The 114,228-nt window shown below is 40.8% G+C and overlaps 3 protein-coding genes across 4 annotated transcripts; 1 reads left to right on the top strand and 2 right to left on the bottom strand.

Annotated features, from left to right (window-relative positions):
- Window positions 1-10,153: 10,153 nt before the first annotated feature.
- Window positions 10,154-17,261, bottom strand: acyp1 (acylphosphatase 1, erythrocyte (common) type). 2 transcript variants are annotated; one of them, XM_059520920.1, is made up of 3 exons: window positions 16,943-17,261; window positions 11,577-11,663; window positions 10,154-10,574 (listed from the first exon to the last, which is right to left on the bottom strand). In XM_059520920.1, the coding sequence occupies exons 2-3, from the start codon at window positions 11,655-11,657 to the stop codon at window positions 10,359-10,361; spliced, it is 297 nt and encodes a 98-aa protein (XP_059376903.1). In that variant the 5' UTR covers window positions 11,658-11,663; window positions 16,943-17,261; the 3' UTR covers window positions 10,154-10,358. The 2 variants fall into 2 exon arrangements, with proteins under 2 accessions (XP_059376903.1, XP_059376901.1); XM_059520918.1 differs by lacking the exon at window positions 16,943-17,261 and adding an exon at window positions 11,895-12,060 and having other exon boundaries at window positions 10,158-10,574.
- On the top strand, window positions 16,783-32,215 carry LOC132113094 (heterogeneous nuclear ribonucleoprotein Q-like). Its single transcript, XM_059520916.1, has 12 exons — window positions 16,783-16,949; window positions 18,876-19,031; window positions 22,575-22,693; window positions 23,704-23,811; window positions 23,974-24,087; window positions 25,112-25,288; window positions 25,358-25,493; window positions 26,569-26,774; window positions 27,320-27,469; window positions 27,549-27,670; window positions 28,370-28,733; window positions 30,883-32,215. Exons 2-12 carry the CDS (start codon window positions 18,887-18,889, stop codon window positions 30,919-30,921), a joined length of 1,680 nt encoding a protein of 559 aa, XP_059376899.1. The 5' UTR covers window positions 16,783-16,949; window positions 18,876-18,886; the 3' UTR covers window positions 30,922-32,215.
- Window positions 32,216-33,943: 1,728 nt separating this feature from the next.
- Window positions 33,944-85,778, bottom strand: LOC132113337 (otoferlin-like). The gene is made up of 41 exons (XM_059521134.1): window positions 85,379-85,778; window positions 74,109-74,211; window positions 73,840-73,894; window positions 72,125-72,256; window positions 70,676-70,738; window positions 70,494-70,578; window positions 69,931-70,090; window positions 69,420-69,606; window positions 68,878-69,064; window positions 66,199-66,422; window positions 65,600-65,708; window positions 64,537-64,717; window positions 64,316-64,436; window positions 63,907-64,007; window positions 63,516-63,606; window positions 63,288-63,404; window positions 63,025-63,177; window positions 54,279-54,468; window positions 54,065-54,189; window positions 51,912-52,046; window positions 51,651-51,812; window positions 51,448-51,567; window positions 50,580-50,741; window positions 50,317-50,479; window positions 48,411-48,481; window positions 48,287-48,316; window positions 48,030-48,161; window positions 47,871-47,928; window positions 46,009-46,100; window positions 44,643-44,786; window positions 41,998-42,135; window positions 41,790-41,917; window positions 41,541-41,711; window positions 40,512-40,672; window positions 40,237-40,379; window positions 40,071-40,159; window positions 39,893-39,991; window positions 39,188-39,429; window positions 38,918-39,096; window positions 35,211-35,311; window positions 33,944-34,266 (listed from the first exon to the last, which is right to left on the bottom strand). The coding sequence occupies exons 1-41, from the start codon at window positions 85,776-85,778 to the stop codon at window positions 34,086-34,088; spliced, it is 5,685 nt and encodes a 1,894-aa protein (XP_059377117.1). The 3' UTR covers window positions 33,944-34,085.
- Between the last annotated feature and the right edge of the window lie 28,450 nt (window positions 85,779-114,228).

Raw genomic sequence — 114,228 nt, 5'->3', positions numbered from 1 at the left:
GGAGGTGAAGAACCCACAGTGATTACAGGAGTGAAGCGATCCGTCTTGAGCGAAAAAAGAAACAATCATGGATGAAAAGACCAGGCACGAACACATGAGACTGCAAACAACGATCTGACAAACACAAGACGAAAGACAGGTCAATAAACAGAGTGCTGGAAATGCATCGCAGCTGCCACTGATGGAACAATTAGCGGCCACGCCCACATAAAACAATCAGTGATAATGAGACACATAACCCCACCCACACAAGATCAAAATGAGACAATGGTTCTACCAACCGTGACAGGGGTCAGCGGATTAATACAGGAGTAAAACACGGGTTTGATTTTTGATACATGAAAGGCGGGATGAATTATCCTGTATGCCGGAGGAAGTTTGAGTCGGACTGTAACCATACTAATAATCTTGGTGACAGGGAACGGGCCAATACATTTGGGAGCTAACTTGTTGGAGATGGAAGGGAGCAGAATGTTGTTGGTAGAAAGCCACATTTTTTGACCCATGATGTATATGGGAGGCCTTGACCGGTGGTGATCGGCCTTAGCCTTAGTGCGCACCCTCACCTGGAGCAGAGTCTCACAGGCTCTGGTCCATGTGCGGTGGCACCTCTGAACGAAGGCGTGAGCAGAGGGGGCAGCGACTTCAGATTCCAGACTAGGAAAAACTGGTGGCTGGTAACCTATACTACACTCAAACGGAGAGAGGCCCGTGGATAACACTGGTAACGACTTATGCGCGTACTCAACCATAGAGAGTTGTTTGCTCCAGGATGAAGGATTCTTGGATACCAAACATCGCAACATTCTCTCCAAATCTTGGTTGGCTCGCTCGGACTGACCATTGCTTTGGTATCATCCCCAAAGCATCACCCGAAGTCAAGCTAACCGTAGCTCCCAATAATTTACAAAACTCTTGCCAGAATTTAGACACAAATTGGGAACCCCTGTCAGAGACCACGTCCATCGGGAGGCCATGTAACCGAAAGACATGATCAATTACAGTAACTGCTGTCTCCTTAATTTGGGCAAGGGAATGAAATGTGCCGCCTTCGAGAACCGGTCCACTACGTTCAATACAACCGTCATGCCATTAGAGGGCGGTAACAAATCTAGTGTGATGTGGGACCAGGGTCTCGACGGGACAGACAGTGGTTGGAGTAACCCACCTGGACCGACCATGTTCTCCATACTGCTGCCTTGAACTCCAGTGCTTCCGGGAGTGCATGTGAATCGAACGTGTTGCTCCAGCCAATCAATGCGGGCATCAACCTGTAGAGCCAAGTCAATTAATCTGTTGAGTCTAGGAGGTAAAGCCAGCATATAAATCTCTCTCTGAACACGGTCGGCCAGCCCATGCAGGAACATATCCCACTGCGCCTCCTCATTCCACTTGCAATCTGCTGCCAGCGTGCTGAATTCAATCGAGTAGTCCGCAACAGAACATTCACCCTGCCTAAGATCCGTGAGTCTTCTGGTAGCCTCCTTGCTGGCTACAGCTTGGTCAAAGACCCTGTTCATCTCTGTGGCGAGTGCGTGGAACGAGGCGCAGTATCATCTGAGGAGATGAGTGAGGAGGTGAAGGACCCACGATGATTACAGGAGTGAAGCAATCCGTCTTGAGCAAAACAGGACAAAAGGACAAAAAGACCAGGCACGAACATGGGAGACTGCAAACAATGATCTGACAAACACAAGAAAAAAGACAGGGCAATAAATAGAGAGCTGGAAATGCATTGCTGCTGCTGCTGATGGAACAATTAGAGGTCACAACCCACATAAAACAATCAGTGATAATGAGACACACATAACCTTCACCTTCAATGGCAGGCTTGTTACGTGCTGAGGTGGGAGCTGAGACACACGCTGCTGGCCACATCATCCCCTGTTATTTATAAAACAGTCTGCAAACGTCTGTGGACTGAGGAGACAAGTTGCTCAAGTTAAGGAATAGGAATGTTGTCCCATTCTTGTCTAATACAGACTTCTAGTTGCTAAACTCTCTTAGGTCTTTGTCGCATCTTCCTCTTTATGATGCGACAAATGTTTTCTATGGGTGAAAGATCTGGACTGCAGGCTGGCCATTTCAGTACCCGGATCCTCCTTCTACGCAGCCATGATGTTGTTATTGATGCAGTATGTGGTCTGGGATTGTTATGTTGGAAAATGCAAGGTCTTCCCTGAAAGAGACGATGTCTTGGGAGCATATGTTGTTCTAGAACTTGGATATACCTTTCAGCATTGATGGTGCCTTTCCAGATGTGTAAGCTGCCCATGCCACAGGCACTCATGCAACCCCATACCAGTCCATGTTAAATGACCCTTGGCCCAGAGAAAACGCCTGCGCTTCTGGATCATGTTTAGATATGGCTTCTTTTTTGACCTATAGAGTTTTAGGTGGCAATGGCGAATGCCATGGTGGATTGTGTTCACCGACAATGTTTTCTGGAAGTATTCCCAAACCCATGTTGTGATTTCCATTACAGTTGCATTCCTGTATGTTATGCAGTGCCGTCTAAGGGCCTGAAGATCACGGGCATCCAGTATTGTTTTCCGGTCTTGACCCTTACGCACAGAGATTGTTCCAGATTCTCTGAACCTTTTGATGATATTATGCACTGTAGATGATGATAACTTCAAACTCTTTGCAATTTTTCTCTGAGAAACTCCTTTCTGATATTGCTCCACTATTTTCTGCTGCAGCATTGGGGGAATTGGTGATCCTCTGCCCATCTTGACTTCTGAGAGACACTGCCACTCTGAGAGGCTCGTTTTATACCCAATCATGTTGCCAATTGACCTAATAAGTTGCAAATTGGTCCTCCAGCTGTTTAACTTTTCCTGCCTCTTATTGCTACCTGTTCCAACTTTTTTGGAATGTGTAGCTCTCATTAAATTATTTTTTATTTGTTAGTAGTTTTTAATTGTTTGTTTGTTTTGGCTTTTACTGTAGGTCATCTCAATTAACATATACATTTTAGCATGGCTTTTTGTCTGATTAAAAATTATACTGTTGAGTGTCTCAATTAAAAGTAAATGCACTATATCTCAAACTGTGTACAACCTCCTTTATTTTCCACACTTACATCTCACTTCTTTTCTTACCGCTCTCTCCTCCTTCACTCAAACCAAGAGCTCCCTCTAGAGGCTAATACCACATATCCCTCTCTCTTAAGAAAAGATGTACTATTGAGACAAAGTCACAGAGACAAAGTCACAGTGCAATTAGTTAACAATTAATGTACAAGTTACTATTGATTTTTTCTTTGCAACCTTTCAATCCCAACATTATGATTTGCAAACAACCCTTACTGAACGAATATTGGTACAATAATGCAATTTCCAAACACTTGGTATAAGCATTACATTACCTTTTGTGTACTTGTAATGAATAAGCACATTTCACATCAAACAATGGCAGTTCACTGGACTCGTCTACTCTGCATTGAGCAAGTGCAGGTGCCAGGTGGGATGCATTCCAGCATCGTCCATCTGATAACTTGTATGTGTACAACCCTTTCTTACCCACAACCTTTAGGGGCTTTCCAAATTTAGACTGGGTCTTTGGCACAATTCTGGGTTTCTTTACATGGACATTTGATCCATACTGAAATTAAACATGCTTTGCGCTGCTCCGTTTATCTCTCATGTGAGAGCCAAGCTGGTGAGGTGTGGACCTTTTGCCTGCAGGTGGCAAGCAAAGAACTGAGACGTTAAGTTTGGTTAACATGGCTCTCCCATGCAAAAGTTCACTTGGTTTGCACTGTGTTGTAGAATGTGGCGTTGAATGGTACGTCTGCAGAAAGTCTTTGGTGAACTCTTTCCACCCTCTTCCTTCCAGCGAAGCAGTTTTTAAACTATCCTTTAAGCTGCGATTAAAATGTTCAACTTCCCCGTTTGCTCTAGGGTAATACACAGATGATGTCCTGTGTAAGATTCCTCTGCAAGAACAGCCTGAAGTCGTGCAAAGTGAACTGTTCTCCGTTATCAGAAATCAGCTCTTTCGGATTCCTTTCCCTGCTAAACACTGTAGACAAGAACTGTATCATGACCTGGGTGGTAGGATGTGAGACAAATGCTATCTCAGGCCACTTACTGTAATAGTCCACCAAAGTGACCTGAAAATGACAGTCAGCAGGTGCTGCATCAAAAGGACCAATGATGTCTATGGCCACTTTCTCCCAGGCGTCAGTAGGATATGGATTCTTCTTTGGCTCTCAACGGAGGCGGACTCTTTTCTCTCCCTCCCCTCCCCTTGTCTTCCCTGCTTGCTCTCTAGTCTAGTCTATTCTGAGAGAGTCTCTCTGCACTGCTCTCCAAAACTGGAAAACATGGATTTGATTTGATTTGAGCGACTGGTCTCTCAACGCAATTGACACCACCTTCTCGATGAGAAGCTTGGGTTTGGGGGGAACCTGACTGCCCTGCCGGAATGTCCGCAGCTGGCTACGCGATGGATGTGTGGGAGAGGAGGCGGGTCGTGTGTCTGGCGGCTCTTTCCGTGGAGGACATTGAAGACATCTACCTATTCGGAACCATGATAACAGGTCTTCTGCTGATTGGACTAGGCTTTGTCCTGGGTTATCAAAGAATTCAGAAAACGGGAACAGCTGTCCAAAGCTCGCCTTCGCCGATTTGTACCGCCATTCTGTCAAGCCTGTCTGTGACCAGAGCCGTAGGGCTGATGGACCGGACGGCTGCTTGCCTGCGCTGGATTACCTCAACCCCCCCAATATCCGTCCCCAGTTGCAAAGTCGTGTGTTTGTACTGATTATGTGCTTTGTTGCTGAGGAGTTTTTCCTGTTCTCACACTGTACTTCCAATAGGAGCATTGTCTGGGTGTTGTTGTTTTTTCTCCCTACTTTCCTAATGTTATGCTGTATTTCTTCCTCAATTCTCTGTCTTCCTGTCCTGTCTACCCCGTTGTCATATTGTATGTATGTATATACAGGTTGATGGCTAATTTTGCTGGAACTTGTGACTAGTGACAATAAAGGGCTACTACTACTACTACTAAGGTACAGGTTGGAGTGGAGTGGAATGTATAACAGCTGATGTGTCATGTAACTGACAAGTGACACAAGCTTTGACAGCTATTTCTACTTGTTTGTCCATGCCAGGCCACCAGTAGAGCTCTCTCAGCATCCTTTTTGTCTTCACAATGCCCTGATGTGTATCATGTGCAAGTGTGATGAACTTGGGCTGGAGACCTTCTGGAACCAGAAGGCGTGTGTTTCCCCGCACCACACAATGTGTGAAGTGTCGTCCCCACAAGTAGGTCCTCCATCGCTCTGTGGCCCAAAAACAAGCTAGTGCCTCCTTTTCTACCGTGGAGTACTTCCGTTCTGCTATGGTAAGGGTGCGTGAAGCAAAAGCCACTGTTCTCTCAGTGTTGTCTGAATGTATCTGGGTAAGAACACCTCCTATCCCTTAGTCTGAGGCATCTGTGGTGACTATAGTAGGTAGTTCTGGATTGAGAAGCATAAGGGCAGCACTATGCACAATCAGTCTCTTAGCGGTCTCAAAGCTCTGCTGAGCCTCAGGTGACCAAATGAATGGAGTAGAGCCTCGTAAAAGCACACACAATGGTTCCACTACTATAGCATAATTTGGTATGAATTTAGAATACCATGACGTGAGACCCAGAAATGAACGAAGGCTAACCCCATCAGCAGGAGATGGTGCATCGGACATGCAATGATCAATTTGGGGCCTGCTTTATCAATTCGTTGCAGCACAGCTTGTAGATTTTCATCATGTTCCTTGAACGTTGCTCCTGCAACCAGGGGCGCTGCACAAGATCCCAGGCCCTATGCATAGGCAGTCCTAATGACCCCCGAAGCACCCCCCCCCCCCCCCCCCCCCGAAAATATATATTCCAGACTTTTCAAGGGCCCTCCCTTCCTTTGGGGCCCTGGTAATCAGTACTGGTTTTACCCCCAGTCCGACGCCCCTGCCTGCGACCATGATGTCAAGGATTTCAGACATCATCCTCTGGAAACAACTTGGAGCTAGAGCCAGTCTATATGGAACCCTTTTGAAACGAAATAGCCCCTCATGCGTGATAAACACAGTAAGGTTTTGACTGTCCTCATGCAACAATACCTGGTGATATGCACTTGGAAAGTGAAGGTCTAATGTGGAAAACACTGTTGCTCCACATAGGTTCGCAAACATCTCCTCCATATCTGGAAGAGGAAAGCTGTCTACTACCACTGCCTTGTTAGGGTCACGTAAGTCGACGCAGAGCTGAATCCCCCCATCTTTTTTTCTAGTGAAAACTATTGGGGAGACCCACTTGAGAAAGGTAACCACCTCAGTTTCTGCTGCATAGGCTGAACACCAGGCCGAACATGAACACAGTGCACAAATCCTCTTGCACATCCCAGCCTGTTTTCCGACTTTGCATCTACAGTCGTGGCCAAAAGTTTTGAGAATAACATAAATATTGGAAATTTTAAAAGTTGCTGCTTAAGTTTTTATAATAGCAATTTGCATATACTCCAGAATGTTATGAAGAGTGATCAGATGAATTGCATAGTCCTTCTTTGCCATGAAAATTAACTTAATCCCAAAAAAACCTTTCCACTGCATTTCATTGCTGTCATTAAAGGACCTGCTGAGATCATTTTAGTAATCGTCTTGTTAACTCAGGTGAGAATGTTGAAGAGCACAAGGCTGGAGATCATTATGTCAGGCTGATTGGGTTAGAATGGCAGACTTGACATGTTAAAAGGAGGGTGATGCTTGAAATCATTGTTCTTCCATTGTTAACCATGGTGACCTGCAAAGAAACACGTGCAGCCATCATTGCGTTGCATAAAAATGGCTTCAGAGGCAAGGATATTGTGGCTAGTAAGATTGCACCTAAATCAACAATTTATAGGATCATCAAGAACTTCAAGGAAAGAGGTTCAATTCTTGTAAAGAAGGCTTCAGGACATCCAAGAAAATCCAGCAAGCGCCAGGATCGTCTCCTAAAGAGGATTCAGCTGCGGGATCGGAGTGCCACCAGTGCAGAGCTTGCTCAGGAATGGCAGCAGGCAGGTGTGAGCGCATCTGCACGCACAGTGAGGTGAAGACTTTTGGAAGATGGCCTGGTGTCAAGAAGGGCACCAAAGAAGCCACTTCTCTCCAAAAAAAACATCAGGGACAGATTGATCTTCTGCAGAAAGCATAGTGAATGGACTGCTGAGGACTGGGGCAAAGTCATATTCTCCGATGAAGCCCCTTTCCGATTGTTTGGGGCATCTGGAAAAAGGGTTGTGAAGAAAAGTTGAGCGCTACCATCAGTCCTCTGTCATGCCAACAGTAAAGCATCCTGACACCATTCATGTGTGGGGTTGCTTCTCATCCAAGGGAGTGGGCTCACTCACAATTCTGCCCAAAAACACAGCCATGAATAAAGAATGGTACCAAAACACCCTCCAACAGCAACTTCTCCCAACAATCCAACAATAGTTTGGTGAAGAACAATGCATTTTCCAGCACGATGGAGCACCGTGCCATAAGGCAAAAGTGATAACTAAGTGGCTCGGGGACCAGAATGTTGAAATTTTGAAAAAACTTTTGGCCATGACTGTATAGCTAAGGCAGTATGTGTGCACTGGTCTGTACTGACCTGACCGTCACAGAGTTGTAAGAACAGTACAGTAAAGAGGTCTCTGCCTAGCACAGCTGATCACTTTTGAACAATCTAAAAGTCTGTGGTAGTGCAATGGCCTCCATACGAGATGCTGGCTGACAGGCATCTTTTCACTTTAATTGCATCGCCCCCAAAACTAACTAGACTGAGTTTTGGTGGTGAAAGGAGTGCTTGACTGAAAGATCCAGCGTAAATGGGCAACGTTCATATGGACACTGCTGATCCCGTGTACACCCTTAACTGAATGTTCCGTGTTTGTCCTGTGCTTGCACATATCTGTACTGTGCACATTATTTTGCCACAGTCACGGGCAGAATGTTCAATATTTAACACAGTCACTTCAGATACTATAATTTCACTCACCCGTTTGTTTCCGTGAAATATTTTTGCTAAATGCCCTGTTTTGTTACAGTTACTCCCTGATCACTCACGTTCAGGGTGTAGAACATTTACTCATTGCGCGGCTCGCAAGCTGCATGCGGCTCAGCAAGCTATAACTGGTGGCTTGCATAGTAGCTTACAGTATCACACTGCCACTTGCCTTCCGAGCATGTGAGGCGGGAGCGAGCGGGGAGCGCGAGCGGGCGGATCTTGGACAGAGCACAGAGTGGCAATTTCAAAAGGACGGTGGACAGAGCGTCGCATTTCCCGCTGCAATTTCGCTCTGCTCACACCACGGGTCTGAAGCATGCTCATTCAAGCCTGACCCTGAATCCATTAGTCTTGCACAGTCATCAACAGTAGACTATTTTCAAGCAAAACTCGGCTCAATAATGGAGTTCAAAAAGTAAAATGGGAATTCATACAGGTGTAGCCTATCAATATAAGTCGCTCAGGAGTAGCCTATAAGGCGCATCAGTCAAAAAATGCGCCATGAAGAAGAAAAAACATATAGGCCTAGCCTCGCACTGGACTATAAGTCGCATTTATTTAGAAATGTATAAAAAAAAAAAAATCTTATGGACGGGACAGTTCTCCGTTATGGACGTGAGCGCTCTGACAGCGGCACTAAGACTGCTTTTAAACTTTCACTGAAACCTCAAACAGAAAGCACAAAGCCTGTATTTAAATTTGATTTCGTTTTGTATTAATTGTATCTTAATTTTAATCAAGGTTTCATCAACCAATTGTCTGGATTTAATAAGTAAATAGAAAATAGATAACCACGATACGAAGGAGCCGGTGTGAACCTGGAGTTTGTCTCATGAATGAACTGAAACTCAGCGTATAGCCTACTTGCCTCACAGACCCGACAAATAGGCTATATATAAAGCTTGAAATGTCTACTTTTAAACAAAACAATTCAAAACGAAAGAAAACAGACTGCTCTCCCTCCCGTATGAAATGTGCATTTCTCTCAGGCGCGTTCACTACTGCGAAGATCACGAGTCAGCATCTTTCTAGCCGACAGACATATAAAAACAATTAAATGTCTTCTGCTATATTTTACATATTCATAATCATTAATTTTGCCGGTTCGTTGTGACAGCTTTTAGGTGCCCTTAAATGTTACATGAATGCATCAGCACTGAAAACATAGAGATTTTTTTTTCTTTTGGGGGCATTTTGTTTGACATGCATGCCAGCTTTCGCTCATCCCACTATTAAAGTAAATCTGTTCTTAAACGAAAATGTATTGGCCGTGTTATTTCTTTTTTGTGGGATGTCCAATTTATATGTAGAAATGCACATTTGCAAAGGTGACTTAGTATGTTGTCGTAAAAGTGGCTCGCCTTTTGATTTTGCTCTGCTAATGTGGCTCTTGTGAAAAAAATAGTGAGGATCACTGGTGTAGAACAACCTTTGACGCTCGGCTCCGAGGCAGTGTATCAGAAGAGCACGCTTCCTACTTCCTAGCATTAGGCAGCTCCTCGTCCAGGACCAGCAAAAAATTGTCAAATGATTTGATCCACGCTTTGAACGGAATGGGTGGTTCACCCGGTGTTTGCAGGAACGGGGCAGGTTGGCTCAGACTCAAAGCCATCCTCGTCGCCAATATGTTGAGTGTCTCAATTAAAAGCAAATGCACTCCGTCTCAAACGGTGTATAACCTCCTTTATTTTCCACACTTACATCTCAATTCTTTTTTATCGCTCTCTCCACCTTCATTCAAACCGTGAGCTCCCTCTAGTGGCTCAGAACACCACATATACTTAAATTGATTAAGCTTTCCTGACCACAACCCTCAAACATTATAGAACTTTAATAGAAATAATGTAAAAATACCATTATTACTGTGCAGAAAACACTAGTTTAAAACATAAAACATTTTTACTTATACAAGTTTTTTTTAAAGAATCACTTAAACCCTCCTCTGCTATTTATACATTTATATTTTACTGATGATAAACTACTACTAATATATATATATATATATATATATATATATATATATAAACAAACACCACCATTGATATACTGCATTCTGAAATAAAGAAACACAATAATGTATGAATGAAAGCTATAAGCCATGATAAAACAGAACTACATTAAAGAAACAGGAGTGAGCACAGACACTGAGTTTATATTGTATATTATTTGTTACATCAGAAAGATGTTTTCATGTATAGAACAGATGTTATATAACGTCAATAAAGAGGCATTTTGAAAAAAGAGAGATGTACTGCAGTACATGCGTTTTCCTCATCTGTATCAGTAACAGAAGGAAAATAAATTAGTATAAGTTAATAAATACTAACTGAGTTGTTCTGTCATTAACGAGCAACTCTGAAATCCTTAAAGTCTAGTTTGTGGATGAGCCGCTCGTTGGTGAACTCTGCTTTAGCGATTCGTGACTGAGGACTGCCACTGGTCTGCAGCCACTGCTGCATCTGCTGGACTTTAGAGACCGGACCCTGCAGCTGACCTCGAACCGTCCCAACATCAGTGTTCTGCACCCAGCCGACCAGACCCAGCCGCTTGCCCTCTGACTGAAACACACACACACACACACACACCAGATGGACTCATCAACACAGCACTGCAAACTCTAGAAGGCACCGATTTACATCATGTAAAAAAACAATAAACAAAAAGTCAGACCTTATCATTAACTCCGATTAAAAAAGAAACAGTATCAATAAAAGGACAGAACAAAATCCAGATTTTGACAAACACATGAACAGAATACAATCAGGTGAAGTCAAGATGAGTATATCTTTAGTTAGACGTTCATGTCCATAATATGATTTTGAGTATAACAGCAATACACTAAAACCAATAAAAAACATGCCTTGATTAAAATAACAAAAAATTGAATAAAAACAGACATTAAAAAAATATTAAAAAATGACAAAAACTAAAAAGTTATAATGGAAACTATAATGTTATCTCAAAGACAGTAAAGTGACACTGGAAAAGAAACACTTGGAAAGTCTATTAAAGTATGATTTCATGATGATTTATAATGTGAATTATGCTGTGAAGGAATATTGATCTGTATTCACAGGAAAAGATTATTTTAAAGAAATATCTGCTTAGGACAGGTTGTGGGTTTTTGTTTTGTAATTCTACATAATTCATTAATCACAATAATTGTTGGCCACAACTACAGTTTAATATGTTTGTGTTTCTTTTTATTTCTTTTTGCTATATTAATTTTTTTTACTGTTTAATCTTTGCTTAAAAGCCATTAAACTGAATAAACAACAGCAGTCAACATTTGAAGTGGATAAAAAACTTTCTACTGCATTTGGTAGAGACTTTCATCCATTCAGGCATTGTCCTGACAGCGATGTGTGTGTGTGTGTGTGTGTGTGTGTTTGTGTGTGTGTGAGAGAGAGAGTGAGTGTGTGTGTGTGTGTGTGTGAGTGAGTGAGAGAGGGAGAGTGTGTGTGTGTGTGTGTGTGTAATCATGTTTAAGAGACAGAATCACATGAAATGTAGAAATCGTGTGACAACTAGCCCCTACACACACGACACGAGTTCATTACCTGTGTGTATTTCCGGAAGAACACACCCTGCACCCTCCCAAACACCTCGTAATCTACAGACAGCAGCTCTTCAGAAGACATGACCACCTGAAACAGGGAGGACCTTCATCATCACCATCATCTCACCCGTCTCATTCACTACTGCTTTGCGATCACTGGATACTAGCTGCTAGAAACTACAACCACTTTTATTCCCTACAGCATTTGACATGACTTTTAAATATGTTATTTCCATGGAAATGCACTGGATCTCACTGGAAACGGTGAACATGTTTGACACACATGTCCATGTTTACTAATGCACACTGTGTGACGTACCGGTGGATGGACGATAATAAAAGGCTCTCTGGTTTCGGAAATCCGCGTCAAACCGACTTTATTGGCGTTGGAAATGCAGTTTGTTTCACATGTGAAGTAGCGACTGTTTCGTTTGTGCAGCGGAACATGCGCAGCAGCGTCATCGTCTCTCCGTGCGTCAGGCTTCCGGGTAACGGCGTGACGTCTGACGCAACTGGCCGGGAAGTTTGAGTTGTCTTGTTTCTAAGCAACGAGTGTAAACACAACTCTTCCGCGCTACTGGACACACAATACGTCATCGAGTTCATAAAACCAGAGACGATTCATCTGATAACATTCACAAAAACCAAAAGAAGGGTGAGTATGAAGATAAATAGATATTAAACCATCTATAGTCTCATGTCCAGGTGCTTATGAAAATGTGCCAAGACGGTTAATAGGGCTTACCCTAGTCAAGGTAAAACGTTCAACAAAAAGATGTCAACCTTCTTTAAGTTAACCCTTTGATGAATGACAATACATTACGATAGTTGTTTTTAGCTTACAATTTATGTAAAATGTTTCATGTGTCTTTATTTAATTAACTATGTTCTAATTTGCATATTTTAACAGAACAGGAATCTGAACACTACGTTAGATAAATCCAGTTTCAAACATTCTTGTTTGCTTCTGTTTACATATTAGTATGAAAGGATTTCTGCTGTTATCGCTCCATAAGTCAGAAAGTATTGTCAACAGACAAGGGAATAAAAATGCACATAAAAATGCAATAAACAAACAACCACAACAAAACACCGAAATATTTATTTTGCATGTTTTCTTTCCTCTAGTCCAAAAGAAGACATGTTATGGAAGAAAAATAGACCAAAACAGACCAGTATGAAAAAATAAATAAATAAAGATTTTGCCTGTAGTGTCTTACTTTTAAAGCACAAGAACAGCTTTTCCAAAACCAATGACTGTGATGTAAAGACATGCTAAATAGAAGAAACAAGAGAAAGACACCATTACAGTTGTGCTATTTTTAAACAAATGTCGCTGTTATATCAGTCCACAGGTTGACAACATTGTTATTATACAATCAACTCCTGCTGAAGCAGTATACGTGATGATTACTGACATTTACTCACTGCATTAACATGCAAACGATGCCACACCATCGATTCATACAGCATTCCTGGGAAAAAGAGACCATATCAAACTAAACTTCCTTCCCTGCACAGACAGCGCAGTCCCACAGGAACTCATCACATCTCCAGACCGCATGCGCTAGAAGACCAGGAGCAAACGATCAGCTCCACGAGAGACAGACAACATCCACAGGAAGAAACACACACATCCACAGGAGCAGAGTGAATACTTTCCTTCAAGGAGAGCATCGGACAATATATTCCCTCTAAAACCAGTCCTTCACAAGAGAGCGTACAGCCTGAGTAACGTCACGAAGCCAGAACATCAGAAGAGACTTTCGTCGGGTTTAACTCACAGACACCAGACGAAGGGTGTGAGAAACTTAATTCAGACTATAAATCAGACAAAGAGTGACATGGATCGTGAACAGAGGCTTGAGAAACAAACATGGCTGTCAGAGGACATCCACTCGGAGGAGCTGATGCTCCAGGAGAAGATTTTCAGAGCAGAGGAGACGCTGAGAAGAGTCCAGAATGAGAGGAAGGACCGTGCAAAGAGAGATGAGAGACATAAAGGGCGTTCGGAGGAGCTAAAGGAGCACAGCCAGTTCTGTAGTAATGCATACAGAGACTGGGAAGAGGAAAGAGACCGGGAATTCAGAGATGAGATGGAGAGATGGGAGGAATGGGAGCGAGGGATAAATGGTGAAGAGGGGGAGAGGAGCAAAGACAAATGGAGAAGACCTTTGACCTTAGAGATGACAAAGGGTCACAAGCTGGAGGAAACAAGAGAGTGGGATGAGTACGAACAGACCTCTGTTCGCGAAACACAACCTCTATCTGCACAATGAAGATGACGTGAGGAAACCCAATCTATCTGACTCTGTGAGAAGGGACAGATCTGACCTGCAGCATGAGAGGAGAGCAGGTGGAGCTCAGTCTGGAGGAGGATCTGGACGCTGATCCCGTGTGACGTGTGCCACCAATGCTTCGCTCGAGACCGTCTGGAGACACACACGAGGGTGTGTGAGAAACAGCGGCCTCAGCTTCAACATGTCACAGTACAGAGCCAAAGGAACATACCTCGAGGAGTTCATGAAAACCAACAGCAGGAGCAGAACACCAGTAAGAGTTTAACTTTCAATTTAAATCCTTCTGTAACATATTTGAGACACACACACAGAGTCAAAGCTCTTCTAGTGTAACTGTAGAAGCGTCCAGCTTCAGCTCGACTCAGATCTTGTCTGATTGTGATCCAGTAAAGGTCAGAATAAGGTCAGTAATATCTCCAGATGAACTCTTCCTGGACTGAAGCAGCTCAGCTTTACTTGATTCTCCATCAATCATGTTTTAGAGTCTCAAATCTGATCCTCAGGATCTTTTGAGGAGCGTTTGTTTCCAGAAGCTTTACTTTCACTGTTCCTCAGCGGAGGAATGATCTTCACAAGCCTCCAGAACATCTCACATCTTCTGAGGAGCCTTGATTTCTTCAGCTCTCCATCACTGTGTTATATGTGCGGATCATTTACATCTCATCTCACTGACACACATTACTGGAGATATAGAGAGATACTGGTATATAGAGTACTTTATGTCAGTATCTGCTGCACTGTTAGAAAGATCTCATTGATTTACAGGACAAGCAGCAGCATTTCATCACATAAATATCAGCATCTGCACTAAATTGTATATTATTTCTCATTTTGAGTCTCTAAATAAAACTGAGCTGTTTTTGCTTCATATTCTCACATAAAAGCCTGATGGATCAAATATGATAGGTATGCTCAACATAAAAAAAAAAATATATATGTATATATATATAGGAGGAGGAGGAGGATGAGGAAGAGGAGGAGGAGGAGGAGGGGGGAGGAGAGGGAAGAGAAGGTAGAGGAGGAAGAGGATAGGGTGGAGGAAGAGGAGGAGGAGGAAGAGGAGGTGGAGGAAGAGGAGGAGGAGGAAGAGGAGGTGGAGGAAGAGGAGGAGAAGGAGGAAGAGGAGAAGGAGGAGGAAGAGTATAATTTTAAATACATGTGTATTTAAATACATGTAATACATTTAATACATGTGTGTTCATAATACATTGTTGTGATGTTTGTTAATTACTATTTTGTTAATGTATTTATCATCCAAGGTTTTATAACTCACTGGTCGCCATCGATACGTGTAATGATGTAACGGAAGACATCAGTAAAGACATGTTTCTGGTAAACAGACACTGAAGTGTTGCTTGCTTGACAAAGTTAATGAATCACATAATTACCGGTATGTATTCTCTTTTAAATCATTAGTCAAGTTATTCAGCCATGATACTACTAAATATGATGCAGGTTACACAACAGACTATGATTATTGTGAATAATAGCACTCTGTGCTTTGACATCAGAGCAGTTACTTCACATGATGAAACCTCGCAGTGAAATAGTGCTGTTATGATATTTCAAACAAGAAATATTCATTGTGTAAGTGAGTTAATATTCACATTGCACTAAAATTAATATAAATTAGCTGATTTTCTTTGTTCTCACAGTGAAATAGATACAAGCAAGCTTACAACAGATAATTCAAAACAAATATGTTTAAGTATGACACTGCTTGTTCTGGGACTTTAATGAGCGCTCATAGCCTATTTCCTATTTCAGTGACTGTAAATATGTGTAGGGTTTATGGGTTTAATGGTTTTGTTATGCAGACCTTGCAACCCTGGGTAGAACTCGGATTAGGGTTTAGCCGGAAGTACACTAAGGTTTAAAACGGAAGCTATTCGAGGCTCTGAATCAGTTTAACCAGTTGTTTCGTTTAATCTTCCTCATCTGGCGGCATCTGCTGGACAACACGTGCAAGCTTACATGCAAAAACATTGAACCTTTATATAAACCGATTGCAAATGTTTTTAAGAAAATGTAATCTATTAAAGGAAACCTACAACTAATTGAGTATCTTTAAAAATGAAGTGTCTGTAATATTTGTGTGTTCTTTTATTGATGTATATAGTGCTCGTTTTGTATGTTAGCCTATTGGGCTGTATATCGCTGTATAATACAAATAGCGTTATATAAATAAAATGACTCATTCAGTTAATTAAAAATAAGCTCAATATATTGCATGAAGATGACGCAGGAGAAGAAAGTTGAGCAATATTCAGAAATAATCATGATCATTTTTCTTATCAGTACGGTTGTAGTGTATCATCGAAGGTCAGAAGCAAAGACACTGGTTAATAAAATGGGATTAAATACATAAATTATATTTGTCTTATTGACCATATTTAATTATTGCAGGTTTGTATAGTATTCTGAGATCGCATTTGACTATTTTTATTCATTGAGGAAATTCACTCCCGATTTCTCTCAACATGGCAACACGAGAGCTGTCAGTCAAGACGTGAAAACAAAGTAAATAGTTTTTAAAAAAAGTAACTCGGATATTTCCTTCTAAATTAAAAAGTAATGTATTACTTTTTACAGAATACTTTGAAATGCTACGCGTTTTCGTTTTTTCTTTTGGGAATTTTCAGCGTGAACACTACTTGTACTATTTATGCTACAAACCTTCCTAATAGTGCATTAATACGCAATTTGGGACGCATCTTATTTTTTAAACCTTATTTTTTAAAAGTACTAGGTTGTATACAACACAGTCACAAACAACACAAACAGCTAGAAACCAACTGTTTGTAAAATAGTAAGCAGCACACTGCGCAGTATTCAGTACACATTCTGCACGCGCTCGGTGTGACGTGTGTCCTCCTCTAATGGCTGCGCGAGAAACCCCGTGCAACCGGAAGCGGGCAAAAAGATCTCCCGCGGCATGAGTTTGTCCGCCATTTTGCACCAGACCTATTGAAAAGAGTGAGAGAGCAGACACGGCGGGATCTGGCCACTTTATTCTCTTTCAGTACATTTCCCTCTGGATTTATCCCAACATAATCCAAGATATTACCTGACAGGTATGAGCACATTCTCTTGAGATTTCCGGCGCGCGGAGTCGGTTGTGTTCGCGGTGAAGTGACGCTTCTTTGGCGGTCGTTCGAGAGACCGGCTTCAGTGGCGGCGCGCGCGCGCGGCTCACATCACCTCAAACCACACACTCTCACACATTTAGGCGTGATTCTCGGACTTTTGTTATCTCTCCGTGCTCGTATACTGCTGGAGTAACGTTAGTGTGGTGAAGTCATGATGTGTGTGTGTGTGTGTGCTGGCGGATCAGACACGAGCTCGCCCTCCTCCCCAACACACACACACACACACACACACACACACACTGTCAGACAAACACACTTAACACGGCCAACCATGACTGAATTGTTTGTGTGTTGTTTGTCAAGCAGATGTCCGGTTGTAGTGTAAGTCTTCTCTGAGGCGGAGTGTCCAGTAGCTCGTGTGTTGTGGCCTAGTGAGTGAGCCCTAGTCATCAGCATCTGACACAACAAAGAGACACCGCCTGAGAGAACAAGTCCTTTAATACACACTGGCTGCTGTTGGAAGCGGAGTGAAAACATTTGTCGAGGAATAACATAGTTAAATCTGTCACACGTTGTGGAAATAAACTGCTACGATCACGTTATTTAATGAAGTTATTGATCGCAAACGCGTCTGGGGTTTGTAAATCACAGGTTCTCGGACAGAAATGGCCGTTTTGTCTGTTGACAGGCAGGCTCTGCTCGTGCGCGTGCTCGTGACGCGGGAACTATCCGGTGGAACACGTGGAGGTTTGAATGATGAAATGCGCTAACATGTAGCACGATGCTAGTGTCTTTATACAGTCACGATTGTACAAATACTCTATAGATAATATTATTCTGATAGTATAAATATGGCGTAAAGGCCATCATTATTAATATAATTCATTTCGATCAGACGTGAGTGCTGAGCAAGAAAATGAATCTATATATGGTTTCTGTACGATTGAGTTACATCAAATCAGGGTATATTGTTGATGTGAATAAATGCTGCACCACTTTTGCCCTATTAATAAGTACTTTCTAATTTTCTTATTTCCTTTTTTGATTAGTTTTATATTTAAAAGCTCCAGCACTAGCTTTCTCTATTCTTTTTCTATTTTATCTACTTGCTTTCTTTGTATGTATTTGAATATATATATAAGAGCAAACCAAAAAGTATTCAGACAGAAGATATACATTTTGATTGGTTTTCTAGTGGGTTCAGGACACTGAAGTTCATTTATGAAAGTCACTTGTAGCTTAATAAAGTTAACTGACACATTATACCCAAAGATTCATCATACAGTGGACCGTCTTACAGTAAAATTGATCATTTGGGACCAAAAACTATTCAGACACTTTGTCCCGAGCATGTTTTTAAGTGTTTTTGTTTAATTGCTAAATTGCTATTATCTAATTTATTACATGCCTTTCTATCAAAGTTATCTGACATTTTAAAGATTAATTTGTTCTGACGCTTTTCACAACAAAACCTGCCCAATGGGTTCCTCAGTAAAAATCATGTTAGTGTTCTTTAATAAACAAAATATGTCATGTTTCTGTAATGTTTGATCATGCACTGTTGTTTTGAAGTCCTGATGGTTGCAAATTGTTTTGTTTCAGGATATTTACTTCAATCTTTCTCATCTGATTCTTAAGAATGGCTGTAATGTAAAAATCCAAGCTGTATAATAAATTACTATTCCTGTGAATGTTGTTCCTTGGGGATCCTTATCTGTATTCTAATGAAAACTGCATGCATATTGCATTATAATAATAGAGTAGACAAATACTGTTTATAATCATTAAATGCCGCTTACAGCGAGTAATATCTGTTTCTGGATCACTTCTGTTGTGAAGACAGCCAGCAGGCTCCAGATCGCTCCACTTTGACCCAGTTTTGGATTAATTTGGCCCCTTACATCTGCACAGGTCCCGGAGACATGGCCACGGAGCATATCAATGGCAATGGTACAGATGAACCAGTGGAGTCTCCAGCAGTTTCTCATTCAGAGCACTTCCAGACGCTTCTAGACGCCGGCTTACCTAGAAAAGTGGCAGTCAAGCTAGATGAGATTTACATAGCAGGTGAGACTTCTTTGAACACTTCTTTGAATGATTGCATGTTGCAGTAAAGCTTCCAGAATGAGATTTACAGTGATGCTTGAAACGGAGAGGGAAGAGTCATTTTTGGTTCCCCAAAGGATCTTTTGTATAGTGGAATGTTTTTCCACCATAAGAACCTTTTATGGAATTGGAAGGTTCTATGGATGTTGAATGTGCTCTAGAACCATCAATGCCAATAAAGATCCTTGGGTTTTGTATCGAGCAGTTAGTTTTTGGCACGTGAATATTTCACATGTACACATTTGCATATACAGGGCTTAAAGTATTCCGGCACCATGCCGGATCTCCGGTGTGTGGCCATGAGGAAAAAAAAATAATAATATTTGAGAGCCTGCGCATGCAGTTTAATATTTTCGAGCCAATTTATTTCACCTACCAATCATATGAGAGGAATGCAGCTTTAACTAACGTTACAAGCCTATCAGAAGCAGAGAAGGGCGTGTCCTTGCAACACAGTATGATTGACGCCCATACGTCAATGTCACGTTAGCGTTGTCGGAGAAAAAAAAATGGACCGCAGATTTATGCAGCCTGGGGATAATGTCCTAGACTCCTAGCAGTAGATAAAGGACTCAAAAATAAATGGCGCTTTTTGGCAGTTGGTGCAAGAAACAGACAGCACTGGGCTTGTTTCTGCATGATTTGCTCGAGGAAGCTTCTGTTTGCCAGCAGAGGTAAAAAAGTGCTTGCTCGTTATGATTTACGTCGCGTTCCAGGCAACCCGTAACCCGTGTTTTTCCAACCTTAAACCCGTGAAAGTGCACTGGAACGGTAGTCAAACCCGTGACTTCCCACCCGTGAACTCGTACTAGATCGATGTACTCCGAGTTCTGACGTCACACAGCACGCGAAACAACAGCCCCTACGGATAATACTGCCTACGGATGCAGTGTTTATGCAAGTGGTACACGTTGAAAAATAGATTTTAGGACAATATAACATTGCAATAAAATTAATAATCTACCTAAATTTCCTTGCGCTCAAAGTTTGGCGTGACTTGCCTGGAACGGTACAAAGTCGTTAGTCGTGGTTTGAAATAGTGACTTACGAGCTCAAAAACCTGCCTGGAACGCAGCACCAGATTTTTCCGTCCCGCTCCCACAAAAATATGTTATTTTCTCCCGCTCCCGCCTGCAAAATCCTGCGGGTAAACGTATATTAGTTTTTCTTTTTTTTAATACATTGCATATTCTGCCTTTATTTTTTCACTTGCTCCCCTGTTGAATATAAATAAATAAAAAGAAACGGAAAATAAACAAATGTTTCGTTTTATTTGCGTTTAATTAAAAGAACAAGGAACTTAGAACATAGAAATACAGTAAAAAAGTAAGAATTGTAAATTAAAAATATATACCTATAATAATTAGGCTATATAGCCTAATAAATTATATAATAATAATAATAAACCTGGATTTATTTCAGTTTCAAAGGAAAAGTAGCTTATGGGGCCTGAGCAATTCCTTCAAACATTTAAAAAAAATATATCCTAATTCCTCAACAACAAAATAGACCAATTTTAAATATTTAGCTAAATAAAAAAAATAAATAAACTGAATTGACAAAAAAAAAAAACTGTACGTCTACTTAATGTGCCCATGCAGGAATATCAGTGTCGTTCACTGTTGAGAGCTTCAATTTAATCCGTCTCTGCTCCGACCGCAAATACTGAAAGCCCTCTCCGATGGTGCGCTAGCTGGAATGCAAAGTACATGGCGTGTTTGATTAATCTTGGAAATTCGTCTTTTCCACCACTGGAGGACATCATCCGGTCTGTGTGCTTCTAATCCATCCAACTTGCCATTTAAATATATCGCTATTTGGGAATCGAATTACACGTCGCTGTCTATGGTATCATCCGCATCCTCCCATTCCGCAAAGTCTATTTTATTTTATCGTAAATAAAGGTCTATTTGTTTCTAGTTCTTTGATTTTGTCAGATATTTCCACTTTGCGGGAGTCCCGCAAATAATTTTATTTTCCCGCAACCCGCACACAATAATATCTTGCCGCCCGTGTCCGCATTCAGCCATCAAATATTGTCCCGCGCCGCACTCGATGGCAGGTCTCTAGCCGGGAGCAAGTATTAGCTGACACACCGTTGTCTATAACTGACCATGTCTGCGATTTTAAAAAAAAAATATGTGTGTGCACATTTATAGCAGAACATGATTTGTCATTCAGAATTTCGCAGCCACTGGTCACCCTGTGTAGAAAACTGGCAGAAGACAAAACAAGCGTTCACTAGCCTGTTGGTTTCAAATCAACATGCGAGTTACATCCCAGAAAAAAAGTGATAATAGCCTTGATTTCACTTCTAATCTTCAGTTTAGCAGTTCAGTTCTTTAGCACTTAGAGCACTTAATTATTTAAGCACTTTAAGCACTTGTTATTGTTTAGAAGAAAACACTTTATTTGACATAGTACTTTTAAATAAATGGTGCCAAACATAATCATTGAAGAGATTCATGTCTATCTCAGTCTTTTTATCATTTTTTAAGCACTTTAAGCTCTTGTTACTGTATTATTGTCAATATTTGAATTAAGTCTGTCTGTGGAGTTTCTCTCCAAACCCCCCCCCCCCTCCCCCCCAAAAAAGTTCAGGCTCAGGATTTTTTTCCCCTTTAACCCCTGCATATATTTTCTCCTCAGAATCGAACCCATGAGCTTGGCATTGCTAGCACCATATTCAGTTTGAGCGTCAGCAGACCTTTTTTTGTTCAATTGTTTATTTTATTTAACATATTAAGTTGGGCACTAATTCTGTGCCCAATAACAATACAGATGTATACAGTATAGTTTATGATTTTTTTGAGGTCTGAATGGTTGAAATGGATGAAAACACATCTGTATTTTGGGCTGTCTTACTGTTAAAGAGAGAGCTCACCCAAAAATGTAAATTCTGTCAGTTACTCAGCCACAGTTATTTCCAAACCTGTATAGATGTATTTAGTTTGCTGAACACGAAAGATGATGTTTTGGAGAATGTGGGTGACCGAACAGTTTCGGGTCTTTATTGACTTCCATAGTATTTATTTCTTGAGTACTGTGGAAGTGTGGACCAACAATCAGTCATTGCCCTCATTATTCGGGATTGTCTTATGTTCAACAGAAGAAAGAAACTCATGCAGGTTTAGAACAACTTGAGGGTGAGTAAAAGACAGGATTTTGGGTGAACTTGCCCTTAATGAAATTGTTACACTTTTTTTATTGCTAGTAATTCATGCAAACAGAACATTAAAGCAGTGTTTAGTCCTGATGAATGCATGTGGAATCAGCCTAACTGATTACTTATTTAGGACGAACAGTGATCTGAAACCTAGGATCAAATCAAACGTCCATCACGAGTTCTCCTTGCCAGGCGTCAGAGGAAGCACATGCAGGAACGATGATAAACGCCGCAGTCAGTGGCTCTGCCCTACTGGGAGTTTAAAGTCGTGTCTGATCATCCAGTGAAGGTGGATGTATTAACAGTTTGAAGTGTGTAAAGGATGTGTTTTTGTGCAGGACTCGTGTCTCACAGCGATCTCGATGATCGAGCGATTGAGGCTCTGAAGGAGTTCAATGAAGAGGGCGCTCTGCAAGTTCTCCTGCAGTTCAAAGACAGCGACCTGTCGCACGTTCAGGTATGTTTGAGGAGACCCAACTAATGCACTCCTGCACCCAATCTGCTGAGCGTGCTTGCATTTACCATCTATCATTGAGAATGCCACACTTTCTTTTTTAAAACTTGTTTACTTCTCTTTAGTACCCATTATGGTTTATTTTATGTTATGATGTCTCTTTAATTGAGATCTGTCACAAAGTTGAAAAAATCTTGGAGCATGGATTAAAATTAGAGATGCACCGATTGCAACTTTCTTGGCCGATTCAATTTATTTTTTATAAGTGTGACTTGCCGATTCTGATTTTCTTTCTTCAATCTATAATTGGCCGTATGTACAAATAAAAATCTTTACTTTTTTAATGCACACTTTTTTTTTTTTTTACATAAAAACTCCCCCAGTAATTACAGTTCCCCCAATCTAGACAAAATTACAGATGTTCTCTTACTTAATCAACTTTCAAAATAAAGTGCGACTAGAAAAGAGATAAATAACTGACAAGGAGTTGCTGTCTTTAACAAAACAGATAACATTTGCCACTTTGTTTCTTCAATTGTAATGTTTTTCTCTAACCTTATTAAATGTCATCTTTCACATCAAATTCTTACATTGTTTCAGTGAATTCAGTTTGAAGAATAAGAAACTGTAGAGCTGTTCCCGTTCAGATGAAAGCAGCACCAACAAACTCCACAGAAGCTGCATCTTTTAGTAACATTTAAAAGTTCTCAAAAAAAACAACAACAACAATGATTTAAGTGTTTCCATTAATACTCAGGCAAAGAAATGTAATAGACGTATGTAAAAGAACTATCTTCAATGCATAAATGAATTTGTATTATAAGGCAGTGAGTGGTTTCTGTGTGATTTGCCTAATGTACAGACACACATCTGGTTTTCCGGCTGTTAACGTTCACCATATACGATGCAGTAGTCATCAGTCCCGGGCCATTGATCAGTCCTTATCTTCGAGTCCTGGAGTTTATTTTAGCTGCTGAACACAGCTGCTCACCCATGGCTCATGTTTTGAACAGAATAAAAGTGCCTTCCTCTGTGGGGTGATGAAGACGTACAGGCAGAGGGAGAAACAGGGGACCAAAGTCTCAGACTCCACTAAAGGACCAGACGAGGCCAAAATCATAGTAAGTCTGTGCAGCCAGTAAGTCTTTCAGTTCCTGAAGTTGAATGATATATCCTCCTGTCTATCTATTGTTTGTTCTATATAGCTGTTTGTGTTGCTGCTTTCTTTTCTATTGACCCAGGACCTGTCTGACGGTCGAGTGTTTTTATTTTCTACTTCACAGGCTTTGCTGGAGAGAACCGGCTACACACTGGATGTGACGACGGGCCAGCGCAAGTACGGCGGTCCTCCTCCAGGGTCGAGCCATGCTGGGGTACAGCCCACCGTGGGCACAGAGGTCGGTCGTGTGTGTGTGTGTGTGAGTGTGATGGCTGTTTTATTCTGTCTAAGTGCATTGTTTCTCTCTGACACAGTAATCAGTTCATGAAAACACTCTGAATTAGACTGCTGAGTGATGAAAGTGCTGCTCTTGGCTTCATCTTAAAGCATACAGCATCATATCAGTGTCATGTTAGCACTCATCACTTGCATAGTGAGTTTTAGGTGATTGACAATGCATTTCATTATTGACTACTGCAGGAAAGGGCAATTAATTTGCATAGTGTTTTAACTAGTCAGTTCTGTGCTGCTTGTGCAGTGCAAAAAATGTATTTTATTGATTCTGATTTAATTTGGTTGTAACCACTTATAATGTCTTATTAATGTAATCGATTGATTGAACTTAAGAATTTCACACAAAAGATGATGCACACATTTAAATAAGGTTAAAAAATGCCATTCAAAAGGAAAAAAACGCCACAGGAAATCAATACAAGGTGACAGATTTTGCCCTTAAACACTTTACACTTCAGACATTACACTAACTACAAGTAACTTTGCTACTGTAACTCTGAGAGTAGACCGTTAGGTTCAGGGCTAGTCGAATATCTGGCATATACATACGTTTCTCATAGTCGGTATGTTGTAGACCCGTCATAAAGTGTGAGCAGATATTAAACGGACAGTGTTATACTCTAATGACTGCTAGCTGACACGTAGTAGCACAGTTACTTACTGTTATGATTGTCTTAAAGTAGACTATCAAATAAAGTGTTATCAACAACTAAAACAAAAAAAGGAAACACTTACAGTGTCCTTAATGCATGTTACATGTACTTAGGCATAATTACTACTCCTTACAAATGAGGACAACTTCTAATATAGTGAAACCAAAAACACAACAGTCCCAGAAAGTGGTGAGCTGTATTTTGTTGGTAATGTCACAGACCCTTGATTGCTAGGAACGAGTCGCTGACAGTTTAAGGTTTATTTTGGACCTCGCTCTGTATGTTGTGGCTGATCTTGTTTCCTCAAACGCTCAGATTTTTGTGGGGAAGATCCCGAGAGATCTGTTTGAAGATGAGCTGGTGCCTCTGTTTGAGAAAGCTGGCCCCATCTGGGATCTGCGTCTGATGATGGATCCGCTCAGCGGACTCAACCGAGGATACGCCTTCATCACCTTCTGCACTAAAGAGGCTGCGCAGCAAGCCGTCAAACTCGTGAGTGATCGTCTGCTTGCTTCTCTCCACCTGTGGCCTTTTGGATTCTGATCGTAATCTTTGCTGCAGTGTAACAACAATGAAATACGACCCGGGAAACACATCGGTGTGTGCATCTCTGTTGCCAACAATCGTCTGTTTGTGGGGTCCATCCCCAAGAGCAAGACTAAGGAGCAGATCGTGGAGGAGTTTGCCAAAGTTACCGGTTAGTGTTGGTGTTATTAACGGTGGAGATGCTCGTATATATGTGTGCATTAGAGATGCACTGATGCATTGATTTTACAGATTAACAGGAAAATCAACACCAGGGGTTTACAACTGGTTTTTATGCACACTATTAGTGCTGGAAGGTTCTAGCAACTATGTCACGCAAGAGAAGTCAGAAGGGGTCTGTTATTTTCTAATATAGAGGATATCATTTGATACAGTAATGATAAAAACATGAGCTCTCTGATGAGGGTTTGTTTAGATCGTAAGTTCTTCATAATGTGTTGTGTTAATATTAATGTTAACGTGGAAAAATTGAGTTTTTGTTTGCGCAAAGACAAAGCACACTATATTGTGCACAGGACCAACTTGTCTCTGTTTTAGTTTTCTGCTTTAGTTTTCTCTATTTTTAACAAAATATATAAAAATAAAAATGTTGTCAAGCGATTAATCGCATTCAAAATAAGTTTTTGTGTACATAATGTGTGTACTCTGTATATGTATTGTGTAAATATTAAGTACAAACACAATACAGTAAATATTTACATGCATATACTCTTATAGATTTATATTCTTTTATTTTATATTATTTATAAATATATACGTAATATACACAGCACACACATATATTATGTAAACAAACTTATTTTAGATGTGATTAATTGTTTGATAGCACTAATAAAAATGCACAATGCTTTAAAATCGCCACATAAAAATACCAGATTTTATTGGGGTTTTTTTCTTTGTACATTATTTGTATTTAGTTCATTTGACAACAAAGTAAAAATAAAATTGTCAATAGTGTTTAATCTTTACACTTGTCATACAGTAATTACAAGGCATTAGATGAATACTGTTTTTTTTTCCTGAGAAGCCGCACCATTGGTCTGTCTAACACTGAATTTTGTTACTGAAACTATATTCCAAAGAACTGCATGTCTGCAATGACTTTGACTGACTTTTCTGTCAGTTTTTTTAGTATTTGATGAACTGAAGCGTCAAGTGTTTGATGTATTTGTGTCAAAACAAACGTGAGTCTTCCTGAAATGATTTTCTGTCCTCAATCTCAACAGAGGGCTTGAACGACGTCATCTTATACCACCAGCCTGACGACAAGAAGAAGAACCGCGGCTTCTGCTTCCTGGAGTATGAGGATCATAAAACAGCAGCCCAGGCGCGGCGCAGGTTAATGAGCGGCAAAGTCAAGGTGTGGGGCAATGTGGTGACGGTCGAATGGGCTGATCCCATAGAAGACCCCGACCCTGAAGTCATGGCTAAGGTGTGTGTGCAACACTAGATGAGCTCTGGGTGCACATAGGCCCAAAGCTTCATATAACCAGGAGTAATTTACTTCCATGATAACATGCATCTCAGTATACATGTTTTTTTTTTTTTTGGGAAATATGGTTATGATACAAAAAAAAATATGATTCTGAACTTAGCACGTCAGTTTTCACTGAAGTCCTCTCTATCTGTGGGTTTGTTCACTTGCATGGTTGCATAATGTAACATACGGTACATTCCTTAATTATGAAAAAAAAAAAAAAGCTAATATATACAATATGACACCGTTTTAGTCAAGCAACTTATGGTTGATTATGTGTTCGAATGAGAATAACTGAGAATGAGAATAACTAAATCTTACACATTACGGCAATGGGAGAGAGTTTAAATTAGAAGCTAGTTTGTTATGCAAATGTTAAATATAGAAACATTTAAAATGCAAAATCGTTTCCTGTGTGTTGAATGAGATTTGATGCCAGAGCCTTGAATTATACATGGTCAAGGTTACACTGATATGATTAATTTGCATGTATTGTTCAGGTCAAAGTCCTCTTTGTGAGAAACCTGGCCAGCACCGTAACAGAAGAGCTTCTGGAGAAGACGTTCTGTCAGTTTGGCACACTGGAAAGAGTTAAAAAGCTTAAAGACTACGCCTTCATCCACTTTGAAGAGAGAGATAGTGCTGTTAAGGTAGTTATCTCTTCCTCTGCATCTTTTGAGAGGTTGCTGGTGATTTATGCACAGATTTTAAACCAGTGTTTTTCCGCAGGCTCTTGCTGAAATGCATGGGAAGGATTTGGAAGGGGAACAAATTGAAATTGTCTTTGCAAAGCCGCCTGATCAGAAAAGGAAAGAGCGAAAGGCCCAGAGACAAGCTGCTAAAACTCAAATGTAAGGCGATTTATGATCTTTGTCATGTAACCAACTCCCTATGATCACACAAGGACAAAATATAGCACAACGATGCTCTCAAGGTCTAAAAATGACTTTAAAAGACAGAGCAAAAGTCCATCATAACGAATGCAGTTACTTATATTTTCATTTTTTGTCAGTATCTGCTGATTACCAGGGGTCGGCACCCTGTGGCATAACTTATGAGGGATAATCACTGGCACACGAGCAATAGGGAAAACTGCAGACCGACGTAGATTTTGAAGGGTATATTTGAAGCAATAACCAACAATTCATTGTATGAGCCAAAAATAGATTGCAAAATTTTCTTTTATGACAAAAAACATTAGGATATTAAATAAAGATCATGTTCCATGAAGATATTAAGTAAATTTCCTACCGTAAATATATCAAAACTTAATTTTTTAAATTAGTAATATGCATTGCTAAAGACGATTCAAAGGCGATTTTCTCAATATTTAGATTTTTTCAGATTCCAGATTTTCAAATAGTTATATCTCAACCAAATATTGTCCAATGGAGAGATGATTTATTCATCTTCCAGATGATGTAGAAATCCCTTATGACTGGTTTTGTGGTCCAGGGTCAGATATAGTGTTTAAATGTTGTATGTCTCTCAGATGCACTCCGACTCCTGACTGGTTGTATGTGGATTGTAAACCTGTGCATGTGTTTCAGGTATGATGAGTATTATTACTACGGGCCGCCGCATATGCATCCCCCGACGAGAGCAAGAGGACGAGGCGCTCGAGGAGGTTATTCGTATCCACACGACTATTACAGCTATGAAGATTATTACGATTACTACGGCTATGATTATCACAACTACAGAGGAGGTTACGACGACCCCTACTACGGCTACGATGACTTCCAAGCTCACATCAGAGGAAGAGGAAACAGAGGAGTCCGGGGCCCCACGCTGTCCAGGGGCCGCAGCTCCAGCGCTCCCAGAGGACGGGCCGGTTTCTCTCAGCGCGGGGGTCTGGGGTCCAGCCGAGGCGGCCGGGGGTCCAGAGGAGGCCTCCAGCAGAGATGTCGAGTGGTACGTGATGTGTGGGTGGAGCACTCCTGGAGTGCTGGCAGGAGGTTTTGAAGCGCTCTAGAATAGATCTGCACTCATTTTACGTCAAATTTGACAACGGACGTAGTGATCAAAATACATGTTTTGGCGTTTGTGTTTTCCTTCCCCTCCTTTTCATATCGCTTACATATGCAAGGCACCTTGTGGACGAAATGGACCAAAGGTTTGCACTTTCTGCTCTTTCATTCCTGGAAATTCATGGCACTTATGTACACTTGATTTATTTTCGACTTCTGCATATGCAAAGTGTGTTCATGAAGTACTCAACTGTAGCACCAGCTGTGCGTGGGTCTGAGCGATATATAGCTTAAACATCTGTTTTTCAGGTTTTATATTGGAGTATTTGCTGGTGATGCACCCAAATAAATTTTCATTATTGGCTAAAACCACTCTAGAGAACAGAAATAATCAAATGAAATGACGTTTAATAAGCACTTCTCCGTTTTGACTGTATCAGTGTGTATTTCATGCTCAGAACATGGATAGACTACAAAAGGTAAACATGACTGTTTTTACATACTGTAGTGTTAAAAATAAAGATTTTTAATTGATCAACCTTCATTTTGATGAACCGACATCTTTTAGCCCAGTTAAATGTTTCAACAACAGAATGGAGTAAAAACTATTATAATGTTAAAAAGACTTAAGTACAATAGAAATGTTTATATACAAGTCAGTTTTTGAGTGTTGGTGGTTAAATGATTAGTGCTTGATTTATTTAACTTAGTTTTAGTTTTCAGATTTTCTAAATGAGAAGTTTAATTTCAAACAAACAAACAAAAAACATTTGCTGCAGGTCTAGAATTGGCTCTGAAATGGCTTCGATGTCCCTGTCCCTAAATAAAACAACCATTTTAGCAGATTAGAATCTCCAAATGCAAAACTGAGTAAAAACAGTGAAAATCTAGTCTAAAGAAACCTAGCATGTATTTACTACATAACCTCGGACACAAGGATGAATATCAAATCATTTAGTAAACTTGCCAGTAAAATAATTAATGGGAAAAACATATATTGGGAAGGATTTATACATTGAATTAAATGTCAATTAAGTAGAAAGACTAAAATAGTATTTTCTTGTAAAACATACTCCAATTATCAGTAAACATTAAAGCGTTAGTTCACCCAAAAATGAAAATTATGTCATTACTAACTCACCCTCATGTTGTTCCAAACCCGTGAGACCTCCGTTCATCTTCTGAACACGGTTTAAGATATTTTATATTTAGTCCGAGAGCTCTCAGTCCCTCCATTGAAGCTGTGTGTACGGTCTACTGTCCATGTCCAAAAACTGCTTTGTTTTGAACTCTCTCACAACAGACACGGAAGAGAAGACAATGCTGAATAAAGTCGTAGTTTTTGCTATTTTTGGACCAAAATATATTTTCCTCTGATGTCACATGGACTACTTTGATGTTTTTCTCACCTTTCTGGACATGGACAGTAGACCGTACACACAGCTTCAATGGAGGGACTAAGAGCTCTCGGACTAAATCTAAAATATCTTAAACCGTGTTCAGAAGATAAACGGAGGTCTCACGGGTTTGGAACAACATGAGGGTGAGTTAGTAATGACATAATTTTCATTTTTGGGTGAACCAACCCTTTTAAGTGTCCAAATATTTTATTGTATGAAAAATGTCACTTTTGAGGTTTTATGCATTTAAATCTACTGATTTAAAGTAGTTCAAATGAATCACAGAAATAAATTTGTGAACTTTAATGCTTTTTTTGCTAGTAAACTTCAAAATAGAGGATTTTAAAACCCCTGTATTAACGCATCCTTATCATAACACTAGTCTAAAGATGGACTTTCATGGCCAAATCATTGTCACTTTTGTAAATATTCTGTCTCACAGCCTTCGCCGTAATGCATCTCAAACCTGTCTGTTTCACACATAATGATTTAAAGGTGAAAGTAACCGCTAAATCAGTCCTGTGACTTCAGCACACGCAGTAATGTCAGCGACGTCTCCGTGTTTCTTTGAAAACGTTCTCAGGATTTTCACCTTCATCTCTTGTGCTTTTGTTGTGAAGGTCTTGCATGAACCTGATTCTTCTCCACCGCTTGTTCGTGTGAATAAAGCATGCGTGTTTTTTGTTTTGCCAGGGAAAGGGGGTCGAGGCTGGTCCTGACCAGGTAGTATGAAGACTGACTTGTTGTATGGGGTTACACCGGATGCTACCAGTGTTCACAAGGTTAAAGCAAACTCAAAGATCCAATGATATTCCAGCCTGTATTGAAGCATATCTCCTATACTGCCATCCCCTGACAAACCGTTAAAGCTCTCGAGTCGAGACCCCATTCGGAGCCCATCTAAATAAACCAGCTCACTACTTCCCCTGGTTATAAAGTCTCCACTCGCCCCGCTCTGGAACTGAAGTTCAGACTCTCAAGGATCCCCACACATCAGATGTGTTTTGCACTTTTGTTCTTTTTCTTTTTTCCTCCTGCGTTTGAAGTGGCTCAGAGGAGCTTGACGCTGATGTATATTTTTGTGCTAACTACAATGTTGTCGGGAATGTCCGTGTTAACCTAAAGCGCTTGGATTCGGCTGGAGAACATCTGTGGGTTTTTGGTGTAACCGCCTCACATGGACAAGTCAGGCATTCCAGGAACGTGGTTCTTTTCAGAACTTGTCTTTTTAAGGGTCGGTTAACTACCTCAGTAGAGAGGATTCAACTACCCTGCCTGTACTGTAAATAGGGACGCGTCGAAGCATAGGAGCAGGGCTTGTTTCTTATCAAATATGCACAAGGGCAGCAGTGATTCTTAATGTAATATAGTCAATCGGCTGCTGCTCTGACACTGCAAACAGTAAAACTGGGCATGTAAATCAATCTCATAAGATGAGCTGGAACAAGCCCTGCTTTTATCCTCCTTTCAACTGAATTAGCTGCCTTGCTTCTTCAGATTATGTAGTCACTGGGTGTATGATAGTTTGGAATAAAATGTTACTTTTCTATTGGCTTGAACATCACAAATGCATCCGCTGCATTTGCTAAGCCCTGCAAGTGTCCTTTTTTCTGCCAACGCCGGGCAGTTCTCGTGAACACCAGTCGAAGAGCAATGAATTATGTAGGTTTATAATCAATCATGACTTTAGGTGAGCGAGGGATCGATATGAACTCTTGCTGAGCTTGTGTTTGTTCACAGGTGAGAGATGAACTGGTTTTTGTAGAAAAAAGGATACTGCAGCTTCAGTTTATATTCCGTATATAGCAAGCAGGTGACCGAACCATTCAACCGGTTTTGTACACAGTTAACTCCCTCTCGATAAAGCTGTAACATTGCAACCTTTTGAACAGATGTGTGAGCAGTTTTAAACTATTGTTGGTGGCCAACAACGTTTTTGCATTCCAGCAAATAAATTGTTTTATACTGTAAAATGAGGTGAGTGTAACTTATTTTTGTAATAAAGGTTTTGAATTCTATCTTAAAACCTGTTCTCTGTCGTAATCTTGTCTGGAAATGCGTTTCATGTGCTTTATGTATGTGTAAGTGGTGTGGGATTTTGTGTTGAGTGAAACTTGTCCACAAGCCCGTGTGAAACAAGGCTGATTAAAAAATAAAAATATACTGGTGAAAGTTTACTTTGAAACATCTGCCACTCATAAATTACTAGTAAATGTTTAATGTCTGTGAAATAATTAGCTATTTGTACTGTTTTCATTATTCTTTATCTCTGTTCGCAAAGGTATTTTTACAGATTTCACTCACAGATCCATTGGACGCTTGTTGACTGTAATAAGTGCATTTGCTTTTTAGTTCATAAGGGTTATCAGAAAGAGTACAACTCCAAACCTTCATGCATGTCTTGAGGGCAAGTGCAAGCCAAGGCATGAAAAATAAATTTAGGAAATCGACAAATCAAATTTCAGCAAATAACAAATTTTTTAAATGATGAAGCACCTACACGAGACTCTAAAAAATGAGTGAGAACTGGCCACAATGTAGCTGCAACCAACAATTATTTTGATAAATCAATTAATTGGCAATTATTTCACAGATCCGTAGTTTTTGTTCTGTTATTCCGCTGTTACAATTAGTTAAAATATTAAGAAATAAAACAAGGTTATCACTTCAGCTTTTGAAGATGTCAATGATATTACTTTTGCACAATACAAAATGAAATGACAAAGACCTTCTCATTCACCATTGACCTCATTTCCTGTTATTAGCCATATGGATATGGAACAAAATGATTTTTGGATAAATTATTTTATTCACAACATTTACTCTTTTAAAACATCTTGTAGCATTATAATATTCAAAATAGTCCTGAGCTAGCTTTAATCTGCGCAAACCAAACGATCACTTGAATGTAATATAACTTCTGTACATTTAAGAAAAAAAGAAAACTTTTACCCTGTTGTTTGTGGCAAAATTCTCCTTGTGGCGTTGGTTGAGTTAACAGTATCGAAGGACTTTGCAGACAGGAAAACACTACAGGAATTTGCCATCTTACTTGTTTTTTTATTTGTCATCTCAAACTGGTTTGCTTTGTTACAAAACCTTACGATGTAAACAGTTTTGAAAAACCGTGCTCCAACTTAAGAGCCCTTGCTGTGAAAGAAGGCTAAAGTGAGTAATGGTTCAAATTAAATCAAAAATCAACTTAAAACAATGAACACAAATGCATTTCAAACTTATTTCAGAAGAGATTGAGCTCTGATTGAATCTAGTGTTTAATGCTCTCAGACCCCCTGGAGTTTCTTGGCCATAGAGCCAGGCGTACTGTATAGGAACAGAGCCAAAGAGGGGAAAATGGGGCTGTTCATTGTGAAGTATTGAAGGACAATTATCCACGACTGGGCTGGTTTTTAGAGTATAGGTGCAGGAAATGTACCATTTTCATGAACTGTTAATAAATAAAATGAATGCAGTTTTCTTTATTGATTTATTAGTAGCATCCAAAGCACACATTAACACATCTTTCAGTGAAGAAAAACTTAACTTCCACCAATCTGAAAATCCCTGAAGCGTATGAATTGATATTAAAAAACAAAAAACATTTCCCATCAGCACTGGATGTGCAGACGAATGAGACCACTACGTTTTGAGATTTTGTATGCTATCCGAAAACACAAAGAACTAACGACTACAATTAAATGAAAGGTTTTCAATGCTTAAAATGTGAAAAGCTGAAACACAATCTCCTGTCATGTTTATGATCATTCAGTTAAAGCAATGATTTATGAATTTAACACGGATGAAAAACAATAAGTATGCATATGACTTCTCCAACAAACAAATGGATAATTTAAAAAAACAACCGCTTCAGTCAAGTGAAATAATGTTGAGAAAGCTTTTCAAGCTCCTAGAAGCTTTTTCACCATGTAACCTGGCATACTGTACAGAAACAAGCCCAGCATCGCTAATAACAGCAGAACCAACACAATTTTGATGACCAGCCACTTGTACTGGTTGCAGACGAGATGACGGACTGCCTTTAGCGGGATAAGGAACCACAGGAATGTGGTGTCGGGGCGGCTGGTGGGACAAAGAAAAACCTGTGGTAAAATCTCAAAATCATTACGAATTGGGGAAATTATTTTCAATGTATTCAGATGTGTGTTCCAGGAGACATACTAGTTCTACTGTCAAAATGTGTTTGTGAATAGCATAACCAAATGGAATGGTTTACGTCAGCACAAAAAGCTCTCCCTGAAACCACTAAATGCTCAACTCGATTTAATTCTTTGAATAATACTCGTTTAGTCTTTTGATATCAGGTGTTGCCCAAAATTCATTGACCTTGTCAGTAGATATATAAATTAAAGCAATAGGAAAACACTGATCTACTTTACACCCAGGTCTCTTCACCAGTTACTAATGATCATCTTTAAATTATATTGCCAACTACTTCTCAAGGTTTCTATATAGTGGATAAGGAAAAAGTGGAATTATAATTAAGCAGCAGGCTGATATTTGGGGTGAAACTATTTTCCTTAATACAGCATGTTTCAGAGATTTTATGCTAAACAATGGAATATGGGATCTGGAAATTTTAAATGGATATTTAAAGTTCATCTGCAAAAACAGATACCTTGTTTTCATTTAGAAAAAAAAATTGTTTTTATTGTGATTCTTTTTTGTTATTTATACTTTAAAAAAAAACATGATTTTTGAAAATTAAAAAAATGGAGTTATATGTTTTTGCAAATTAGCTCTTCATTTTTAGTCTTCAATCAAATCTGGAAGCAGGAAATCAAAAAGCTTTCATTTATTTGATATGAAGCACTCTTTTAAAGTATTTATTAAATAATTGGGTGATAAAATTTCTTCAGTATTCTAAATAAATGTTCATTCGATTTTTTTAAAAAGTGATTTAAAATATTTAGTTCAATAAATAAATACTTAAATATGTATACTTTAGTGAACGTGAAAATGATTGAAGCACTGAAGGTAGATGTAAAGACAAATGTTGCTCTTACTTTGGTTTCTCCAGAGGCTCTGGTTCATTGCGTCCTTCACCAACAGGACTCTTCTCGGCCTCCTCACCTGTCAGCAGGTGAAGCTCTGCTTCTACCTTTCCCTTAAGGGATAACAGACATGGTTCAAATTATAAAAGCTGAACAGAAAATGCTACAAGTGCACACTGATCAATTAGGATGAGCATTTTACTGTTTAAAGAGTCGGATCATGCAAAAATGTAAATTCTGTATGATTTTCTTTCACTCAACATAAAGGAAGATATATTCTGATGAATCTTTAAAGCACTGCTGAAAGCAAAAGGTACTTTTTACTACCAATCCCCTAAAAAAGCACCATAAAAGTATGATTACGGTATCATATGACATGCAGGAGGTTCCAGGATCATCATGTTTTAGCAGCTGTTTAGCACGTTGTGTATCATGTGACAAGTTTGGAAATTCAGATTTTGTAAGATTTTAAATTTGAATTCTTAGTGGGGAGAATTTTCAGTGAATCATTTCATTTTGGTTTGAAGAATAAGAAATATTGGTAACACTTCAGTTAACATTGATGTAGTTACACGTTAAACATATTTGACTATATTAATCATGAGTAAATTATGCATATTTACAGATAATTAACTCTAAGCCAATCCTTAAACTAATTCTAGTTTCATGTAGTTAAATAATACAGGTGCTGGTCATATAATTAGAAGATCTTCAAAAAGTTGATTTATTTCACTAATTCCATTCAAAAAGTGAAACTTGTATATTATATTAATTTATTACACACAGACTGATATATTTCAAATGTTTATTTATTTTTTGATGATTATAACTGACAACCAAGGAAAATCCCAAATTCAGTCTCTCAGAAAATTTGAATATTACTTAAGACCAATACAAAGAAAGGATTTCTAGAAATCTTTGCCAACTGAAAAGTATAAAAATGAAAAGTATGAGCATGTACAGCACTCAATACTTAGTTGGGGCTCCTTTTGCCTGAATTACTGCAGCAATGCACCGTGGTATGGAGTCGATCAGTCTGTTGCACTGCTCAGGTGTTATGAGAGCCCAGGTTGCTCTGATAGTGGCCTTCAGCTCTTCTGCATTCTTGGGTCTGGCATATCACATCTTCCTCTTCACAATACCCCATAGATTTTCTATGGGGTTAAGGTCAGGCGAGTTTGCTGGCCAATTAAGAACAGGGATACCATGGTCCCTAAACCAGGTCCTGGTAGCTTTGGCACTGTGTGCAGGTGCCAAGTCCTGTTGGAGAATGAAATCTGCATCTCCATAAAGTTGGTCAGCAGCAGGAAGCAGGAAGTGCTCTAAAACTTCCTGGTATACGGCTGTGTTGACCTTGGACCTCAGAAAACACAGTGGACCAACACCAGCAGATGACATGGCACCGCAAACCATCACTGACTGTGGAAACTTTACACTGGACCTCAAGTAACATGGATTGTGTGCCTCTCCTCTCTTCCTCCAGACTCTGGGACCCTGATTTCCAAAGGAAATGCTAAATTTACTTTCATCAGAGAACATAACTTTGGACCACTCAGCAGCAGTCCAGTCTTTTTTGTCTTGAGATGCTTCTTGATGCTGTCTGTTGTTCAAGAGTGTCTTGACACAAGGAATGCGACAGCTGAAACCCACGTCTTGCATACGTCTGTGCGTAGTGGTTCTTGAAGCACTGACTCCAGCTGCAGTCCATTCTTTGTGAATCTTCCCCCCATTTTTGAATGGGTTTTGTTTCACAATCCTCTCCAGGGTGCGGTTATCCCTATTGTACACTTTGTTCTACCACATATTTTCCTTCCCTCCGCCTCTCTATTAATGTGCTTGGACACAGAGCTCTGTGAACAGCCAGCCTCTTCTGCAATGACCTTTTGTGTCTTGCCCTCCTTGTGCAAGGTGTCAATGGTCATCTTTTGAATAACGGTCAAGTCAGCAGTCTTCCCCATGATTGTGTAGCCTACAGAACTAGACTGAGAGACCATTTAAAGGCCTTTGCAGGTGTTTTGAGTTAATTAGCTGATTAGAGTGTGGCACCAGGTGTCTACAATATTGAACCTTTTCACAATATCCTAATTTTTTCTGAGATACTGAATTTGGGATTTTCCTTAGTTATCAGTTATAATCATCAAAATTAAAAGAAATAAACATTTGAAAAATATCGGTCTGTGTGTAATGAATTAATATACAATTTTCACTTTTTGAATGGAATTAATGAAATAAATCAACTTTTTGATGATATTCTAATTATATGACCAGCACCTGTATAGCCCTGTACTTTAGCTGTAACACAAAAATTATGTAGCCTGAATATTGAACATATTGTACCAGTAGTCATATTTTTATGTCAGCTATTGAAATTGCATTTAAATAGTCTTTGCACTAGTGTTGCTGTAAGTGTGTTCACATCACTTTTTGTCGAACTCCCTCCTACCCAGCTCCACCTGTCTAGATCCGCTTATGGATGGTTTAGTTTAGATACTCACGGCATGTTTGTCTATATCTTATTCTGGTTTCCTTTCACATAACAAGACTCTTTAAACGCCTCCTTGTGATCAAAATGTATAAGAAAATTAAAAAGAAATGCTAATAGCTTTTGATTAAAGGGATACTCTACCCCAAAATAAAAATTTCGTCATTAATCACTTTACCTCCATGTCATTCCAAACCCGTATTCTGACCATTTCTTTCATACTTTTCTGGACCTTGACAGTGTAAGTTATTTGGCAGTCTATGGGACATTCTCAAGCCTCCTGGTTTTCATCCAAATTATCTTAAACTGTGTTCTGAAGACAATCAAAGCTTTTATGGGTTTGAAACGACATGGGGGTAAGTGATTAATGTCATTTTTTTTATTTTGGGGTGGATTATCCCTTTAACTTTGCCTATTGTCCTAAAATAGATCTTGATAGAATTGGTAAGGTTTTCGACATTATCCAAGGTATCTATTATATATATCATATCATAATAGGCCAAACTTCCTGTCTGCTAATTTGAATTTCTTTGAAACCAAACAATTTCCATGGCGATACACAAAAAGTTTTTGTTTTGGTTTTGTTTGGTTTACCACCAAAATTATTTTACTATTGATTGTATTTATGATTTTTCAGCCGTTTTGAGTAAAATCATCTTAAAATATCATTAATGACAAATTTTAATACTTTTTATTTTGCCTCTGTTGTGCGTGGCCCCTTTTCTGCTTGCAGCCAGATTATTTGTTAAGATTTTATTTGAATAACTTCTCTTTTAATTTTCACTTTAGTTAAAAGTTTTGGTCTTTTTTGTTTGTTTGTTTGTTTTGTTTTTATTAATTTTATTTAAAAAAAAATATGTGTATATATATTTTACATTTTTATTTATGCATTATTATTTTTTACATTTATTTTAGTACGTCAAGTCAAACTGAATAAAATATAGTAAGTTTAGGGCTTATTTTCATATCTTTATGGTTTTAAGTTTTAGCTTACTATAAAAACCTGTACTTACTCTTAACTGCCACACTTGCCAAACTTTGTGTGGTGCTTTATTACATTTTTGGAGGTTGACAAAAAAAAAAAAGGTTACCTTTCTTTAAAAGAATGTCTTAGCAGTTTGGACATTCTGAAAGATATCAACTTTCGTATTTTAACAAAAGAAAAATCATGCAAATTTGTACCAACAAACGGTTCTTATCTTTACATTATTAGTATATTGATGTGTAGTTCACTTACTGTAATTTCCAGCTCATCGTTTTCATCCCGGGCCACAAATGGCCACCAGCCTTTAATTCTCTTCTGTTTGAAGATGTTGACCATGGGCATGTCTTGCTCATTAATCACCATGTCAATGGAGCACTGCTTGGCTGTCTTCGCACCACGAGGAAATCGGTTCAGGTCTAGTTCAATTGCACCTGAAACACACATGTGCCAGCATGAATGAAGGTCTTTAAGATTGAGCCTGGATGTAAAATGACTTTACATCGTATAAATACAACAGCACACCCAAGAAGTCGTCTGCAGAGAAGTGATCCGCATCCCACACTTGCAAATTCAGTCGGGCAGGAATTTTATACTCAGTCTCGTCCCAAGAAAACATGGACTCTTTCTTTGAGATGACGATTTTTTCTTCGGCTTGTAGGTAGTCAAAGGGGTAAATGAAGCGCCAATTGAAATTGCCCTCTCCGGTCAAAGAGTGATAGTGGACGTCTGTGTCCTGCTTGTCTTCTTGTTGGCCTTTCAGCCATCTGTTGGTCACAAGTTACGTAAAAAGATATGTCATGAAAGATATGTATTTGAGTCTCTTCTGTTCACCAATGCTCCATCTATTTGATAAAAAATACAGTAATACTGTTATTTTAAAATGTAATAATATTTCACAATATGTATAATGTAAATGTTCTTTGCTAATTTTCTGTAGCTGGTTTTTGAATAACTGAGGAAATGTAAGACTTATGTATTCATTAAATTATTATCATGTTAAAAACAGCTTCAGTCATATTAAAAACATTAGGCTTCTTTTAGCCTTCTGCTGGAGTTTAACTTTACTATGTAAATAAATAATGAAATAATATACCGATAATATACTGATAATATAGTGTATCAGTGATCTGACGATAAGACAATTGAGTGTATCACCCAACACTAACTTGTACGTCATTTTTGAAATCTGATTATGTGATCCAGATTTGACTGTAAAAGATCCCATACCCTCTAACAAATATGTCACTGGATTTTTCCCCTGTGAAAATGTCATCGTCCTCCAGAACGACTTCGTCTGTGTTCCACACGATCACCCTGAGCTCAAACCTGTCAATGACCAAAATATAGTTAGAATATAAAATATTCATCTGTATGTTGCTGAAGAATTTCACTAAATGCTTCCTACTTCTTTGGCTTCCTTGGTGAAATATCGACAGCGGGTCCAGGCGCAGGCATATCCTTTGGGAACATGTCCACCCACAACTCAATCCTCCCCTACATCAGACGCCCTCACATTCATTAGTACCATTTCATTAGCAGACAGCAGTACCGTTTAGGACATTATCCCTGACCTGCTCCATCCCAGGTTTATCCGGATTCAGGAGACGTCTCGTCTCCACGTGCTCTGGGACGAGTTTGCAGCCGATCCGTGGCATATCTTCCCAACGGTTTAGAACAGCAAGAGCCAGGTGTTCATCTGTCTGTTTCTTCAGTCCTGTCAGGAAAAAAGCATGCACATTTGTTTTTATGTGCTGCTTTCATATGGGAAATGAATTAATGTATAATGCATATTTAATGCAATGAATGCAGTAATGCCTTTCAAAACGGTTTTTGAAAACGTGCATACCATTTTCATCTTCAATTTCAGTCGGTCCCGTGTAAACTCTGTTCGCCACTTTGACTTTTCCGCCTGGGCCGTACTGGGGCGGATCCATTTTTCCATCTTTGCAGAGTTTGGCAAGGATTTGCGTTGGCTTCATTGGGTCCCTCCACACATTATAGCCATGACTAAAGAAAACAGTAAGAAATGTTATCCCGAAAGCCCTTGTAAAGCATGTAACAGCAATATTGCTAATTCTAGTTACCTCAGATCATGTCAGTATTTTTCAGTTTATAAAATACTTACAAAAATAGTTTCATTTTAGTCACATGATCTTTCTAATATGCTGATTCGCAGTTTAAGAAACATTCTGTTACATATTATCAATGTGATAAAGAACTGTGCTGCTTCAAACTTTTAAATGGTAGTTTATGACAGTTTATGCAACAATATCGAGAAAAAAAATAGTACTTTTATTTAGCAAGGACATACTAAATTGATTAAATGTGACAGTAAGTAGATTTATAATGTTACAAAATACTTATTTGAAAGATGCTTTTTGAAATTGCAAAATAGTTACTTCTAGTTGCCCCAGATCATGGCATTTTTCCATTTGTGAAAATTCTTACATTTATAAGATTTATTACAGTGTTATTTAAAATACGATTTTAGTTTTTATTAGTTTTAGATTTTTTGTTTTCATTTTCATCTTAGTTTTAGTCATTTGTTGTGTGCTTTGCCATTTTATTAGTTTTTTACTTTTAGATATTTTAGGGTGTTTTAGGACTAAATTAAATGAGAAATGTTGTTGAATTCAATTAAATTCATTTTTTAAGATTTTGATATTTTATAACTTAAACTAAAACCATAAAAATGTTAATTTCTTACATAAACATTTACCTGAGAAAAAGAGAAAATAAAATAAATAAGCTAGTTCAAAGCATTAACTTGAAATATTAAACTATATCTGAGAAAAAAAGAAGTTACAAAACATAGGTAACCTAAAAAAAATGACTAATGCGAGAGATTTTGTAACGTGTTTGAAAGAATGCACACATTGCGTAGCTGGCGCTGAGACCACATGTTGCCCTGTGCTTGCTGTAGAAACGGTTCTCCAAGTCAATCTTTGTCTCCCCAATCAGGTCGTCAGTTCCCACCAAATCCCAGTCATAGATGGACACGGTGAGGGTGGAATCCATCGGGAGTGTCGCTTCAATATCAAAAGACCTGGGAGTTTGAAGTTTCAAGTTAATATTAATCAAGTGATAAAACAGAACAACAAAATCTCTGTGTTAATGTACTCACTTTCCAAACACAGGGTTGAGTTGTTTAGAGATGTAGTTCTCTTTGTCCTTGATCTCTGTCTTCCCGAGCTTGATGGCGATATATGGGTCGGCCTTCCCATTGATGTCTGCAGGATGCAGTTCTGTTGCCTGGGACAAAGCCGCGCATTTGTTCAAATGGCCAAACGGGGAAAAAACCTCAACGTACTTCTGTGTTTAGTACTACATACCCGGATCACATAGACTCGGACGAGGACATTAATGGGGTCGTTGTGTGGGATGTTCTGGAACATGCCCATGTTAGCATCAAAGCTCATTTCTCTGGACACATCTTCCAATGCTTGGACTTTGTAGATGCACATGGATCCCTACAGGACACACAAACTAAAAGATCAGGGGTCTCATTTATAAAGCTATCCGTTGAACATGTACGTATGCACAAAAGTTTTCAGATTTATGAAACCATGCCAGAACCTGCACAAAAATCCTTTTATAAATCCCAGACAGGGGAAGATTGTGTATGTCCTTCTCCACACCGACTCCTCCTCGAAATCACCATATATGGAGCGTACAACGCCTACTTTACTATGCATAACCTCATCTGCATATCATTTCCATGCATGTTCATCCACGTGACACCATATTTAACACGGTTAAAGGTACAAGACATTAAGGAAATATAAATGCCATTTGTGTCATACACAATTTTTATTGCTAAAATCATCCAGTTTCCTTGTTGTGTTTTAGCATAAATATCCATAAAAACAATGCTGTTGGACCCACTTTATATTAAGTGGCCTTAACTACTATGTACTTACATTTTAATTAATAATTTAGTACAATGTACTTATTGTGTACATACATGTTTTTACATTGTACTTATATTTAAAAAAAAAACTACATGTAATTACATCTGTATTTACTTTCTGTAATTACATTTATAATTACACTGTTGACCCATACTTTACACCTTAACCCACCCTTAAACTTACCCATACCTCCAACCCTCTCCCTAACCTTACCCCTATCCCACCTCAATAGCAGCAAAAGTGTTTTACAATACAATATGAACACAATAAGTACATTGTACTTATTTTTTTATGTAAGTACATATTAGTTAAGGCCACTTAATATAAAGTGGGACCAAGCGGTTTAAAATAGTTCTCAGATAAATATTTTAGAACAGATTTGATCTCATTCTTTTCCACTGGCCAAAAAGTATTTCAGTTGTTTTAAACAATTCAAATCAAATTTAATTTATGCAGTTTTGCTGATAAGGTGAACATCTTTTAGCCTATATTTATTGCAGTGTAAATAGAATTGTCTGGACTCCACGCATCAATGACAAAGTAGCCTGAAGAGAAAAAAAGCTAATTACCATTTTCTACCATTTATCCTTCAGATACAGTGGTATTTTTCCTAATGTTGTGGAGATGCCTTCAGACGGCTGCGGTCGAACAGTAAACTATTATCATTGGATCTATTCAAACTGAGTGTACTAAGTGTGCATCATTGATCATTGTTCTCACTGAAATATTTTCGTATAGCATGAGATCTGCAATTTAGTTTCAAGATGAATTATTGTGCATCTATAGCACTCCTTGCTGTCTCTAAAATGCTAGAGGAAAAGTGATCAAGTGCATCCACTAAATGTGTTTAAATTCATATAATTTTTGTTAAACGTTTGCGTAATGACTTTATGTATTTTCAGTGATTATCTCCATTAATGAGAGTGGAATATTTAATGTAAATGTGTATATCGAAATACTGCTGTTATCTTCATTACTTTTCTCAAGCCAGTAAAAAGAGAATTTGGTGTAAATATGTACGCATCTTACAGACCATGCATACTTATTTACACCAAGTTTATTTTTTAGAAATCCTGATATGTGCGTGGAAAATTGTGTAAGCAATTTCTATGCCTATTTTATGTGTAAACATTTATAAATGAAACCCCAGACCTACACTGTTGAATGTGCTTAGTGGGCTGTTCTTATCAAAAACTGAAAATGACACATTTCATAGAATGATGTTTATAATGATATAAACTTTGACGAAATGGAATCATTTTTTTCACACGGATTCTTTTTTTTTTTTTTTTTTACCCAATTTCAATATAATTTGTTATTTTAACTTAAACAGGTTACTTACAATGATCTTTCCAAGAACTTTAATTCTCTTTAAGTTTTATTCTCACTAGATAAAAAAAAAACTGACAGTTTTTCTTGCAGTTTCTTGCAGTTCAGTTAGTTTTATCCATTTCAGAATTGAGATATAAACTCGCAGTTCAGAATTCTGAAATAAATGTTACCGTTACCTATTTAATGGTTTATTTTAAAGTGAAAAAAAAAACCTGAAATGCAACGTAAACTCAAAATTACAAGAAATAAACTGTGAATACATTTTTAGAAAAGTCTGAATTTTGAGTTTATATATCACTTTTTATCCCACAATTCTTTATGTTTCTCAAATTGCTTGCAAGTGTGACTTATTAACTCAGTTAACATCTCCCAATTCAGACTTTTCTTTTTTCTTCTTCTCAGAATTACAAGAAAACATTTGCAGATAACATTTTATTTAATTTTTTATCCCATGGGCTTTTTTTCTTAAGAAAAGAAACATTCAAAAGGAGTATTGCAGGAACACATAGTCTGAGCTCAAATAAAACATTAGTTCTGATTAGACTTGGTCTCTACACAATTCCCATATTTCAGTGTGTGTTATTTTATACTTTCAGTGACATTACTATTAATCTAAAATGTATAAAAAAACAGTTATTATAAAGCAAGAGTAGATTTGTCCAAATGAATATATGGAGAAACAGCAAGTCAAAAGCGAGAGAGAAGATGACGGTAAGCAATGAGTGACAACAAACCTTGAATTTGCCAATAAGTCTGTCTTCATCAGCTGCATTCTGCTCAACGTCAGCATCATCTGAACACTTGCCTCGATAAAGGTTAAAAGTGTGAAGCCAGTCTTCAAAGGTGTCAAACTCATATTCAAGCTCTCTGTTGTACATCTGTGGAAGAAACATGATTTCCCACATTCTTTTACCTCCACAAGGCATCCCATACTCTCTCCAAACAGACAGATTACTTAAAGGTTTAGGCATTTCCTTCTGAAATGGACTTTTGCTCTTAAATGAATCTTTACCCCAACAATGAAAATGTCTTTATCCTCAAGTCATCAAAGATGTAGATGAGTTTTGTAAAGGTGGTAGCCAACCTAACACAACTTCGGACAACTAATATTTGAAATCCATGCTAATTCAAGCAGGTTTCGAACAGGAAGGAAGCTGAAGAGAGGATAAGTGATTTGTCTACAGAACAGCTTACTACAATCAGTCGATCTTGAAGTCCAGCGCTTAAAAAGTCAAGTCAAACTCGGTGATGCACCAGACATCCCTCACAGGAAGCAACAGTTCCACAAGCGGCCATCTTTCCAGTTCACACAGTAATCCATTTACTCTCACTACTGCAAACCTTACTGATGAAGCAATCTCTTGAGCACGACACAATTCCTGATATCCTGCTTCCTTACACCATAAATTGAAAACTCCACCCCAGTCACGTAACGTGAAATTAAACAGAAAATATTTTTGGCCCAAATTTTCTGCACTGCCACAGTTTGTGTCCTAATCAGATTTGTAGTAATGTAGCATTGCATCAATGTCTCATCAATGGATGCTCTGCAGTGAATGGGTGCCGTCAGAATGAGAGTCCAAACAATAATCCACAGCACTCCTGTCCATCAACTTAACATCTTGATAAGACAAAATCAGCGTATTTGTAATAAATACATCATTAAGATATTTTTAACTTCTAACCATGGTTTCAGGCTAAAATATGAGTCCATAATCCTTAACGCTTCCTACAGTGGAAAGGTTGTCAGATAGAAATCACAGATCTCTGAAGGAAGCATTATTATGCATTATAGACTTGTATATTAGTTACATCAAACATCTTGATGTATTTGTTTTTCACTTCGCAGGACGTTAACTGATGGACTGGAGTGCTGTGGATTATTGTGATGTTTTTATCAGCTGTTTGGACTCTCATTCTGACGGCACCCATTCACTGCAGAGCATCCATTGATGAAACACTGATGCAGTGATACATTTCTACAAACCTGATGAAGAAACAAACTCATCCTGATCTTGGATGATCTGAGGGTGAAGACAGTTTCAGATAATGTTTTGGGTCAACTATTCCTTTAAATTCTTAACTAAACTACAAGTGTACCTTCAGCTCTTCAATTTTGTGCTTCTTCTCTGGTACTCCTTGTCCAGGCATGGCTTTGTTCTTGTTTCCTTTTCCTCTCTTTTTCTTGGTCCCTTTCATATCAGAGGCATATGGAACATATTTGGTAATCAGGGCAAACAATCAAGGGTATACAAATTTCTGAACAGGATTTTTAATGTACTTTTAATTATTTTGGACTTTGAGGATTATATGTAAAATTATATGTATATCTATCAAATAGATTTGTTTGGGCAGTAAAAATAAAAAACGTTTTAATAGAATTCATGTAGATGCTTTACATAATGCATTTAATTATATATCATATGCAAATATCAAAGTATAAGCTTATACAAAGTCCCTTAAAGGTGCCATGTGTAAAAATTGAAGTAAAAATATCCAAAAAATGACCTACGTGCTTCAAAAGAATGAGAAGAAATAAGGGCGATGATGTCATTAAAAAAATGTCAAGTTATAGTGCTGCAGAGATATCAACCTTAATTAGCATTACTAGCCCCGGCCCGACAGGTGTCGTAATACCAGTTTCGGCCATGGGAGGCGGTATGCGGGCAACATAACCACCAGCCAACCTGCAATACATGAATAACTCGCACGGCTTATGGGCGTAATTGAACCTGATGTCAATCGTGTGGAAAGTACAACCCACTACTTCATTTCAGTTCAGGGAAGAGAGCGGAAGGATGACAAAAGCCCTTGGCAAGAGACCACCACCCGCTACAGGGAAACAACCGCGCTCGGAATCACAAATCAAATCCGATAAGAAAAGGAGCCGAACCAGAGTAAACATCGGCACTGCTTTCAATCGCTGGAGACAACTGATGGACCTGAAAGAAATGAGGTTCGACACCGAACTTGCAACATTTCTTTTGGATTGGTAAGTTAGATGCTGTTAGTATTTCGCTAGAAGTTTGTTTTATATGTTTGTGTATTTTTTTTCGGGAAGTTATAACATAGAAATGTATCGAAGGCTGTTCTATAAACGTGCTAATGTTAGCGATGGCTAACCGTAGCTGCGTTTGTTACTATAGTAGAGATGATCGGTTCACGTGTGCTAGGGATCTGCCGTGTAACATTTACAAGTGCCAAAACGGTATTGTTTGAATTGCGTAATAAAATGGACAGAATCTGATATTTTTTTATATCTTAACTAACCTGCTCTGTCTAGTCTGGTCTCTGTGTCCTTTTTGCTTCATGGTTTTTCTGTACGTGAGAAAATTGATGTGTGGCGTGAAAGCGTGTGAAAAGAGTCAATTGCGTGTCTCACGGTGAATGCTTGAGAGTTGGCAGCTCTGGTTACGTTGGTTGGTGCTAGCTTGGTCAACATCAGCTGTCTGATGTTGACAGAATGCTGTCTGTCAAATTAATTTAATTCAAATAATGTGTATATACAACTCAATATGTAATATGAACAAAACGAATATGAACATATCCACTGGTAAAGGTGAAGGGGAGTAGCTTGAAGATGTCATGTTTCAAAATCACTTGACATCACCCAACGTTCCTCTGGAGGCAAAACGTCCTCTTAGGCTTCGGCTATGGCTGTAGGGTTGTTGTGAAGGTAGGGGCGGAGCATAGAGACTATGCCATTTCTCGTTTGTTACTCTAGAGTAGACCAATTCACTTTATTGAGGCATACTGCCCCCATCTGGTATGGAATGTGGAGTATGACTTGATTTTTTTTGCCAGACAAGACAGATGGCACCTTTAAAGTCTTTTCACATTACAAAGGCACCTGGGCATTTATTTTTAGTTGTGCATGCATAGCTCCTATCTGATTAAGCATTTGCATATTTTAAGTAAGTTAAAAGTTACACAAAATTTTGTCAAACATATTGTTGACTTACCTTCTCCAGAGTCAAAATCTTCCTTTTCTTCAGCTTCTGCCTCTTGTGCTTTAATGATCTAAATCATTGATAAATTGTATAATAAAGTCTTCTCGTTTCAAAAAACCAAATCATGCATTTTCAAGGCATCTTCTGGTACATGTAGAATACAGCTCTTACCTCTGTCAGAGTTTCAATCGAGGCAAAGTATTTGGACCACCAGTCCAGCATGCTTTCATCCAGCTCCTCCTCTTCCGCCTCTTCACCCTTCTTTCGCTTCTTTTTCCCTTTCCCACCTTTCTCATCATCTGGCTGTCTCAATGTTAAGGACACAGAATTCATTTTCAAACATAAAAATAATGAATTTTAATGCCACAGTTATGTTATAGGCATCGAACGTAATAAGAGACAAACTGATCTGACATCTTTCTACATACCATATCGATCTTAACCACAGCATCAGATGCCTGAAACAGATTCAGTTAAATGAGTAAGTTATGTCTGAATGTTTGACTGCTATAGTTAATAGACATATTTCAAGTATTTTGTAGCGTTTCTTACAGAGTCGAGTTTGACCACTGTCTCAGTCTTCTTCACAACTGGTTCTGGCTCTGTGTGGATCACAACCTCCTCTGTAGAGAAGAAAAACTATGTTAGTCGTGCTTAGTATAGATGAGAATAAAGAAATATATACATTATTTCCAGCTTTTGTTGAAAACAGTTGTGCTGATTCATATTTTTGTGGAAAACGTAAACATACATTAAATTTTTTTTTGAGGATTAAATAATTTATACTTCATGAATAAAAGTATTAACTAAAAAAAAATTCCACAAAAATATTGTGCAGCACAACTATTTTCAACTGATAATAATCAGAAATGTTTTTTGAGCATCAAATCATTATATCAGAATGATTTCTGAAGATGATGTGACACTGAAGACTGGAGGAATGATGCTGAAAATACACAGAATATCACAGAAATACATTACACTTTAACAGAGATTCACATAGAAAACAGCTATTTTAAATGTTAAAACGGTAGAACTTTATTTTACAGTCCTGTTCCTCATGTACATACTATGTAGTTATTATAGTAATTACAATAACTATGTAATAACTAGGTACTAACCCTGAACCTACCCCTAAACCTAACCTTACCCCATGTAGTTACCTTGTATTACCAGAACTTTCTTAGATAAGTACACTATAAGTACATGTAAGTACACATACTGCAAAATAAAGTGCAACCGTTAAAACTATATCACAGTTTTGGTCAAATAAATGCAGCCTTGGTGAGAGACTTCTTTCAGACACATTACAAAAACTTCTGCAGTCCAAATTATGGGTTGTTGTGGATTGCACAAGTTATGAACTAAGTTCAAATACAGAGTTCTGACATGAAACTCTAGATGGCGCAAGCTGATAGGTCTAACTCAGTCTGACCTGATGACATCATTATCACATGGAACAGCCGATTGGTCCTCTCCTGTATGGTAGCCTCGCTTCAGAAATGGGAATTTGATGTCTAAGATAAGTGAATGCTGTTCTAATCCATGTCACTGTATATTGCGTGGTCTGCCTAATAGACCTCAAATGCGAGCAACCACAATCAAGTTAAACTAAGTGTCATGTTAACAGTTTGCATTGTATGCAGGAGCAAAATATTAAGCATATTAGTTGCAGCACTAAGCATCTGTGTTTATACTTTGTCTCGTCATTGCACGAACTTGAATTAATGAGCTGTTACTCTGCCTCTGGGACAGATAAAGTGGAGAAAAGAACAGCAGTTATCAAATGACTCAATTATGATATTTGCTCAGGTGGGTGCTGGGGTCTTATCTATCCAATTGCAATGTATATCCATTTTATTAATTAACATTACACGTAGTGCACGTCTAATTAGAGTTAAGGCAGTCTGCATGGTAGTCCAGGCTCACATAGTCATAGCCCACTATGGCGTGGTAGCCCAGGCACACATAGATAGTAATATACGTTGCTCACATAGCTCTTCGGAGCAGCAGCAGTACATACTGTATGTCTAAGCAATAGATCTGCTTGTTGTCCCTTCTGTTTGGGGGGGGGGGGGGGGTCCTTGTATGTTATATGTGCAGCAGCTGTATTTCTTACATGCTCACAGCAGCATGTTGTGTATGTATTGGCAGTAGCAATTCTCTGTACTTACTTACAGCAGCAGAATAATGGGTCTATTCCGCCAAGACCAAATACATTAACTTTGTCATGTACATTACCACACCAATCCCTACGAGAGTTGTCATGACAGACCCCCCCCCTCCCCATTTCCAGAATTTATTTATATATATATATATATATATATATATTGTTGTTGTTTTTATTTAAATGATCTCAGATGATAGCTACATCTATGCTATGGATTTTACAAGACAATCATTTAAAGTTCATAAACTAAATTTACATATTGACCAGCTTTTATCTCTGCATACACACCCATGGCAGACCAGCTATTGACACTCTTGTCCGATGGCCTGTAAATGAACTTGCGTAGAGATGTGACGGCATTAGAGCCAACTAGTGTGTAACGACCAAATGCCCGGCAGTCCACCACACGGATGTTCAGAGGAGGGTGGAGGAGCTCATTTTCTGGCAGGTCCTGGTCAAAAATCATGAACATTGTCAAATATTTGTAGTGCAATCAGCATCATTTTGAAAATATCTCATACTTTCTGAGTTCTGAACGTGTAAAAACTCACCACTTCAAACCACTTCACCAGAGTGCTGAAGTTGGGGTTTTTCTTGTAGTTCTGAATCAGCGCTGATTGAACACCTTTCCCTGCACACTCGATGTCCACACGGGGACGGTCAACTTGAGCCAGATTCACTCGCTTCAGGTCCCTCAGGCCCCAGAAAAGAACCTGCATGAGTGTTTCATTAATTTAATGAGATTCAAACTTTTTTTTTTTTTTTTTGGCTGTACAGAGGCATACAGAGGCTAAAACTCTTTGGTTCTGCACAAATCACATAGGATAAATTACATATGTTGGATTAAAAACAGCTAAATTCACCAAATGGTGACAACTTTGTAATGCTGTTAATTTTGTACGTACAATAATCGTGGAACTTGCTTATCAAATATAAAAATGTATTATTTTTGTTTTAGGAAGTTTCATTTAACATCCATTTGATGCAAATTATGATCACCCAGGCCTCAATATGGACTATGTATGTGTGTGTGTGTGTGTGTGTGTGTGTGTGTGTGTGTGTGTGTGTGTGTGTGTGTGTGTGTGTGTGCGTGCTCTCTTATGATGTCTGCGTACCTCAATACCATTTTAAAATGTATAAGAAATTATAAAATATTAATTAAAAGCATTGGGTGAGGGGATTGGAAAATAATGATAATTTTGGTTCCCCCCAAAAAACCTTTCAGTCAACATCTCTTATAACAACATTTTATTTTCTTAGTGTAAAGAAAATTTTAATAATCCTTTTTCCACTATAAGAACATTTTGTTCCATGGATATTCCATGGCTTTCTTCCTGAAACCATTGCTGCCAACAAAGAACCATGATATTTAAGTCTGTAGGTCACCAACAGATAACTGTTCTACTAAGAGCAATTCACCTCGATTCGGTATTTACTCAAGACAGGTCTTATGCCAATAGGAACAGGCAGGATTGGACCACGATCGAAATCTGAAGGTCCATCTATTGGGGGCAGGTCGGCCTTTCCAGCTGGTCCAATCTGAAAGATTTCCACAAAACATAAGTATCCATGAACACAGACAGACTAAGACTGGAACAGTTTCTTATTCCTGTCAGATGCACCTGCAGCAGTTCAAAGGCTGCCAGCATTTCTCCTGCAGTGCAGTTTCCCCGGTAGATCTGGTAATACTCTAGTTGAGGAGGAAAGCGTGGTGGCCCATAATGCTCGTCTGACATCTTGGTTATAGGTTTTGCAAATGTCCTACCCATGAAATCAGCTTTTCCCTTGAGAAGTAGAATGGGATTGGAGATTAACCGCATTTAAGGAGGTGAAAGCATTAAAAGCTGAAGGAAATCAATAATTTGAAAGATATCAGCACTCACGACAGTGTCCTGATCATAGATCTCGATGACAATTATAGGAGGATCATCTCTCAGTTCACCAGCCTCACCATAGAGCTCCACATTATCAAACACCAGCAGCTGATCCCATGTAGGACACAACGTCTCATTCAGGACCTGAGAAGAAATCATCAGGTGTTAAGCCTTCCTTTTCACTTCTTTATGCAGCAGATATTATGTGGCGTTGTACTACATCACATCTCAACAGTTCAATGATCCACCGCTCAATAAGTAAAGCAGCACCAAACTGTTCAAGCCTATCAAGTGTTACTGTATGACCAAAACGAGACTTGGGTGTAAAATTAGAGTGTGTAAAATTAAATTAATATGCTCAAATTCAAGTGAATTTTTTAATCATATAAATTTTATCAAATGAAATTTAATTATTTTTTTGTAGCAAACAGTATGAGGAATTGTAAATTAAAGAAATGACTGAAAATGTTATTAATTAATATGCACATAAATTAATATCGTTCAAGTTGAACTTTTTAACTGTATTTTTTGATCATCGTAATTGTATCATATAATATTAAAACATTAAAATAAAAAATATAACTAATGAAATAATTTTATTTTCAGATTGAATTATCTTAGATATAATTAATATCTTAAATAGAACTATATTAATAATCATCATATTTAAAATTTCAGTAAATGAACTTACACTGGTTGAAGAAGACTTGATTTCACAGAATGCTCTGATTTATTCAGTGAATTATAAGAATAATGTAATCATATGTCATATAACATCAGGCCCGGTTCTACGAGGGTGCTAAATAAAAGTGAAAGCACCCTCAGATGAAAAATTATTAATAGCACACATGAACGAGATTTTGCCGAAAATAAAACACAGACGGATTTCACACTTTTGCCTATAATAGGATAGCCTACACAAAATAAATAAATTAATAAAATTAAACAAATATATATATATTAAATAAATTATTTTGTTTAGCCCGAACCTCGCGTCATTTTAATGACGTTTCTCTGACATAATGTTCTCCAACATAAATGCTTTCAAGTCTGGATTCGCAAGCCGTTTGAAGGAAGGTTACAGTACTGAATATATTTGGATTAGCTTCTTCCTCCTCCTCAGAATCACAACCTGTAAGTATTATTATTAATAATTGTAGCATGCTCAATAAGTATTTTGTGTAATGTTATGTGTGTTCTGTAACGTTAAGCTAGCGCAGCTTCTTGGTCTTTTGCTGTCAATTGTTTTGAACTGCTTGTCGTTGTTATTGGAGTTGTCATAAAGAATATAGCAGCAATACCTTGGTGTAATAACGTTACTGCAGCAGTGCTTTATCAATATGTTTATGCATAACGCTAACAATGAATGACTGATTGGGTGTTGATGTGTTGTCATGGTTGTCATATTGTACAGACCCGGCAGTCAGCGCTAGTGCATTATTGGTAATTGTTTGTTGGGAGTTGATTTATGCGTTATTACAGCAATATGGTTGGGGTTTGTGTTAGTAAAGTTACGTGTGTTTATGTTCAAGTTAGGTTGGATGTTCTTGGTACATTTTCTGCCTTGTTATGTAAAAATGTGTCTCTCACCGTCATGGAGAGAGACGTGTGTAAGGCAGTGACTTTTGGCCATTCTAGGAGTGTTCAATTGAAGTTGAAACCGGTTACAACAAGGGTATCACCACAGTGTAGGTAGGCTATGTGTGGCATGTTTTAATGTTTTGCAAAGTGAAGATTGCTGCTTGTTTACATGCTATTCTATAATTTACTGCCAGGTCGTATATTGTTTAACATAACAGCAATTACAGTAGTATTGTTGTATACAACATCCCCAATTTTGAGATACTATGTTTCAGACTGATGACTGAGCTATTTCCTAAGATTATGTAAGCAGCACCCTCACTATATTCAGAAGCACCCTCAGTGATTTGGATCAAGAACCGGGCCTGTATAACATGAATACATTCATATTTCATCTTTAACATTTATTTTGATAAAGTTTAATGATACATTTTATATAAATATGAAGAAACATGCGCAGAGAAATATGCACAATAAGTATGACAAGCCTTTCAAAATTGGGTTCTGATTTGTTCATATGCATAAATGTGCTTATAACATTCAAATGTCAGTAGTTAGTTGCCATGAAGGTTTTATCTCACCTCTGTGACCTGGCTGTGGGTGGAAAAAAAGACCCTGGCAAAAGGGTCTGACAGGCCTGTGCTGTCGGCCGCAAACAGACTGCGAGCCTGATACAAGTGAACCCTCAGCTGGAAGATCTGCTTCACTGTTAGCATACAATAAAAGAAAAGATTCTTATCATGATTATTACACAGACAATCTGGGGCCACTCATATAAGTTCTTTGGAATCTTACTTGTGTAAATAAGGCTCATAGGGGGCGAAGAATGTATGCCAGGCCCTTTTACTGCCTTGTTCTCCTCAAAACCATTTGGTAGGCCGTTCAAGTAGTCCTTACGCTGCTTGTTCAAGCCAAGCCACAGATACAGCTCAGTTTTAGCCTGAACGGTCCAGCCTGCAGGTCCAAAGCTTTTCTTACCAGGGAGCTAAAAAGAGAAGAAAAGTAGTAAAAGAAAGTGAATTAGTGCTTGTTTCAGTTTGGGAAGTGCTCTTTTTCTGGAAGATCCTTCTACAGAAGAAGAAGAATCAGAAAGAGCTTTATTGCCAAGTATGCTTGCGCATACAAGGAATTTGTTTTAGTGACATAAGCTTCCAGTAAACAGAGACAACAACACACAGACAAAAAAAAAAAAAAAAAAATTTACAGAAGATTTACAAATTGGCAAATAAATAAGTGTATAAACAATTGTGCTATAAATGATAATGGAATAGGATTGAGTGAGATGCAGGAATGTTCTAGGATGGAGGGTTAACAAATAAATATAAGGATATTGCACATTTTTGCATAAGCATAAGTTTAAGTGGGAAACATTTAACTGTTCATGAGGTAGATTGCCTGGGGGAAGAAACTATTCTTGTGCCTTGCTGTTCTTGTATTTGCGGCTCTGAGGCGCCGGCCAGATGGCAAAAGTTCAAAGATGGGGTGACTTGGATGTGAGGGATCCAGAGTGATTTTCTGAGTCCTTTTCCTCACTCTGGATGTGTACAGTTCTTGGAGGGTGGGCAGGGGAGCACCAATAATCCTTTCAGCAGTCCGAACAGTTCTCTGTAGTCTTCTGATATCTGATTTTGTAGCTGAACCAAACCAGACAGTAATTGAAGTACACAGGACTGACTCAATGACGGCTGAGTAGAACTGTTTCAGCAGCTCCTGTGGCAGGTTAAACTTCCTCAGCTGGCGAAGGAAGTACAACCTTTGTTGGGCTTTTTTCACAATGGAGCCAATGTGATTGTCCCACTTCAGGTCCTGAGAGATGGTGGTTCCCAGGAATCTGAATGACTCCACTGCAGCCACAGTGCTGTTCATGATGGTGAGTGGGGAAAGTGCAGGGGGGTTTCTCCTAAAGTCCACAGTCATCTCCACTGTTTTGAGCGTGTTCAGCTCCAGGTTGTTAAGACTGCACCAGACAGCCAGCTGCTCAACCTCCTGTCTGTAAGCAGACTCGTCACCGTCCTGGATGAGGCCGATGACTGTAGTGTCGTCTGCAAACTTCAGGAGCTTGACAGAGGGGTCTTTAGAGGTGCAGTCGTTGGTGTACAGGGAGAAGAGCAGAGGGGAGAGAACACATCCCTGAGGGGCACCAGTGTTGGTGGAGCAGCTGTTTGACATGAATTTCCCCAGTCTCACTAACTGTTGCCTATCTGTCAGAAAGCTGGTGATCCACTGACAGATAGAGCTAGGAACAGAGAGCTGGGTCAGTTTGGTCTGGAGGGTTGTTGGGATGATGGTGTTGAAAGCCGAACTAAAGTCGACAAACAGGATCCTCACATAAGTCCCTGTTTTGTCCAGATGTTGCAGGATGAAGTGCAATGCCATGTTGATTGCATCATCCACGGACCTGTTTGCTCGGTACGCAAACTGCAGGGGGTCCAGTAAGGGTCCAGTGATGTCCTTCAGATAAGCCAGAACCAGTTTTTCAAACGACTTCATGACGACAGACGTTAGAGCCACAGGTCTGTAGTCGTTAAGTCCTGTTATCTTGGGTTTCTTTGGAATGGGGATTATGGTGGAGCGTTTGAAGCAGGAAGGCAGTTCACACAACTCCAGAGATCTGTTGAAGATCTGTAAAAAGATGGGGGCCAGCTGGTCAGCACAGATTTTCAGACAGGCTGGTGTAACGCCATCTGGGCCTGGTGCTTTTCTTCTTTTGTTTTTCTTGAAGACCTGGCGCACATCATCTTCACAGATTTGAAGAGCAGGAGGTATGGAGAGGGGGATTGCAGGAGGTGTTAATGGTTGTGTAGGGAGATGGTCAGAGTGGGTGTTGGGGGTTTCAAATCTACAATAAAACTCATTCAGGTCGTTAGTAAGTCGTTGATTAGCCTTAGTGCAAGGGGATGGTGTCTTGTAGTTTGTGATGGCTCTCAGTCCTCTCCAAACTGAAGTAGAGTCGTTGGAAGTAAACTGGTCTTCCAACTTTTTAGCGTAGGTCTTTTTAGCCACTCTAATCTCTTTGTTCAGTGTGTTCCTGGCCTGATTGTACAAGACCCTGTCCCCATTTCTGTAGGCATCCTCTTTGGCCTGACGAAGGTGTCTGAGTTTTACTGTAAACCATGGCTTTAATCATTGTTGAATGTTAAATAAGTCCTGGTAGGAATGCATATATCCTCACAGAAACTAATATAGGATGTTACAGTCTCTGTGAGTTCGTCCAGATCGGTGGTAGCAGCTTCAAAAACGCTCCAGTCTGTGATGTCAAAACAAGATTGTAAATCCTGCTCTGTTTCGCTGGTCCATTTCTTCACAGTCTTTACTACAGGTTTAGCAGATTTAAGTTTCTGCTTGTAGGTCGGTATAAGATGAACCAGACAGTGATCAGAACGTCCCAAAGCTGCTCGTGGAACAGAGTGATATGCATCCTTTATTGTGGTGTAACAGTGATCCAGTATATTACTGTCTCTGGTGGGACAGGTAACATGCTGTCTGTATTTTGGCAGTTCACGGGAGAGATTGGCTTTATTAAAGTCCCCAAGAATGATTAAAACAGAGTCCGGGTGTTGTTGTTCTGTGTCTGTGATCTGATCAGCGAGTTTCTGTAAAGCTGAGCTCACATGCGCTTGAGGTGGAATGTAAACACTAACCAGAATGAACGAGTGAAACTCCCGCGGTGAATAGAACGGCTCGCAGTTGATAAACTGCGTTTCTAGATCAGGACAGCACATCTTCTTTAACACAGTTACATCACAGGGACAGGGGACTTCAGAAGCCTAATCAAGATGGTGCACAGCAAAACGCCTGTGGCGATTATCATTGTGTCAGGACCACTGCCCACGTATGGACAAGGACACGAAAGGTACAGCAGACTTTTTGCTTTAAATTAATGGTTATTGTCATGGTGTAAAGAACAGAAGCTGGTCTTTGTTAATAATTAGAATCTTTTCTTGTAGTGTCCTAGACTTTTTCGCGCTGATGGCCTGCAACCCAGCAGAGTCAGAGCAGAACTCCTGTCGAACAACATCTCCAGGACGCAACGCTCCATATGACTGGTAAGCCAATTTTTTTAATTACTGCTATGATGGCTTTTGTTCTACCCGCTTAAATGATAGAAGTACTTGCTGTCAGGGATCTAGGACCCAATTGCAGTGCACTATAAGGGTTTATTGACAAGAGACTGACACAAGAGGGTGGTGAAGTGCACAAAAGATACCACAACAGGAACACAATAAACAGGAACAGCTAGGAAAGGCCACTGGGAAGGCTTCAGGAAACAGCTGGCAGAATACTTTGGCAACAGAGCGGGCAGCAAGACTAGGCTGATAGAGAAGACCACACAAGGCACCATAGAGCAGAGCTCAGACACTTGTTGACCACCGACTCGGAGACAGACCAAGTGCCAGGCAGGTAGAACCAGGGCAGGACACACAGGGACAGGTCAGGAACTCAAACACAAGACTAGACAGGACAAAGCTCCACAAAAACCAAGTTAAATCCAAGACAAAGAATATAAACCAATGAACTAATAAAATTAACAAAATAAGAAATTACCCATTTAACCAACTTAAGAGAATGATCAAACAAAACCATGAATCATGACTAGAAGAACTAAATTAATATTACAAATAAAAGCAAAAAACAAACAAATTACTAGAACAAAGAGCAAGACAAGAACATGTAATTACAAGGGCACAAGACCAACCAGACAAAGAGACATTAACATATATTCAGACAGAGGGTGTGAGAATGACCACAGACCAGCAAACACAAAAGGGTAAGATGCACTATAAATAGGGAGGAAATACATGAGGGACAGGTGAGAACAATTAGACCAACTACGCTAACAAAAGAGGGTGTGGTAAAGAGGAAACAAGGAGGAGGGGCTAAGGAAGCACATGGACAAGGAAAACAAGTCCATGTGCTGAAACAAGACATAGGCCTAGTCCACACGGACACAGGTATTTTTATAACCGGAGTTTTTCCTCCTGCGTTTAAAAAAAAAAATCCCGTACACATGAAAATGCAAAAACATGCTATAAAGCGCTGTCAAGAGCATGCCACACCAGCAGGCGGCGATATAACCCAAATCGTAAAGTCACCTTGGCCAATCAGAAGCAGTCAGCAGCACACAATCTGACGTCAAACACAACGGATAACGGCGCACACTCTGACGTCACAAGGCAAAAACCCCGGTTATACTGTCCACACGACAACACTGCAACCGGCGTTTCTGAAAATGCTCACCCTGGCCGTAGTTTTCAAAAATGTTCGGTTTCGGTGCCCTGAAACTGCGTTTTCATGTGGACGAAAGGCCGAACCGCGTAAAAAAAAGTCACGGTTATAAAAATACCCGTGTCCGTGTGGACAGGGCCATAGACACAAGAAAGAAAAACACAAGACAAACAGTGTCAGTGCAAAACCCTGACACTTGCGCTGTCCAATCTATTAAGACTGTGTCTGTTAGTGAGGCTAAAATATAAATATAATGTAGGATCTGGAAAAAAATCTGATTGTGACTAAACCAGAAAAATGTAAAATAAATAAACAAAAACAATTTTTAAAGTTTGTGCTCATAAGCATTAGATCACTCACACACAAAGCAGTTATTGTAAATGAAATGATCACAGATAATAGTTTTAGTGTACTCTGCTTGACAGAACTTTGGCTAAAACCAAATGATTATTATTGGTCTAAATGAGTCTACTCCACCAAACTACTGTTATAATCATGAGCCCCATCAGACTGGTCATGGCGGAGGTGTTGCAACAATATATAGCGATATTCTTTGTGTTTAAATGGGGAGTCATCTCATTTATGAACAGTAAAATATGGAGTGCCACAAGGATCGGATAAGACAGAGATATTTCTTATTGGACCAAAAAACAGTACACAGAATCTTGTAAATTACAATCTGCAACTAGATGGATGTACTGTTACTTCCTCTACAGTCAAAAATCAGTCTGTCCTCCGGATACCATCCCCAGTAGAACGGGCAGACGGAGAGGAAGGTTCAGGAGATTGGATGCTTCCTCCGTACCTTCTGTCACGGCCACCAGAACTCCTGGAACCAGTTCCTAGGGTGGGCCGAGTACGCACAGAACCTACGACAACCTACCACCGGACTCACTCCATTCCAGTGCGTACTCGGCTACCAACCTCCACTCTTCACCTGGACAGACGAACCCTCGGATGTCCCTGCCATCGACTGCTGGTTTCAGGAGACTGAGAGGGTCTGGGACGCGGCCCACCACCAACTCCAGCGGGCCCTACGCAGGCGCAGAATGACAGCCGACCTTCGCCGATCCGAGGCCCCTACTTACCAACCTGGTCAGAAGGTCTGGCTGTCCACCCGTGACATCCACCTGCGCCTGCCCTGCCGCAAGCTAAGTCCCAGATTCATTGGCCCATTCATCATCCTTCAGCAGATCAATCCGGTCACTTACAAACTGCAATTACCTCCTGAGTACCGGATTCACCCCACTTTCCATGTGTCCCTCCTGAAACCTCACCATCCCTCTGTCTCTCCCTCCACAGAACCTGGCGAAGCTGAAGCCCCCCCTCCACTCATCCTAGAAGACGGTGCTGCCTAAGAAAGTAAGAGACATCCTGGACTCCTGGCGGCGTGGTGGACAACTTGAATACCTAGTGGACTGGGAAGGATATGGTCCAGAGGAACGTTCATGGGTCCCACGCAACGACGTCGTCGGGGTCCTCGGCCCTCAGGGGCGGGCCGTGGGGAGGGGGGTACTGTTACAATCATGCCAGGTTCCACCTCCACTCATTTACAACGCACGCCCTCACCTGAATACTGAGCACTTCCACCTGACCCTCATCATCATCCAATCACCTCTGCACTACAAATACCACACACACGCACTTAGTCAGCGTCCGGTCTTGTTCACGACAAGGTCTTACCTGTATGCTAACTCTAAGGACTAACTCTATCTCTACTTACCTCTCTCCAATGATCCCCCGAAGCTCCTAGCCATCTCCGTGCGTGTGTGTGGTACACCTCCCTCCTTTGACGTCTCTACCCTGCTACTCTGGATCCCTTCATCACTGCCATACTCCACATCACTCTACCCAGCACTACTCGCTCCTCTGCTTGTGCCTTAATAAACTGTCTTTCTGTTATTCCTCAGCCTCCTGTGGTATTCTGTAACACAAACATATCATGCCTCAACCTGCTACACTGGCAGTATACCTCCACTGCCCTTTAAGAATATTTTATATTATAAAAATATATTTGCCATGGTGTCTTCACCATGCAATTGAATCCCATTATTGGTGTCGAACACTAATTTCTGTTATAGGATGACCTACTCGATAAAAGCACATCACACAAAACATCTCAACAGCTACTATGGCAGCCAAAAAATAGAAAGAGATCTGAAAAAAGATATAGATATGAGAGCATGTGTGGATACCACTCCACTCCTTGATTCCTTGCACTCCCATGGCCTCCTGCCATGCCAGCAGTGAATGGGCTTCTCCAGCACCAGCATCACCAAACTTGTCTGCACCTTCTTTGGCCTCCCTCCATTCAGGTTGCCCAGCACCAGGAATCCAGGAGAGGCTCTAGAAGGCGTCCTTCCACTTCCACTGCAGTGAAAAACTGGTGGAGCTTGGTAAGGAGAAGTGGGACATGCTGCAGAGGACAGAGTAGGGATTACAAGAGGCCAACAACCTTGCCTGGCCCATGCTGGAGGTAAAGAAGGTGAAGCTCCAGATTCTGGAAAAGCAGTATGTTTTGTCTGGAGCTAAATTTCAAATGCCAACCATTTCAGTTACAATCATAATGCCAGGTCAAGGTAAGTTTGATTATGATGCTCAGTCTAGTCCAATGTTGTATGTTATCTTTTTATTCAAATACTTTGATTACATTGCAGATGAGCTCTCAACAACCGTGTCTGTGGGTTCCAGGAAAACAGACCTTTCATGTTCATTTTCAATTATGTGGAGTGTTTTTGTTTAAATAAGCACCAATTTGATTAAACACCAACAATATTGTCAACTGTTATAGGCTATAGCTAAGAGTGGTCCAGACCAACCTTACAAAAGTATGACTTACAGAAGGTACACTTAACTAAGAATGTTTCAGGAAACACTTATTAACGATAAGGTACAGAGGGTTTGTCCATGTCTCCCATCCAATGCTTGTGAGTTGATGACAGGCCTGGCTGCTAAGGCTTACAGCAATACTTGACAGGCAGGCTCCACCCTTCATGTGATAGCCATCCTGCACATGATGGCTTAAAGAACTTAATGAAACTGCACAAGAGTAGCACTGAGCCTTGGTTGATTCAGGAATAGTGGATGGTGACCAGCTTCACTCTACAAGCAACTAAGGTCACAGCCCAGGCCCTCCGCCTGATAATGGCCACCTTGATGTCCAGGATTGACATCTTGTCCAGGGAAGTCGTGGCCTAATGGTTAGAGAGTCGGACTCCCAATCGAAAGGTTGTGAGTTCGAGTCCCGGGCCGGCAGGAATTGTGGGTGGGGGGAGTGCATGTACAGTTCTCTCTCCACCCTCAATACCAAGAGCAAGGCATCGAACCCCCAACTGCTCCCCGGGCGCCGCAGCATAAATGGTTGCCCACTGCTCCGGGTGTGTGCTCACAGTGTGTGTGTGTGTGTTCACTGCTCTGTGTGTGTGCATTTCGGATGGGTTAAATGCAGAGCACAAATTCTGAGTATGGGTCACCATACTTGGCTGAATGTCACTTCACTTTTCACTTCACTTTAAATCTTTGGTTCAACCTTGCTAATAATTGGGACAACTTGGTAAGAAGTATTGCTCCCATGTTACTAGTTGGCCTTATCAGTGGCATTGTTCAGGACCTTGCCCAGCATTTCTTGGCAGTCCAGAAGCAAACAGAGTCCATCAAGCACATCTTGCCCCACATTGCAACCACCACAGTTTCCCTGTTGGTAAACCCGTGTCTTTCCCTTGACATAATTACTTCTTTCCAGTCTCTGCATTGGTAATAGCAGGACCTACCACAGTGACTCTTCCAAAATGTTGTGTAAAAGTCACAAGCTCAGACCATGGTACAGCAGCTGTGACCCTCCTCATACTTTTCTTTTGATTCCCATTCCTTGTAAGAAATACTATGGCACAACAAGGCACTGTGTATGTTATAACATGAGATGGCAGTTGTTACTTCAGTTCAATGGTTGTGACTATTTCCATAGGGACCCCGTCAGCTGATGTAACATCTCCATTCTCTTCTTCTGTGAATGAAAGGTTACGTGCGTAACCAAGACATTCATTTACATCCTTTAATAACAGCTTCTTTCATCACAATGTGACAGCTTCATAAAGCAATTTGTGCCAAAACGTACTGCAAAAATGGTTCAGAACAGACTGAAATGATCAGGCATCCTTTTGCAGATAAACTTGATTCACCCACACTGATACATTCATCAGCATGGATAAAAGTTTTGAGTTTTTATAATACAATACATTTGGCCCCTTTCAAGATAAGCATTCTGACATAAAATGTTTTGAAGATGTTTTAAGAATTTGAGTGCATTCATCCTAACCTTGAAAAAGATGGTCTGGACTTTTCCACAGTCCTTTCCGGTTTCTTCATCCACAGAAGAGAAGAGGATGTCTTTGGAGGGAACGCGGGCATATGCAATGCGTTTGTTGTTGCTTATCATCCATATGTAAATATCCGGAACACTATGCTGAGGCTATGATGAAAAACAAAAGGATTTACATTAATATTTTTACAGTGATATTAACTAATCTATACAGCCTCATAACCTAGCATATTTTTATTTTATCAGCTTTTGTGCACTACCTCATCAGACAAGAATCTCAGCTTGTGGAGGAAGTTTTGTGCCAGTTTTATTTTGTCTTTAACATTACTTTTCTTTACTTGTGATCGCATATTCTTTGCTTGCTGGCCCATGTTTTCCTGAAAGAAATTAGAACAAGCCTTAGTAACAGATATAAAAATAGGCCACCAGAATCAGATTTTAACATAAGTTAATATGTATTAATATGTATTAGTAACAGCTGCTTTTACCAATTCCTGCATGCACAATTTCAGTCTCTCCCGGTCCAGTTTAGTCTTCCCAGCCTGATTCTGATCATTGTTTGCCAAAGTTACAAAGGTACTGAAAGAGATTCACTGTTATTTTATCTTTCCTCTGTCATAGATGGTTGAATGAAGAATTGTGAAAATATAAAAGTGGTTCTCAGGAAACAAATTTATTTTCTTTTTTTTTCATTTTAATCAACAATGTTAGTTCTGAATGATCAAAAAATCATGCTTTACTAACTACGACATACACTACCAGTCAAGTGGTTATTTGAAAAATGCTTACTGAATCTCCAAATGGAGCACAAAGAGCACTGTTTCCAGAGAACCACTCATAACTGTCTCAAGATTTGCAGAAATATACATGTATACAAACCTGCAGCCATTGCTGAGTTCCTCCAGGACTCCTCTGAGTCTGCGCTCAGGATAGGCTTTCTCTGTTTTAATGATCTCCTGCACATCATTCAACCCATCTTCCTATAAGATGATAGAGAACACAGGTTTCAATCTCAATTAATAGATGTATTTTCACAGATTAACTGTAACCAGGTTTGTTATCGATACTAAATGAAACTATAATGAAAAATGGTATTTAAGGTGAGACACTACTGGCAAACATCTTATTTTTTCATGCACTAGTCAATTTTGTGGTTATGGGCTAATTTCCTTCTGTAATTTGACTTCTTTCTGACTAGTGAAAAGAAAGCATCCAAAATAGATACTTAAGTTTTTGTTTTAGTATTTCAGAAACTAACTAAAATAATCTATATTCACTGATTTATTACCAATTTATCTGCAATTCTGTCAATGATGTTAGCATTATAAAGTCGTCTTCTTTGGTCCTGCCACCAGCTCTTGATATAGATGCAGGGCTTCCTCTCAAAGTACGGGAGGTGGAAATAGTTTCTGCAGAAAATGAAAACCAGACATTTCACAAGATTTTGCACCTAAATGCAAAATAAAATTAATAAATAAATGGGTTTTGGGTCATGTTGAGTAACCAAACCTGTCAGTGATGACTGGTTTCATTGGAGGAGTGGTGGAAACTGATGTCATATCTCCACTATCATCCACCTCCTCATCACTGGACCCGTGAATGAGCTCAGACTCCTCGTCATCTCCATCGCCACCCTTCTTCTTCTTTGTTTTTGGCTTGGTTGGGGTATCTACTTCACTGCCGTAGTTTCCTTGATTTGAGAGGATAGGAATAACTTTCATAGAAGTGAAGTGTATCATATCTGTGCACTGTACAATATTAAGTTTTGAATTTGTAAAATAAAATAAAACAAAACAATTAAGATTATTGGAGTATGTTTAACAAAAAAATACTATTTCAGTCTTTCCAGCCAAATTCCATATTGACACTTCCTCCAGTAAAAGTGCTTCTCCTCTTACCTTTCACATAAAAATCCACACACATATTTGTTTATAGCTGTTTTGGACTGTAAATGGTGCGTGATCTGTGCAGATTTCTCTCCTGATTCAGACCAGACCACTTTTTCACTGGAGGAAGAGTTATTATGGATTATGGTATTTTAGCCAGAAGCAATGGTTGGAAGTTAAAAGCAGATTTGTTTTTTACAAACATGCATCTTTTGGCTTCACAAGCCATTAACTGATGGACTGGAGTGCTGTGGATTATTGTGATGTTTTTATCAGCTGTTTGGACTCTCATTCTGACGGCACCCATTCACTGCAGAGGATCTATTGGTGATCAAGTGATGAAGTGCTACAGTTCTCCAAATCTGGGTAAACTATTCCTTTACAGACAGTTAATGGTCCTCTCATGTAAAAGTTATAGGGGTTGTATTTTATTGAGTTTGCATTCATATTGAATTAACCAGAACATAAGAAGGCTGAACTGTTGAAATGCCATTTGAAACATTGTTTATTAATATCATCTACTGTAGTGTTTCAGCAATTTTCCCATAAACTTTGTGTATATATCGAACTAAAATATGAAAAGGTATTATTAAAAAAGTACACTCACAGCGGTAATATAAATTTATTTTGAGCAACTCTTTAAACCCTGTTAACTATTAAATACTGATATCTACCATAGATTTTACCTATTGTAACCTCAAAGTTGATGGGTTTGTCTCCAATCTTCCTGTCAATCATAGTGGCTTCAAGGAAACATCCAAAGAGAAAGAACTCTTCAAGTTTTCCTGTGGCATTCTAGATATAAGCAACAAACAATTGATTAAATAATGTTTTGTGAATACACCCTACCAAGGTTTTCAGAGTATGCTTTAATAAAAAAATATCACTTCAGTCTATCTACTTCAAAATTTCATGTTAATACAATGCACTAATTGCCATTTCTTTGTTAATAAATCATATAATTTACTAGCAATTTCTGAGTGAAATTTGTTTCTGCAGCATTTTTTTAAGTGTATGAGGGGTTTCCTAAGATTAGACAAAAGTGATGTCACTGTGCTCATAAACAATTCCAAACAGTTCTTTTTTCTCAAAATGATAAATTTTTAACAGCAAGTCACATGCAGATTGAAGCCTAGCTTTGGCTCTGACTGTGTAGATGATTGTCTTGCAGACAAAGAACTAATATGAGTATTGTTGCTAAATTAATAATGTAGGGTGATAAATAAAGACAATGAATTATTCACTGTACTTGGCCTGTCGAACACCCTGTATATGGATCGCTTACATCTGGGATGTTGGGTATCCCCTCCACCTGCACCTCAGTGGAGCTCATTACATCAGGAGAGGAGGTGTCCAGTATCTCCACGGACAGACTGATCAGCAGTCGGGCCCTGAAAGACACCCCTTCCCCTAGTCCTTCATTCAGGTCCTGGTACTCGTCCATGAGCGTGTAGCTGCGTGTGGACCCGTACATGTTGGCCCAAGCCGGCCCAAGAGTTGGAAGAAAGCCTATCAATAGAAACAGGATCATGTTTTTCATCTTTGACCTTTTGATCAATAACATTCCATGACTTTTATAGTTGTCCGTAATTACTGGATCAGGTTTTTTACAAATATTTCTATAATGATCTTGAACAGTAATGTAGTGAAGGCTTTGTGTGAGGGAGTATCCAAAGCAAAATGTAATAAACAACAAGAAACAAAGTAAATACACTACTGGTCGAACATTTGGAATAAGAAATTATTTATGTTTGTGTGTATGTGTTTTTGAAGGAAGTTTGCATTTATTTGATCTTAAATACAGCAATATTGCTAAATATTATTACAATTTAAAATAACTGTTCCTCTTCAGGAACTCGAGCTGCGTCGAGAATGTTTGGGGAACGCCTCCAGCGTGACGTCTCTGAATAACGTGTGTAATCAGTCCAATGGATGGGCGAGACGTCATAGGCGGGTGACGTCAGAGACCAGGAAGCATAAAAGCATGAGCGGCGAAGCCGGTAACCAGCCTTCTGTTTTCAGCAAGCGCTCTGTGTGTGTGTGTCAGTCGCTATCTGTTTGTGAGTCTTATGTAGTTGTGAGTGTTGTTTGTCCACTGATAAACTTCATTGTCAAAGCTTCAATCAAGAGAAGTTTTGGGCGAGAGCAGGCAGCATTCAGGCTGTGTGTTTTCCCTGTCAGCAAAAAAAAAAAGGGTAGGGACACATGCAGCTCGTGTGTTGTCTGCTTGAGAGTGAAGCGTGCAGTGTCAGATCTCGAGGGAGTGGACGGCTGTGATGCAAGCCTTTTGCTTCACTCTCAGAAGGCTCTCTTTGAGGAGGGAGCCTTCACTGGCGTTTCTTGCGGTGCCAGCCCCACTTTTGCCAAGGCAGAACGGTGGTTGTGCTCGCGGGTTTCCCTTTTGGATCCGCTGGAAGGAATGTAGACGGGCAAGTCCCTATCTTCTTCCTTAGCCACCAGATCCGGCACCCGCTCTCGGGGGTTCGGAACCCCGCGTTTGCTGTATTTTCTCCCCGGTGAGAGGGCGCGACGCACTGCCTGTCTTTCTCTGAGGAGATTGATGTGGAAGGCGTCGATGAGCTCGCCAGTTGCACAAGCACCAGTTGCACAAGCACCAGTTACACATGCATATTATGCCTAATATTATAATAAGCAGCATTAATGAGGAGTGGAGCTTGCGCAGTCGGCTCTCGGGGGGCTCTTGCGGTCGCGCTGCTGCTGAGGCACAGCGGCGACCGCGATAGCGGGAATCGCACATGATCTGGCAAACGGGTTGGAGACGGCTCGTCCTATCTCCACCCGTGTTCACTAGATCCACCCGTGTTGGATCCAGTTGGTACAATGCTGGAGTTCCCGCAGGCTCTCCGCAGGGTTGACCCACTCCACCCTGAAGGTCTACATGGCGGCCATGGCAGCCTACCGTGCCCCTCTCGGTGGCCAGTCAGTGGGCAGAGACCCTCTGGTTACATGTTTCTTCCATGGTGCGTGAGGTTGAGGCCTCCAGCCAGAAGAAGCTTATGCTAAGTGGTGATCAAGATAGTATCCTAAGTCTTGAGTCCTCTAATCTCCCCTCTCTTGGGGGTCAAGACTCACTCTATCTGAAGTTGGCCATTGGTCGGGTTGTCCCCAATTACCGTCGGGCTCCTGTCTCCTTCTCTTGCTTCAGCTGTGCTCTTCCACACTAGGAAGAGATTTGAAAGTATGGCGGTGTGGGCATTCTCATTCCCCAAACATTCTCGACGCAGCTTGAGTTCCTGAAGAGAAACGTCTAAGGTTACGTATGTAACCCTGGTTCCTCGAAGGAACAAGATGCTGCGTCACAGTGCCACACTTCCGGCATCTCTGGCCGGCACTTGCTTCATCCTTTGAGGCTGGTTACCAGCTTCGCCGTTCATGCTTTTATGCTTCCTGGTCTCTGACGTCACCCGCCTATGACGTCTCGCCCATCCATTGGACTGATTACACACGTTATTCAGCAAACATTCTTGATGCAGCGTCTCATTCCTTTGAGGAACCAGGGTTACCTTAGACGTTTTCTGTGTAAATATATGTTAAACTGTAATTGATTACTGTGACCAAAGCGGAATTTTAATATGCATATTTGCTGCTCAAGAAACATTTCTGAGTATTATAAATGTTGAAAACAGTTGTGCTGTCCAATATATTTGTAGAAACTGATTCACCATTTAAAAAAACAGCGAAACTGTTTTCAACGTTGATAATAATCAGAAATGTTTCTTGAGTAGCAAGTCAGCATATTAAAATGATTTCTGAAGGATTATATGACAGTGCAAATAAAAAACAAATATTCTAAATTGTAATAATAATTCACAAAATTACTGTTTTACTGTATTTTTTATCAAATAAATGCCTGTCTGGGCAAAAGTCATAATTATTCCCAACTTCTGCACTGTAGTATATTACTTTTGCAGACTTTGCAAAGGTGTTAAGGAAGTCCTTATACCTTTGTCTCCATCATTAGCAATCTTCTGCAGGTCAATGAAGTGCGTTCCGATGGCCACATCGTTTACTTTATCCGAATCACGGAGCTGGACTTTCATTCTCCGGCACAGTGGTGGAAACTGCTCCGTGAAAACTATTTGCTCATTCCAGATCGGCTCATAGCTGCTCTTCTGAATTGAAGTTTTACCCTGCATTGTGGACAGATTAAATAGATCAGTGGGTCAAAAATATTATCTGAAATATCTGAAACAGAAGCATACTTTAGCATACTTTTAAGATAACTTCTTGATAAGGACATCGTTTACATTAAAAGAATATACTTAATTGTGTGAACTGAATGCAATGTTTTTGGTCTTCAGTTTCATAGTGCATTTGAAAATATTATTTAGTGAATTTTGAATATTGTGTAAAATGTGTTTTGTTTAATAATTAAACATTTTCCATCATTAAACTATTTTATATTTTCATTATATAGGCATTATATTAGTCACTCTGTACACCATTAAAACCAATTAGTTGACCATTAGTAAGAATTGTGCCTACCTTCTGCCCCGCAAATTGCACTTGGACATACGGATCAACCAAGTCCTTATTTTCTCCAATGAAAGCTTTTTTGACATTTGCCATTATGCTGGTGTTCATTTTGGGCAACCCCTCGGCTCGGTAGATTTTCAAATAGAATCTTGCCCATTGACGCTCAGCCGGGACGTCTTCCGGCAACAGAAGATTACTGGAACAAGAAAGTAATCAATGAAGAAGAGATTTGTGTCTTTGCAAGTAGAATCGCCTTTAAATAATTAATACATCGTTGGATGAAATTATCAGAGTGATCTCAGCATTTATAATGTGTGAAGGGTGTAAAATAATAAACTAGAATCTCGGATTTTACATTTTAATGCAATACTACCACAAGTATATATTTATTTCACAGGGCTTTCAAAATAAGTTGGCAATACTTGAGTTTGGAGTTTGTAAGTGTATGGTTTAGTAACAGTGATGCTTTTCTTGGAATATAACATATAACATTAACAATGTAGGAAGATTTTTTTTTTACCCCTCAATGTCATCCTCATCTGTCTCATTTGCTTTGTGTGGAGTTTTGATAGTGTCGCCCTTCGCCACAACTGCGATGTCACACTTGACATAGCCTTTGCATCCAGCAGTGATATCTTCGGGGTCACATAAAGTGGCCCATTTGTGGAAAAACTGATGTTCTGTAAATGTAAAGAAAGAAGAAGAGAGGAAAAAAAAACATGAAAAAAAATTGTCTTAGAGATGCATGGTCTAGAAAGTGAGAACTTTATCCACCTTATTTTTAACATTAGAGCGGCGTGGCCATTTGTAACTTGAATGTGCTAGACTTCTAGTGTCATTATTTGCTATTCATTTTGCCACTACAAAAACAACTTTTATAGTGCTTAATATTGCAAATAGGTATTTGTTATCATATTATTTTCATTTATAAACATAATCATTAACAGTCTGATTTGTAGTGTTATTTTTCTATTTATTTCTCTACAGTGGCTAATGAAGCAGAAATCTTCCACATTCACAGAAAATTGCTTATTTCGGTGTTTTAAAATAAGGTGGATAGAGAAGCATGATAATACCAGTTACCAGGTTGTGTATAAACTGTGCCCACGTCAAGCTTGAAGCTCCCAACCAGCGTGCCACTTCGCAAAAGATTCTTAGAGTGGATAACCTTTATAGACACATTTTTTTAAAACAGGTTATTTAAAACGTCTTTTATGAAAAATGCAGGATTTAACTACTCAAAATTGATTTTTGTTGCTACTTACAGAAACTTTCAGGATCTTGTCAAACATGACATCAGGAGGAACGTGGAAGTCAAAAACGAAGTACTGAGAAAAAAAGGAAGATTTTATCAAAACATATAAGCAGTGTTAAAGGAGTAGTTCACTCGAAAGTGAAACATTTCTGAAAGTGTCCTCACCCTCAGGCCATCCAAGATGTAGATGAGTTTGTTTCTTCATCAGATTTGGAGAAATGTAGCATTGCATCAGTGTATCATCAATGGATGCTCTGCAGTGAATGGGTGCCGTCAGAATGAGAGTCCAAACAGCTGATAAAAACATCACAATAATCCACACCACTCTAATCCATCAGTTAACATCTTGAGAAGACTTTAAAATGTTTTAAGCTTGTGGATTATTTTAATGTTTTATCAGCTGTTTGGACTCTCATTCTGGTGGCACCCATTCACTGTAGAGCATCCACTGCTGAGACAGCGATGCGATGCTACATTTCTACAAATCTGAAGAAACATCATCCTTATCTTGTAGAGTGAGCACATTTTCAGCAAATTTTCATCTTTGGGTAAACTACTACTTTAAAGGGGGGGTATAATGGTGTTTCATGTATTCAGAGTTGTTCACAGTGTTAAAGAAATGGATTCTCATGCTAAACATGCCCAAAGTTGTAAAAAATAATTTAGAAGAATGACTGAGAATTTCTGTGCCGAAAATCTTACTTCCGGGTTGGTACAAGTTTCGGCTGTTTTTTTTTTTTGATCGTGGATCTAATGACGTAGACGATAACGGAAGTCCTTATATGAGCATTTCTCCCGGAAAAGCGCGCACGCACACACGTTGACCAGAGGAGAGCGAGACTGCGCACATCAATGTGCTTCAAAATCGCCGGCAGCGCTGCATTGGATTTGTTCAAGAATGCCTCCAAATAAGTGCATTTTTGAATGTGAGGGAAAGTTTACCATGTTCAGCTTCCCCAAGAACCCAGCGTTACACGAACAGAGGATGCAGTTTGTTGTTCCAGGGCAGCGACGGAGTGTATCAAGTGCGTTTGTGTGTTCTGGTCATTTGAGTGATGAATGTTTTATATGAATATGTGTGATGAAAGACCTCATTCATTTAAGTACAATTGCATCAGATTTCTGTATTTTGTTGGAAATCAGCACATAAGTGAATATATGTTAATGGAAACAACACGAAACATCAGTATTATAGCTCCACCCATGGCACGCCCTTCGATTCAGAAAGCTGTATTTTTCTTTTACAAATATGATAAAACTAAAGACTTTTTGGATATATGAAGGATGCAGTACTACTCTATAGGTACTCAAGATTAACCTGAGATTAGGTGAAACTGTGTATGTTATGTACCCTTTAAGATTTTTATGTGATTATTTAGATAAATTTGAGTAGTTATTTGTCATGATCATTACTTTGCAAAAGGACAATATTAAAATCCTGAATTTAAGAGGACCATACCTCATTGAAGTAAGGGCAGTTGGTCGACTCCTTCATTGAGGTGTATTTTTTTTCATCACCGATTTCTACACACACCACTGGATCCATGTTCAGACCCACCAGCTGTCTGGCCTCTATAACAGTGACATTGACCTAGAAAGTGGGGCATCACACACATTTACAAATGTGATATGTGGTACTGTATGTGGATGGTATTCAAATATTCAAAGGCTCAAAATTGGCACAAAAATTGTATATATATATATGATACAAAACTATAGGATTCATTTATATGCATTTCTAAAATGCTGTAAGATCTTATCTCTTCACTAATATCACTTTTCTTTGAGCTCAATGTTTTTGAATCAGCAGATGTTTTGTGATTTTTAGTGTTGTACATTACATGAAGCTCAGACCGGTTAAAGCAGAAGCTCCACAGGCATAGTTCCCTATCGATACTTCATCCGTACTGCGTTTGCAAAGACGCTATGAGGAAAACTCCTTTTACTCTGAATACTGAAGTCTTTTCAATAAAGCAGTGTAACTGCAGGGCCATCGATTCATGCAGTGAATTAAAAAGGGACCAATGGGTCAGCAGCGGAGCTGCACGATCCTATGGCAACAAATCTCGCCAGAATGGGCTGGACATCTGGCTATATAAGTGGGCATTTCGCCATAGGATCCTCAGATTTTTACTCAAAAAAAGGCAAAGGCCACCCACCCGTCCTAGCTGTGTAGGATGACTTCAGCGCTCACTGGAAGAGCCTACTCATCAGCTGAACAAGCAGCCTCGGCACTTCACTCAATGGTGGTCCTATAGGTCTTTCAGGCAAAACTAAAAGAAATTGCCGATGGCAATGTGTTTGTGGTAAATACCATTATGAAATGTGGACCCATTCAACATTTTCAGAAAGAGAGCAAATTTCCTCTTCTGTTTATCATGAGCATCGGGTCCCAACAAGCTGGCCTGTCACTCGAACCGATCCAATCCCTTGCCACACGGGCCGAGGTCTGGCAGGCCATCCCCGGAGTGTCAGACTGGGTTTTGGGGATAACAAACGAGGTTATACACTTCAGTTCACTCAAAGACCCCCGTGATTCAGCAGTGTGGTCTCCCCCTAGGTTCAGAGCCAGGAATCTGGATGTCCCGGCCTTACAGGCCTGGATCCTTTCTGCATGATGGGCTCACTTTTGCTATATGGTAAAGCCAGTGCTTCAGGCATTTGTCTTCTATACTGTACGCTCTTGGCCCTCACAGAGTTCTGAGGCTGTACAGAATTCTCTTGTAATGATTATTCAAGGCTGGGCTGACCTCTGTGAGTTTGGCTCTATTGCCTCCTGTAGGGCTTCCCTGCAAAATACTTGGTCACTCTGGGCCCCATTTGGTGCTTAAGGCAAATTCAAGGATTAGTCATTCCTCTACCATAGCATGGCGGGATTGTACTGGTTCCCCATAGCATTTTAGCAGATGCAGTACAAGTGAAGTATCGATAGGAAACGTACACGGTTACTAATGTAACCTTGGTTCCCTGAGATACAGGAATGAGTACTGCGTGGCTGGCCGTGCTATGTAGCTGCATGACTCATGTCGTCGCTTCAGGCGAAGTAACCTGTGGATCCTATTGCAAAATGCACACTTATATAGCCCTGTCCATTCTGGCAGGCTCTGTTGGGCTTTGTCGCCATAGGCTCGTAATTTAATTTCTGATAAAATTACAATATACTCTTCTACGTACTTGAAAATCCACTGGTCTTCCAGCACTAGGCTCAATCTTGATGTCAGGCTTTGATCTAAAAAAATGTATGACATTTTTGAAAAAAAAAAAAAAAAAAAAAAAAAAAAAATATATATATATATATATATATAAATAGTTGATCAACTTAATCTATTAGAATACAGTAATATATTTTTGTTAGAATATGTATTATTTAACAACATAAATATAATCCAGAATCTAAAAATTTGACTGGGGTACATGTATATGACTTTATAATTGTTGGTCACCTTTTATTGGAGACATTGGTTGTGACGGCAGTGACTGATGCGAGTGAAATGGTGTCAGGGTCTGGCATCCTCATATCCTCCGTCTCCAGAATGGCTGGCTCATCTTCACAAGTCACATATGAAATATGATTACATTATGGACAGCACTACAGTTTTTCTTTTAGAATATTATTTTAGAATATTATATAAGTATTACATATTATGTAACATCACATAATTATTTAAATGTATTAATCATTAATATATAATAATTCATATAAATTATGCTATAATAAATATGTTGAATAATTCACAATAATTAAATATTTTTCACACAATTAATAGAATATTTGACCTTGAACTTTGCCATCATCCTTGGAGGCTCGATGCTTGCTACGCTTCATTTTTATGAATTTGATTTATCCTCTGGGTATATGAATCTTTTGAACATGGAAAAGCAAAAATAAAAGTAAAAAAAAAAAAAAAAAATTTACATGTAACAGTACTGTCTTTATAATACTCTGTTGTTTTATTCTATTTCAATCAGCCAAAAATCCAAAAGTAATTTGCCTTCATGAATTAAATTATGTTTATTAGCCTAACCCATCAGTAATTAGCAGATACATGAAGAATTGAATTAACAATTAATTAATTTGCATAAGCAGTATAATCATCGAAATAGACAAGTACATCTACAACTGATAGATTACCTTTAAATAAACATGTTGAATGTTGGAAATTAGGGAAAGAGAGAGAGAGACAGAGAGAGAGAGAGAGAGAGAGAGAGAGAGAGAGAGAGAGAGAGAGAGAGAGAGAGAGAGAGAAATATGTTATTATTATTAACTACACATTCCCCTCTGTACACTTAAAGCTAACCCATTTTGTTCAATCAAAACAATAATGGATTGTTTGCAGACAAACCAACAGTTTTTACTTATTTTTAAATTGTTTTTGTCATCTTTAAACAGTAATTATACTGTATATTTGGGTTTTGTGATATGAAAATATTCTCATTGGAAGATGTTTAGATAAAATAAACTTACTTAACTGTACCCTCTCACTGAAACATCCTTAATTCCACAAAAACAGTGAATTAACTTTTTATCCTATTGCATTTCACATTGTTTAATATTTACATTAATACACCAAACACCACAACAGTTAAGCCAAATCTGAAAGCCATTGTCATTAAGTTACATAGGATTACAATGCTTGTTTTCCATGGCACAAACCAAACGAAAGACTTGTATGCAAATTCTGATGAAATACTGCACACTTACCGTACAGTGCAGCTGCTTCTTTGTTTCCTGAATCACATCTAGGAGTTTGCAGGAAGGACACACCGTTTCCGATTTCGAGATGTCTTAAAATAAATAGCCTACAAACTCATTACTGACATTTGGTTGACAGAAACAGAGAGGCCACAAAAGTAACTCAAAAAGAGTCTGGTTTGGTCTAAGCCTGAAGATGGGCAGGAGAGATGTGATATGGCCATGAATAGTGTATGAGTGCTGAACCCGACACCGTGGTAACTAGAACTAGTTCCTGATTAGAAAATACAAAAAACGTCCAAACCAAGTTAAGAGTAACAATTTAATTGAGGTTCAAAAAAAACAACAAAAAAAAACAGATGCAATACGGATAAACAAATGATAAAGCTTGGCTTATTGAATATCAGATCCCTTTCTACGAAAACACTTTTTGTAAATAATATGATCACTGATCATAATCTAGATGTGCTCTGTTTGACAGAAATCTGGCTAAAACCTGATGATTACATAATTTAAAATGAGTCCACCCCCAAGATTTCTGTTATAAACACAAGCCGCGTCTAAAAGGCAAAGGGGGAGGTGTTGCTTCAATTTATAACAATGTTTTCAGGATTTCTCAGAGGGCAGGCTTCAAGTATAACTCATTTGAAGTAATGGTGCTTCATATAATATTATCCAGAGAAACAAATGTTAATGATAAATCCCCTGTGATGTTTGTATTGGCTACTGTACACAGGCCACCAAGGCACCTTACAGACTTTATTAAAGAGTTTGCTGATTTTACATCCAAGTTAGTTCTGGCTGCAGATAAAGTTTAAATAGTGGGTGATTTTAATATCCATGTTGATATTGAAAAAGATGCACTGGGATCAGCATTTATAGACATTCTGAACTCAATTGGGTTTAGACAACACGTTTCAGGACCTACTCATTGTCGAAATCATACTCTAGATTTAATACTGTCACATGGAATTGATGTTGATAGTGTTGAAATTATGCAACCAAGAGGTGATATCTCAGATCATTATTTAGTTTTGTGCAAAAATATAGCCAAAATTGTAAATTCTACTTCTTGTTACAAGTATGGTAGAACCATCACTTCTACCACAAAAGACTGCTTTTTAAGTTATCTTCCTGATGTATCCGAATTCCTTAGCATATCCAAAACCTCAGAACATCTTAATGATGTACTGTAACAAAAACTATGGGCTCTCTCTTTTCTAGCATTTTAAATACAGTTGCTCCTTATGGTTAAGGAAGGTTAAGGAAACCAGTATGACACCATGGTATAATGAGCATACTCGCACCCTAAAGAGAGCAGCCCAGAAAATGGAGCACAGCTGGAGGAAAAAAAAAACTAGAGGTATTTCGTATTGCTTGGTGGGAAAAAGTAACCTATCCTACAGAAAAGCATTAAAAACTGCTAGATCCGATTACTTTTCTTCTCTTTTAAAAGAAAACAAACATAACCCCAGGTATTTATTCAATACAGTGGCTAAATTAACGAAAAAAAAAACAACAAGTGTTGACATTTCCCAACATCACAGCAGTAATGACTTTATGAACTACTTTACTTCTAAAATCGATACTATTAGAGATAACATTGTAACCATTCAGCCGTCAGATACAGTATCGCATCAGACAGTGCACTATAGACCCCCTGAGGAACAGTTCCACTCATTCTCTACTATAGGAGAGGAAGAAATGTATAAACTTGTTAAATCATCTAAACCAACAACATGTATCTTAGACCCTATACCATCTAAGCTCCTAAAAGAGGTGCTTACAGAAGTCATAGATCCTCTTCTGACTATTATCAATTCCTCATTGCCATTAGGATATGTCCCCAAAACCTTCAAACTGGCTGTAATTAAGCCTCTCATCAAAAAACCACAACTTGACCCCAAAGAACAAGTTAATTATAGACCGATCACGAATCTCCCTTTTCTGTCCAAGATACTAGAAAAGGTAGTATCCTCACAATTATATTCCTTCTTAGAGAAAAATGGTATCTGTGAGGATTTCCAGTCAGGATTTAGACCGTATCATAGTACTGACACTGCTCTCCTTAGAGTTACAAATGACCTGCTCTTATCATCTGATCGTGGTTGTATCTCTCTATTAGTTCTATTGGATCTTAGTGCTGTGTTTGACACAATTGACCACAAAATTCTTTTGCATAGACTTGAACACTTTGTTGGCATTAATGGAAGTGCATTAGCATGGTTTAAATCGTACTTATATGACCGCCATCAATTCGTAGCAGTGAATGAAGAGGTATCATATCGATCATAAGTGCAGTATGGAGTACCTCAAGGCTCAGTACTAGGGCCGCTACTCTTCACGCTTTATATGTTACCCTTGGGAGATATCATCAGGAAACATGGTGTTAGCTTTCACTGTTATGCTGATGATACTCAGCTCTATATTTCTTTGTGGCCCTGTGAAACACACCAATTTAAAAAACTAATGGAAAGCATAGCCGATACAAAAAACTGGATGACGAGTAATTTCTTACTGCTAAATTCTGAAAAAAAAACACAGGTGTTAATTATAGAACCTAAAAACTCTGCATGTAATAGAACACTGTCTAAGACTTGATGGCTTGTCACGGTGTCTGGTCTGTGTTTCCCTGGGTGTCCACTAGTGGTCTCACTTCCCCATAGGCACCTCACCGCAGGCACTACATTTCCCACAAAGCCTTGTCCCTTCAACACAGTAATTGCACACCTGTTAATTGCACTCAGGTGTCTTCACTTTCATCATCATCATCCTGTCTCTGCTGAACTACCAGAGTCTCTCCACGTCTCTGCTGAACTACCAGAGTCTCTCCACGTCTCCTGTGTCATCGATCCAACTGTGGTGGTCTTCGGCGCTGCCCTGGTGGGCTCCTATCCCGACCGCACGGCTGTGGTGGTCTTCTGTGCTGCCCTGGTGGGCTTCTGTCTCGACCACACGGATGTGGTGGTCTTCTGCGCCGCCCTGGTGGTCTTCGGTCTCGACCGCACGGATGTGGTGGTCTTCTGCGCTGCCCTGGTGGGCTTCTGTCTCGACCATACGGATGTGGTGGTCTTCTGCGCTGCCCTGGTGGGCTTCGGTCTCGACCGCATGGCTGTGGTGGTCTTCTGCGCCGCCCTGGTGGGCTTCAGTCTTGACCGCATGGCTGTGGTGGTCTTCTGCGCTGCCCTGGTGGGCAGTGTATCTGGTGTATCTCTCTATTAGTTCTATTGGATCTTAGTGCTGTGTTTGACACAACTGACCACAACATTCTTTTGCATAGACTTGAACACTTTGTTGGCATTAATGGAAGTGCATTAGCATGGTTTAAATCGTACTTATATGACCGCCATCAATTCGTAGCAGTGAATGAAGAGGTATCATATCGATCATAAGTGCAGTATGGAGTACCTCAAAGCTCAGTACTAGGGCCGCTACTCTTTACGCTTTATATGTTACCCGTGGGAGATATCATCAGGAAACATGGTGTTAGCTTTCACTGTTATGCTGATGATACTCAGCTCTATATTTCTTTGCGGCCCTGTGAAACACACCAATTTAAAAACTAATTGAAAGCATAGTCAATATAAAAAACTGGATGACGAGTAATTTCTTACTGCTAAATTCTGAAAAAAACAGAGGTGTTAATTATAGGACCTAAAAACTCTGCATTTAATAACCTAGAACACTGTCTAAGGCTTGATGGCTTGTCACGGTGTCTGGTCTGTGTTTCCCTGGGTGTCCACTAGTGGTCTCACTTCCCCATAGGCACCTCACCGCAGGCACTACATTTCCCACAAAGCCTTGTCCTTTCATCACTGTAATTGCACACCTGTTAATTGCACTCAGGTGTCTTCACTTTCATCATCATCATCCTGTCTATTTAAACCGGTCTGTTTTCTGTCTGTTTCATGGAGTCCTTATTTTCCATCACCTGGGGCCTCATTTATAAAGCGTGCGTACGCACAAAACGGGGCTGGAAACGTACGTACGCCAGTTCCCACGCAAAGGTTGTGATCTATAAAAAACAAACTTGACGGGAGAATGTGCGCACCTTTAAGCAAACTTTGAGCCGTGCGTACGCACATTCTGGAGACAAAGGGAATTGGCGACACCGATGGTGAGGTCGTGAACTGAAGTTAGATTGTAGAAAATAAATGTGAGAAGAACGATTATAAGAATGAATGACATTTAATTTTCACTCCATTTCATACGTTATATCCACATTATCATGAAGATTAAATCCAACAGTGTTATTTGTGCCGATTGTTTTAGGCTATATACATCTAGTAAAATCCAAACGTAATTCAAAATGTATTAAAAGTAAAATAAAATAATAATCAGCGCTGCCTTACAGTCACATTGTCCACAACGGGAGCACAGGAGGACATGGCGCGATACATGTGATAGCCTACAGAATAGCATGAAATACCCTTTTATTAGAGAACTGCAGAACACAGTGTAAAAAGGAAATATTTTCCTTAATGTACATAGCCTATATCATAAAATGTCAAAGTCTGCAAATACAGTCATGAAGCACAATCGCTACTCATCATCGGTCCTAACTATTACGGTGTTCATTACAAAACCGTCAAGAAGCATGTGTTCACTATAACATTTTCGTCTTAAATTTTCGCCCACAAATTAATTAAGTGATTTTGTCAAGGTGTTAACGATCAGTCTATTTGCTAGAAACATATAAATTCTCCGGTGACCCGGGTATGTAATGCTTCATGATGGCACTCCTGGCACTGTTGGAGGATTACGCTAATGGCAGAATAAGGAGAGAACGAGTTTTCAGGGACCATAATGATTTCCTGGCCCATGATGATGACTGGCTAATAAGCCGATTTAGATTCCCTAGAGCTGTGCTCTTGGATCTATGTGCTGAATTGGGTCCAGTATTAGAGAGGGCAACACGCCGGAACCATGCCATCCCAGTCCAAATACAAGTCCTCACCACTCTGGGGTTCTTGGCAACCGGCTGTTTCCAGCGGGAATTGGCAGACAGGTAAATTAATAATATAAAAAAACAATAAGTAATCCTCAAATTTGTCTCTAAGACCTTTTTGTATATGAAATAATTCTATTGGAATCTATCATCTCACCCTATAGGTCTGGTATATCACAGCCGTCCCTGAGTGCCATAATATCTGTCGTTTTAAATGGTATACTTAATATGGTTAGTCGATACATCAGGTTCCCCTACACTGTGCGAGAACAGGCCGAAATTAAAACGCAATTTGCAGCAATGTCTGGTTTCCCAAATGTAATCGGCGCAATTGACTGCACTCATGTTGCTATAAGGGCACCATCTGAAAATGAATTTGCTTATGTTAATAGAAAGCATGTGCATTCTATTAATGTGCAAATCATATGTGACTCCAACATGACCCTCACAAACATTGTGGCACGCTGGCCTGGTTCAACACATGATTCCTTTATCTTGACACATAGCAGTGTAGGGAACAGACTAAATGCAGGCGCAGTACGTGATGGCTGGCTTCTTGGTGAGTTTAACAATATTAAAAAGTAGAAACTGTAACAATTTTGTTTTTAATATAATTATAACCTGCAGGCGACAGTGGCTACCCCCTGAGACGCTGGCTCCTCACCCCATTTTTAAACCCGCAGAGCGCAGAGGAAACTCATTATAACGAGGTCCACTCTCGTGCCCGCGCAGTTGTGGAGCGTGCCATCGGCATCCTGAAATGCAGATGGCGTGCTCTGGATGCCTCGGGTGGCAGACTTTTATACCATCCAGCAAAAGTGTGCAAGATTGTCAGGGCGTGTGGTGTTTTGCACAATATAGCACTGAGAAACGGTATTCCTCTCCCTCCTGATCTCCCTCTACCCCAGCATTACGACCCCGAGCCACAGCCCCCTGGCCGACAAGAGGGATATCAACGAGGTGCAAGAATCCGTGAGGATGTCATGCGGCGTTTGTAAAGAAAGACAAAACTCAAGGTTCATGTTTTAACTGCATCTTTTAATGATTGTGCAATTTCTTGCATCACTTCTCTCATCTGCCGTAGCTCATCTGCAACCCTGTTGACAGCGTTTATTGTCTCTCGCTGTAACTGCAGGACTGCGTCAGTGAGTACCCGACCACTTTTGGACGTGCCAGACGCAGAAGGGGCACTGCTTTGAGCCGGACGCTGTGCATCTGCATCTGAGAACCCCTCACCCTGAACCTCCTGTTCATTTACAGCTTCAGACTCCGGAAGGACTGGAGGACAAACAATTGGCAACATTTATCCATTTATCACCCCACACACTCAAATGTACAGCGTTAATGATTAAAAATCGGTTTAACCTTGCTCCTCTGTGGTTTCAGTCACGTCAGTGTCTCCCTCCTTTTCCGACACAATACCACACACGCTGACCTCCCCAATTATAGCCGCGATTTTGCTGTCCACTGATGTGAGATCAGCTGTACATGGGCCCCCACCAGTTGCAGCCACGCTCTGGCGGTGGGAGGACAGTTTTCTCTTTGCCTCCACCTTGAATGAATGAGAATCTTTATTTCACATATTTTGCATACTGTAAGCACATGTAAATAAAACTTTTTGAAAATCAATATTGCTATTTATATAGGTATATAGCCTAATAAAACACAAATGTAATATGTTGGTAAAAAAAAAATTTGTATACCTTCAGGTCGGACCATTTTTTCTTTAATTCTGCAACTGTCCGTTCTGTCCCACTGACACAATTGACGGCAGAAGCAATACTTTGCCACTCGCACTGCTTCTTTTTATTAGTGACCCCACTGCTGTGGCCACCAAATAACACAGTTTTCCGAGCCTCCACCTCCCCTACAAGTGTTTCAATCTCAGTATCTGAGAAATTACGTTTTTTTCCTCTTTTCTCACCTGTCGCCATTATTAAAATTAGGCTAACAGAAATGCACGTTTTCACTTTCTTGGATTAATTAATTGGCGGGTCGCATGCCAGTTTTCCAGGTATATATGGGATTCCACTCTCATTTACATGCTGATCAGCAATCATGAGGTGATTTGCATTGACTATTTATGGTTAAAAATGGGCGTGTACAGGGCGGGATATGAGGCTGGTTCACGTACGCACATCTGCGGGTGATCTGTGATTTATAAAGGGAACATTGCTTACAGGTGTGCGTACGCACGGTTTTATAAATCGGAATATTTTTTGGCGTACGCCATTTTTGGCTTTTGGGCGCACGTAAACTTTTAGTAAAGATCCTACGCATAGTTTTATAAATGAGACCCCTGGTTTCCTCGTGTTCCCTCTATTTTCTTGTTTCCTGTTTGTTTGTTCTGGACAGATTTTTGGTTATGACCCCCTGCTTGTTTTTGATTCAGATTTCTGGATTACCCAATAAACACTCACTGCTCTTGGATCTCTCGTCTCCTGTGTCCCGATCGTTACAGAAGGACTCCATCCGATCAGATCCAGTGGTGTGGGATTTTGTCTCCGTTCCCCAGCCAGCATGGAGGAGCGGAGGAGAAGATTCAGTAAATTAACCACCCTCCGTCAAAGGGGGAATGAGGTGGGTGGTGTGGCACAAGAGTTCTGGACCTTGGCGGTGGGGCTGGGATATATGTTGCGGCCTTGAAGGACTTTTTTAACATCTGTTAAGACAACCCCTTGCCAGCTAGAGAAATGAAAGAGCTGGAGGCCTTTGATTTTTGGCGGGTCATACTGTACCTACAACACCGGTCTCAGTGGGATACCCCAGCCACACCTGTCTCTCCCAGTAGGATGGCCGACTCTAGACCAGGGTCTACAGACAGGTGGACCTCCAGCCCAGCACCACTGCACAATATGGCCGCCAGCCCAGCGCCACTGCACAAGATGGCCGCCGGTCCAGCGCCTCTGCACAAGATGACAGCCACAGGTGACCCTCCAGAGTCGAGTCAGGTTTCCGTTGACCATCCAGAGTCGAGTCGGGTTCCCATTGACCCTACAGAGTCGGGTCAGGTGACCGTTAACACTCCAGAGTCGGGTCAAGTCACCGTTAACACTCCAGAGTCGGGTCAAGTCACCATTAACACTCATGAGTTAAGCACTACCACAGTTAGACCTCAGGAGTCTAGTCAAGTCACCAGTGTTCTTCATGGGCAAAGTCAAGTCACCAGTGTTCTTCATGGGCAAAGTCAAGTCACCAACTATCTTCATGAGCAAAGGCAAGTCACCATTGATCTTCATGATTAAAGTCAAGTCACCAATGATCTTCATGGGCAAAGTCAAGTCACCAGTGTTCTTCATGGGCAAAGTCAAGTCACCAATGTTCTTCATGGGCAAAGTCAAGTCACAGACTATCTTCATGGGCAACGGCAAGTCACCATTGATCTTCATGAGCAAATGCAAGTCACCATTAATCTTAATAACAAAGACAAGTCACCAATGATCTTCATGAGCAAAGTCAGGTCACCAATGATCTTCATGAGCAAAGTCAAGTCACCAATGATCTTCATGAGCAGAGTCAAGTCACCATTGATCTTCCTGAAACCAGTCAAGACACTACGGATCTACCAGAGTGTCTCCACGTCTCTGCTGAACTACCAGAGTCTCTCCACGTCTCTGCTGAACTACCAGAGTCTCTCCACGTCTCTGCTGAACTACCAGAGCTTCTCCACGTCTCTGCTGAACTACCAGAGCCTCTCCACGTCTCTGCTGAACTACCAGAGCCTCTCCACGTTTCTGCTGAACTACCAGAGCCTCTCCTTGTCTCTGCGCAACTTCCAGAGCCTCGTCACGTCTCAGCCGAACTCTCTGAGTGCTCGACTTATCTTGTCGTGGCCACGGAGGCCACCCTTAACCGGTTCATGTTCTCTGTTTCAGACTTGCCTAACCAGACTTGCTCTCCTGTGTCATTGATCCCACTGTGGTGGTCTTCAGCGCTGCCCTGATGGGCTCCTATCCCGACTGCACGGCTGTGGTGGTCTTCTGCGCCCCCCTGGTGGGCTTCTGTCTCGACTGCACGACTGTGGTGGTCTTCAGCGCCGCCCAGGTGGTCTTCGGTCTCGACCGCATGGCTGTGGCGGTCTTCTGCGCCGCCCTAGTGTGCTTCTGTCTTGACCGCACGGCTGTGGTGGTCTTCTGCGCCGCCCTAGTGGGCTTCTGTCTCGACCGCACTGATGTGGTGGTCTTCTGCACCACCCTGGTGGGCTTCTGTCTCGACCGCATGGCTGTGGTGGTCTTCTGCGCCGCCCTGGTGGGCTTCGGTCTCAATCGCATGGATGTGTTGGTCTTCTGCGCTGCCCTGGTGGGCTTCGGTCTCGACCGCATGGCTGTGGTGGTCTTCTGCGCCGCCCTGGTGGGCTTCAGTCTCAATCGCATGGCTGTGGTGGTCTTCTGCGCTGCCCTGGTGGGCTTCTGTCTCGACCGCACGGATGTGGTCGTCTTCTGCGCCACCCTGGTGGGCTTCTGTCTCGACCCCACGGCTCTAGTTTCACCTGATCCACCCGGGATACTGGCCCTGTTGGCTCGGCCCTGGGCCCCGAACTTTCTTTTCCCTCCTGGTCTTGAGTTTTTTTTTTTGTCTTCTTTCTGTTTCCTTCTGTGGACCTGGCCCTCCGTCCCTCCACCTTGTCCTCCGCCAGTCCTCCTCCCTCCTTGTTTCCTTGTTGTTGTTTCATTTTTGTTTTTGGCAGTTCCTGTCTCTGTTTCCCTCTATTACCTGGCCCTCCGTCCCTCCCCCTGGTCCTCCGCCAGTCCACCTCCCTCCTGGTCTCCTTGTTTTTGTTTTTTGCACTTCCTGTCTCTGTTTCCCTCTGTTGCCTGGCCCTCCATCCCTCCCCCTGGCCCTCTGCCGGTCCACCTCCCTCCTGGTCTCTGTGTTCCTTGGTTTGTTCTTGTGCTCGGGTGGAGCATCTGGTAGCTGCTCCGTAGAGGAGGGGGTAATGTCATGGTGTCTGGTCTGTGTTTCCCTGGGTGTCCACTAGTGGTCTCACTTCCCCATGGGCACCTCACCGCAGGCACTACATTTCCCACAAAGCCTTGTCCTTTCATCACGGTAATTGCACACCTGTTAATTGCACTCAGGTGTCTTCACTTTCATCATCATCGGTGAGGGCCAAGTGACACTTACAGGGGTTGGCGTCAGCCCAGCCCGGCGGAGTTCCAACAGCACCTTCCGCAGCCGCTCCAGGTGGTCCTCCCAAGTCTCAGAGTGTATGACCACATTATCTAGGTAGGCGACGGCATAGGCCTGGTGGGGCCGCAGGAAGATGTCCATAAACCGCTGGAAGGTGGCAGGAGCCCCATGCAGGCCGAAGGGTAGGACCCGGTATTGCCAGTGGCCACTAGGGGTCGAGAACGCCGTCTTCGGCTTGGCCTGCTCCGTTAGGGGGACCTGCCAGTAGCCCTTGATGAGGTCAAGAGTTGAGATATACCGGGCCCTTCCTAGGCGATCCAAGAGTTCGTCCACCTGCGACATTGGGTAGCCGTCAAAATCCGAGACTTCATTCAGGCGGTGGAAGTCGTTGCAAAAGCGGAAGGTGCCGTCGGGCTTTGGAACCATGACGATGGGCAACACAGTACAGCAGGCCGTTTCTGACCACGAAGTGAGGTGTTGGGTGGGGTGCCGGGTGGAGGTCCTTCCCGTCGGCAACCCTCACTTGGGCCCAGCAGTGTTTGAGGTGGTCATCCTCGTGCTGCTCTCGGGCAAAGGCCCCAGCCCCAGTTACCTGCTGGAAGAGGTCATAATAGAGGTTAGGGTTATGATGTGAAGACTCACCCTCTCTGGGGCTGTTCGAGGCCAGCAGCACGGGACGCCGTCGGGGCTTCGTGGTTGTACGGTGTGGGGGGCGGTTCCCGGCGGGGCTGACAGGCTGGGTCGCGGAGGCGAACAGGCGGTCGAACCCCGGCCAATCCCTGCCGAGGAGGACCGGTACAGGCAAATCCTTGACGATCCCGATTTCCACCAGCCAGGCGCCATGGGGCGCCGCGATGGTGACACGCCATGCCGCTACTTCTTTAGTGTCTCCGTGGACACAGGTGATGGGCATTCTGGCTTTGGGTTCCGGCCGTGGAGGAAGGACAGTTGGCCGGACAAGGGTGACCGCGCTGCCTGAATCTAGGAGGGTGAGGACCGGCCGGCCAATTATCTTCACTTCCACCAATGGGGCACGCTTTGAGGTTTCCGCGTGGAGCGGTGGGACCCCCGGCCAGTAGCCAATGTTGGGCGAGGCGTGAGAGGTCGGTCACTTGCGCACGGGCGGGCCGTCGTGGGTTGTAGGACCAGTCGTGAAATAGTTAGGCGGCACTAATGGGCGACAGTCCAACCCGCCCCAAGATTTCCTTCTTCAATTCATCGTAAGAGCCGCTCCACTCGGGGGTAAGCAGGAAGTACACCCGTTGTGCTTCTCCAGTCAGCAACGGCACCACGATCTGCGCCCACTCGTCCCTGGGCCACGCCTCCCGGACGGCGATCGCCTCGAACATCTGAAGGAATGTCTCGACTTCATCATGCGCCGTCATTTTTGGGATGAGTTGGGTAGCCTGGGCTCGGGGGTCAGGTAGCGGAGTTCGCGGGGCGGCCGCCATGCGGAGGGCGGCGAGCTCTCGTTCCGTTTCCCCTTGTCGGGAGGCCATGTGCTCCATAATCTGTTGCTGGCGGATGCTCACCTCGGTGAGGTGCTTTAACAGATCCTCCATCGTTGGGGGAGGAGAGCCACCTGAGGAAACAGTAAGAGGACGTGAGAAAACAAGCCCGGAAAAAAAATGTCCGTCAATAAACCAAGTGAACGGTGATAGTGATGTAGTGGGATCCTGGTAGGTGACTTCTTCACTGTAATGCCCGCATTCTCCAACAGTGTGATGGGGTGAAGAAGCACACGACACGAGGATCAAGGTAAGTTCCCCAAAGGGTGGATTTTTATTGAGGTGGTGTAGGGAAAAATAGCCAACGTGAGGGACTTCCGGTGCTCAGTGCTCAGCCTTCTCTTCCTCCTTCGGTGCGCAGTGCTGTGTGGGTCCATGTCCTTAGTGGGCTGGCGGTCACACGCTGCTGTCTAGAGGGGAAACACAGAGAATTGTTAGCTGAGTCTTTTGGAGACATCTCTCACCTCTGTGTTCGTCGACGCTGCTTATAAAGCCCGCTCCTGATGGGCTGCAGCTGTGACCCGTCGTTTCCAGGGCGATGCTGATGAGAGCTTGGGCCACGCGTCACATTACTCATTTATTTAATCAAAAGTACATTAAAACAGTACAAACCCGATTCCAAAAAAGTTGGGACACTGTACAAATTGTGAATAAAAACAGAATGCAATGATGTGGAAGTTTCAAATTTCAATATTTTATTCAGAATACAATATAGATGACATATCAAATGTTTAAACTGAGAAAATTTATAATTTTAAAGGAAAAATAAGTTGATTTTAAAGGTGCCATCTGTCATGTCTGGCAAAAAAATCAAGTCATACTCCACATTCCATACCAGATGGGGGCAGTATGCCTCAATAAAGTGAATTGGTCTACTCTAGAGTAACAAATGAGAAACGGCATAGTCTCTATGCTCCGCCCCTACCTTCACAACAACCCTAGAGCATAGCCGAAGCCTATAAGACAGCGGTTCTCAATTGCAGTCCTCGCGCCCCACTGCTCTGCACATTTTGAACGTTTCTCTTAGCGCTTCAGACATTTGTTCTATTCGAACATAAGTGCCCTGCGAAGTGGACATCACAGGATATTCAGCCATGATTCCAGTTCGAAGCGAACGTAGCTATATGTTCCAATCAAAGTGCATTGAAGTGTGCAAGACGTGAATTTAAATTGTACCGATTTACAGAGGTATATGATGTCACAGTTGTCCATGTTTAAAGACGCTGCACAGCACAAATCAGTTAATGAATGTTTCGATGTGAGGTAAACTTCAACAGATTTCCCCTGCTCGGGGAGTAGGGAGCAATGAACAATTGGAACACAGTTCATGCACGGAGTTCATTTCTAACGAGCTGATTATCTGAATCAGGTGTGTTAACTTTTGAAAAAAAAGTGTGATTTTGAAACATGACATCTTCAAGCTACTCCCCTTCACCTTTACCAGTGAATATGTTCCTATTCGTTTTGTTCATATTACATTTTGAGTTGTATATATACATTATTTGAATTAAATTAATTTGACAGACAGCATTCTGTCAACATCATTGGTCAACATCAGACAGCTGATGTTGACCAAGCTAGCGCCAACCAACGTAACCAGAGCTGCCAACTCTCAAGCATTCACCGTGAGACACATGCAATTGGCTCTTTTCACACACTTTCACGCCACACATAAATTTTCTCACGCACAGAAAAACCACGAAGCAAAGAGGACACGGAGACCAACAGACTAGACAGAGCAGGTAAGTTATGATATAAAAAAATGGGTAAGTTATAGCTAGCTAATTATCAAATGCAGCTACGGTTAGCCATCGCTAACATTAGCACGTTTATCGAACAGCCTTCGATACATTTCTATGTTATAACTTCCGGAAAAAAATACACAAACATATAAAACAAACTTCTAGCGAAATACTAACAGCATCTAACTTACCAATCCAAAAGAAATGTTGCAAGTTCGGTGTCGAACCTCATTTCTTTCAGGTCCATCAGTTGTCTCCAGCGATTGAAAGCAGTGCCGATGTTTACTCTGGTTCGGCTCCTTTTCTTATCGGATTTGATTTGTGATTCCGAGCGCGGTTGTTTCCCTGTAGCGGGTGGTGGTCTCTTGCCAAGGGCTTTTGTCATCCTTCCGCTCTCTTCCCTGAACTGAAATGAAGTAGTGGGCTGTACTTTCCACACGATTGACATCAGGTTCAATTACGCCCATAAGCCGTGCGAGTTATTCATGTATTGCAGGTTGGCTGGTGGTTATGTTGCCCGCATACCGCCTCCCATGGCCGAAACTGGTATTACGACACCTGTCGGGCCGGGGCTAGTAATGCTAATGCTAATTAAGGTTGATATCTCTGCAGCACTATAACTTGACATTTTTTTAATGACATCATCGCCCTTATTTCTTCTCATTCTTTTGATGCGTGTAGGTAATTTTTTTGGATATTTTTACCTCAATTTTTGCACATGGCACCTTTAAAGTTGGTCTTCTTTGTCGTATCTTCCTCTTTTTGATGAACCAAATGATTTCTATGGGTGAAAGATCTGGACTGCAGGCTGGCCATTTCCCAGTACCCGGATCCTTCTTCTACACAGCCATGATGTTATAATTGATGCAGTATGTGGTCTGGGATTGTCATGTTGGAAAATGCAAGGTCTTCCCTGAAAGAGACGGCGTCTGGATGGGAGCATATGTTGTTCTAGAACTTGGATATACCTTTCAGCATTGATGGTGCCTTTCCAGATGTGTAAGCTGCCCATGCCACACGCACTCATGCAACCCCATACCATCAGAGATGCAGGCTTCTGAACTGAGCGCTGATAACAACTTGGGTTGTCCTTGTCCTCTTTAGTCCGGATCACATGGCATCCCAGTTTTCCAAAAAGAACTTCAAATTTTGATTCGTCTGACCACAGAACAGTTTTCCACTTTGCTACAGTCCATTTTAAATGAGCCTTGGCCCAGAGAAAACGCCTGCGCTTCTGAATCAGTTTTAGATATGGCTTCTTCTTTTACCTACAGAGTTTTAGTCGGTAACGGTGAATGGCACGGTGGACTGTGTTCACTGACAATGTTTTCTGGAAGTATTCCTGAGCCCATGTTGTGATATCCATTACTTATATCCACTAAAACTTTTTTGGAATCAGGTTTGTACTACTGTGAAATATTATTACAAATTACTCATTGTAATAATTAGTAATTTACTAATAATGATTTTCTATGTGAATCTCTGTTAAACTGTAATTTATTTCTGTGATGCACAGCTGTATTTTCAGCATCATTACTCCAGTCTTCAGTGTCACATGATCTTCAGAAATCATTCATACAGTATATGTTGATTTGCTGCTTAATTATTATTAATTATTATTGGAGATGAATTGTTGTTCTTTTCAATGTTGAAAACCCTTTTTATTTTGCTGCTTAATATTTTTGTGGAAAATGTGATACATTTTTTTCTTGATTTATAGATGAATAGAAAGATCAAAGGAAAAGAATTTATTTAAAAATATAAATATTTTATGGTATTATAAATGCCTTTAATATCAATTGATATAAATACTTATCAATTTAATGATTTCTTTCTTTCTTTCTTTCTTTCTTTATTTATTTATTTATTTTACTTAGTATCTCACTTACTCCAAACCTTTGAATTGTGTTATATCACTGTTTCCACAAAAATATTGTGCAGCACAACTGTTTTCAACATTGATAATTATCAGAAATGTTTCTTGAGCAGTAAATCATCATCTTAGAATGATTTCTGAAGATCATGTGCCACTCAAGGTTAGATTAATGTAATTGTCACGATTATTAGATGGAGTGCCCATGAACTTCATTAGAGGGCACTCCACTCAGGACCATTCCACCCATCAACCACCAGATGTCACTTGGACACTAGCACCTCTCATACTGTTGCACCACATCCGAACTACATTACCCATGAGTCACTGCATCACAATCACCCTGCCACACCTGCACCTCATTCATCAGCCAATTTCCTTGCCACACCTGCACCTCATTTACACACACACATAAAGCAGCACACTCACTCTCACTCAATGCGAAGTCTTGTCTAGCCTGTCTAACATTTCCGAGCGTTTCTCCCTGTGTTTTGTCATTCCCGTGTTTGATCTTCGGACTGATTACTCCGACTCTGATTCTCTGCTGCCTGCCCCGATCTCTGCTTGTTTCGACTCTGGTTATCCCTGACGCCATTCCTGATTTCTGCCTGTTTGACCATTCTTTAATAAAGCGCTGCATTTGGATCCGAACGTCTCTGGCTCATCATTACAGTAATGCTTTATTGGGTGGTTGTTCTGCACGCTTAGTAAACAAACTACAGCTAGTCCAAAATGCAGCAGCTAGAGTTCTTACTAGAACCAGGAAGTATGACCATATTAGCCCGGTCCTGTCAACACTGCACTGGCTCCCTATCAAACATCGTATAGATTTTAAAATATTGCTTATTACTTATAAAGCCCTGAATGGTTTAGCACCTCAGTATTTGAATGAGCTCTTGTTAAATTATAACCCTCAATGTCCACTGCATTCTCAAAACCGGACAATTTGATAATACCTAGAATATCAAAATCAACTGCAGGCGCTAGATCCTTTTCCTATTTGGCGCCTAAACTCTGGAATAACCTACCTAACATTGTTCGGGAGGCAGACACACTCTTGCAGTTTAAATCTAGATTAAAGACCCATCTCTTTAACCTGGCTCACACATAACACACTAATATGCTTCTAATATCCAAATCCATTAAAGGTTTTTTAGGCTGCATTAATTAGGTAAACCGGAACCAGGAACACTTCCTATAACACCCTATGTACTTGCTACATCATTAGAAGAATGGCATCTACGCTAATATTAGTCTGTTTCTCTCTTATTCCGAGGTCACCGTAGCCACCAGATCCAGTCTGTATCCAGATCAGAGGGTCACTGCAGTCTCCCGGATCCAGTACGTATCCAGACCAGATGGTGGATCAGCACCTAGAAAGGACCTCTACTGCCCTGAAAGACAGCGGAGACCAGGACAACTAGAGCCCCAGATACAGATCCCCTGTAAAGACCTTGTCTCAGAGGAGCACCAGGACAAGACCACAGGAAACAGATGATTCTTCTGCACAATCTGACTTTGCTGCAGCCTGGAATTGAATTGCTGGTTTCGTCTGGTCAGAGGAGAACTGGCTTCTCCCAAGGTTTTTTTTCTCCATTCTGTCACCGATGGAGTTTCGGTTCCTTGCCGCTGTCGCCTCTGGCTTGTTTAGTTCGGGACACTTCATCTACAGCGATATCGTTGACTAGATTGCAAATGATTGCACAGAGACTATTTAAAATGAACTGAGATGATGACATCACTAAATTCAATGATGAACTGCCTTTAACTGTCATTTAGCATTATTGACACACTGTTTTCCTAATGAATGTTGTTCAGTTGCTTTGACGCAATGTATTTAGCGCTATATAAATAAAGGTGACTTCACTTGACTTGACTGAAGACTGGAGTATTGATGCTGAAAATACAGCTGCACATCACGGAAATATTACACTTTAACAGAGATTCACACAGAAAACAACTGTTTTAAACTGCAAAGCAGTCAGTGTGAATTGGTTAAATACAACGCTTTATCCTGCACCTCACTGCTTTCACAATCAAGCATGTGAGAGTAATATCATTGAGAAAATTAACCTGATTTATATAGTCCAGCAGGTGAAAATGCTACATCTGATCACTCATTTATTCAAATACAGTTTAGCATCATATCATCCTATCTTAACACTGAAAGACAAAACAACTGTGAATTACTTGAACAAAAGTGTGTGTAATCACCAGGAGACAAATCAAACTGACTCAGGCTTAAATGATTGATGATGTCTTATTCCAACTGCAGCTTGCAGACATGTAGCTTTGGTAACCCAGTAGTGTCATGTGCTCATCTACAATGCAAATTTACTGAAATGTGACACTGGCTCACTGCTTATTCATGAAGTTCCAGAAAAATAGTGTAAAAAAATGGAACTTCATTTATTAAGTTATTTAAAAAAAACAACAACAAAAAATAATTAAAGTATGAAGACCATAGTGACACTCCAAATCTTGAAGATAAAAAGTGCATCAGTGTCAACAGGTATTTAAATGTCTATGTCTACATTTCGCTGACTTCTAATAATAAGTTCTGCCTGCATGTTGGAAATGACCAAATGTGCATGAAGCAAAACACCTGCATTGTGTCTCTTCCATCAGCAATGTTCTAGCCTATAATACAAGTCCTTTTGAAATCAGCTCATGCATAAAACATGCTGTTTGTAAGGTATACGTTTAAGGTCTAAAGTTGCCTGTATCCAGTGAAATGTCTTAAATTATTAAATGGTGGCAATCAGTGTTGTATGCGTCATCCACAATGAGCAAGCATCATTTGTATTGTCTTGACAGACATTTCTGCATGATTAGCCAATAAAACAGAATGATTATATATTGACTAAATGTTCCACAACAACATTTTGTTTGTATATGGTTTTAGTATATAGAATTTAGTTTGTAGATAATACCTAAGGAACAGATGACCCAAAATAAAATTTGCTGAACATTTACTCACCATCAGGCCATCCAAACGAGTTTGTTTCTTCATCAAGTGACAAGTGACAATACATAGAGCCAAGTTTGGTGACCCATACTCAGAATTTGTGCTCTGCATTTAACCCATCCAAAGTGCGCACACACACACACACACTGTGAACACACACCCGGAGCAGTGGGCATCATTTATGCTGCGGCGCCCAGGGAGCAGTTGGGGGTTCGGTGCCTTGCTCAAGGGCACTTAAGTCATGGTATTGCCAGCCCGAGACTCAAGCCCACAACCTCAGGGTTAGGAGTTAAACTCTCTAACCACTAGGTCACGACTTCCCCTAGTAGATCTGTAGTAATGTAGCATTGCATCAGTGTCTCATCAATGGATGCTCTGCAGTGAATGGGTGCCATCAGAATTAGAGTCCAAACAGCTGATAAAAACATCACAATAATCCACAAGTAATCCACAGCACTCCAGTCCAGCAGTTAATGTCTTGTGAAGTGAAAAGCAACATGGCCAAAATCGTCCAAAATCCATAATAAAGCTTCCTCCAGTGAAGAAGTCCATCTCCTGTTGTCACTCACATCAAACGTACAGTCGTGGCCAAAAGTTTTGAGTGTAAGGGAAACAGGTCAATTTAGCTCAAATAGGGAGCTAATAGCTTTAAAGGGAATTTGAACAGAATCACTGTTTCACGGCTGATCACTGAGACACCCTGCGATTCACTGAACTAGCCGTTTAACATCAAATCTGCACTGAATATTAATATCCAAAGTATAGTGAAAAAACTATCAATTAGCACAGTAACAAGATCGGCAGTTTAAGACATTGACTTGTAAGCACAAAACACAAGATACTTCTCTTTTCAATATGAATAAGGCTTAATTAGATAAATCTAAGACATATAAACTAATCTAACACATTAACGCACGCACTCACACATTCACACAAGTTGCAGGAAGATCGAAAGTTAGGGAAAGATGAGTTTAAGAGAATGTAAATTTGGAATCCCAAGTTCACAGCAATACGTTAAATTGCATAGACATGAACAATGTCAATGTCAATGTCACCTTTATTTATATAGCGCTTTAAACAAAATACATTGCGTCAAAGCAACTGAACAACATTCATTAGGAAAACAGTGTCAATAATGCAAAAATGATAGTTAAAGGCAGTTCATCATTGGATTCAGTTATGTCATCTCTGTTCTGTTAAATAGTGTCTGTGCATTTATTTGCAATCAAGTCAACGATATCGCTGTAGATGAAGTGTCCCCAACTAAGCAAGCCAGAGGCGACAGCGGCAAGGAACCGAAACTCCATCGGTGACAGAATGGAGAAAAAAAACCTTGGGAGAAACCAGGCTCAGTTGGGGGGCCAGTTCTCCTCTGACCAGACGAAACCAGTAGTTCAATTCCAGGCTGCAGCAAAGTCAGATTGTGCAGAAGAATCATCTGTTTCCTGTGGTCTTGTCCTGGTGCTCCTCTGAGACAAGGTCTTTACAGGGGATCTGTATCTGGGGCTCTAGTCCTGGTCTCCACTGTCTTTCAGGGATGTAGAGGTCCTTTCTAGGTGCTGATCCAGCATCTGGTCTGGATACGTACTGGATCCGGGTGACTGCAGTGACCCTCTGATCTGGACACAGACTGGATCTGGTGGCCACGTTGACCTCGGAACAAGAGAGAAACAGACAAATATTAGCGTAGATGCCATTCTTCTAATGATGTAGCAAGTACATAGGGTGTTATGGGAAATTGTTTCCGGTTCCGGTTTACCTAATTAATGCAGCCTAAAAATCCTTTAACGGATTTGGATAATAAAAGCATATTAGTATGTTATGTGTATGCCAGGTTAAAGAGATGGGTCTTTAATCTAGATTTAAACTGCAAGAGTGTGTCTGCCTCCCGAACAATGTTAGGTAGGTTATTCCAGAGTTTGGGCGCCAAATAGGAAAAGGATCTGCCGCCTGCAGTTGATTTTGATATTCTAGATATTATCAAATTGCCTGAGTTTTGAGAACGTAGCAGACGTAGAGGATTATAATGTAAAAGGAGCTCATTCAAATACTGAGGTGCTAAACCATTCAGGGCTTTATAAGTAATAAGCAATATTTTAAAATCTATGCGATGCTTGATAGGGAGCCAGTGCAGTGTTGACAGGACCGGGCTAATATGGTCATACTTCCTGGTTCTAGGAAGAACTCTTGCTGCTGCATTTTGGACTAGCTGTAGTTTGTTTACTAAGCGTGCAGAACAACCACCCAATAAAGCATTACAATAATCTAACCTTGAGGTCATAAATGCATGGATTAACATTTCTGCATTTGACATTGAGAGCATAGGCCGTAATTTAGATATATTTTTGAGATGGAAAAATGCAGTTTTACAAATGCTAGAAACGTGGCTTTCTAAGGAAAGATTGCGATCAAATAGCACACCTAGGTTCCTAACTGATGACGAAGAATTGACAGAGCAACCATCAAGTCTTAGACAGTGTTCTAGGATATTACAAGCAGAGTTTTTAGGTCCTATAATTAACACCTCTGTTTTTTCAGAATTTAGCAGTAAGAAATTACTCGTCATCCAGTTTTTTATATCGACTATGCAATCCATTAGTTTTTCAAATTGGTGTGTTTCACCGGGCTGCGAAGAAATATAGAGCTGAGTATCATCAGCATAACAGTGAAAGCTAACACCATGTTTCCTGATGATATCTCCCAAGGGTAACATATAAAGCGTGAAGAGTAGCGGGCCTAGTACTGAGCCTTGAGGTACTCCATACTGCACTTGTGATCGATAGGATACATCTTCATTCACTGCTACGAACTGATGGCGGTCATATAAGTACGATTTAAACCATGCTAATGCTCTTCCACTGATGCCAACAAAGTGTTCAAGTCTATGCAAAAGAATGTTGTGGTCAATTGTGTCAAACGCAGCACTAAGATCCAATAAAACTAATAGAGAGATACACCCACGATCAGATGATAAGAGCAGATCAATTGTAACTCTAAGGAGAGCAGTCTCAGTACTATGATACGGTCTAAATCCTGACTGGAAATCCTCACATATACCATTTTTCTCTAAGAAGGAATATAATTATGTGGATACCACCTTTTCTAGTATCTTGGAGAGAAAAGGGAGATTCGAGATTTGGTCTATAATTAACTAGTTCTTTGGGGTCAAGTTGTGGTGTTTTGATGAGAGGCTTAATAACAGCCAGTTTGAAGGTTTTGGGGACATATCCTAATGACAATGAGGAATTAATAATACTCAGAAGAGGATCTATGACTTCTGGAAGCACCTCTTTTAGGAGCTTAGATGGTATAGGGTCTAACATACATGTTGTTGGTTTAGATGATTTAACAAGTTTATACAATTCTTCCTCTCCTATGGTAGAGAATGAGTGGAACTGTTCCTCAGGGGGTCTATAGTGCACTGTCTGATGTGATACTGTAGCTGACGGCTGAATGGTTGCAATTTTATCTCTAATAGTATCGATTTTAGAAGTAAAGTAGTTCATAAAGTCATTACTGCTGTGATGTTGGGAAATGTCAACACTTGTTGAGGCTTTATTTTTCGTTAATTTAGCCACTGTATTGAATAAATACCTGAGGTTATGTTTGTTTTCTTCTAAAAGAGAAGAAAAGTAATCGGATCTAGCAGTTTTTAATGCTTTTCTATAGGATATGTTACTTTCCCGCCAAGCAATACGAAATACCTCTAGTTTTGTTTTCCTCCAGCTGCGCTCCATTTTTCGGGCTGCTCTCTTTAGGGTGCGAGTATGCTCATTATACCATGGTGTCAAACTGTTTTCCTTAACCTTCATTAAGCGTAAAGGAGCAACTTTATTTAAAGTGCTAGAAAAGAGAGAGTCCATAGTTTCTGTTACATCATCAAGTTGTTCTGAGGTTTTGGATATGCTAAGGAATTTGGATACATCAGGAAGATAACTTAGATAATAACATAGCAGTCTTTTGTGTTAGAATTGATGGTTCTTCCATACTTGTAACAAGAAGTAGAATTTACAATTTTGGCTATATGAATTTTGCAAAGAACTAAATAATGATCTGAGATATTATCACTTGGCTCAATAATTTCAACACCATCAACATCAAATCCATGTGACAGTATTAAATCTAGAGTATGATTTCGACAATGAGTAGGTCCTGAAACGTGTTGTCTAACACCAATAGAGTTCCGAATGTCTAAAAATGCTGATCCTAATGCATCGTTTTCATTATCAACATGGGTATTAAAATCACCAACTATTAAAACTTTATCTGCAGCCAGAACTAACTCGGATGTAAAATCACCAAACTCTTTAATAAAGTCTGTATGGTGCCCTGGTGGCCTGTATACAGTAGCCAGTACAAACATAACAGGGGATTTATCATTAACATTTGTTTCTTTGAATAATGTTATATGAAGTACCATTACTTCAAACGAGTTATACTTGTAGCCTGCCCTCTGAGAAATCCTGAAAACAGCATGAACAGCCATCAATCACTTAATTAACCCTCGCATTGAGTTCCTCAATGAGGTTAAAATTATATTAGATACACCAGTAAAGGTCACAGTCTGGAGGTAAAGTTACTTGCATCTCCTGTGAAAAGGGAGTCCCCTTTGTTGTCATTGAAAGGGGTATCCCGATGTCGCTGATTGTCTGGAAGTTCAGTAGACGTTGAAGTGACGTCTTGGGAAGCCCGTGGTGGGGCGTTGGCTGAAGATGCAGAGTTGTGTGCGCTGGTTGAAGTTGAACGGGCAGTCAAGGTCAGACGGCGTTACAAAACTTAACTCAGAAAACAAAACTCTCAAACAGAAAAGAAAAGAAGTAAAGCTTGACGAGACTAAGTGGTGTTTTTCTTCTCATCGTGGCTAAGTAGCAGCAGGCGTGCAGGCTGAAGCACGCTGGAACCGCGCTCAAAGAACAGTGATGACAAACAGCATGGCTAAAAGCTAAAGCTAAGAAGCATAGCTAAAAGCTAAAAGCAGGCATGACTAGTAGCAGAAGCAAAGCTAACAACTAAAAAGCTGGCATGACTAGTAGCAGAAGCAAAGCTAACAACTAAAAGCATACATGACTAATAGCAGAGCAAAGCTAGAAGCTAAAAGCAAGATTTTATGGTGTCCTAATTATTTAAACTGGCCTGTTGGCCACACCTCAAATGTTGTCTTGACCAATCAGATATTGTCTTGCTCGGGGGTATCATAAATCATGTTATCTTATCATGCATGTGGTCCGAATTTTCCCGCTCTTGCAGTGTATAATTTTGGACATGATTCCTATAACAAGAATATGATACATTTGACAAATAACTGATTGTCAGGACTATTTCAAGCAAGCAGATTCGATTACATAGATACTAGACATGAATATGTATCCTTAAGCTATCCCATAGTTATTAAAAGACATACACAATAAGTGATTATAAGATGATAGTCAAATGTGTGGGTTACACATAAATGAATATGGAGTGAAGCGATGGACTGATATTCATTTAGAAGTCATTTTGGAGTTCATTTTGGTCCATTTATATGTACAAAAGACCGTTTCTTTGTCATTCTCTTGACAAAGATTTCTGTGGAGACCAGACGTTCAAAGTAATTTCAGTCTGGTTCTGCTGGGTGGGGGATGTGCTTAAGGATATGGTGTAGAACTCTCATGGGTTTACATGTGATGTCCAGTGTTGCATTTCAATTAATTTCGCCAAATTTGACAATCTCTTGTCAATAATTGTTCTAGTGGTGTTAATGTTGAAAGCTGTTCTGTGGAAGAGTTGGTTGGTTATCGTGCTTGGGACTTGTGGCACAGAATGTTTTATGACTTCCTGAGGAATTCGGCTCGTGTTTCAGCCACAGCCCTGATCGACTCTTTAATTTGTCTGGTTCAAGTCATTTCTGCTACATATCCCCCTTTCGATCGGCGAGGTGTTTAGCTGAAGACATCGTCGATCGCTGGAGAAACAAAGGCAGAAGAAGCAGACAAACACAGCAAACAACAAGACAACACCTCCATGACAGTTACTGTACTGGTGCAGGCATCAGGTTATTTAGGTACACGTGGTTAAGTTCAATTAGTCAATGTAGTTTAGGACATTGAGGATAGTTTAGATCGTTTTGGAAATAGTTGTTTTATTTTGATTCAACAATCAAATTTGTGGTTAACTCTGGGTGTAGGTAATGTTGTGTGTGTTGATGATGTAGTGCATGTGTGGTCAGATCTGTTCTAGTCTGTGTTGTCTCCCCCTTTTTCTAGTATGTCACTGAACACTAGCTCTCTGAATCCTTGGCTTGGATGAGGGCGTGTCCATGGTCTAATGGGGTCAGTCCAGCAAGGCAGGAAGTTCTTTAGCAGACAGTCGGAGGCAGTTTGGCATGGCTGGGTACAGCTGGGTTGCAAAACTTTGTCTCCTATGTTGCATTCTTCTTGTGGTGCCTTCTGGCTGTAGCAGACTTTCTGACCTTCTGTGCTCTGGTGGTTGCTGTTGCACAGACAGGGAATGTGGTTCTTGGAGTTGGAGTTCATTTGGCAGTTTGTTAGTGACTGAGGTGATGTCCTTTAGTACCTCAGATTTTTCATCAACGGTTGGCCGTGAAAGACTTGTTCGTTCCGGGTCGTTGTTGAACAGGTGCTTGTCATCTCTGATGTGGTGCACCAGGTGATCACCGGCCTTCCGTTCTGTCGCTGGTCACAGCAAGCATGACTCAACTTTGTGGTCATATGCATGTAAATGGTCTTGAAGGAACTCTCTCAGTTGTTTCATGACTTGTTCCAAGTCTTCTGATGGTAAGCTGTCATGTTCTTGTGCATACTCAGCACTGTGCATGTCTGAGTGGTGCTGAGGTGGGTTTTGTTGTCGCTTACCCACACGAGTTGCTCTTGGATGAGTCAGGTGATTAACTTTGGATATCTGGTTAGGTTTCCAGATGTTCTTATCCTTTTGGCTTCTTGATAAGCGTGGCTGGTCCCATGGATTTTTCCAGCAGTTGGACTGAAAACGGTCGTGGATATGGGTTTTACGCTCTCTGTGCTCTTGATGGAAGACTCTAGTGTTGTGATGACACTGGGTGTCGTCCAGTGCAAGGCTTGAGTCTTTGTTAACGGAGTTCAAGAGTGTGGAGGTTTTGTTACCTTTCTTTGAGGCCATCTTCTGCTTGTTATAGGCCTTCTGTGTTAGGTCACGCAACTGTTGGATGGTCATGGAGTTCGGCAGGCCATGACACTTAAATGGTGACTGACTCCAGGGTGCAGATTCTTTAGGAAGAGGCTTTTGAAGTTCACATCCTCTTCAAGGTCAGGTTGGTTTTGTCCACCAAAGTAGGCTTGTCGGAGTCAGTTGTAGTAAGCTTGTGAAGTCTCTTGTCGACCTTGTTTGGTTTCCAAGGCAGTTAACAGTCCATGTTCAGACTCTGGGTCTGTAAACTCTTTAATCAGGGCCTCACGAAGTCGCTGGTAGTTTGACTTTGTTTGGCTGGGCTGTCGATCTAGAAAGTTTCGTACCTCGGGACTGGACGTGGCTCTAAGGAGGTATAACCAGTCTCTGTCAGTCACATGAGGGCTCATTTCCAGATGAAATTCGATATCTCGCAGGTAAGCCTGGATGTCGTGGCCCTCTATGGAGTTCGGGTTGAACCTGCTGATGTTTTCAGACAGCTTGTTGAGGTCTTTGATGGTCATCCCGTGTGCAGCTCCAAGGTCTTGGACGGGAGGTTTTCTTTCGTTGGCAGAAAAGGGTTGTGTGGCGAAGGCAGGTGAGGTTTTGGGTTGTGGCCCTTCGCTCCTTTCGTCATATGCCAGTTCTTGGACGTGGGACTCTGCTCTGCTCAGCAGTGATGAGGCTAAGAGGTGTTTCTCTTTTCTTGGCTCTTGTTTCTGCTCGTAAGCATATTGGAGTTCTTTTATGACCATGTAGAGCTCATCGTTGGTATCGTCTAGTTGTTGGGTCAGATTGTCCATTTCAGTTCTGTACCTTTCAAGGTGGTCTTTCAAAGCACTGATTTCAGAATTCTTGTTTCTGATGTCTATCTTGGCTTTCTCTAGTAGCTGTTTGGCATACTGGAGTCTGTTTACCAGGTCTTTCTGAGCAGCCTTTGTATGTTGCTGGTCGAGCTGAGCTGCTGCCAGGGCTGCTTGGAGCTTCATAACTTTTTCCGTTGTTTCCTGCTCCCTCTCGCTGGGTGCTTTGAGTTGATCTTGAACTTTCACTTCCAGCTTGTCTATGCAACGTTGAGCACGCATCAGCTCCTCTTGAAGATGGGTGATGTGCTTGTCGCTCAGTTTCAGCTGGGTTGTGAAGGCATAACTTAGGGAGCTGGTGATCTTGCCTAGCTCCTCATTGTTGTGGTTCTGGCTTGAATCTTGTGTCAGGAATCTTCTCAGGATTAGGATTATTATAAAAAATAATAACAGTTCAAATGTCTTTGGAGTGAGGCTGTCTGTCATGCCTCTCAGCCAAGCGTTCACATCTTCCCCATGGGCAATGGGGTCTGCAGTCTGCGGCATGTTGGCACGCTGCGGAGAAGAGAGACTGACACAGATCTGTGTGGAGTAAAAGCCTATGTGTGGTGGGACAACTAAGTGTTGTATCAGTGATTGTGAACCACTAGTGAAGTGTGGTGATGACTGTGTTGGTCTCAGGGTGTCTAAGTAGACCAGAGATGCGAAGACTTTGTCACTCTAATGTGGAAGAGGGAAAGAGAGAAAGAGGTGAAAAACAAATTAAATGACAAGCAAAATTTCAGTTTTTCAAATGAGGAAAATTAATTTTTCCCAATTAAATGTTATCAAGAAGGTAAACAAAATTATTAAATCTCTTGTTTTGGACAAAAGAATACAATAATAATGCTGATATCTCTTTCCTTAGTCTGACATGATTGACATTGTACACCTTACAGTTGGACCACTCAACAGGGAGGCTGCGAAGGCGACAGTTGTTCAACACGTATCACTATTAAATTGATCTCAACGTTGGATGAGATGCTAAAACTTGGATTGCGCTTCCAAATGTAGGGAGGTTAGGAAGAACAAAGGAGAGGATGATTACAATCAAATCCAAAAGGATGATTCGTCGTCTTTGACACGATTGTGTATTTAATTCACTTAGAATTGATTTATGGTTCTTACATGTCCCTACAAATGTTAAAAGTGAAGAGGAAAGGAAAGGAGAGAGAGGACGGAGACGGTAAGTCTCAGTAGTGGTTATCTCAACTACAAGGAGAGTGTTGTGTTAGTTGCTGCACAACTAATCAAACAAAATAAACTTTAAGTGAAAGAGAGTTGTCTTTATAATTTATTTGAACTCGTAGTGAAGGATAACAATGTCTCCTTTTAGGGCTCAGGTGTGTCGTTCCCAAGCTAGGATACACTAAGTAAAGAAATGGTAAGAAAAAGTAAAATAAAAAAATTAATATATGGGCAAAATATGCAAAAATGAAATTAAATACAGAAAATAAATAAGTAAAACAATAGTGGTTACGTGTATAACCAAAACAGGAAGAGGGGTTAAACGCAATCAAATAAGTAAAGGTCTGAATAGCATATATTCAGATGGGTAATAAATAAATTAGGTAGAATAAGTTTACTTAAACTTTCAAAGTTTAAGGCTTATTCATTCCTAAAATAATTAGGCCCAAAAGAGAATACTAGAAATAAAGGATCATATGAAATGATCTGAGAGGGAAATTTTGAATGATTCAAAATAAATTTAATGTTTCAATTAAATTTCAATTTGACAATTAATAATTGTGAGCCGGTATTTCCCTTTCTAGTAAAATGAAAATAAGTGGTATAGTGTGAAAAGAGAGCAATAAGAGAGAGAAAGAGACCAGCAGGTGTTAGTTAAGATGTTTAAAGGGTTAAATCATGTCAGCGTTGCCCAAACACACACTATTCAACCACTGGATTTAATGCTAACGGCTAACCTTTGAGGCTAGTGGCTTTAGCATAGACTTCAATGTAAATACAACGGTTTCCTTAGCTTAGCAACACCGTGGAGTTTGTTTACACTAGTGTCGATGCGCTGCGCGTTTGCAGTGCATAGTTGCTCCGGAAGTATGTTAAGGCTTCCGTCTCACGGCTGTAACTGTGGCAACCAAATCAAATTCTAGTGGACTAGCAAATTAATCGTTGCATAGTTGCAAGTACAGTTAAGCATGTTACATGAAATGTCGGCTCATTTCAACACTGTACAAATAACAACACCGCTTTTAGTTGGTTTTGCGATGTGGCACTTAAACTCTCAGTTCGTAAAGAGTTAAATTTATCTTAATTCAAATAGCAGCTTCCTGCTGTAGTTAAGGGAACACAGTGATAGCGATCTGAATCTCCATGCCCGTTTCTCTGGACACAAACACAAAAGGTTTCCTTCGCTGTTGGTACACAGTTAAAAATTTACTTGATCAAGCTTTTAAAACACTCCCATTCAAATTACTATCGGACACACGCAGTGTTCCGCGAGATTGCATTCACTTTGTGAACGGACACAAACGGGCAAACATTATTCTCTAATGTTTAACTTAGGGGAGTCAAATATCAAATTTGATTCGGCAGTGGAACACGCACTGGCAATTAAACTGTGAATACTGAGACTTTGATAAATAGATTGAGGAACACGCTCAAAACTATTCTTTATTCACCGATTTATTTCCCTTTGAATCACAGCAGTTTAGCTCCGTTCAGCGAACGGTGACTGATAGTATAGCTTTTGAGAGGCACTGGAACACGCAGTGACATCAAATCAGCTATAAACAAGGCATTACACAAATGAGGAACACGCTCAATTTCTACCTTATTGTACGATCTCAGATGTTTACTTTTAAGTTCACTTACTGCTGTTAACAATGGAGAGGCAGACTTGAGTTGCAGTCTCCTCTAGCTGCTTTCATTCATTGAAGCGGGCGTGCGCTGCTTACGTCACGGGTCACACACACACACACACACGTCTCGCTAGCTTCTCATCTTTCATCCGCAGCAAAATAAAAGATTAAATAACTTGGTTTATGCTTACAATTTAGATTAAACTGCCCTCATTCTCCACCATAAATGTAAGGGAAACAGGTCAAATTAGCTCAAAGGGAATCATTTAAGATTTTAAAGGGAATTTGAACAGAATCACTGTTTCACGGCTGATCACTGAGACGCCCTGCGATTCACTGAACGAGCCGTTTAACATAAAATCTGCGCCGGATATTAATATCCAAAGTATAGTGAAAACACTATCAATTAGCACAGTAACAAGATCGGCAGTTTAAGACATTAACTTGTAAGCACAAAACACAAGATACTTCTCTTTTCAATATGAATAAGGCTTCATTAGATAAATCTGTCACGTTCGGTGATACAGGAAACAAGGAGAGATCCAAGTGCAGGTATGATGTTTTATTGAGGGCAAATCCAAAAGGGTAAACAGTCCAGGCAGGGTCGAAACCAGAGTATCCAAACAACATGAAACAGAACAGAATACACGGAAATGGCAAGACTACGGATATTATCAAACATTAGACAAGGACTCCGTGACACAGACTCAGACAGACCGGGTATAAATACACAGAAGGATGATGAGGGAACTGGAGACAGGTGGGGAACAATCAATTAACTCAAACAATCGGAGGAAGGTGACCAAATAAGGGAACAGGAAGTGATAAGGTGACAGACACCGTGGGAAAGGAGGACACCTAGTGGAAACCCAGGGAACACAACCCAGACACTGTGACAGTACCCCCCCCTCTACGGAGCGGCTCCCAGACGCTCCACGACAGACACAAAACAGAGACCAGGAGGGAGGCGGACAGGTGGAGGCTCAGGGGGAGGGACAGAGGGCCAGAAAAGAAAAACATGGGGAACAGGCACCAGAATGTAAACACAAAACAGGGGGACCAGGAGGGAGGAGGTTCAGGGGGAGGGGCGGAGGGCCAGACTGACAGAGAGGAACAGGGACAGGAGTGAACACCAAAAACAAAAAACAAAAACCAACATGAAGCTCCCCAGGGCGGAGCAGAAGACCACCACGTCCTTGTGGTCGAGGTCAGAGTCCTCCAGGGCGGGGCAGAAGACCACCACAACCGTGTAGTCAGGGCGGAAGCCCCCCAGGGCGGAGCAGAAGACCACCACAACAGTGCGGTCAGAGCGGAAGTCCCCCAGGGAGGAGCAGAAGATCACCACAGCCATGTGGTCCGGACGAGAGCCCCCCAAGGCGGAGCAGACCTCAGTGCGGCCGGACCAACGGGACGACGAAACTCTGGTAATCCCCGGGTGTCTTTACTGGACTCCAGAAGATCGGTGCTGGCCTGACTCTGCTCGCGAAGATCATTAGTGACTGGCATTTGTTCATGAAGACCATCTGTGCCTTGCACTTGTACATTAAGATCTCCAGTGACTTGACTCAGTCCTAGAAGATCACCCGTGACTTGACTCTGTCCTTGAAAATCACCAGTGACTTGACTCAGTCCTTGAAGATCACCAGTGACTTGACACAGTCCTAGAAGATCACCCATGATTTGACTCTGTCCTTGAAAATCACCAGTGACTTCACTCAGTCCTTGAAGGTCACCCGTGACTTGACACAGTCCTTGAAGATCACCAGTGACTTGATTTGACTCTGAAAGGTCAACGGTGACCAGCCTTGTCTCTGGAAAGTCCATGCTACCTAGCCCTGGCTCTGGAAGGTCATCAGTGACGAGCCCTGACTCTGGAAGGTCAGCGGTGACTAGCCCTGACGCTGGAAGGTCAGCGGTGACTTGCGCTGACTCTGGAAGGTCATCAGTGACTAGCCCTGGCTCTGGAAGGTCAACGGTGACTAGCCCTGACTCTGGAAGGTCAGCGGTGACTAGCCCTGACTCTGGATGGACAGCGGTGACTAGCCCTGGCTCTGGAAGGTCAGCGGTGACTAGCCCTGACTCTGGAAGGTCAGCGGTGACTAGCCCTGACTCTGGAGGGTCAGCGGTGACTAGCCCTGACTCTGGAGGGTCAGCGGTGACTAGCCCTGACTCTGGAGGATCATCGATGACTAGCCCTGACTCTGGAAGGTCATCGGTGACTAGCCCTGACTCTGGAAGGTCAGCGGTGACTAGCCCTGACTCTGGAAGGTCAGCGGTGACTAGCCCTGACTCTGGAAGGTCAGCGGTGACTAGCCCTGGCTCTGGAGGGTCAGCGGTGACTAGCCCTGGCTCTGGAGGGTCAGCGGTGACTAGCCCTGGCTCTGGAGGGTCAGCGGTGAATAGCCCTTACTCTGGAGGATCATTGGTGACAAGCCCTGACTCTGAGTTCACTGTAACCTGACTCGACTCTGGAGGGTCAACTGTAATGTGACTCGACTCTGGGGGGTCAACTGGAACCTGACTCGACTCTGGAGGGTCAACTGGAACCTGACTCGACTCTGGAGGGTCAACTGGAACCTGACTCGACTCTGGAGGGTCAACTGGAACCTGACTCGTTTCTGGAGAGTTCACTGGAACTTGACTTGACTCTGGAGGGTCAACTGGAACCTGACTCGACTCTGGAGGGTCAACTGGAACCTGAGTCGACTCCAGAGGGTCAGCTGTGACTGTCATCCTGTGCAGCGGCGCTGGGCAATCAGTCATCTTGGGCCATGACTCTGGACAGGGAGCCCTCTTGGGTTGTGGTGCTGGACCGGTGGCCATCTTGGGCATTGGCACTGGGTTAGCGGCCATCTTGCGCTGTGGTGCTGGGCTGGCGACCACCCGGTGCTGCGGCGCTGGGCTGGCGGCCATCTTGGGCTGTGGCGCTGGCTCAGCAGCCATGAAGTGAACGGTTTTGGGAATCTCTAGGATCTTTGACAGCATATCGAAGTAATCGAGAAATGTGTCAGCGGCCATCTTGGGCGTTGGCGCTGAGCTGGCAGCCATCTTGCACCGTGGCACTGGACTGGTGACCACTTTGTGCTGTGGCATTGTGCTGGCGTCCATATTGCCTCGTGGCGCTGGGTTGATGGCCATCTTGTGCTGTGGCGCTGGCCTGGCGGCCGTCTTGCTTCGTGGTACTGGGTTGGTGGCCATGTTGCCTCGTGGCGCTGAGCTGGCGGCCATCCTGTACTGTGGTGTGAGGCTGGCTTCCATCTTGCCTCGTGGTGCGGGGTTGGTGGCCATGCACCGCAGCGGCGCTGGGTTGGCGGCCATCTTGTGCTGTGGCGCTGGACCTGCGGCCATCATGGGCAGTGGCGCTGGCTTTCTCCATCTGCCATGGTGAGACGGCGGCTCTAGTCCCTCCCACATGAGCCCCGAGTCGAAGGGGGGCCATGGTGGAGAGCGATGCTGAGCTTCCTCTCTCCCATCATCTCCTCGGCGACCTCCCCTGGTCCCGCGAAACACGACCAGGCGGGATCCCTCAAACCGATTGCTTCCCTCCCGCTCGGTGGCTGGGGAGAAAACATTCATCGACATACCGCTGGATCTTCTGTGTGACGGAGTCCTTCTGTCACGTTCGATGATACAGGAAACAAGGAGAGATCCAAGTGCAGGTATGATGTTTTATTGAGGGCAAATCCAAAAGGGTAAACAGTCCAGGCAGGGTCAAAACCAGAGTATCCAAACAACATGAAAAAGAACAGAATACACGGAAATGGCAAGACAACGGATATTATCAAACATTAGACAAGGACTCCGTGACACAGACTCAGACAGACCGGGTATAAATACACAGAAGGATGATGAGGGAACTGGAGACAGTTGGGGAACAATCAATTAACTCAAACAAGGAGGAAGGTGACCAAATAAGGGAACAGGAAGTGATAAGGTGACAGACACCGTGGGAAAGGAGGACACCTAGTGGAAACCCAGGGAACACAACCCAGACACTGTGACAAAATTAACAAAATGACATATAAACGAATCTAACATATAAACGCACGCACTCACACATTCACACAAGTTGCAGGAAGATCGAAAGTTAGGGAAAGATGAGTTTAAGAGATTGTAAATGTGGAATCCCAAGTTTACAGCAATACGTTAAATTGCATCACTTAATTCACCCTCGCATTGAGTTCCTCAATGAGGTTAAAATTATATTAGATACACCAGTAAAGGTCACAGTCTGGAGGTAAAGTTACTTGCGTCTCCTGTGAAAAGGGAGTCCCCTTTGTTGTCATTGAAAGGGGTATCCCGATGTCGTTGATTGGCTGGAAGTTCAGTAGTCATTGAAGTGACGTCTTGGGAAGCCCGTGGTGGGGCGTTGGCTGAAGATGCAGAGTTGTTTGCGCTGGTTGAAGTTGAACGGGCAGTCGAGGTCAGACGGCGTTACAAAACTTAACTCAGAACATGAAACTCTCAAACAGAAAAGAAAAGAAGTAAAGCTTGACGAGACTAAGTGGTGTTTTTCTTCTCATCGTGGCTAAGTAGCAGCAGGCATGCAGGCTGAAGCACGCTGGAACCACGCTCATAGAACAGTGATGACAAACAGCATGGCTAAAAGCTAAAGCTAAGAAGCAAAGCTAAAAGCAGGCATGACTAGTAGCAGAAGCAAAGCTAACAACTAAAAAGCTGGCATGACTAGTAGCAGAAGCAAAGCTAACAACTAAAAGCATACATGACTAATAGCAGAGCAAAGCTAGAAGCTAAAAGCAAGATTTTATGGTGTCCTAAGTATTTAAACTGGCCTGTTGGCCACAACTTAAATGTTGTCTTGACCAATCAGATATTGTCTTGCTCGGGGGTATCATAAATCATGTTATCTTATCAAGCATGTGGTCCGAATTTTCCCGCTCTTGCAGGGTATAATTTTGGACATGATTCCTATAACAAGAATATGATACATTTGACAAATAACTGATTGTCAGGACTATTTCAAGCAAGCAGATTCGATTACATAGATACTAGACATGAATATGTATCCTTAAGCTACCCCATAGTTATTAAAAGACATACACAATAAGTGATTATAACATGATAGTCAAATGTGTGGGTTACACATAAATGAATATGGAGTGAAGCGATGGACTGATATTCATTTAGAAGTCATTTTGGAGTTCATTTTGGTCCATATATATGTACAAAAGACTGTTTCTTTGTCATTCTCTTGACAAAGATTTCTGTGGAGACCAGAGGTTCAAAGGCCCCCCCCCCCCCCACTTAGGAATTTCAGTCGGGTTCTGCTGGGTGGGGGAAGTGCTTAAGGATATGGTGTATAACTCTCATGGGTTTACATGTGATGTCCAGCGTTGCATTTCCATTAATTTCGCCAAATTTGACAATCTCTTGTCAATAATTGTTCTAGTGGTGTTAATGTTGAAAGCTGTTCTGTGGAAGAGTTGGTTGGTTATCGTGCTTGGGACTTGTGGCACAGAATGTTTTATGACTCCCTGAGGAATTCGGCTCGTGTTTCAGCCACAGCCCTGATCGACTCTTTAATTTGTCTGGTTCGAGTCATTTCTGCTACATGAGAATTACATAAATATTGGAAATTGGAAAAGTTGCTGCTTAGGTTTTTATAATAGCAATTTGCATATACTCCAAAATGTTATGAAGAGTGATCAGATGAATTGCATAGTCCTTCTTTGCCATGAAAATTAACTTAATCCCAAAAAAACCTTTCCACTGCATTTCATTAATGTCATTAAAGGACCTGCTGAGATCATTTCAGTAATTGTCTTGTTAACTGAGAATGAGAATGTGAGAATGAGAATGTTGACGAGCACAAGGCTGGAGATCATTATGTCAGGCTGATTGGGTTAGAATGGCAGACTTGACATGTTAAAAGGAGGGTGATGCTTGAAATCATTGTTCTTCCATTGTTAACCATGGTGACCTGCAAAGGAACGCGTGCAGCCATCATTGCATTGCATAAAAATGGCTTCACAGGCAAGGATATTGTGGCTACTAGGATTGCACCTAAATCAACAATTTATAGGATCATCAAGAACTTCAAGGAAAGAGGTTCAATTCTTGTAAAGAAGGCTTCAGGGCGTCCAAGAAAGTCCAGCAAGCGCCAGGATCGTCTCCTAAAGAGGATTCAGCTGCGGGATCGGAGTGCCAACAGTGAAGAGCTTGCTCAGGAATGGCAGCAGGCAGGTGTGAGTGCATCTGCACGCACAGTGAGGCGAAGACTTTTGGAAGATGGCCTGGTGTCAAGAAGGGCAGCAAAGAAGCCACTTCTCTCCAAAAAAAACATCAGGGACAGATTGATCTTCTGCAGAAAGTATAGTGAATGGACTGCTGAGGACTGGGGCAAAGTCATATTCTCCGATGAAGACCCTTTCCGATTGTTTGGGGCATCTCGAAAAAGGCTTGTCCGGAGAAGAAAAGGTGAGTGCTACCATCAGTCCTGTGTCATGCCAACAGTAAAGCATCCTGACACCATTCATGTGTGGGGTTGCTTCTCATCCAAGGGAGTGGGCTCACTCACAATTCTGCCCAAAAACACAGCCATGAATAAAGAATGGTACCAAAACACCCTCCAACAGCAAATTCTTCCAACAATCCAACAACAGTTTGGTGAAGAACAATGCATTTTCCAGCACGATGGAGCACCTTGCTATAAGGCAAAAGTGATAACTAAGTGGCTCGGGGACCAGAATGTTGAAATTTTGGGTCCATGGCCTCGAAACTCCCCAGATCTTAATCCCATTGAGAACTTGGTCAATCCTCAAGAAGCGGGTGGACAAACAAAAACCCACTAATTCTGACAAACTCCAAGAAGTGATTATGACAGAATAGGTATCTATCAGTCAGGATTTGGCCCAGAAGTTGATTGAGATGATGTCCAGTCGAATTGCAGAGGTCCTGAAAAAGAAGGGCCAACACTGCAAATACTGACTCTTTGCATAAATGTCATGTAATTGTCGATAAAAGCCTTTGAAACGTATGAAGTGCTTGTAATTATATTTCAGTACATCACAGAAACAACTGAAACAAAGATCTAAAAGCAGTTTAGCAGCAAACTTTTTGAAAACTAATATTTATGTAATTCCTAAAACTTTTGGCCACGACTATATTTGTTTAGAGCTGTTTGGGCTTGTAAACGGTGCTTGATCTATGCAGATTTCTCTCCTGATTCAGACCAGACTGGAGGAAGCAACATTATGAATAGAGGACTTGTATTTCAGCCAGATCCCACAGTTTTAAGTCAAAAACACATAAATGATGGATTTGTTTCTTACAAACACACATCTTTTTGCCTCACATGATTTTTTATTTTTTTATTATTTTTTTATGTACACATTTGCACAACCTAAACACGTTATACATTGAAATATGCATGGTTCTTTGAATAAACTGAACAAAACATAGAGGTTTTAGAGGCTCTGTAGCAAGAATTATCTTAAAACTGATAGATCTTGTTTGCCAGAAATGGGAAATCTTTGGGTGACATATATTGTAATGCAATAGATGTATATGACAGTTTCTACATTTTGGGGGGCAACATTTGTATTTATTTTTTTGTTGTATTTGCTTTCAAAAAATAAGGTTAAAGAATTTAGCTTACAGTAAATATAAATGAGCATGTAACTTGGTCTACAGATGGACACCTTTCACAATGTCATCCAGGGCGAACCAGAGCCAACCTGATAGCAGGCTGCAATCTTATACGCTCTCTCTTGAAAGGCCTTTCTTGGCTTTGGACTTATTATCCTAATCTGTTTGTGCTCCAGTGTCTCTATGGGTGTACCATCTGACTGTGGTGTAGTATATCACACTAATCTATTCCTGTGGTGTTTTTACATTTTATTGGTCAGCCTGGGACTTTGGCAATGCTGGGCCTAAGCCAGAATCATGCATCCCAATGAGTGAAAACATTAACTTAGTTTATACAACAGTTCTTGTCCTCAAATATGATTAGTTGAGCATCTTTCTAAGGGTGCTAATTTTATAGTCTGAGGCAGTTCATATCTCTCTGGTTGTCTCTGTGTTGCTTGTTTTAAACAGACAGGTCATGTTAACCACTTGGCATTAACTTGCAACCTGTATCCAAACATGAAACAACAAGTATAATTGCGTTTGTCACCGAAATGTTATTTAATCTGCATGTCCTGCTTCCATTAGTAAGGGACGCATTGTAATTGGATCTCAGTTTAATCTAAAGGCAGTCTAAACATTTTATTGTATCGGCCCTGTATGTTATTTGATTTTATTTTATTTTATTATTTTTTTTAGCGAAAAACCAGAATATTTTTAATGCAAATTAAGAATTCCTTTTTATGACTTATTTATATAAGCATGTATTTTCTTTGTCCACTTGTAGTTAAATACTAAACAAAAGTGTTCAAATGTTGTTAAAGTTGCTCATGGAAAACCGTTTAGCAAACTGATAATGACATTTATTAACTTGCCAATCATAAGCACATTGTGTTAAAGCACAGTGGATCGTGTGAGTTCGCTGTTGTGACCAACAGAAAATGTGAGCTGTGTTTCATACAGTGACTAACAAAAGACCTGTTTGCCACACAAAATAACACTGACATTTCTTAAACTTAACTCTAACAGAATAGTGGAGTCCAAGACACGATAATGCCACAGAGAATGAAATCATTTAAAACGTACTGGATGATTTTATTAGAAGTGTTGGTTCCACTGTATAAGTGGCCTTAACTATTATGTCCTTACATTTAAATTAATCATTTGATACAATGCACTTATTCTGTAGATATATGTTTTTACATTGTACTTATAAATAAAAAAGAATAAATACCTGCATGTAATTACATCTGTAATTAAATATAATTATATTTGTAATTAAAAAGCCATTACATTTATAACTACAGTACACTATTGACCTATCCCTTACACTTTATCACCCATATCCCATCGCAATAGCAGCAGAAGTGTTTTGCAATACAGTATGAAAATAAGTGCATTGTACATTGTGTTTTTTATGTAAGTATAGTTGTTAAATCCACCTGAGATGAAGTGGGACTGAAGCGTTTTCTTTCCTAGACCTAAAACAAGGGAACACATTAGTAAAACAATGACACCATTTACCTAAAATGAGGGAACAAATGAATTAAACTTGTCCACAACCTAACTAAAATGAGAGAATGAACCAATAAAACATAGTCATGTAGAAATAATTTGTGGCCATAGTTTGTTCTCCCCTAGTTTGTCACTCTAGCTCAGCAGGACCTGAGTTTAGGTAGGATTTTTGGTGAAATTGAGATTTGGGTGGTAATTGCTGAATCTAATATACATATTTTGATGCTAAACTAGTGTTCCACACGCTTTCATTTTTATTATACAGCTTTATCATAATATGTCAGGACTTGTTATAAATAGACAAGACCCAGTTAAGTAACTATAAGGTTACTCTACATGAGTTAAGGGAGAAATCCAAAATGTGTATTGGTGTACTATATACTACAAGCAACATAAAAAGGTTTGCTAAGCTGCTTTATATACACACAGGGGGTTGATGTTCAGTACTGGACAGCGAAACATTGGGCAGACAACTATAAACAAGGGTGGAAACGAGACACACCTGATAACAATAAACACAATTAACATGAGGGAGAAATAGGTCAGGGCAAGCACATGGGGGATAAACACAGTCCAGGGGCATCACAGGTACATGTGCACAATGGTAATTGGTCAGTTTCACGATGGCCATGGTAATTTATCATATGGCATGTGATTTCTATGTTAACAGCACAAGCCTCAAATCGAGATTTTATGGCACGCTCATTTATCAAGCTCCGACGCCTCGGTTCAAATGTCACATCAGGATGTAACGCTTAAAGATGTCTTCATTACTGGAAAATTATAGGAAGCATTTCA

The sequence above is a fragment of the Carassius carassius genome, chromosome 32 (genome assembly GCF_963082965.1).
Source record: "Carassius carassius chromosome 32, fCarCar2.1, whole genome shotgun sequence".
Classification (NCBI taxonomy): domain Eukaryota; kingdom Metazoa; phylum Chordata; class Actinopteri; order Cypriniformes; family Cyprinidae; genus Carassius; species Carassius carassius.
The sequence above is the reverse complement of the archived record's forward strand: the minus strand, read 5'-3'. Positions and strand labels throughout refer to the sequence as shown.

What these genes read in the sequence shown, in the direction of transcription:
- LOC132113337 (XM_059521134.1), bottom strand. Translation starts at nt 85,778, where the DNA reads ATGTCGCAGGTGGACGAACTCTTGGATCGCCTAGGAAGGGCCCGGTAT. An exon ending in GAACTCAGCAATGGCTGCAG is followed by an intron (nt 63,607 to 63,906) that starts GTTTGTATACAT and finishes AATCTCTTTCAG; the next exon opens with TACCTTTGTAACTTTGGCAA. An exon ending in AGTGACATATTTGTTAGAGG is followed by an intron (nt 39,430 to 39,892) that starts GTATGGGATCTT and finishes TGTGACCAACAG; the next exon opens with ATGGCTGAAAGGCCAACAAG.
- acyp1 (XM_059520920.1), bottom strand. Translation starts at nt 11,657, where the DNA reads ATGTCTTCTGAAGAGCTGCTGTCTGTAGATTACGAGGTGTTTGGGAGG. An exon ending in TCTTCCGGAAATACACACAG is followed by an intron (nt 10,575 to 11,576) that starts GTAATGAACTCG and finishes TGTGTGTTTCAG; the next exon opens with TCAGAGGGCAAGCGGCTGGG.
- LOC132113094 (XM_059520916.1), top strand. Translation starts at nt 18,887, where the DNA reads ATGGCCACGGAGCATATCAATGGCAATGGTACAGATGAACCAGTGGAG. An exon ending in ACCCTGAAGTCATGGCTAAG is followed by an intron (nt 26,775 to 27,319) that starts GTGTGTGTGCAA and finishes TGTATTGTTCAG; the next exon opens with GTCAAAGTCCTCTTTGTGAG. An exon ending in CAAGCTGCTAAAACTCAAAT is followed by an intron (nt 27,671 to 28,369) that starts GTAAGGCGATTT and finishes CATGTGTTTCAG; the next exon opens with GTATGATGAGTATTATTACT.